This window comes from Pan paniscus, chromosome 16 (assembly GCF_029289425.2).
Source record: "Pan paniscus chromosome 16, NHGRI_mPanPan1-v2.0_pri, whole genome shotgun sequence".
Classification (NCBI taxonomy): domain Eukaryota; kingdom Metazoa; phylum Chordata; class Mammalia; order Primates; family Hominidae; genus Pan; species Pan paniscus.
The window spans coordinates 29,974,067-30,111,796 of record NC_073265.2 but is presented as its reverse complement, the minus strand read 5'-3'; the positions used below and the strand labels follow the sequence as shown (position 1 = coordinate 30,111,796).

Genomic DNA, 137,730 nt, shown 5'->3' with positions numbered 1-137,730 from the left:
CTCCCGATCTCGTGATCTGCCCACCTCAGCCTCCCGAAGTGCTGGGATTACAGGCGTGAGCCACTGCACCCAGCTCTCTTTTTTTTTGGAGATGGAGTCTCACTCTGTCACCCAGGCTGGAGTACAGTGGCACAATCTTGGCTCACTGCAGCCTCCGCCTCCTGGGTTCAAGCAATTCTCCTGCCTCAGCCTCCCAAGTACCTTGGATTACAGGCATCCACCACCACATCCAGCTAATTTTTTTTTTTTTTTTTTTTTTTTTTTGAGACAGAGTCTCACTCTGTCGCCCAGGCTGGAGTACAGTGGCATGATCTCGGCTCACTGCAACCTCCGCCTCCCAGGTTCAAGTGAGTCTCCTACCTCAGCCTCCCAGGTAGCTGGGATTACAGGCGTACACCACCAGGCCCAGCTCATTTTTGTATTTTTAGTAGAGACAGAGTTTCACCACGTTGGCCAGGCTGATCTCGAACTCCTGACCTCAAGTGATCCGCCCACTTCACCTTCCCAAAGTGCTGGGATTACAGGTGTGAGCAATGGCGCCCAGCCGTTTTCCATTTTTTTGAGGCAGGGTCTTGCACTGTCATCCAGGCTACAGTGCAGTGGTGTGATCATGGCTCACTGCAGCCTTGAACTCCTAGGCTCAAGCAATGCTTCTGTCTCAGTCTCCCAAGTAGCTAGAACTATAGACATGCACTACCATTAGGTACACACCTAATTCAACAGGTTTTTTTTTTGTAGAGATGGGGTGTAGTTATGTTGTTCAGATTAGTCTCTAATTCCTGAGCTCAGGTGATCCTTCTGCTTTGGCCTCCCAGATTGCTGGGATTACAGGTGTGAGCCACCTCACCTGGCTAGATTTTTTAAAAATAATGTCTTTTTTTCCATAATAAATACTTATAAAAATTAGAAAATCCAAAGATTTAGAAGATTAAAAAATCTTAAAAAGTATTCTAGGCCGGATGCAGTGGCTTATGCCTGTAATCCCAGCACTTTGGGAGGCCGAGGCAGGCAGATCACGAGGTCAGGAGATCGAGACCAGCCTGGCCAACATGGTGAAACCTCGTCTTTACTAAAAATACAAAAATTAGCTGGGCATGGTGGCGTGTACCTGTTATCCCAGCTACTTGGGAGGCTGAGGCAGGAGAATTGCTTGAACCCAGGAGGCGGAGGTTGCAGTGAGCCGAGGTCACGCCACTGCACTCCAGCCTGGCGACAGAGCAAGACTGCCTCAAAGAAAAAAAAAGTATTCTAAAGTCTTAACTCCCAAAGACAATCAATAATAATATTTGGGTGTAATTCCTTCCAATCTTTTCTTCTATTCATCTTTTTTTTTTTTTTTTGAGACAGTCTTGCTCTGTCACCCAGGCTGGTGTGCAATGGCGCGATCTCAGCTCACTGCAACCTCTGCCTCCCTGGTTCAAGTGATTCTCCTGCCTCAGCCTCTTGAGTAGCTGGGACTACAGGCATGCGGCACCATGTCCAGCTAATTTTTGTATTTTTAGTAGAGACAGGGATTCACCATGTTGGGCAGACTGGTCTCAAACTCCTGACCTCAGATGATCCACCCGTCTCAGCCTCCCAAAGTGCTGGGATTACAGGTGTAGGCCATCGCTCCTGGCCCTATGCATATTTCTTTACACACTTTTTGTGATTATGCTGTATAGACAATTTTCTTTAATTTAAAAACTTAACTCTCTTTTCATGTTATAAACTGTGACCATGAGGCTGTAACTGTATGTGTATGTTTCCTTACTGTTCCACTCTGACCTGAATACCTTTAAGTAGATCCCCATCTGGGGGCATGTAGGTTATTTACCTTTAAGCTTTTTTTTCTCTATTATAAATGACACTACATCTACAATTGATTGTTTTATCCACCATGGCTCATTGACTGTCTACAGAAAAACAGTTCTTCATCTTTGGCTTGGAGACTGGGTCTCCATATAATCCTGAGTGGAACTGATGAGGATGTTTGGGTTTCTATGTCTATGACTCTGTGTGGGGGTCTCTTTCTGTTGGAACATGAGAGTAGCAGATTGTGGGGTGTTCAATAAATACCAAATCCTGACAAGGTATGTATATATTTGTGTTCATGTACCTTTCCCTGTGTCCCTGGTTTTGCTCTTGTATATTTAAAGTGGGTGTTGTCTTTGTGGAAAAACTCTAAATACAGAAATTCCATATATGTGCAAGTCTGTGTATCTACATCTATAAATACAGTGTGTACCTTTGCGCAAGATGTGTATATGCCTGTGTATCCATGTCACACGTGTCATTAGAAATGTGTATTATAAGGCCAAGCATGGTGGCTCACGCCTGTAATCCCAGCACTTCGGGAGGCTAAGGTGGGTGGATCACCTGAGGTCAGGAGTTCGAGACCAGCCTGACCAATATAGTGAAACCCCGTCTCTATTAAAAATACAAAAATTAGCTGAGCATGGTGGTGCATGCCTGTAATCCCAGCTACTTGGGAGGCTGAGGCAGGAGAATCACTTGAACCCAGGAGGCGGAGGTTGCAGTGAGCCAAGATTTCGCCTAGGCGATAGAGCAAGACTCCATCTCAAAAAAAAAAAAAAGTGTGTATTATACAGAACCTTATATGTGGATCTATGCCTGTGTGTATACAGCTAGGCTGGACCTCATTTCTTGGGGCAGTGTGTCTGCATCTGTGTGTACCTATGCTCATCTCTGTGTGGATCTCTGTGTGCATGTTTGTGCTGGGTGTGCACGCTGGGACTGGGCTGGTGTGTGAGTGTGTGCACACCTGAAGGAGCTGTGGCCTTGCTTTCTCCCTGGAAGCAGAGTCGTGCCCAGGGCAGAGGTGACGCACCTTCCCTGAGCTCCCCATTCTCCTGGGAACGAGCTACAGAGAGACCGAGAGCAGACTGCGTCAGGAGCACCAGCCCCTTCTGTAACCAGCCCAGGCCTCAGGCAGTAACTGCGGTTCTCACAGGTCAGACCTGCCCACTGTGTTTCAGCTGCCAGGAAACCCTGTTCCCAGCGCCCTCCTTGGGCCTGGGCCAGATCCCCAGTGAGCAGAACTCAGCAGAGGGGCCACATTAGTCACCCTGTGGCAAGAGCAGGGAGTAACTTCCTGGACCTGGGCACTACTGCCTCTGCATGCAGTAATGCAGAGGCTGCCTCCCATCCTCCACTCTGATACATCCTTACAACTGAACTCCAAGATGGCCCAGACAGCGGCTTTTTGTTTTCTTTTCTTTTTTTTTTTTTTGAGACGAAGTCTCGCTCTGTTGCCCAGGCTGGAGTGCAATGGTGTGATCTCAGCTCACTGCAACCTCTGTCCCCCGGGTTCAAGCAATTCTCCTGCCTCATCTTCCTGAGTAGCTGGGATTACAGGCATGTGCCACCACGCCTGGCTAATTTTTGTATTTTTAGTAGAGATGGGATTTTGCCATGTTGGCCAGGCTGGTCTCGAACTCTTGACCTCAGGTGATCCATCCACCTCGGCCTCCCAAAATGCAGGGATTACAGATGTGAGCCACTGCTCCCGGACCTTTTGTTTTGAGACAGGGTCTCACTCTGACGTACAGGCTGGAGTGCAGTGGTATGATTATAGCTCACTGCAGCCTTGACTTCCTGAGCTCAGAGGATTCTCTCACCTCATCCTCCCGAGTAGCTGGGACTACAGGTGTGCGCCACCATGCCCAGTTGATTTTTGTAGTTTTTGTAGAGATGGGGTTTCACTATGTTGTCTGGGCTGGTCTCGAACTCCTGAGCTCAAGTGATCTGCCCGCCTGAGCCTCCCAAAGTGTTGGGATTATAAGTGTGAGCCACCATGCCCGGCCCACATGGCTTTTATTAGCACCAGTTTTCAGATGAGGGGATAGACCAAGCATGATGACCAAGGTTAAGGCAGAGCTGGGCCTTGGTCCCAGGTTTCCGGACACTGGGTCTAGGCCTCTTCCCGGCGTTCCATATGGGGGTTCTGCTCCCCAGAAATGGTTCCCTTAGAGGGCAACAGTGGGAGGCATGATTTCTGGGATTCACTAGGTTGTCCTAGGCTGGGGAGTGAGGGAGCAGGAGGCAGGACAGGTGTCAGCACTGAACCGGCCTGCCCTCTTACTGGAATGTTCTCAAGACTTGCTCCATGAGCAGAGGCTTAAAGTGTTGGTCCCATAACTGGGATGACCATGGAATTCACTGTCATACTCAATGATTTTGTGACTGAACAGGAGCTCTATTAATAACGTGGGTTATGGTCACCCTACCTGTAACGCCTCTGGAAGTGAGATTCAGTCATTGTCACCAGCTCCATGGTCTCCTTGACCCTCACCTGTGCCAGTGTCCCTCTCCTCACCTGGTATCCTGACAACTTCCTGACTTCTTAGCAGTGAGGGGCAGCAGGGGCGTCTTTGGGTCCCGGGTGGGCATAAGGGTTCCTTGGGGTAACTTGGAGCTGGCAGAAAAGCAGCACAGACCCCACCCAGGGATACCTGGGACACCTGCCACATGATCACTCCCTCCCTCAGACCTGTATTCTCTGTGGCTGTGTTCCACTGCTTCTGCCTGTCTTCCCTCAGAGCCCCACACAAGCAAGCAGAGCCTGTTCCTATAGGTCTCTCTCCAGGGGTGGTGAGATCCCTCTCCTTGTGCAACAGTGGACCCTCGATTCCTGGGACTGTGTACATTTCTTTACCTCCGCTCCCCTCGCCTCCCCCGGCAAGCAGGCCATGAGCTCTGGTGACCACCCTCTCACCCACAGGGCCTTGGAGACTCAGCCTCCTGTTCCAGCTGCATCCCGACTCGCTGGGTGGCTTTGGCAAATTACCACCTTCATCCTCTTTAGAGTTTCTCCTGGTTGTGAAGTGGGGCTGATACTCTCTGCCCCTCCCTGGCTCCCAGCAGACCTGCAGGGATAAGCAAGATAATAGCCAGGAACTAATGTGGAGGGAGCTCTCAAGGGCCAAGTAAGAGGTATCAGTGCTGGCCCGTGTTTACATGGGTGTGGACCTTTGGTTCCCAGCCTCCTGGGGCTCGGGACCAGCCCTGACAGCTTCTTGGCTTGTGGCTCCTTTGTCCCACTTCCAGAAAAAAGACAGAAAACGAACCTAAAAGCCTGGTGTCTGGAGCAGATGAGATTTGCCTAGCCACAGGGTTTGAGGCTGTAGAACGTTGACCTCCTGGCCTGGCTATGTCCCCAGCCACTGGCTGTGTGACCTTGGGCCAGTCACTGCCCCTCTCTGGGCCTCAACCCCTCAGCTCTGACAGCCTCCATCAGCCCTATACTCAGGGGGCACTCCTAGAGGCTGTAATTGGAGGCCATCGTTTGGAGACAGAAAGGATCTTGTTATCTAGTCCAGCTCCTTCATTCTTCATAGACTAAGTAAAGAAAAAAGGGGCCCATGGTTAGACCACAGATTAACTCCATGGTCAGCCTGGTTAACCCAAGGTCGTAAACTAGTTGCAAAGGGGATCATGTGGACTGTGTGCAGTGGCTCACGCCTGTAATCCCAGCACTTTGGAGGGCCGAGGCTGGCGGATCATGAGGTCAGGAGATCGAGACTATCCTGGCTGACATGGTGAAACTCCATCTCTACTAAAAAAATAAAATAAATAAAAAATAGCCAGGCGTGGTGGCGGGCGCCTGTAGTGCCAGCTACTCAGGAGGCTGAGGCAGGAGAATGGCGTGAACCTTGCAGGTGGGGCTTGCAGTGAGCCGAGTTCTCACCACTGCACTCCAGCGTGGGCAACAGAGCAAGACTCCATCTCAAAAAAATAAATAAATAAACTTCTTTCTACTTTATACCCATGTTATTTCGTAATTTATAGACTCCTTTAAGCTGTCTTTAGTTCTTCCCCCATAAGGCAAGACATAAGCAAACAAAGGCTAAATAACCGATGACAAAATCAATAAAACCAGTCTCCATCTGGTGCTGGGTGGCCCCTCACCTTCTGCCTGGTTCCCCTGAAACTGCCCCTCCTCTGCTCATCCCTGTTTCTGTTGGTGGCATTGCCACCACAGTCTGGAGTGGCTCCCTTCCCCCGGTCTCCAGAAGCTCTGTCTTCTTCTCCCTCCCTGTTGTCTCTCCCACATCTCAGAGCTTCATGTTTTGGTGATTTCTTTCTTTCTTTCTTAAATATATCTGAGGCCAGGGGCAGTTGCTCAAGTCTGTAATCCCAGCACTTTGGGAGGCCGAGGTAGTTGGATCACCCGAGGTCAGGAGTTGGAGACCAGCCTGGCCAACGTGGCAAAACCCCGTCTCTACTAAAAATACAAAAATTAGCCGGGCATGGTGGTGAGCGCCTGTAATCCCAGCTACTTGGGAGGCTGAGGCAGAGAATTGCTTGAACCCAGGAGGCGGAGGTTGCAGTGAGCCGAGATCACGCCACTGCACTCCAGCCTGGGCGACAGAGCAAGACTTGTCTCCAAAAAAAAAAAAAAAAAAAATTTAGAAAATGCAAGTTGACAAAAAACACAAAAACTGTTTTTGTATCAATCTGTAATTGTATCAATGAGAGACAACACTATGGTCATTTGGGTTAATACCCTTTTTTAGTTTTTTTTTTTTTTTTCCTAAACATGTAGCCTTGAAAAAACCACCACAACAAAAAACTCCACTACAAGGGGTGTCTTTATTTCTTCCCCAGTCTGTTTTCTTAGTCTCCCTGGTTCTGGGCTCCTCTGATACAAACCCCGGGAGCCACTGCAGGTGGGGAAGGAGAGGCAAGCCCTCAGAGAGCCTGTGGGAAGGCTTAGGAAACCCCCGGGCTTCCGGGTTTAGGGCTTCCAGGTGGAGCTATTAACAAGAATCTCTCCCCGGGGGAGCTTAAAGGTACCTTCCCAGGCTTTAGTCCTGCTGTGGTTGGGTGGGGAAGGGAGTGGTCTTGTGCAATAGGGCAAACCACTCCTCATTCAGGGCTGTTTATTTTAGTGGGCAGGGATGGGTTTGGGAGAAACCACCCAGTTTTTGTGAGTGTTTACCTGAACTGTTGGGACCAATAAATTTTGGAGACAACTACCCAATATAGGGAAGGCAAGATGCGTTGTAAGGGACAAGATGCTGGGGGTTCTAGGCCGGGCGTGGTGGCTCACGCCTATAATCCTAGCACTTTGGGAGGCCGAGGAGGGAGGATGACCTGAGATCAGGAGTTCGAGACCAGCCTGACCAACATTGATAAACCCCATCTCTACTAAAAAATACAAAAATTATCTGGGCGTGGTGGCACATGCCTGTAATTCCAGCTACTCTGGAGGCTGAGGCTGAGGCAGGAGAATTGCTAGAACCCGATAGGCCGAGGTTGCAGTGAACCTAGATTGTGCCATTGCACTCCAGCCTGAGCAACAAAAGCGAAACTCTGTCTCAGAAAAAAAAAAAAAAAAAAAAAGATGCTGGGGGTTCCAGAGGCGAATGCCTAGAAGTCCCAGGCAAGCACCTAATGCTGGGTGGGGTGGGGGAGGACTGTGAATGGGTTAATGCCTGCCCAGCTAAAGAGGACCCTGAACTCTGTGCCTGGATTGCTAGGTCCCCAGAGTTCTCACAAGAAGCTAGCAATATGGATTTTTTTTTTCAGTGAAGACTTCTGACTCCTTAAATGTTGGCAACTAAATTAAAGAAACTAAACGATTGTTTGAGTCAAAGCATGATTGTAGGCTGCCAGTGTGCAACCTTTGACTAGCCTTCACCAGAGATCTGCTATGTGCTTCACACAGGTTCCCTCGCCTAATTTACTTGGTGTTGCTTCCTCCCTCTGTCCCTCTCCCTGTGCTGTGACCTCTGGTGATGTAGCCTGCTTATCTGCCCACTCCTTTTTTTTTTTTTTTTGAGATGCAGTCTTGCTCTGTTGCCCAGGTTGGAGTTCAGTGGCGTGATCTCAGCTCACTGCAAACTCTGCCTCCCGGGTTCAAGCAATTCTCTTGCCTCAGCCTCCCGAGTAGCTGGGATTACAGGCATGTGCCACCATGCTCAGCTAATTTTGTACTTTTAGTAGAGACGGGGTTTCTCCATGTTGGTCAGGCTTGTCTCGAACTCCCAACCTCTGGTAATCCACCCACCTTGGCCTCCCAAGGTGCTGGGATTACAGGCATGAGCCACCGCGCCCGGCCCACTCTTTAAAGTTTAGATCACTCCTTTCCCCTGCTTAAATCCCCTCCACCCACCAAACTCCCAGCTTCCACCTCCCTGCTTCCAAACTGAGCAGCTTGTGATTCCCAAACAAAACCCAGGATCTCCACTGCCCTGCTTTTGCTCAGTGTGATTTTGTTATGCATGGAACACCCACACCCATCTGCTCATCTTATTTTTTTCCAATCTTTTTTTATTGTGATAAAATACATATAATGTAAAATTTACTATCTTAACCATTTTAAAGTATATGGTTTAGTGGCACTAAGTACATTCACATTGTTGTGCAACCATCACCACCATCCATCTCCTGAACCTTTTCCTTTTACAAAACTGAAACTCTGTACCCATTAAGCAATAATTCTCTATTTCCCTTTTCCCAGCAACCATCATTGTACTGTCTCTTTGATTTTGACTACTCTAAGCATTTCAGATGAGTAGAATCATACTTGTCTTTTTGTGACTGGCTTATTTCACTTAGCATAATATAGATGTCCTCAAGGTTCATCTGTGTTGTAGCATGTTAGAACATCCTTTTTAAGGTTGAATAGTATTCCACCGTGTATATTGTGTGTACTCCATTTTGCTTATCCATTCATCTGTTGATAGGCACTCAGGTTGATTCCATGTTTTAGCTATTGTGAATAATGCTATGTACATACGTGTGCAAGAATCTCTTGGAGACCCCTACTCACCTAGTTTTTTTTAAATTTAATTTTATTTTTTTAAGATGGAGTCTCACTCTGTCACCCAGGCTGGAGTGCAGTGGTGCCATCTTGGTTCACTACAACCTCCACTTCCCGGGTTCAAGTGATTCTCCTGCCTCAACCTCCCAAGTAGCTGGGATTATAGGTGTGTGCCACCACACCCGGCTAATTTTTGTATTTTTAGTAGAGACAGGGGTTTCACCATGTTGGCCAGGCTGGTCTGGAACTCCTGACCTCAAGTGATCCACCCACCTTGGCCTCCCAAACTGCTGGAATTACAGGTGTGAGCCACCGTGCAAGGCCACTCACCTGATTAGTTAGACTTTCTCCACGAAGTCACTTATTAACCTTAATCTCCTCCACTTGACCGGCCTGTTTTGTTCCAGCAGCCATTTTTCAGATACCTGGTACCCACAAGCAGGGCCCAGCTTGGGAGACGCTAGGATAACTAAGACCTGGTCAGTGCCCTGAGGAGTCTTGTCTGGATAAAGGGAGACACACACTAGCTTGGACTTATGCGTGCAGCGGAGCTGTGTAGAGCAGGAGTGCGTGGAGAGGGCAACAATGAACTTTGGCTGGAGAGCCAGAGAAAGCTTCGTGAACTGGAACACGGGGTAAAGTAGGAGCTTTCCAGGGCGGAGGGGACTTCTGAAGTAGAGGAAACTGCCTGTTCAGGACATGGAGGTAGGGATCAAAGTTCTGAGTCATGTGGGTGGGCACAGAGCAGAGGATGGCTGGGGCGGTCTCAGGGATAAGGAGAAGTTTGGGGACCAGACTGTTCTGTCACCGTATCTGCATCCCTGCGGCCTGCACGCCAGAGTGTAAGCGCCAGGAGAGCAGGAGCTGTGTCTTGGCGTTCATTGCTCCACTCCTGTCACCTGCCTGAGACTGAGTCCTCACATCCTTGCAGGAAGAACACGGCATCCAGTCATAGTCACAGCGCCCCCTAGTGACCCCCAAGAGCTCCCACCTCCTCGGGCACTCCCTCTGCACATGCAAGCAGCTGTTACTAGGGGTGGCCCTTTGCCTGGCATCCTCTCACTTGATGTCTATCCCTCCCTGAGAGGATGTTCACTTCAGGCCAACAAACCCTTATTAAATACTTGCTCTGTGTTGATCACTGTTCTGGACACTAGGGTAGAGTCTGAGAACCAACTGATAATGGGGGTTGTTCCCAGTAGGGATCAAGTCCGTTTTGAGCCTCGAAGGATGGACGAGTGTCAGAGTACGGGGTTAGAAGGGAAAACACGGTGCCCTATGAAATGGAACAATGGGGATGAGCCCCACCCCCTGCCGCTTACTCAACATTTACTAAACTACAATTTACCAAGGTCACAGAGGGAGCATGGGGTGCCCGGAACCCAGACACAACTGGATGCCATCTGCAGCTCTGGGATCTCACAACCCGGCAAGAAGACAGGCAGTAAAGGAAATAAGAGGTGCTCTGGGCTCAGGGTGGTGTTAGGAGACACAGGGGTGTGAGGCAGGGAGTGTCCACCACCTGCGGTTGTGTGGGAGGGTTTTGAGCTTAGGCTGAGGCGTGCAAAACGGGGAGGTGGTCCATGAGAGCACGAGTCCAAAACCAGGTGTTATCCATCAAAACGAGGCCTGTCCCGGCGTGCTAAGAAGGTTCTGCTTCTTGATCTGGGTGCCTGCCTCAGAGGTGTGTGTCATTATGGAAATTCACTGAGCTGTACACTTATAACTTCATATATGTACATTCATGGTAGTTGTACTTGCTTAAAATTTGCTTTTAAGTACCCCCCCCCCACCAACCCCGATACCTCTTTTGTAAGACTAGACTCTGGGGATCCAGTCCTCCAATCTCAGCTCTAGGGCCTTGGGGAGGAAATTTCAATGAATTAGTTTCTTCACCTGTAAAATGCGGACGATTGTATTGTCATCACAAGGGCTGTGTGCAGCGCCAGCAACTTGAGATACGTAAAGCATTTAAATAGTGCTTCCCCTGCCCCTCTCAGCAGTATCAAATTTCTAATGATTGGCAGTGTCTGGCACAGAGGAGCTCAATGTAATTCACTGAATAAACGAGTGAATGAGCTCAAAGTATGATTTTTTTTTTTTGGCACCAGGAGGTAGCTTGAACAAATGCAGGGGTGTGGGTTGGAGTGGCGTGTCTCTACTAAAGGCTCCTGGGAAGGAGCTCAGAGCCTGGTTGGGGGTGCTGCACTCCAGTGCAGAAGCCAGGGCTTCTGTGGGGAGGGAGACAGCTAGTCACCTGGGCCCTAACGTGGAGGTAGGAGCCAAGATGCCTGTGCACCCCTAACCCCAACCTCCAAATGAGCAGAATTGTGGAGAGCTCAGCCACTCAACAGGCTTGTGGAGAGGCTCACACCAGGAAGAAATGCTACACAGCAGCACTGCAGCCTCCCCACACTCGTGGCTCCCGTGGCCCGCTCACTCCTCCCCTCTGGTGGTCAAACATGGCACTGCTCTCCAAAGTCAGGGGCCAGGCCAGTTTCGAGAGAGACGATGGGAAAACCTGCTCAACAGGGTGGCTGAAGCCTGAACCAGCTGAACAGGACGGTCCCATCACCCCCCAGCAACCTAGTCCCTCTCCTGGCCCACAGAACAGAGCCAGAAACCCCACAAACCACTTTTATTACCCAGTGGGCGGGCTGGGCTGTGATGTTGGAGAACCTTGGGGGTGGGGGCTGCGGGATGCAGCTGAGCCTCTCCTGGCTCTGTCTGCTGGTCTAGGCCAGGGTGGGGCTGATCAAGGGCAGAGAGCTCAATCTTGGGGGAAGAGGAAGAGAGGATAGAGAGGCCAAACAGGCCTCTTCCCCTCCTCTTCACCCATGCCACAGCATTAAATAAACAAAAAGCAACTCTTTACAGCACAAACTACACAGGGAAGTCCTTCCTCCCAGCCCTGGGCGCACAGCATGGAAGAGGAGCTCGGGAGGACAGGGCTGGGGCCTCCAGGGTCTGACACCACCCCACTCCTCTTCCTAGCACCATGGGGTAGGGACAGGCAGCTTTGAACAGAGGAAACAAAACTCCAACTTCCTCCAAACTCCTATGCAGGCAGGTCCATCTAGTCTGGTACTTCTGGCCCAAGGGTTTTCTGCTCCTTCCAAACCTTTGAGCTTTCTCAGGACGTGAGCTTAGCTGAGACTTCTCCAAGAGGGGCTGGAGCCCTGGTCTCTGAGGCACAGTGGGCCTGGGAAACAGGCAAGAGTCTGGTTCCAAAGTTTTTCCCAGCCCAGGCCTCTGCCTTGGCAAGCAGGAAGCAGGGCCAGGTGAGAGCCGGTGAGACCCAGGCTCAGAGGGGCCGGGTGGTGTGGTTATAGACCAGGTGCTCCGTGTCCTCGGTAGTGGAGACAGTGGAGCTGGCAGGGGTGGGTGGTGGGTGGTGGTGGTGTCCGTGGAAGTCCTTTCTCTGGTTCTTGAAGAAGCAGTAACCCAGGATGGCTACCACCACCACAATGCAGATGACCAGGAACACTGCGACAGCCATCTCCACAGAGCCTGGGGGAAGAAGGGGTAGAATAAGGGGCTCCCAGGGCCTGCCTGGTTCTGACACCCACCCCCAATCTATGGAAGAGACCAAGTCAAATGGATGCCAGGTATGGAAGGACATGGGCACCCGACTCAGACCTCCCACATATGAACAGCTGAACAGCTCTGTCCAGGAGCTCAGAGGAACTCTGGTGGGCCTCAGGTCTCAGCTCAAGTCGCTCTCCTTGCAGTTAACTTGGGGGAAGCCTGGGACGCTGCTGACAGACATCGGCACGCACTTTACTGTACTCCCTCCCTCGTGTGTGGCAGGCATCCCTATTTGATTACGGTACTCTGTCTCTATAGGCCACCTTGGCATCCTTCTCAACACAGGTTAGGCTGTCACAACAGGTGGAGTTGATCCGTGAGTTGACACCTACATGCTAACCTCAGTTACAGGACAGATCAGGGCTTACCTGTGCTGGGAATGGGGATTTCCCGCCTCAGGCCAAACACATCCTTCTCTGCAGAATGATGAGGGGAAAGAACAGTCAGTACTAAGGGCTCAGAGACTCAGCTGCTCCCCAGTGCCCCAGACCTCACACTGGCATCCTCTCCCACTCCTACTCCAGGCACTCTGAGGATAGAGGGGTGACTCCCAAAGGCCTGGGGACAGAGTGGAGGCCACTGGCTAAGCCTTCCCCCCATACATGCCCACCCTCTCACTGGCCCACTCACTGGAGATGCCGCGACAAGACTCGAGGCACTGCTGCTCTTCCTCAAAGTTGTTCTTGTTGCCATAACAACCACCATAGGTAAAGCGGGCGCAGTGTTCGCTGAAGGGGTTGTAGTACCAGCGCGGGATGCTCTCCTTGCAGAGTCCTGTGTCTGGCAGGTCCACGCAGTGCCCTTTGGGGTATGGGGTAGGCTATGGTGAGCGAGTCCATGGCCTCCCTGCCACCTTCTGCTAGGCTCCACGTGGCTGCTGCCCAGCACCTCCCCACCCGCCATGGCTCAGGGAGGGCCTGAGAGGCCCCAAAACACCTGGCCCAGCTGCAGTGGTGCCAGAAAAGGGAAGACAAACCCTGGACAATAACTGTAGGCACAAAAGTAAACTACGCCGACTCATAGTTATTTCAATTTTCTTTCAGCTTTTCTGACTGGGTCACGGTCTCAGTTTTCCAACACTGGGTGGTTTACCCCTTTTTTTTAAGACAGTGTCTCGCTATGTTGCCCAGGTTGGCCTCAAATTCCTAGGCCAAGTGATCCTCCCACCTCAGCCTCCCTAGTAGCTGGGATTCCAGGTGTAAGCCACCACGCCTGGCTGGTTTACCTTTCTTAAAAAAGAGGATGGGCCTCAGGGTCTGAGCCTTGGCAGGCAACAGCAACTAGCTAGAGCTTATTATTATTATTATTGTTTTGAGACAGGGTCTCACTCTGTTGCCCAGGCTGAGGTGCAGTGGTTCCATCTCAACTGACTGCAGTCTCTACCTCCCAGGTTCAAGTGATCCTCCTACCTCAGCCTCCTGAGTAGCTGGGAGTACAGGAACGCGCAACCACATCCGGCTAATTTTTGTATTTTTTGTAGAGATGGGGTTTTGCCATATTGCCCACGCTGGTCTTAAACTCCTGAGCTCAAGCAATCTGCCAGCCTCGGCCTCTCAAAGCGCTGGGATTATAAGTGTGAGCCACCACGCCTGGCAAGCTAAAACTTACTGTTTTATTATATTTATTTGTGTTGTTTTTCAATGTTTGGCAAGTAATAGTGGCTTCCCATTTATGGTAGTGATGTGAAAGTTCCTTTTTAATATATTACATTTAAAAAGTAACTGATTAAGTAAATAAGATCTGAGCAATATGTGGTGGACATGGCTGAAATTATGAAGGTGTTTGGAGAATGAGTGATGCCTGGAAAACACAGAGCCACAGAAGAGAGCCCAGGAGCCAGCCAGGGAAGAAGCTGAGCCATCTGGAGAACTGGGAGCCCACCCTGGCTCTTTGTGCCCACAGGCCCGTACACCCAGCAGGCCCCTCAGGCACTGCTGGATGGAAATAGTGAGGATGGCAGTGTCAGCGTCTGCCCTGATCCAGGGCACCTGGGGAGGATCTCACCTTTGTCACTGGGGAAATGGATGCGCTGGAGCTCGTCAAAGCCACTCGTGTCTGCAGAGAGGAAAGGTCAGAGTCTCAGACCCAACAAGGGTCTCCCAGGGGTTCAGGGCAAGGCTGTCAGGACCTCCCTGTCTGCTGCCCAACCCCCTCTATCCCCCAGGCCTCACATTTTTCACAGGCAGCCTCGTCGGAGGCGTCGGGGCAGTTGGGGGTGTCGTCACACTCCAGGAAACTGTCGATGCAGCAGCCATTGCTGCAGCGGAACTGGGTGGGCTGACAGGTGCCAGAGCACACTGGACGGGTGGAGGGGAGGTCAGGCTCAAGCAAAGAACAAGTGCCCAGGGCCCACCTTCTACTTGGCCCTCTCTGCCCAGACACAGCACATCCCCCATTCCCTTTCCACCAACCCCACTCCTGCCCCACACAAACTGGGCAGATCCTCATAGGACGATGCTGGGCTGCAAGGGGTGGGATGTTTGTGGTCCTTCCACAAACTCTGAGGGGAGGAATGGCTCGGTCAAAGGCAGGCTGCTTAGGGGCATAGGGATGATATGGGCTAGAGATGTGGTGGGGATGGGGGATGGGGAGGGGAGTAGAGCCCACCTGGATGGCGCCTTTCCACGGAGGGGCCTGGGAGAGAGAACAGAGAATGAGAGGAGGCATGACCAGGCTCCAGTGGGGATGAGATAATTGGGGTGGGTGGGCAAGGGAGAACTCCCACCACCCACCTCCCTGGCCACAGAAGAGAGAGACCACTCACCCTGGGGGAAAGTCGCCTGAGCCCCAGAGCTGCCTCTCAAAGGCCCACCTTGCACACCCCGACAGGCTAGAATGCACTCTTCTTCCCGAAGGTAGTTGTTCTTGTTGCCCAAGCAGCCTCCATAAACGAAACTCTTGCAGATCTGCTCCGTGGGGTCATAGTACCAGCGTGGGAAAGAGCCCCGGCAGCGGCCCACCTTGTTGGATGCGAGGCAGTAGTCTAGGGGGGAGAGCTTATGAGGGGACCGTGCGGCCAATCCGCACAGCGGGGGCTCCAGGTGCTGCTCCTCACCCCTCCCTCACCTTCTGTCTGCTTGGTGGACAGCACAGTGACTGTGACGTTGGCCGTGTCCTCTGGGTGGTCTGAGCTAGTCACTGTCAGCTGGAACAGGTAGGTGCCTTCCTTGAGTCCCCACAGCTCCACCTGGTTTGGGTCTTTCCTCTGCACACAGGAGTGGCTATCAGGCTTGGGCACCCCCTGATGCCCTTGGGCTGCCCCAGGCCTGGCCAGACACACACCCACACCCCTGGGGAGGCCAGGGGAAGTTGGATTAAATGCATCTTCAGCCTCTCTCCACCCCATCCCATCCGGGGCCATTGGTTGGCCTAGGGCCCCAGAAAGGGGCTCCCAGAAGGCTGGCAGGCAGAGGGTGGGGTCAGAGTCAGCCCAGTGTCTCACCTCTACCCTGACATCCGTGTCACCCCGCAGTAGGCGCCAATCTGTGTTTTCCACATCCTTCAGCACCAGGGGTTCCTGGGGTTGTACCTTCAAGTCTATGCCTGCCCAGGCCTTGGGGATCCCAGACCCTGGCGGGGAGAGAAAGTGAGATAAGGTCAATTCTCACTAGATGGACGAGGCTTCTCTCAGGAGCAAAGTGGGGTGGTGAAAGTATGGGCCCCACCTAGACCAAACTGGGACTCCACAGCCTGCATGGGGTGCGGGTGGGAGCCCCCAACAGAACCAGCTTCTTGATCTCTATTCAGAGAGAGCATGTTTTTGGTATACTGAAGATATTTTTATGTTGTAACCCACTTTCTTTCGTTTTTTTTTGTTTGTTTGTTTGTTTGTTTTTTTTGTTAGAGATGGGGTCTTGCTATGTTTCCTAGGCTGGAGCACAGTGACTATTCACAGACTCGATCATGGCCACTACAGCCTCAAACTCAAGCAATCCTCCTGCCTCGGCCTCATGAGTAGCTGGGACTAAAGGTACAATTACCACACCCAGCTGTAAAACCCTCTTTCTGAAGCAAATTACTGAACAAACTGCCATCTGATCTTATTGAGTAAACACACACACACACACACACACACACACACACACACACACACACCTACTTGAGGGGATGGGCTTATTTCTATTTTCTACAATAGAAATACCTCAGACAGACTCGGCCTCCAGTTACAAGGGGTCCCGGGAGCCACGCCCTTCCTTGACTTGACAGTGCCTGTGTCTGAGGCTTCCCCACCTCAGAGTCAGGCATGGGGGTGGGTGACAAGCACAGTGCAGGATCGCTGCCTGTAGGGGGCTGAATGGTGGCCCCTCAAAGATATGTTCACATCTAACCCCTGGAACCCATAAACGTGACCTGATTTGGGAAAAGGGTCTTTGCAGAAGTAATTAGGATCTCCAGATGCGATCATCCTGGATTAGCTGGTTAGGCCCCAAATCCAACGACAAAGTATCCTTATAAGAAACAGAAGAGGAGAAGACAGAGTGAAGGAAGAGAAGGCCACGCGAAGACAGAGGCAGAGACTAAAGTGATGCAGCCACAGCCAAGGTATGCCTGGGGCCACCAGAAGCTGGAAAAGACAAGGAAGGATTCTCTCCTAGGGTCTTTGGAGGGAGCACAGCCCTGCTGACACCTTGATGTGGGGCTTCTGGCCTCCAGAACTCTGCAAGAATAATTTTTTTGTTTTGTTTTGTTTTGTTTTTGAGATGGAGTCTCACTCTTTCATCCAGGCTGGAGTGCAGTGGCACAATTTTGGCTCACTGCAACCTCCGCCTCCAGGGTTCAAGCGATTCTCCTGCCTCAGCCTCCCGAGTAGCTGGGATTACAGGTGTGCACAACCATGCCCGGCTAATTTTTGTATTTTTAGTAGAGATGGGGTTTCACCACATGGGCCTGGCTGGTCTTGAACTCCTGACCTCAGGTGATCCTTCTGCTTCAACCTCCCAAAGTGCTGGGATTACAGGCATGAGCCACCACACCTGGCCAAATTTGTTTTAAGCCAACCAGTTCATAGCCATCTGTTACAGCAGCTCTAGGAAATTAATACGTTGCCCTTCAGAGGATTAGTCCAGTTGGGCAGATAAGACCCCACGACATGAAGCAACACGTGGACTAAACAAGGCAGGGGACATTCAGAGAAAGGAGGCCATGGCAGGCTAGGGGGATAAGGCAAGGCTTTCTGGAGGAGGGAGAAAGGATTTTTTTATTTTTTTGTTTTTGTTCTTGTTTGGTTGTTGGGAGAATGTAGGGTGTTGTTGAAAATGGCAGAACACAGCTGGGCGCGGTGGCTCACGCCTATAATCCCAGCACTTTGGGCGGCCAAGGCGGGCAGACACAAGATCAGGAGATTGAGACCATCCTGGCTAACACAGTGAAACCCCATCTCTACTAAAATACAAAAAATTAGCTGGGCATGGTGGCACATGTCTGTAATCCCAGCTACTCAGGAGGCTGAGGCAGGAGAATTGCTTGAACCTGGGAGGCAGAGGGTGCAGTGAGCCGAGATCGTGCCACTGCACTCCAGCCTGGCAACAGAGCAAGACTCCGTTTAAAAAAAAAGAAAAGAAAAAAGAAAATGGCAGAACACATGAGAAACCAAAGCAAGGAGTTAGGAATTTGCAAGGCCAGTTCGCTGGGCTTGAGTTGATCTTAAAGTGCCCTGGAGGCCAGGCCAGGGTGTTTGGACACAGCAGGAGTAACATTCAAATATTAAACAACTGGTAGTACAGAAAGGGGATAGACACTGGCCGTGAGCAGTGGCGCAGAGTCCTGGAGGCCGGCTGCACCAGACATTGACCTCCTAGATACATGACAGAGGCCCAGGAGTTCAAAGGGAGGGGCCCAGGGCTTGGGCAGCAGGAGCACTCCTGAGCTCTGAGCAGCAGCTGTTTTCCCATCTGTTTGGAAGCATTCTGTGGAGCGAGGAGGCTGGCAAGTATACCAGTGCAGCGGTCCAGGGCAGATGCAACAGGAGTGGCCCAAATGCCAGAGCAGCCAAGGGAATGGAGATAAAGATGTGAGAAACAACGCTGGGCTGATGCTTCTGGCTTCTCCCCTGCCAGTCTCTGGGAACTGGGAAGGAAAAGTCAGGGTACAGGCAGAAGGGAAACCGGATTTAGAGGGAACATATAGGTTAAGTCATAAGAGAAGTTAAATTTGGGAGAAGGCAGGCCACTCGGAACCAGCAGACAATGACAGACAGGCAAGGGTTGGAAATAGAGGCACTGGCTGAGTGTATGCTGGGCAGCATGCTAGGTACTCTACTGCATCAGCTATAGCTTAGCATCAGCTAAGCCTGCAGGCCAAATCCAGCCCACCATATCTTATATTTTGGAATGGATGAAAAAAACAACAGCCGGGTGCGGTGGCTCACGCCTGTAATCCCAGCACTTTGGGAAGCAGGGCGGGTGGATCACCTGAGGTTGGGAGTTCAAGACCACCCTGACCAACATGGAGAAACTCCATCTCTACTAAAAATACAAAATTAGCCGGGTGTGGTGGCACATGCCTGTAATCCCAGCTGCTCGGGAGGCTGAGGCAGGAGAATTGCTTGAACTCAGGAGGCGGAGTTGTGGTGAGCCGGAGATCGCGCCATTGCACTCCAGCCTGGACAACAAGAGCGAAACTCCGTCTCAAAAAAAAAAAAAAAGAAAGAAAGAAAAGAAAAAGAAAAAACAAAAGGAGAATCCTTTGTAATGACATGTGAAAAGCACATGAAATTCAAATTTGTGTCCATCGATTGGAACACAGCCTTGCCCACACATTTACATGTTGAGTATGGCTGCTTTCATGTAACAACAGCAGAGCTGAGTAGTCGCAAGTGGGACCCTATGGCCCACAAAGCCTAATAATTTCTATTTAGATCTTTACAGAAAAAGTTTATTGACCCCTGGAGTCCATGATGTACCTTCAAAACCAGCCTGCTACACCTACATTCTCACCCTCTTTTCAGATGAGAAAGTTGACACCAGAAAGATTAAATGGCTTGCTCAGAGTCATTCAGTTTCTAAAGGCAGAGCTGGGATTTGAACCAAGGTCTGTCAGACTCCACAGCAAATGCTCTCTCCAAAACGTAATTCTATAGGTTATCCACCCCCTCAGAGGTTGTGATTTTAATTGCTTTTATAATGTTGGGTTTTTTAATTTTGCTTTTCTAGTTTAGGTAATACATATATGACATAAAATTCAAAAGGTGGCTGGGTGTGGTGGCTCATACCTGTAATCTCAACACTTTGGGAAGCTGAGGCAGAAGGATGGCTTGAGCCAAGGAGTTTGAGACTAGCCTGGGCAACATAGTGAGACCTCGTATTTACAAAATAAAAAATTAGCTAGGTGTGATGGTGTGATGGCTACTTAGCTATTCAGGAAGATGAGGTTGGGAGGATCGCTTGAGCCTGTGAGGTTGAGGCTGCAGTGAGCTGTGGTTACACCACTGAACTCCAGCCTGGGTGACAGAGTGAGACCCCATTTCTCTCTCTTTTTTTTTTTTTTTTTTTTTTCCTGAGACGGAGTGTTGCTCTGTTGCCCAGACTGGAGGGCAGTGGCGTGATCTTGGCTCACTGCAAGCTCCGCCTCCTGGGTTCACACCATTCTCCTGCCTCAGCCTCCCGAGTAGCTGGGACTACAGGCGCCCGCCACCACACCCGGCTAATTTTTTGTATTTTTAGTAGAGACGGGGTTTCACCGTGTTAGCCAGGATGGTCTCAATCTCCTGACCTCGTGATCCGCCCGCCCCGGCCTCCCAAAGTGCTGGGATTACAGGCGTGACCCACCACGCCCGGCCCGACCCCATTTCAAAAAAAAAAAAAACAGAAAAACCAAAACCAAAAGGTACAAAAGGCTAGTGAAAATTAAGTCACCTCTTCTCCTTAAGAAGGAACCTTCTCCATCAGGTTTATTACCCCAAAGGTATGTATGAGACAGAGAGAGAGAGAGAGAATATCAAGAGACAGTATTTGAATTCACAAGCATTTGAGTTCTTCATCTTGTTTTGCCCTTTATATATATTGGAAATCATTCCATAGCGACACATAAAGAGTTTCCTTTTGTTGTTGTTGTTGTATCATATTCATTGTATAAATGCACCACAATTTATAATTTATTTAAACAGTCCCTACCAGTTTCCTGATTTAGATTTTCTTTCTTTCTCTCCTAAGAACTAAACCATGCTACCTTAGGGTTTATTATTATTATGAAAACAGCATCACAGTATTCAATTATAGGATGTGTTGACAGACAATGCGATTGTTTCCAATTCTTCATTATTATAAACAATACTACGGGGACTAACTGGCTGGTAAGTTGTTTTATCCATGTGTAGGTACAGCTGCAAGATGAATTCCTACAAGTGGAATTGTGTCCAGGGCTGTGTGCATTTAGGTTTGATAGATATTGCCCAACTACCCTCCACAGAGGCTCTCTAGAGAGTTTTTTCAAGTGTTAGAGTGAATGCAAAGAAAGAAGAGAAGGTAAAGAGCTAAGAACAGCTGGTAGGAGGCTGAGTCACAGGGATTCCTCTTTGATGAAGTAGAGAAAGCAGAGCCAATGGGGGACTCACAGAAGGTGGTTCTGGGGCTGAGAAGACCAGGATGCACAATGACAGCAAAAGGGATGGGAAGGGAAAGATTTCAGGAAGAAACATGTTGAATGTTTCAGAGGCCTACAAAAATAGTAAAAAGAGAACTGGGTTCCAGGGATTAGGGAAAATAAGACAGGGATGAGCAGGAACGAAAAGTGGCTGTCTGGAGGCAACCTCCCAGCCCAGGGGCTTGGCTGACAAGCAGGAGAGCACCCTGAGAACACCTGCCAAGGGAGTAGCGAGCTGGGAGGAGCCCAGTCCTCCCTCCTTGCATTTTGTAGAAAGAAGACAGACTACTTAGCAGTCTGCCTAGCAGACAGACAGGCTAGCCCCACCAGGCCCCCAGAGTGGAAGTAGCATGCAGAGTGATGCATCAGACTTTGAGCTGAATCAGGGGCTGAATCCCACCCCGACACAACTCAGTCCTCTCCAAGCCCCAGCCCCCAGGACACCAAGGAGCAGGTACCTTGCCTTACCACTCCCTTCCTCCCACCCGCAAGAGAGCAAAGGGCTAGAGTGGCAATAAAACCAGCCCCTCCCCCAGTTAGTTACCAGGTCTCAGGACCTCAGGGAAGTGCAGACTCCGCCTCCTAAGCCACTCCTTCATAGGACTGGGGAGGAGGAGAGGTGGGGGAAGAGAAGGGGAGAAGAGGAAGTGCAAGCTGCTCCGCCTCCAGCTGCAGGAATCTGTACTGGCCTGGCCTGGCCACAGGCAGAAAGAGGAACAAACAAACCCATTCTGGGGAGCATTTATCTATGCAATAGGAGAATCAAAGGTTTGGAAGCTCTCAGTGCCCGTGACCCACGTCACCCAACCCACCTCATCCACCCTAGCCCTTAATGGCTCTACCCTGTCATTACCCACCTCCAACCTCTCTAACTGGACCCAGGTGAGAATAAACCCCTTGACACACACACAGCTTTTTCCTCTTCCCAAAGCACTGCAGCACTCTAAGAATGGCCTAGAATGGCCTGGAGCTCATATTAAGTCCAAGCCCTACCTGCCTCCCTCAATGTCCCAGGAAATCCCCACTCCACCCTCTCTTGTGGCAAACAGGCAGGTCCTGGGGGTTTCCAGATGAGGATGGCTGGTCTCAAGACCATGGGGCCATAGTCCAGCTCAGCTCCCTGACCAGACTCCAGAATTTCACACTCTGGCTCTGGAGAGGGACTCCCATGGGGCCTCTGTGGAGCAGGAAGGGCATGGGCAACTCAGGTCAGTAAGAGTCATCACCACCTACACTTTCTGCTACTTCCTTGTGGAACAGGCTGCAGCCCTGGTCCAGTGGGACTTGGTGGCCCAGACTGGCCCTCAGATATGTCCCCCTCCCATCCACAGGAATCCCCATCTCGCCTCTCCTCAGAGACCCAGGAGAGCTACTGGAAGGATAGGGAGGAAAGAGGACCCTCCTTAGCCTGGCAGAGAGACTAGCCCAGGAAAAGCCTGCGGAGGAAAGCCCTTTCTCCACTTTCCAGAACGGAGACCACCCCCAGATGTGGCCCCAGCCCAGTTCTGGCCCCTAAACTCCCCAATCCCCGGTTCTGTTATCCACTGGGCTATTTTGGGTCAGAATGCTAGGTTTTTACCAGAGAGATGGTCTTGTGTGAAAAACAGCACAGGACTTTTTTTGGAGGTCTCCCCTGGGGTGAATCTCAGGCCTACCATTTATGGGCAGTGTTACCCTGGGCAAATTCTTTAACATGGGAGTCTTAGTTTCCTAATCTAAAAAGTGGGATGACTGCTAGTAGCACCCTTTTTGGAAGTTGTTGTGATGAGGCCTGAGTGAGAGGATGTGTGGCACAGCAATCAGTAAGCTCTAAAGTGCTCACAGAGGTTATGAGAGGTGACCTACCCCTGCCCTGGAGCCCCACCTGGCCAGAACGGCAGGTAGAGAGAATGGGGGAACCAAGGCTCTGGACTGGCCCTGATCCCAGCAGACAGTTCAGTCCGGGGAAGAAAGAGCAGGAGCCCTGGCCTCCGCTTTGCCTTTATCCATGGAAGTAAACAAGGTTTGGCTACCAGATTCTAAGCAGGGAGAGCCCTGTCTGGCTCATGCGCATGCACACACACCTGCCTGGACAGCTGACATCCCTTCCCTACTAGGTATACATACCAACAGGCTGACTCACCCCACAACCCTCCTCATCCCCCACCCCAGAGCCTCTAGGCTTCTGTGCCTACAACATCACTCCTCTCCCTTTGGATCAACCGCAGACTGGGCTTGTTTTCTAGTCTCGGATCTGGCAGTCTTCCTAGACCACCAAAAGGCCAATGCATTCCTAGGGGGTAGAGAGATGCTAAGCAGTCCCAAGTCCAGCCAGTGGAGAAGACTATGGCCAGGCTCACCTGACAGGGCATCGGTGTGCCCAGACCAGTGCTTGGCCAAGGTGCCTTTCTAGTCACCAGACCATCCAGACAGCTCACTCCTTCAATCAGCCTATCAGTGCCAGAGGTCAGGAGTCCTGGGGACTTCCTCTCCCCTCCAGTACACACAGCCCAGAGCCAAAGGCCTCCCTGTGAGCACCAGCCCATCACCTCTGAACATCCTGAGTTCAGGAGCCAGAGCCTGGGCCCTGCCCTCCCTACTCATGTCCCCTTTCATTTGTTTACTGTTTGTACTGCCTACTACCGATGTGAAGGCGATCTGGCTGCGACATCTGTCACCCCATTGATCACCAGGCTTGATTCAGCTGTACTGCCTACTTCTAAGGAGGGCTTCAGGTAGAAATAATCCCAGCACTTTGGGAGGCCAAGGTGGGTGGATCACCTGAGTTCAGAAGTTCAAGACCAGCCTGGCCAACATAGTGAAACCCCGTCTGTACCAAAAAAAAAAAAAAAAAAAAAAAAAAAAAATTAGCCTGGTCTGGTAGCGGGTGCCTGTAGTTCCAGCTACTCCGGAGGCTGAGACAGGAGAATCACTTGAACATGGAAGACGGAGGTTGCAGTGAGCAACCAGAGACTGCGCCATTGCACTCCAGCCTGGGCGACAAGAGCGAGACTCCGTCGCGAAAAAGAAAAAGAAAAAAAAAAGTGAACTCTCCTTAACTCCTCTCTGATGTTCCTCTCCCCTAGGACCCCATAACCAGTCCCTTTTTTGAGTCTCTCCAAACCCATCCATCTTGGCACCCTCCTCACCTCCAAAGCCCTGGGTCCGCAGCTGGCGGTAGGAGCGGTACACTTCCCTCGTGAGGTAGTTGATGAAGCCCTCCCTGGGCGCGAACTTGCACACGAAGTTCTGCTCGTAGAGGCAGTTGATGAGGAAGCAGGCGGCGATGGCGTCCTCCCCGCGGTCGGGCTGCAGCTCCACTAGCGCCAAGTTGCAGTTCTGGGTGGTGCAGCAGGCGCGCACGCAGTCCCAGCCCCGGCGCACGGTGGGGGACTCCAGGAAGGTGGCTCCGTTGCTGACCGAGGCGTTGGTGTCCAGCACGAAGCCAGGCACCCCGGCGGTAAAGCTGTTCAGGCAGTCGGCTCCCGCGGGCAGCCCAGGGGGCGCGGGCGGTGGCCCGGCCTGGGTGCCCTGGAGGCCGAGCGTGCACAGAAGCCACAAGGCGACCGCAGGGATGCCGGCCGGGGCGAGGCGGGCGCGGGCCATCGTCCTCGCAGGGGCCATCGCCTTCCTCCCCAGGGGGGTCACCTTCAGAGCGCGGGCCTCTGGGTTCCGAGGGTGCTGGTGACCTGAGAGAAGGGAGGGGACAGAGGAGGAGACACACCTGATCAGCCCGGGAGACTTTGGAGGAGGCGGGCCGGCCGGGAGGAAGTGGGGGAGGAGGGACCGGAGCACCCCAGGATCGAAGAGGGCGCACGGGCCCGGCCCTCCCACGCGCCCTCCAGGGACCCGGCAGCCAGACAGACGGACAGGCGGACCGCTAGGGAGCTGAAGTACCCGGACACACGCACGAGCGCAGAACAAAGGGCCGGACATGCTCCAGCCCGCTCCGCCTGCGCCTCGGCCTTGCGCGCGGGGGCCCGGGTTACCTGCGCAGGTGAGTTGGGTGGGGCCGGGTCCGCCGAGGTTCCGGTCCCAGCTTCCTGCGCGGCTCGGGTCGCGGCTTCCGACCCGGTGCTCGGAGAGCTGGGGCTCGGCCGCCTTCTCCCCCTGGTTTCTGGTGAAACTGAGTCAGCGCCGTCGGGGCGGGGCCGACATTCACCCTTGCGCTGCCGGCCCCGCCCACGCCCGGTGCGCTGCGGCCGCCTCTAGCGCGGAGCTCCAGGCCCGGCCCGCCCCGCGGCCCCGCAGCCCCGGCGCCTCCCCGGCAGCCAGCTCCCCGGAGGGGCTCTCGGGCTCCACCCAGTCCAGCCTCGCGAGGGAGCCCCGCGCCCGAAGCGCATCCCCAGCCGGGAGGGGACGCGGCCGGGACGCGAGGGTCCGGCCTCTGGGGCGGCGGCCTCCAGTCTTCCTTTCCGGCCGGGGCCTGCTTTCCCAGCCCCAGACCTGAGGCCCGATGCAAATGATCTTTCCGGCCCTCGGGAAATCATTTCCATTTCGTGGCGGGAAGGTAACCCAAAAGTTGCGTGGCTGCACCTGTGATAACTGGGATCCGGGATGTCTGCCTCACTGTCAGCTCCGGGAAGCCCTCCCTGCTGTCAGGGTGAGAAACGGAGGCGATTCCCCGCGTCCAGGCTCCCCTGCGTGCTCCACGGGGCTTCCCTGTTGTTCGAGGCCCCTCCTCATCTTGTATGTACAGTTCGGTCCATTCCCTGCTATGGCTCATTGGACTGTTGCCCCCTTCCCTGGAGCCCAAGCTTCCTCTCTTTCACAAAGGGGACGCTGCTGGCCACTTTCTTCCAGGGAAATGTCATCCTTGGAAGCCTGGAGGTTCCAGTTCACCAAGTAGCTGAGTTAATGCCCTTCACGAAACAGTGGACTCCTTGAAGCCAAGCTCATTGCTCCTCCTGAGTAAAAAACTCTTAAGAGACCATTCTCTACGGCAAGGGTCTGAACAGGTGAAAGACGGATGAAGGCAGGGCTGGAGGAAGGAATCACATAGCATGCTCTCTTAAAATACAGATTCCAAACCTTTTCCTGATGGCTTAACAACCCCCAAACCAATGGGAACATTCTTCCCAGTTTCTCATCCAGAGCAGCTTTGCCTAGCAGATCCTGTGGCCAACCCTTGGATTTTGCTGAACTGCAACATCCTCCAGCTGCTCACATGATGCGTGTTGGGGTGGGAATCTGGGGCCTGTCTCCCCTTCTCTGGATTTTTAGGGTTTATCCACAGACCCTGGCACACTGGTGGATATACAACAATGATGGTATGCTGGGAATGAAGAAAATGATTGTGCAGTCACTGGGAAGAAAGGGTTTTGTTGTGATTTGATTTCCCCTTATGGCTAACACATTCAAGAATCTTTATTTATTTATTTATTTTTAAATTTTTTTTGAGACGGAGTCTTGCTCTGTCACCCAGGCTGGAGTGCAATGGCACGATCTCGGCTCACTGCAACCTCTGCCTTCCGGATTCAGGCAATTCTGCCTCAGCCTCCCAAGTAGCTGGGCTTACAGGTGGGCACCACCACGCCGAGCTAATTTTTGTATTTTTAGTAGAAACGAGGTTTCACCTTTTTGGCCAGGCTGGTCTTGAACTCCTGACCTCAGGTGATCCACCCACCTCGGCCTCCCAAAGTGCTAGGATTATAGGCGTGAGCCACTGTGCCTGACCTCAAGAATCTTAATACAGGAGAATATTACCTTATGGTAATATTACATCACCATAAATTTATCATTACATCCATTATACACACCATTATAAAAACCAACATGAATTCAGCACTGACAATGCCCAAACTCTGTTCCTAAGCACTGCCCACATATTACCCTATACTCAAAACAAACCTAGGGAGGTAGTATTTTTAGCCCCATTTTACAAATGAGCAAACAGGCTCAGACAGGTAAACTGACTTGTCAGGTCATTCAGCAGTGAAGCGGCAGAGTAGGGATTGGAGCCCGGGCAGGCCAATTCCATGGCTTCAGTGCTTAAACCCTGGGCTTTATGGCCCTTGCAATTCTGACTTCATCTGGAAGTTCTGCCCTCACCTCAGATTCAACTTGCTTAAACCCATAACTCACTTTCAAGTGGTGAGCAGCCACCATTTGTTGAGATGCCCACTGTGTTCCCTCCAGGCACTTGACATAGGATTGCTAATGCTCAGGACAACTCTGAAAATTGCTTCCACTTTGCAGAAAGGTTCACTGACTCCATCAAGGTCAGGTAGTGAACGAAGAGTGGTGACAGGTTGTAGAGAAGTTGAACTTGTGAGCTTCAGACTCAGACTACTGGATTTAGCTCTTGCATCTGCCACTTACTATTCGTGTGGCCTTGTGCAAGTTATTTGATCTCTCTGCCTTAGTCTCCTTGAATGGGAAGTGGGGCTTCATAAGGTTTTTTATGAGGATTAATTGAGTTAATACAGACAAAGCATTTGACACAAAGAGTTCTCAATAAATGTTACTTGAAACGACAACAACAACAACAACAAAAACACATGGTGGTGAGGATGCAGAGAAAAGGGAACGCTTATACATTGTTGGTGGGAATGTAAATCAGTCCAGCCACTGTGGAAAGCAGCTTGGAGATTTCTCAAAAACTTAGAACTATCATTCAACTCAGCAATCCTATTACTGGGTATATACCCAAAGGAAAATATATTGTTTTTCCAAAAAGACACATGCACTTGTACGTTCATCACAGCACTATTCACAATAGCAAAGACATGGAATCAACCTAGATGCCCATCAATGATGGATTGCATAAAGATAATGTACTTCATACATATCATGGAATACTATGCAGCCATAAAATTAACAAAATCATGTCCTTTCCAGCAATACGAATGCAGCTGGAGGCCATTATCCTAAGCAAATTAAGGCAGGAACAGAAAACCAAATACCACATATTCTCACTTATAAATGGGAGCTAAGCATTGAGTACACATGGACATAATGATGGAACAATAGACACTGAGGACTACCAGAAGAGAGAAGGAGGGAGGGGAGCGTGGGGAGCGTGGGCTGAAAAACAACCTTTTAGGTAATATGCTCACTACCTGGGTGACAGGCTCATCTGTACCCCAAACCCTATACCCATGTAACAAACCTGCACGTGTACCCACTGAATCTAAAATAAAAGTTGAGGCCAGGTGCAATGGCTCATGTCTGTAATCCAAGCACTTTGGGAGGCCAAGGCGGGAGGATTGCTTGAGCCCAGGAGTTCAAGACCAGCTTGGGCAACATGGCAAGACCCCGTCTCTATAAAAAAAAAAAATACAAAAAATTAGCCAGGCATAGTGGCGCATGCCTGTAGTACTAGCTATTCAGGAGGTTGAGGTGGGGGGATTGCTTGAGCCGGGGAGGTCAAGGTTGCAGTGAGCTATGATCATGCCACTGCACTCCAGCGTGGGTGAAAGAACTAGACCCTGTCTCAAAAATAAGTAAACAAAATAAAAGTCGAAATGATTCTTTTAAAAAAGTGACAGAGCCAGGATTGTATCTGAAGTCTTTTTGACATTAAAAGCCATACTTTCCATACTACCTTATGCTGCTTCTTACATACTAATAAGAAAAACTACATGTGAAGAGAAGAAAGACTATAAGGTATGCCATCAAAGTAGGGAAAGTGATGGTATTTGAATGGTGAGACTGTAGGATAACATTTCTTCTTTCTAGTTTTAAAAATATTTTCCAAGATCCCTTCAGTGAACATGGGATGCTTCCATAATGAAGAGAGAGACACACCGTGATGACCTCTACATACCATATTTGATGACAGTCTTCCTTGGTAATCACTCACATCCATCTCTTATCTGTTCCCACTGCTGCCCTTAATCTAGGCTCTGTGCCAGCTTCCTGATGGAACTCCAGGCCACCCTGCACACTGCCATGTGGTTCCCTCCTCCAGCCCTGCCTTCATCTGTCCCTCACCTGTTCAGACCCTCAGTCATCCCCAAGAACTTCTCTGGCAGAGTGTACAGAGCCAACTGTTCCCTGCACCGACTCATGAAGTTCAGTATTTGCTTAGGCAGAGAGTGTCAGAGCTGTCAGAGGAGACTCAGCTAAAACCCTTCCCCTGGCTGGGCACCATGGCTTACACTTATAGTCCCAACACTTTGGGATGCCAAGGCAAGAGGATTGCTTGAGGTCAGGAGTTCGAGACCAGCCTGGGCAACATAGTGTCTGAAAAAATAAATTTTAAAAAACAACCCAGCCAGGCACGGTGGCTCACGCCTGTAATCCCAGCACTTTGAGAGGCCAAGGTGGGTGGATCACGAGGTCAAGAGATTGAGACCAGCTTGGTCAACATGGTGAAACCCCGTCTCTACTAAAAATACAAAAATTAGCTGGCTTTGGTGGCAGGCGCCTGTAGTCCCAGCTACTCGGGAGGCTGAGTCAGGAGAATCGCTTGAATCCAGGAGGCGGAGATTGCAGTGAGCCGAGATCGTGCCACTGCACTCCAGCCTGGCAACAGAGCGAGACTCCAGCTCAAAAAATAAAATAAAATAAAATAAAAAATAAAAAAACTCTTCCCCTTACATACAGCAAACTGAGGCCCAGAGATTTGGCCTTGGTTTGTTCATAGACACAGGGCCAGCTCCAGACCTCAGGTCTCTTGACTGCCAATCTTAGGCCCTTTCCTTGATTTGAGCTGCCTTCCTGCAAAGTATTTGCAAATGATATTGTTTTTTAATTCTATACTGTGGGCCCAAGGAGAGTTCACTCTCCTCTTTTCTTTTTTCTTTTCTTTTCAAGATGGAGTCTCACTCTGTCACCCAGGCTGGAGTGCAGTGGCATGATCTCGGCTCACTGCAACCTCCGCCTCCCAGGTTCAAGTGATTCTCTTGCCTCAGCCTCCCAAGTAGTTAGGACTGCAGGCGCCTGCCACCATGTCTGGCTATTTTTTTTATTTTTTGGTGGAGATGGGGTTTCACCATGTTGCCCAGGCTGGTCTTAAACTCCTGACCTCAAATGATCCACCCACCTCGGCCTCCCAGAGTATTGGGATTACAGGCATAAGCCACCGTGCCCGGCCAAGGCTATATAGCTCTTTTCTTAGGCCACGTAGCTCACTCTTTTCTTAGGCTGTGTAGTTCACTTTCCCACTGCAAACTTTGGGAAAAGCTCTGTGCCACAGGCTCCATTCCTGTTTGCCACATCACAAATACCAATCATTGCTCTAAGGAGTGGATGATTTGATGAGAATATTCAGTTCTTACACCACTACTAGAGGAGGAACACTGACTGCCTTGTCGTGGATGTGGTCTGGCAGTTTCTGTAGGTAGGAGTGGTGGATTGTCTACAAATGTGGCCACCGACAGTTCCTCCCATTCCTGTGTGTGCATGCTGCTTCTCCCACTAGAAGGTGTCTTTTACTTTCCTTCTCTTTGAATCTGGAACTTGCTTTGACCAGTTGGACCTAGCAGAAGTGGGGCCCTGTGACTTCCAGGCCTTATGAAATCTTGTAGCATTGTTTTTCCCTTTTAGAGCCAGCTGTGATGTAAAGAAGTTTGTGCTGCATGAGAGAGATAGCACCTGAAGAAAATGAGGCCCTGGAGGATGAGAGACTCTAAAGGAAAAGGGAAGGGCCTGCTGTCTTCCAGCCACGCCAGCCCCCAACTGAGAAGCTGGGTGAGGCCATCTTGCATCTTTAGCCCCAGTCAAGTTACCTCAGCAAAGACTAGCTGACCCTGCCAAGCCCTGCCCAAGTTACAGAATCATGAGCAAATAAATGGCTGTTTCTGTTTTAAGCTTTTAAATTTTGGGGGTGGTTTATGTGTCAATAATAACTGAAACAGATAATATATACAGAATAAAATTTAGTTTTAATAATCTAAGTAAAAGCCCACTAATTCATTATGCAGAAAAAAATGATTTTTTTGAGACGGGGTCTCGCTCTGTTGCCAGGCTGGAGTGCTGTGGCACAACCATAGCTCACTGCAGCCTCCACCTCCCTGGTTCAAGCGATCCCCCCACCTCAGCCTCCCGAGTAGTTGAGACCACAGGTATGTGCCACCACACCCGACTAATTTTGTAAATTTTTTGTAGAGATGGGGTCCCGCCATATTGCTGAGGCTGGTCTCTAACTTCTGGGCTCAAGCCATCCTCCTGCCTCAGCCTCCCAAAGTATTAGGATTACAGGTGTAAGCCACTGTGCCCAGCCAATTTAACTTTTATTTTAAAAAGACAGCCCCTCACAGATACTGCTACAGCTCTGTTAAATCAAATTTAGCCTCCTTACATATTTTAAGTTTGACGTAAAGGTTTCTCTGTACATAGTGAACTATCACCTAAATGGAGGTGTAAACAGCCTGTAATCTACCATTGTGCCAAACACCAAGTTTTGGCCAATCAAAAGGGGCCAACTGTTCAAACCCTCTTCAAATAAGGCAAACACTGAGCTGTAACCAATCTGGCTGTTTCTGTCCCTCGTTTCCATTTTCTGTACATCACTTTCCTTATGCTGCCGATAAATCTCTGAGCCTACTCTGGCTCAGAATGCTGCCCAATTTACCAATCGTACTTTGCTAAATTAAACTCTTAAATTTAATTTGACTATGGATTTTTTTTTTTTTTTTGAGACAGAAATTTGCTCTTGTCGCCCAGGCTGGAGTGCAATGGTGCAATCTCAGCTCACCACAACCTCCATCTCCCGGGTTCAAGCGATTCTCCTGCCTCAGCCTCCCGAGTAACTGGGATTATAGGCATGCACCACCACACCTAGCTAATTTTGTATTTTTAGTAGAAACGGGGTTTCTCCATGTTGGTCAGGCTGGTCTCGAACTCCTGACCTCAGGTGATCTGCCCACCTCAGCCTCCCAAAGTGCTGGGATTACAGGCGTGAGCCACTGCGCCTGGCCTAATTTGGCTATGGATTTTCTTTTAACAGCCCTTAAAGGGTTTTTTTTTTTTTTTTTTTTGAGATAGAGTTTTGCTCTTGTTGCCCAGGCTGGAATGCAATGGCTCGATCTCAGCTCACTGCAACCTCCGCCTCCCAGCTTCAAGTAATTCTCCCTCAGCCTCCTGAGTAGCTGGGATTACAGGCATGCGCCACCATGCCCGGCTAATTTTGTATTTTTAGTAGAGATGGGGTTTCTCCATGTTGGTCAGGCTAGTCTCGAACTCCCAACCTCAGGTGATCCACCCACCTCAGCCTCCCAAAGTGCTGGGATTACAGGCATGAGCCACCGCACCCATCCTGTTTTTATTTTATTTTATTTTATTAGGTTCTGGGGTACATGTGCAGGATGTGCAGGTTTGTTGCATAGGTAAATATGTGCCATGGTGGTTTGCTGCACCTATCAGCCCATCACCTAGGTATTAAGCCCTGCATGCGTTAACTATTTATCCTGATGCTCTCCCTCCCTCCAACCTACCCCACAGGCCCCAGTGTGTGTTGTTCCCCTCCCTGTGTCCTAAAGGGTTATTTTTGAGGAATTATTCTAATGTCAGAAATGCTCACATGAGGGTGGAGGGTACAGGGAGGTGATAATGAAAGGATACAATGCCTCAGGAGGAAGTTTGATATTTTTGTTTGAGATCTATTGTACATGGCAAATATAACTAATAATTGAGTACTGTACATTTCAAAATTGCTGAGAGAATAAATTTCAAATGTTTTCATTATTAAAAATATTAAACATTTGAAAAAAAATGTTCACAATATTCCATTGTGGTAGGTTGCTTCTAAATGGCTCCCAGTGATCCATACCTCCTGGTACTCATGCCTTGTATAATTTCCTCTCCTTGAGTGTAGTTGGACCTAGCGACTTGCTTCTAATGGATAGAATCAAGCAAAAGTCATAGGATGTCACTTCCTGGATTTGGTTACAAAGACTGTAACTTTCTCTCTCTTTGTCTCTCTCTCTCTCTCTCTTTTAGTGCCCTTGGTGTGGTGGAAGCAAGGTGCCATGTGATAAGTAAGCCTCCAGAGAGGCCTGCATGGCAGGATCCAATGTCTTTAGCCAACAGCATCTGGGAACCTGAGACCTGCCAACACCCTTGTGAGTGAGCCTGGAAGTGGACCTCCTGCTCTTGAACCTTGAGGTGACTATAGTGCTGGCTGACACCTTGACTGCAGTCCCTGAGCTGGGGGGCCCAGCTGATCTACTCCCAGAATCCCCCCTACTAAAACAGTGATATAATAAATGCTTATTGTTTCAAGCTGGTAAATTTTGGAATGCATTCACTGAAAAAAATTAGAATATCAAACTATAAACCGTTTACTTAGTCAACTTTTTGGGGAACTAATATGGCCATAAATATCAAACCTCCTACAATTTTGCACATTCTTTGACTTTGTAGTTCTACATCTATAAACTTCTCTTAAGGGAAATCATGGATGCTAACAAAGAAATAGTTACAAAAATGTTCAGCAGAGGAGCACTATTTATAATGGCAAATTGGTGGTGATCCATATATCCAAAGATGAGACTGAGTGACTAAATCATGGAATCACCTCTAATAGAACAGGTTGGGATTCATTAGTGAGTTTTAAAAACAGTAAAGGGATTTGCCACTGGCATTTGAAAAGACAAAATAAAATGAAATAGAATGAAAAATATCAGAGTAAGGACAAGTTTTGCTTCATAAGAAATTTAGCTTTATATATGTACATGTGTACATTGTGATATTAAATTCCTTACTCTGAGTCATGGTCCAAATTTTGAATAACTGCAGTGTTAATAAAAGATGTATATAAAACTACTTAGGCCAGGCACAGTGACTCATGCCTGTAATCCCAGCACTTTGGGAGGCCAAGGCGGGCGGACCACCTGAGGTCAGGAATTCAAGACCAGCCTGGCCAACATGGTGAAACCCCGTCTCTACAAAAATACAAAAATAGGCTGGGCGTGGTGGCTCATGCCTGTAATCCGAGCACTTTGGGAGGCCGAGGTGGGCAGATCACCTGAGGTCAGGAGTTTGAGACCAGCCTGGCTAACATGGTAAAACCCCATCTCTACTAAAAATACAAAAATTAGCTGGGCGTGGTGTCAGGCGCCTCTAATCCCAGCTACTCGGGAGGCTGAGGCAGGAGAATCGCCTGAACCCGGGAGGTGAAGGTTGCAGGGAGCCGAGATCGCGCCATTGCACTCCAGCCTGAGGGACAAGAGCGAGACTTTGTCTCAAAAAAAAAAAAAAAAAAAATTAGCTGGGCATGATGGCATGTGCCTGTAATCGCAGCTATCAGGAGGCAGGGGAATCACTTGAATCTGGGAGGCAGAGGTTGCAGTGAGCTGAGATCACACCACTGCACTCCAGCCTGGGCGACAGAGTGAGACTGTCTCAAAAAATAAATAAATACAACTACTTAATGACATAAAATGTAACCAAAATATATTAAGTTATAAAATGTATTCATAATGTTAGGAAATGATCGAATTTTGTGAAAACCCAAACTATGTGAAAAAAATGGAAAGTAAATACACCAGATAATTTATACTTTTCTTTGTTCATTTGTATTTTAGAGTTTTCCACAATGAGCACATCTTCTTAAAAATTCATTTCTTGAATAATCATACTAATTTAAAAGTTTTCCAAATAACTATACATAGTATTTAACTATGTTAAATATATATGCATAGAGGGCCGGGTGCGGTGGCTCACGCCTATAATCCCAGCAGTTTGGGAGGCCGAGGCGGGCAGATCACCTAAGGTCAGGAGTTTGAGACCACCCTGCCAACATGGTAAAACCCCGTCTCTACTAAAAATACAAAAATTAGCTGGGCGTGGTGGCAGTTGTCTGTAATCCCAGCTACTTGAGAGGCTGAGGCAGGAGAATAGCTTGAACTGGGGAGGCAGAGGTTGAAGTGAGCTGAGATCACACCACTGAACTCCAGCCTGGGTGACAGAGCAAGACTCCATCTCAAAAAAAAAAAAAAAATATATATATATATATATATCATATATATATATCATAGATATATATATCATATATATGTCATATATATATCATATATATCATATATATCATATATATGATATATATCATATATATATCATATATATGATATATATATCATATATATGTCATATATATGATATATATCATATATATGTCATATATATGATATATATATCATATATATGTCATATATATGATATATATCATATATATATCATATATATGAGATATATATCTCATATATATGATATATATCATATATATATCATATATATGATATATATATCTCATATATATGATATATATAAGTAGATATATAAAGACTAGAAAAAAATAGACAAGAAAGAAACTTGTCATAATGTTAGTGGTGGTGGTTTTTGTCTGGTGGGATTATGGGAAATTTTGAATGTTTAAAAAAAATTTTTTTTTGAGACAGAGTCTTGCTCTGTCGCCCAGGCTGGAGTACAGTGGCACAATCTAGGCTCACTGCAACCTCCGCCTCCCGGGCTCAAGACATTCTTCTGCCTCAGCCTCCCGAGTAGCTGGGATTACAGGCACGTGCCACCATGCCCAGCTAATTTTTTGTATTTTTAGTAGAGATGAGGTTTCACCATGTTGCCCAGGCTGGTCTCGAACTCCCGACCTCGCCCTCTCAATGTGCTGGGATTACAAGCGTGAGCCACCGTGCCTGTCCATGTTTTAGAAAATTTAGAAAAGTTTCTAAATAAACATGTTTTTCTTCTATAATAAAGTTTTTCTTTTCTTTTCTTTTCTTTTTTTTTTTTTGACAGAGCGTCTTGCTCTGTCCCCCAGGCTAGAGTGCAGTGGCGCAATTGGCTTACTGCAAGCTCCGCCTCCTGGGTTCATGCCATTCTCCCGCCTCAGCCTCCCGAGTAGCTGGGACTACAGGCGCCTGCCAACACGCCCGGCTAATTTTTTGTATTTTTAGTAGAGATGGGGTTTCACCGTGTTAGCCACGATGGTCTCGATCTCCTGACCTCATGATCTGCCCATCTGGGCCTCCCAAAGTGCTGGGATTACAGGAGTGAGCCACTGCGCCCGGCTATAATAAAGTTTTTATAAAAGAAAAGACATTTAAAAAGAGCAGCCTGGTTCTGCTGGAGTCTGCCTGCTGCCCATTTTATCTCAGCACTGGACCTGGCCCAAGCCAGGAGAGCAGGCAGGCACCTTTCTCCCTGCCCAGGCCCCCACCCTCTTTTTCTGCCCTGATGTGGCTGTGTGCTCCTGGTGGCTTTTATCTCTTATCTCATCTTGGATCTTGAGCTCCCTTATCTTTGGGCAAACTTACTGATGAATGGTGGTACCAACAGGCCAGGGAGGAGATGTGGGTCAGTGCTAAGTTGGAAGGATATAATAAGGAGCCTCTTGCTATAAATAATGGACATCACTCATTCGTGTGCCATCAAGCTTCATGGTATCCATGCTGCGTGCTCATATAGAATCTTATCAACCCCCAGTTTACGAATGAAACACGTTTTTTTTTTGTTTGTTTGCTTTGTTTTTCGTTTTTTGGTTTTTGTTTTTGTTTTTTTTTGAGATGGAGTTTTGCTCTTGTTGCCCAAGCTGGAGTGCAATGGCGCGATCTCGGCTCACCGCAACCTCCGCCTCCCAGGTTCAAGCGATTCTCCTGCCTCAGCCTCCCTAGTAGCTGGGATTACAGGCATGTGCCACCACGCCCGGCTAATTTTGTATTTTTAGTAGAGATGGGGTTTCTCCATGTTGGTGAGGCTGGTCTCGAACTCCTGACTTCAGGTGATCCGCCCGACTCAGCCTCCCAAAGTGCAGGGATTACAGGCATGAGCCACTGCTCCCGGCCTGAAACATGTTCACAGAGGCTGCATGCATGCATCTGTCTGTCCCTGTGTAGGCTTTCATAAAGTTTTCATGTTTGTGTGTCCCCAGCCCATTACCAGTCAATATCTGTTAAACGTTACCTCCTAAGTAGCTGTCCAATTTGCCTGCTTCTTGCCATTGACAGCACTACCTCCCCTACTAGCTTTACTGCAATGGCCTTCTAGCTGGCCTCCACCAGCCCTTCTGTGCCCTCTGATTGTCTTTCTGTGCAACAGCCACGGTGATTGTTTGGAAGTTTAAATCTGAACATGTCAACTTGCCCAAGCGCCATTGCTTAAGACTCTTCAGTGACTGCCCAATGCCCTTAAGATGGAGACAAAATTCCTCAACGTGGCTTACAGGGCCCTGCCTGGGTACCTCAACCCTTTCTCCTGCCTCACTTTTCCCTCTCTCCTCCCTCTGTTCCAGCCCCATTGACCCTCTTAGTCCCTTGTACTCACCATCTCCCTTCTGCCACAGGGCCTTTGCATGTCCTCTGCATTCTGCCAGGCCCATCCCTGCTGGCTCCTGGGCCAGTTTAACTTCTATTCATCTGTCAGAACTCAGTCCAGATGTTATCACTTTCCAGGTTACACCTCCATTAGACATTCATATAGCAGCTCCTACTTTTCTTCAAATCACTAAATGAAATTGCAATTTTACATTTATTTGATGAGTTGATTGTTGTTTGTTTATTTTCACACTAGACTATAAGTTCCTTCCATGAAGGCAGGGACTGTGTCTCTTTTGTTCTTCTTTGTTTTTTGTTTTGTTTGTTTTTTGTTGTTATTGTTGTTGTTGTTATTTTTGGGGGTTTTTTTGAGACAGAGTTTCGCTCTTGTTGCCCAGGCTGGAGTGCAATGGCACGATCTCAGCTCACTGCAACCTCCGTCTCCTGGGTTCAAGCAATTCTCTTGCCTCAGCCTCCCAAGTAGCTGGGATTACAGGTGCCCACCACCACGCCCGGCTAACTTTTTGTATTTTTAGCAGAGATGAGGTTTCACCATGTTGACCAGGCTGGTCTGAAACTCCTAACCTCAGGTGATCCACCCACCTCAGCCTCCCAAACTGTTGGGATTACAGGTGTGAGCCACCGCGCCTGCCCTTTGTTTATTTTTTATAGAGACAAGGTCTCACTATGTTGATCAGGCTGGTCTTGAACTCCTGACTTCAAGCAATCTTCTCGCCTCAGCCTCCCAAAGTGCTGGGATCACAGGTGTGACCCACCGTGCCCATCCTGTGGCTCTTGAATAACCACTGAGCATAATGTTTGGCCTACCAGGGGAGCTCATAAAATCTTTGTTAAATGAGTGAGTAAATAAATGAACAAAACACAGTGACTCTTCTCATCTAGTTTCTTTTCCCGAAAGCGCTCTCAAACCCTTCAGAAGATAGGAAACAGAAGAGGCAGGGAACTATCATAATAATGCCTCCCGGCCACAGAGTGTTAAAGTGACAGCTGAGTCGACAAGATGCATCCTAGAGGCCCCCCTCCTCCTGCTCAGGAAGAGAGCCACACTGATGAAAGCCCAGGCATTGGCCACCAGAGCCTCGCCAGGAGGGCAGGGAGAGTGGGGAGGTAAATAAAGGACAGGAATGAATGTCTACTGACAGGGACTCTGTTTCAGTTACCATGCTAAATGTTTACATGCATCATCTCATTTTATCTTCCCAACAAGCCCGATCTGCAGGTGTGAAAACAGGCTATGAAACTTGGCCAAGGATTATAAAACCAATGCAGGGCAAAGCTGAGTTGAACTCAGATTGTCAGCCTTCCTCCAAAGCCTGGGCTTTTCCTGGCTGCCATCTTAGCTTCCAGCCACTCAAACACCTCCCTTACCTTCTTAAGTGAGGGCCTAAAATTTCATCATTAAACTGTCATCCATTCGCCTTTTTCCTTTTTTGAGACAGGGTCTTGCTCTGTCGCCCATGCTTAAGTGCAGTGTTGCCATTGTAGCTCACTGTAGCCTTGAACTCCTGGGCTGAAGTGATTTTCCCACCTTCCGAGCAGCTAGGATGACAGGTGTGCACCACCACATCTGAGTAATCTTGCTTTTCATTTTTTACTTTTTTTTTTTTTTTTTTTTTGACATGGGGTCTTGCTCTGTCATCCAGGCTGGAGTGCAGTGGCACGATCTCGGCTCACTGCAACCTCCGCCTCCTGGGCCCAGGCGATTCTCCTGCCTCAGCCTCCTGAATAGCTGGGGCTACAGACGTGTGCCACCACGCCCGGCTAATTTTTGTATTTTTAGTAGAGACAGGGTTTTGCCATGTTGGCCAGGCTGATCTCAAACTCCTGACCTCAAGTCATCTGTCCGCCTCAGCCTCCCAAAGTGCTGGGATTACAGGCATGAGCCACCGTGCCTGGCCCATTGTGTACATTTTTTAATGGAGACAAGATCTCACTGTGTTGCCCGGACTGGTCTTGAACTACTGGCCTCAAGCAATCTTCCCGCCTGGGTCTCCCAACGCAGCTAATTTTTTGTATTATTATTATTTTTTTTTTTGGTAGAGAGAGAATTTCACCATGTTGCCCAGGCTGGTCTTGAACTCCTGAGCTCAAGCAATCCAGGCGCCTCGGCCTCCCAGAGTGCTGGGATTACAGGCGTGAGCCACCATGCCTGGCCCCATTTTAAAAAAATTACAGGCTGGGCACGGTGGCTCATTCCAGTAATCCCACCACTTTGGGAGGCCGAGGCGGGTGGATCATGAGGTCAGGCATTTGAGACCAGCCTGGGCAACATAGTGAAACCTCGTCTCTACTAAAAATACAAAAAATTATCCGGGCATGGTGGTGGGCGCCTGTAATCCCAGCTTCTTGGGAGGCTGAGGCAGGAGAATTGCTTGAACTTGGGAGGCGGATGTTGCAGTGAGCCAAGATCGCAGCATTGCCCCCCAGCCTGGGTGACAGTGCGAGACTCCATCTCAAAAAAAAAAAAAAAAAATTACAGTGTTCTTCTGTCACTTTTTTTTTTAAAGTTTAGAAATTTTCATTACAAAAGACTAAACAAAAATACCCTGCCTTAGAATGCAAGTATGTATGCCTGGAAGTATTAGTCCCTGACACCTGTGTATAAGTTAGGTTTGCAGGTTTCCTCTGTGTCAGCAAATACATGAATAGGGGGAGGGTCACGTGGTAATAAACATGGCTTCCTAAGCAGTTGCCTCAGGGGAGCGGGCATGGTAGACAAGTCTTGATAAATTTGCCTTTACAAGCAGGTAAACTGCCTTTATAGGCCAGGCTGATAGCAGTTTACATTCGGACACACCCAGACACTGGGGGCACTGGTCCTACGGGAGCCATCGATAACTGACCTCCAACTCTATCTACCAGGTGGGGCTCTGCCCCCAGTAGTGCTACGCTCTGAGTAAGAATCCCTGCCAGCCAGGGACCCTGCTTCTGCGGAATCTGACCACAGCTTCTCAGAGCCCAGAGTGGATCCAGCCCCAGGAAGGTGGGATACAGAGGGATCTCAGGTGAGAACGACTCAGGTCCCATTCCAGAGCTGGCCATAGAGCAGCGATTGGAGCCCTGTACCCTTCAGGACCCCAGGGCCCCTTCCTCGTCCCTGGGCATGGCAGCCTCTTGACCTTTGCTCGTCTGCAGTTTATGCCACTTTGGGCCCTAGAAGCTGCAGAAAGGGAGGCTGGGGCATGGCTCTGGAGTGCCACTCACTGGCTGGCAGTGAGGAGCCAGGAGACTGGCATTCCCAGCACCAAAGTCCTATTGATCTTTGCCCTTGCCCCTCCCTGGGAGCCTTGGCCCTCCTCCTGCCTTCATTTCTTCTCTGCTGGCCTCTCCTATTCTCTGTCTCCTCACTTCCCTCTGTGGCTCTGCTCTGAACTGGCGGTTTTTCCCAGCTCCTTGCCCAGCTCCAATCCTTCCATGCTGTCTTCAAGCCCTGCTTCCTGCACATCTCCCAGCCCAGACGGGGAGAACCCATGTAAGAAGGTCCACTGGGCTTCTGGGAGGAGAAGGACATCATCCACAGACTCAGAGTCCAAGTCCCACCCGGACTCCTCCAAGATACCCAGGTCCCGGAGACCCAGCCGCCTGACAGTGAAGTATGACCGGGGCCAGCTCCAGCGCTGGCTGGAGATGGAGCAATGGGTGGATGCTCAAGTTCAGGAGCTCTTCCAGGTGGGTAGCACAGCGGATAGTGGGAGGAGATGGGGGCCTGGGGCCCACCCAGGGCACTGAGACCTTCACAGGAGCTGGAGGGCTGATGTGAGGTGCTTCCGTGAAGAGAAAGCTTTTGTAACTGATGAAAGAAAGAAGCATCGGTTTGAAGTCCAGAAGTCTGCCTCCCTCTAGGCTTGTCTGCGCCTCTAATGCTCTTTGTGATCTGGGGAAGGTCTTTTAACATTGCTAATCTATAATAGGGCTGTTAGTGCCTGTCGTATCTCCTTTATAGGACTTTCTGAGGCTCAAATGAGACAATAGAAGGGAAAATGCTTGGTCACACTATGTTTCAAAATTTTATATCTTTATTTACTCCCATGCTCAATGCACATACATGTCCAGAGCTACATTTTTGTTTCTTTTCTTTTTCTTTGTTTCTTTCTTTCTTTCTTTTTTTTTTGTTTGTTTGTTTGCTTTTGAGACAAAGTCTTGCCCTGTTGCACAGGCTGGAATGCAGTAGTGCAATCTCAGCTCACTGCTCTGCCTGCTGGGTTCAAGCCATCCTCCCACTTCAGCCTCCTGAGTAGCTGGGACTACAGGTGCACACCACCACGCCTGGCAAATTTTTTTGTTTTTTGTTTTTTTTGTAGAGACGGCTTTTCACCGTGTTGCCCAGGCTGGTCTTGAACTCCTTGGCTTAAACAGTCTGCCTGCCTCGGCCTCTCAAAGTGCTGGGATTACAGGTGTGCACCACCATGCCCAGCCTAGAGCTACATTTTCCAATTCTGTAGCCATCAGCCATGTGTAGCTGTTTGACTTTAAATGAGTTATAATTAAATAAAATTATTCAGTTCCCCAGTCACATGGGCCACATTTCTTTTTTCTTTTGCCTTTTTTTGAGACAGAGTCTTACTCTGTAACCCAGCCTGGAGTGCAATGCCGTGATCTTGGCTCACTGCAACCTCCGCCTCCCAAGTTCAAGCGATTCTCCTGCCTCAGCCTCCCGAGTAGCTGGGATTACAGGCATGCGCCACCGTGCCCGACTAATTTTGTATTTTTAGTAGAGACGGGGTTTCTCCATGTTGGTCAGGCTGGTCTCGAACTCTCGACCTCAGGTGATCTGCCCACCTCGGCCTCCCAAAGTGCTGGGATTACAGGCGTGAGCCACCGCACCCAGCCAACATGGGCCACATCTCAAGTGTTAAATAGCCCCATGTGGCTACTGACTACTATGTTGTCAGCACAAATATAGAATATTTTCGTTATTTCAGAATGGACAGTGCGGGACTATAATGTTAAGAGTAACCAAAGTTGAGTGCCAATACCAGGACCTAAGCAATCTTTGACCCTGGCTCTGACTAACACTCTTCAACCCCACTCTGGGAAAAGGACAGGTCTTGGTCCCTGGTCACTGGAAATGGCACTTTCTTACTTATATACCTTTAAACCTGGATTCTAGAGAGGTAACAACTGCTGTTCCAGTAATAAGAATAACATTCTGAACACAACTATGTGCTAGGCTCAATGCCAGGCACTGACATGCATTCTTTCATTTAATCCTCCCCACAACTCCATTAAGCAGGTACTGTTTTTCTTTTTTTATAGAGATGAGATCTTGCTATGTTGCCCAGGTTGGTCTTGAACTCCTGGGCTCGAACGATCCTCTAATCTTGGCTTCTCAAAATGCTGGGATTACAGGTGTGAGCCACCATGCCTGGCCAGCAGGTACTGCTTTACAGCTGAGGGAATGGAGGTTTACAGATGTTGAGTAACTTGCCCAAGGTCACACAACTAGGAAACCTTGGGACCAGGTGTGGAGCCTGGCCACTTATTTGAGCAGCCTATGGTTCTCCACACTTGAAATACTTAAGAAAAAAAACAGATGCCCTGGCTCCTCCTCAACTGAATTTAAATCTACTACAGTGGAGTCCAGATACTGGGCATTTTTTATAAGCTCCACAGTTGGTTCTAATGTGTGGCTGGGCTGAGAACCATACGCCAAGCTAGCCAGGAGTTCAAAATATGTTGTCCTTGTTTCTCTTTCTTGTTGACTCAGATCCTATCTTTTTGGGGCAGCAGGGCCCTATAATTCCTGTGGGTAAGGGTTATCAGCAGTCCTAGGGTTGCAGGTGGTGAAGAATGATTGATGTGACCCAGTCTATCTCGAAACTAACTGGGTCATGTGTCAGTTTGGTCAAGGTGTTGACCAAAGATGCAGCATCCCAAGCATCTACCTCCCAAGCCCACCCACTGAGGGTAGGGAGACCCCTTGGAGCTGGGAGGCAAACTATCTTGGCCTGTGTCTGCTCTGACCTCGCAGGACATATCCACTGCTCTTCCCTAATTCCAGCACTCTCCACTGGATCAGTTTCAATTTCAGATTGTTTATTGTGCACTTGCATACAGTCTCAAATTTCTGACACTCCGGGGCAAATCCTTCCAGACATCAAAGAAAGAACCTTGTTTTGCAAGATGAAAGTGGAGGGCTGGAGGCTGTACAGTAATAAGCCTGTAACACAGAAAGCAAGACATGTGGAAGGAGCATTCCCAGGCAATGACTGGAATAAAATGCCTGGCCGTGATTGCCATGGTAATTGTCCAAAGGTGCCAGGTGGCAGTTTCTCTCCCAATCCCTGCTCTTTTCAGCAGGAAGCAGTTAAGTGGCTGGGGAAGCCCCAGGTGGTTGGTCATCTTGGGCAGAGGTCAAGACAGCACAGTCTCCAGCCTTACTCTGCTCCATTCCAGTTTACAGAGAGCCCCTGCCCACCCACCAGGGCTCTACCCCAGATACCCACCTTAGACAGCAGCAGTGGGAAAGCATCTAAGGATACAGCACTCTACTTGTTTAATATCTTGGGACCAACCTTCGTTTGTTGGAGGGACCTACCTCTTCTCCCTGGATGTGCAGCCCGGTGTGGGGTCTTCAGAGGAATCAAGTCTGGGGACGCAGACTTGGGGTCCTAGAGCTCCTGTTGTCCGGAGGTAGAGCATGATTTGCCTTCTAAGCAGGGACTTAAACACACATGAGTTTCTTCTATTTTATGGAGACCCTTGCCCAACATGCACCCCTTTTGTTACCATCCCCTCTATTTCTTTCTTTCTTTTCTTTTTTTTTTTTTTGAGACAGAGTTTCACTCTTGTTGCCCAGGCTGGAGTACAATGGCATGACCTTGGCTCACTGCAACCTCCGCCTCCCAGGTTCAAGTGATTCTCCTGCCTCAGCTTTTCAAGTAGCTGGGATTACAGGCGCCGACCACCACACCTGGCCAATTTTTTGTATTTTTAGTAGAGATGAGGTTTCACCATTTTGGCCAGTCTGGTCTCAAACTACTGACTTCAGGTGACCCACCCGCCTCAGCCTCCCAAAGTGCTGGGATTACAGGAATGAGCCACCGCGCCTGGCCTGGTATCCCCCATTTCTTGTCACATTAGAGCCAAACTCCTTAAAGGACTTGTCCACACTCACAGCCTTATTTACTTTTTCCCTGCCTGTCATCACTCAATCCACTGGAATCCGGCTTCTGTTTCCACCACTCTTTTGAGAGCTCTGGCCAAGGTCACCAGTCACTGCCTTGGGGGTAAATCTAATCTTCACATTAGCAAGGGACACTGTTGACCATCCCAGAGTTTTGAAACATTCCTTTCCTGTAGCTTCCTTTTTGATATAGTAACATTTTAATTCTATTAATTAGAATTTAATAATTCTATTAAACTTTTGACTTAAAAAAAGTATTGTCAGCTGGGCACAGTGGCTCATGTTTATGATCGCAGCACTTTGGGAGGCTGAGGTGGGCAAATTGCCTGAGTCCAAGAGTTAGATTTGAATAGGTAATATGGTGAAACCCTGTCCAAAAAAATACAAAAAATTAGCAGGGTGTGGTGGTGCGTGCCTGTGGTTCCAACCACTTGGGAGGCTGAGGAGGGAGGATTGCTTGAGCCTGGGAGGTCAAGGCTGCAGTAAGCCATGATCGTGCCACCGCACTCCAGCCTGGGTGACAAAGCAAGACCCTATCTCAAAAAAAAAAAAACAGTATTGTCAGTGAATGTGTGAAACAAACATTTGTGTTTAACTTGATTGCCTCTATTAAAAAAGGAAAAAAAAAATTGTTGGTTCATCTGAGCCTTATTTAATTGCTGGTCTCCCTAGTAGAGAGGTCAGGAGTAAGGACCCTGGGTATGGAAAGGAAGTAAGAAAGGGAGTCAAATCAGGCAGCAGCTTCCAGGAAACCACCCTACATGACATAGAGTCACACGTCTCACACTTGTTCATCTCAGTAGGGGTTGTTTTATATACCTGCTTATGTTCTGAGAGTTCAAAAATTATTTGAGGGCAAGAGTATTTGGACTGTGGTATGAGCCCATATTCTCAACACCAGGTTGCCGTAGTAGTCCTTATTTTTTTTTTTAATGGAGATGGAGTCTTGCTATGTTGTTCAGGCTTGTCTTTAACTCCTGGGCTCAAGCAATCTTCCCACCTTGGCCTCTCAAAGTGCTGGGATTACAGGGGTAAGCCACTGCACCCCAGTGGCAGTCTTGTACTCAGTAATACACATACCTTATATTCAATATATAGTCATGCCCTGCTTAACCACAGGGATACATTCTGTGAAATGCTACATTGTTAAGCAATTTCATCATTGTGCAAACATCATAGAGTGTATGTACACAGACCTAGATGGTATAGCCTACCACACATGTAGGCTATATGGTGTAGCTATTATTCCTAGGCTACAAACCTGTACAGCAGTTTACTGTACTGAATACTGTAGGCAGCTATAATATAATGCTAAGTATTTATATATCTAAACATAGAAAAGGTATAGTAAAAATATGGTAGAAAAGATTTTAAATGGCACAACTATATAGGTCACTTACTATGAATGGATCTTGCAGGACTGGAAGTTGTTCTGGGTGAGTCGGTGAGTGAATGGTGAGTGAATGTGAGGGCCTAGGACATTACTGTAGATTTTATAAACACTGTACACGTAGGCTGCACTAAATTCTTTCTTTCCTGCTGGGTACAGTGGCTCATAACTGTAATCCCAGCACTTGAGAGGCCGAGGCAGGAGGATTGCTTGAGCCCAGGAGCTCAGGATCAGCCTGGGCAACATAGTGGGACCCCACTCTACAAAAAAATTTTTAAAAATTAGCCAGGGGCCAGGTGCAGTGGCTCATGCTTGTAATCCCAGCACTTTGGGAGGCCGAAGTGGACGGATCACCTGAGGTCAGGAGTTAGAGACCAGCCTGGCCAACATGGTGAAATCCCGTCTCTACTAAAAATACAAAATTAGCCAGGCATGGTGGTGGCCACTTGTAATCCCAGTTGCTTGGGAGGCTGAGGCAGGAGAATCGCTTGAACCCAGGAGACAGAGGTTGCAGTAAGCCAAGATTGCACCATTGCACTCCAGCCTGGGCGACAAGAGCGAAACTCTATAAAAAAAAAAAAAAAAAAAAAAAAAATTCGCTGGATGTGGTGGTGTGCACCTGTAGTCCCAGCTACTTGAGAGGCTGAGGTAGGAGGATTGCTTGAGCCCGGGAGGTTGAGGCTGCAGTGAGCCATGATTGTGCCACTGCACTGCAGCCTGGGTGACAGAAGAGACCCTATCTCAAAAACAAAAACAAAAACTCCACAAAACAACAACAACAAAATGTCTTTTTAAGTTTTAAAAAACCGGTCTTGAGGCCAGGCATGGTGGCTCATGCCTGTAATCCCAGCACTTTGGGAGGCCAAGGCAGGTGGATCACCTGAGGTTGGGAGTTTGAGACCAGCCTCACCAACATGGCAAAACCCCATCTCTACTAAAAAAATACAAAAATTAGCAGGACGTGGTGGTAAGCACCCATAATCCCAGCATCTCGGGAGGCTGAGGCAGGAAAATCACTTGAACCCGGGAGGCAGAGTTTGCAGTGAGCCGAGATCACGCCATTGCACTCCAGCCTGGGCAACAAGACCGAAACTCCATCTCAAAAAAAAAAAAAAAAAAGAATCTGGTCTTGAACTCCTGACCTCAAGCGATCCTCCTGCCTTGGCCTTTCAAAGTGTTGGGATTATAGGCATGAACCACCATAACCAGCTGCTACACTAAATTTATAAAAATATTTTTTTCTTTCTTTCTTTTTTTTTTTTAGAGACAAGGTCTCACTATGTTTCCCAGGCTGGTCTCGAACTTTTGGGCTCAAGCAATCTGCCTGCCTTGACTTCCCAAAGTACTGGGATTACAGGAATGAGCCACTGTGCCCAGCCTATAAAATTTTTTTTTCTTTCTTCAGTAATAAGCTAACTTCAGATTACTGTAACTTTTTTACATTATAAACTTAAATTTTTTTTTTTTAAATAGAGATGGGGGTCTGCCATGTTGCCCAGGCTGGTCTCGAACTCCTGGACTCAAGCAATCCTCCCACCTCAGCCTTCCAAAGTGCTGGGATTACAGGTGTGAGCCGCTACACCTGGCCCTAAACTTTTTAATTTTTTAACTTTTTGACTCTTTTGTAATAACACTTAGTCTAAAACACAAACACATTTTACAGTTGTACAGAAATATTTTCTTTCTTTATATGCCTATTCTACAAGCTTTTTTTTTTTAGACAGGGTCTCACTTTGTTACCCAGGCTGGAGTGCAGTGGCACGAATATGGCTCACTGCAGCGTCGACCTCCTGGGTTCCAGTGATTCTCCTACCTCAGCCTCCCAAATAGCTGGGACTACAGGCGCACACCACCATGCCTGGCTAATTTTTGTATGTTTTGTAGAGATGGGGTTTCACCATGTTGACCAGGCTGGAGCTTTGTTCTATTTTTCACATTTTTAATTTTTTTTTAACTTTTTAAATTTTTTTTTAACCGAATACATAAGCACACACATTAGCCTCAATAGGGTCAGGATCATCAATATCACTATCTTCCACCTCCACTTCTTTTGCCACTGGAAGGTCTTTAGGGGCAATAACAGGCATGCAGCTGTCATCTCCAACAGTGCCTTCTTCTGGAATACCTCCTGAGGAATCTCCCTACGACTGGTTTACAGTAACTTTTTTGTTTGTTTAATGAGTAGAAGGAGAACACCCTAAAATAATGATAAAAAGTATAGTAAATACATAAACTAATATAGTTATTTATTATCATTATATGTATTCTGTACTGTGCGTAATTGCATGTGCTATACATTTATACAACTGCAGTACTGTAGATTTGTTTACACCAGCATCACAAATATGTAACTAATGCCTTGCACTATGACATTATGATGGCTACAATGTCACAAGGCAATAGGAAATTTTCAGCTCCATTATAATCTCCTTTTTTTTTTTTTTTTTTTTTTTTGAGACAGAGTTTTGCTCCGTCACCCAGGCTGGAGTGCAGTGGTGTGATCTCAGTTCACTGCAACCTCCGCCTCCCAGGTTCAAGCGCTTCTCCTGCCTCAGCCTCCTGAGTAGCTGGGATTACAGGCACGCGTCACCACACTAGGCTTATTTTTGTATTTTTAGTAGAGACAGAGTTTCCTCATGTTGGCCAGGCTGGTCTCAAACTCTCGACCTCAGGTGATCCGCCTGCCTTGGCCTCCCAAAGTGCTGGGATTACAGGTGTGAGCCACTGCTCCCGGCCTCCATTATTATTATTATTATTATTGAGACAGATTCTGGCCCTTTGACCCAGACTGGAGTGCAGTGGCTTGATCTTGGCTCATTGCAACCTCCACCTCCTGGGCTCAAGCCAGCCTCCCACCTCAGCCTTCCAAGTAGCTGGGAGCACAGGCACAGGCCACCACACCCAGGTAATTTTTTCATTTTTTGTAGAGACGGGATTACATCATGTTTCCCTGGCTGGTCTCAAACTCCTGAGCTCAAGTGATCCACCCGCCTTGGCCTCTGAAAGTGTTGGGATTACAGGTGTGAGCCACCGAGCCCGACCCCATTATAACGTTATGGGATTACCATTGTATATGTGGTTAGTTATTGACTGAAACATCGTTATGTGGCACATGACTATGTATATATTGAATATCAAAAATGATATAATGATGGTTTGGGGAGCAGGACTGATACTTTTTTATTTTTTATTATTGTTTAATTTATATGTGTGTGTGTGTGTGTGTGTGTGTGTGTGTGTGTGTGTGTGTGTGTGTGTGTGTGTGTGTAGAGACGAGGTCTGCCTATGTTGCCCAGACTGGTCTTGAACTCCTGAACTTAAGCAATCCTCCCACCTCAGCCTCCCAAAGTGCTGGGATTACAGGCATAAGCCACTGCACCTGACCAAGACTGATACTTTTTTAAAGGCAAAGTTCTAATCATTAGAGTGTTTTTTGTTTGTTTGTTTGTTTGTTTTTGAGACAGAGTCTCACTTTATCGCCCACACTGGAGTGCAGTGGTACGATCTCGGCTCACTGCAACCTCCGCCTCCCAGGTTTGACTGATTCTCCTGCCTCAGCCTCCCCAGTAGCTGGGGTTACAGGCATGCACCACCACACCCGGCTAATTTTTGTATTTTTAGTAGAGATGGGGTTTCGCCATGGTGGCCAGTCTGGTCTCAAACCCCTGACCTCAGGTGATCCGCCTGCCTCAGCCTCCCAAAGTGCTGGGATTACAGGCGTGAGCCACCACGCCTGGCCTAGAGTTTATCTTTATTATAATGCCCACTCGCACCCTCTGAGATTCCAGTTACAGATGTTAGACCACTTGATATCCATAGGTCATCGAAGTTCTTTTCTATTCTGTCCTCCCCCACTACCCTGCCCACCCAGGTTTTTTTTTAATCTGTGCTTCATTTTGGCTCATTTCATTTGCTATATCTTCAACTGACCTTTTTTTTTTCCCCACAGTGTTAAACATGCTGTTAATTCTATCCAGTAAGGTTTACATTTAAAATATGCAATTTTTCTTCTCTAGGTGCTCCATTTGGTTTTGTTTGTTTGTTTGTTTTGAGACAGACTCTCACTCTGTCACCCAGGCTGGAGTGCAAATGGTATGATCTCAGCTCACTGCAACCTCTGCCTCCCTGGTTCAAGCAATTCTCCTGCCTTAGCCTCCTGAGTAGCTGGGATTACAGGCATGCGCACCATGTCCGGCTAATTTTTGTATTTTTAGTAGAGATGGGGTTTCACCATGTTAGCCAGGCTGGTCTCGAACCCCTGACCTCAGGTGATCCCCACCTCGGCCTCCGAAGTGCTAGGATTACAGGCGTGAGCCACGGCACCCGGCCTGGTTCTTTTTTTCTTCTTCTTATTTTTTTTTTTAATGGAGAAGAGTTCTTGCTATGTTGCTCAGGCTGGTCTCAAACTCCTGGCCTCAAGCACTCTCCTGTCTTAGCCCCCACCAAAGTGCCGAGATTAAGGCATGAGCCACTGTGCCTGGCTGGTTCTTTTATAGGCATGAGCCAGTGTGCCTGGCTGGTTCTTTTATTTCTTTATTTCTTTATATTTTTATTTTATTTTGAGACGGAGTCTTGCTCTGTCACCCTGGCTGGAGGGCAGTGGCCTGATCTTGGCTCACTGCAACCTCCACCTCCCGGGTTCAAGCCATTCTGCTGCCTCAGCCTCCCGAGTAACTGGGATTACAGGTGTACGCCAGAACACCTGGCTAAATTTTTGTATTTTTAGTAGAGACGGGGTTCACCATTTTGGCCAGGCTGGTCTCAAACTCTCAAACTCCTGACCTCAAGTGAGCCGCCAATCTCAGCCTCCCAAAGTGCTGGGATTATAGGCGTGAGCCACTGTACCTGGCCTGATTCTTTCTTTTATCTTCTGTATCTCTCATTACTGTGTTTATGTTTTCCTTGTCTGCTAATTCTATCATTCATGTCTTTTCTGGCTCTGCTTTTTAAGTTTTTTAATCTAGGCCAGGCTCGGTGGCTCACGCCTGTAATCCCAACACTCTGGGAGGCTGAGGTGGGTGGATCACCTGAGGTCAGGAGGTAGAGACCAGCCTGGTCAACATGGTAAAACCCCATCTCTACTAAAAATACAAAAACTAGCCAGGCATGGTGGCAAGCACCTATAATCTCAGCTACTTGGGAGGCTGAGGCAGGAGAATTGCTTCACCCTGGGAGGCAGAGGTTGCAGTAAGCCGAGATCGCACCACTGCACTCCAGCCTGGGTGACAGAGCGAGACCCTGTCAGCAAAAAAAAAAGGGCCGGGCACAGTGGCTCATGCCTGTAATCCCAGCACTTTGGGAGGCCGAGGCAGGCAGATCACCTGAGGTCAGGAGTTCAAGACCAGCCTGACCAACATGGAGAAACCCCATCTCTACTAAAAATACAAAATTAGCCAGGCGTGGTGGCGCATGCCTATAATCCCAGCTACTCGGGAGGCTGAGGCAGGAGAATCGCTTGAACCCGGGAGGCAGAGGTTGCTGTGAGCCGAGATCATGCCATTGCACTCCAGCCTGGGCAACAAGAGCAAAACTCCATCTCAAAAAAAAAAAAAAAAAGCAATATACACTGGAAAATACCGTTAGACTCAACTATATAAACACATACATGTATTTCCCCAACAGCACCCCTCCAGCACAATAGCTATTTCCATCATATGTGGAATCTAGGGTTAATCTGAATTCAATAAGTTAAAAAGAAAGAGTTCTTAAATCAGTAAGAAAAAAACTGAAAATCTCAACAGAAAAATGGATAACATATGAGTTCTTGAAGTGTGGTCTAGTGACCTATGGAGGTTCCTAAGAACTCTTTCGGAGGTTCCCAAGAACTCTTTCGGAGGTTGTGTGATTATTTTCATAATAACGGTAATTTTTTTTTTTTTTTTGAGAAAGAGAGTCTTGCTTTGTCGCCCAGGCTGGAGTGCAGTGGCGCGATATTGGCTCACTTCCCGAGTTCAAGCCATTCTCCTGCCTCAGCCTCCCAAGTAGCTGGGATTACAGGCACATGGCACCATACCTGGCTAATTTTCGTATTTTTAGTAGAGATGGAGGTTTCACCAAGTTGGCCAGGCTGGTCTCGAACTCCTGACCTCAAGTGATCCATCTGCCTCAGCCTCGCACCTGGCCAATGCTAAGATTTTGTTTGCCTTTTTCAGTATGTTGACATTTGTGCTGATAATGCAAAAGCAACAGTGGCCCTTCACATGAATCAAGAAAGTGGCACTAAACTGTACTAGTAGTCGTGTTCTTCACTACTACATCGTTTTCACTTAAGAAAGTCCTCTTCATCTGTAAAATGGGTAAATGAAAAGATAACAGAAAGAATGTCCTTGTTGAAGCAGTAAAATATTAATTTTATTAATTATATTTGAGCTCACGTCCTTTTTTAATAGACCTATTTTTTAGAGCAGTTTTAGGATCACAGACAAATTGAGCATAAGGTAAAAGATATTTCCCATATCTCCCTGCCCCCACATATGTATAGCTTCCCCCACTATCCCCCACCCAGCAGCAAGGTTATATATTATTTGTTACAATCAATGAATTTACATTGGCACAACATTATCAACCAAAGTCCATGGTTTAAATTAGGCTTCACTGTTGGTGTTGTACATTCTATGGTTTTGGACAAATGTGCATGACATGTATCCACCGTTATAGTATCATACAGAAGAGTTTCACTGTCCTGAGAATCCCCTGTGGTCTACTTGTCCCTCCTCCCTCTTACCCCTGTGGCAATCACTGATCTTTTTACTATCGCCATACTTTTTCCAGCAGGTCTTACTGTTGGGATCATAGAGTATTTAAGTTGGCTTCTTCTTCTTTTTTTTTTTTTTTTTGAGACAGGGTCTCTACTTTTTTGCCCAGGCTAGACTCCTTGGGACTATACAGGTGCATGCTACTGTGACTGGCTTCAAACTGGCTTATTTAACTGTCATATGCATTTTAGGTTCCTCGATGACTCTTCCTGGCTTGATAGCTCATTCATTTTCGCACTGAATAATATTCCATTCTCTGGACATACCAGTTTGTTTATCCATTCACCTACTGAAGACTATCTTAGTTGCTTCCATGTTTTGGCAATTATGAATAAAGCTGCTATAGATCATCCGTGTGCATGTGTTGGGTTTTTTTTGTTTTTTTTTGTTTTTTTTTTTTTTTTTTTTGAGACGGAGTCTCGCTCTGTCGCTCAGGCTGGAGTGCAGTGGCGCCATCTTGGCTCACTGCAAGCTCTGCCTCCCGGGTTCACACCATTCTCCTTCCTCAGCCTCCCAAGTAGCTGGGACTAAAGGCACCCACCACCACGCCTGGCTAATTTTTTGTATTTTTAGTAGAGACGGGGTTTCACTGTGTTAGCCAGGATGGTCTCAATCTCCTGACCTCGTGATCAGCCCGCCTCAGCCTCCCAAAGTGCTGGGATTACAGGCGTGAGCCACCGCGCCCAGCCATCTGTGTGCAGGTTTTTGTGTGAATGTGTTTTCATCTCATTCGGGTAAATACCAAGGGAGTGCAATTAATGGACTGCATGGTAAGAGTGTGTTTAGGGCTGGGCATGGTGGCTTACGCCTGTAATCCCAGTGCTTTGGGAGGCAGAGGTGGGAGGATCACTTGAGACCAGGAGTTTGAGACCAGCCTGGACAACATATTGAGACTTCTGTCTCTACAAAAAATAAAAAATTAGCTGGGTGTGGTGGTGTGCACCTGTGGTCCCAGCTACTTGGGAGGCTGAGGTGGGAGGATCCCTTGAGCCTGGGAGGTCAAGGCTGCAGTAAGCCTTGATCATGCCACTGCACTCCAGCCTGGGTGACAGAGCAATACTTTTGTCTCAAAAAAAAAAAAAAAAAAGTTTAGTTTTGTAAGAAACCACCAAACTATCTTCCAAAGTAGCCATACCATTTTGCATTCCCACTAGCAACGAATGACATGAATGAATGAATGTTTTAATTTGCAATTCCCTAATGACATATGATGTTGAGCATCTTTTTATACACTCACTTTTCATCTATATGTCTTATTTAGTGGGGTGTCTGTTCATATCTTTTGTCCATTTTTCAATTGTGTTGTTCATCTTCTTCTTGTAATTTAATTTTTTTTTTTTTTTTTTTTTTTTTTGGACAGAGTCTTGCTCTGTCACCCAGGCTGTAGTGCAGTGGTGCGATCCATTCTCTGCAACTTCTGCCTCCCGGGTTCAATCGATTCTCCTGCCTCAGCTCCTGGAGTAGCTGGGATTACCGGTATGCACAACCACACCCAGCTAATTTTTGTATATTCAGTAGAGACGGGGTTTCACCACGTTGGCCAGGCTGGTCTAGAACTCCTGACCTCAAATGATACACCTGCCTCGGCCTCCCAAAGTGCTGAGATTACAGGCATGAGCCACCGTGGCCAGCTTTTGTTTTAAGACAGAGACTCGCCCAGGCGGGCTGGAGTGCAGTGGCACGATCTCCGCTCACTGCAACTTCCACCTTCCGGTTGAAGCCATTCTCCTGCCTCAGCCTCCTGAATAGCTGAGATTACAGGCATGTGCCACGAGGCCCAGCTACTTTTTGCATTTTTAGTAGAGACAGGATTTCACCATGTTGGCCAGGCTGGTCTCGAACTCATGACCTCAAATAATCCACCCACCTCAGCCTCCCAAAGTGCTGGGATTACAGGAGTGAGCCACTGTGCCTGGTCAATAATTCTTTGTATTTTTTGGGTAACAGTCCCTTATCAGATGTCTTTAATTTTTTAATTTTTTTAATTTTTTTTGCGACGAAGTCTCCCTCTGTCACCCAGGATGGAGTACAGTGGCACAATCTCGGCTCACTGCAACCTCTGCCTCCCAGGTTCTGGGTTCAAGTGATTCTCCTGCCTCAGCCTCCCAGGTAGCTGGGATTACAGGTGTCCACCACCATGCCCAGCTAATTTTTGTATTTTTAGTAGAGACAGGATTTCACCATGTTGGCCAGGCTGGTCTTAAACTCCTGACCTCAGGTGATCTGCCTGCCTCGGCCTCCCAAAGTGCTGGGATTACAGGCATGAGCCACTGCACCCAGCCAAAATATAGTATATGTTTAGTAAATTACTGTTGAATGGAAAACTGAATGGGTGTTCTGAGTGAGGAGAAAGTCTAACCATGGGAAATTGGAGAGAGGTGGGTTGAGTCCCTGACAGTAACCTTCATTCCAGCACCAGCTGGTCAGGCCCCTCTGAGACCCATGTGATTTCCAAATAGGATCAAGCAACCCCTTCTGAGCCTGAGATTGACCTGGAAGCTCTCATGGATCTATCCACAGAGGAGCAGAAGACTCAGCTGGAGGTAGGATGGGGGCTAGAAGCTGGCCTTGGGTCAGTGGGAACCCAGAAACCCAGGTTCTGCCTCCTTTGGTGGAGTGCAGAGAACCAATCCAGAGGGGAGAATTCTTGGGAGATTGGTGGGGACTTGCAGGAAAGTGCTGTGACTTGGGGCCCTGTCTGTGTTCTCTCCTATCTAGGCCATTCTCGGGAACTGCCCCCGCCCCACAGAGGTAAGGGATATTCTGCTGGTCTGGGGTAAGAGGAGGCCCAATGGGGGAGGCAGCTAATGAGGAGTATTTGAAGGGAAGGCTTGGCTGTGGGTCCTTCTCACTTCTCTGGGGAGTCAGGGGCAGGGGAAGATTAGGGAGGGCAGGGTGGGGGGTGAATTGCGACCCCAAGCCTGGTCTCACTCCTGTTTCTCCCTCAGGCTTTTATCTCTGAGCTGCTCAGTCAACTCAAGAAACTCCGGAGACTCAGCCGGCCTCAGAAATAAGCCTGAGAGACCATCTTTAGCAGCCTCAGGACTGCCAGGCCTGCCCTGAAACTCCAGATCCTGGCTAAGAGGGAAATAGCTCCTTGGGACACAAACAAGAAATGTGGACAAGGAGGGACATTTGCATACTCCTACTGTCTGTGTGGTCACAGCTAGTTTCTGTCAGCTGGGCTCTCTGGGAGAAAGCTGGCTGTTGTCCAGTGCCTTCCTTGGCAGCCAAGTGGATAAAACCTTTAGGAGCACCAGCTCAATGGAGTGTGGAACATATCTGTGCTGAGGGACAGGGGAGGGAGAGAATGAAGTGATACACAGGAAGGCCACAACCTAAGTCACTTGGCTGTGCCCACACACCTCATCCATCCATCCATCCATCCAAAGGACTCGAGAATTCAAAGACGAAAGTCACAGCTCCACTTCAGAGAGATCACAATCTAGCAAGGCCTCGGGGCCAAGCAGACATTATCTGCCTAAGGTACACAGCCTCCTAGCATAACCAACAAGAGGGACGCCAATGGCAAAGACTAGTTTCAAATCCCAGAGAGGAAGTAACAGGAAAAACCTAGCTGGATCTGAGAGCCTCAGAAAAGGCTCCTCCAACCAAAAATGATGCAGGAGGTAGACCTCAGCCCGAGGGCTCTTCATAGTTGGTTCCAGCCAGGGGCAGGAAGAGAAACAGCAGACGCAATGCAGAGGCATCTAAAGGGTACGTGCCGAGAGGTCAGGTGTCCGGTTAGGGCGCATTACTGGAAGAGAGATAACTGAGACTGAATGGCAGGCAGGTTGGGACAGGAGCCCTAGGAGCTGGGGTCCTTTGCCAGTAAGGCAGGAAGCAGGGTGTGTGTGCATTGTTCCTGCGTGCATTGTGTGAGTAGTAGAGAGGCTGAGAAATCCAAGATGGTGGGGACTAGTGGCTAAGTGGGGCTGCCCAGAGCTGGAGCACAGTTGAGTTGAATGAATACATGTTTACTTCGTATGAGGCCACCAGGATGGGTAGGGCTGCTCCTGCCTGGAGAAGTTCATAGGATGGCTCAACCTGTTCCCCCATTCCCCACAACTGTGCTTACAGCCTGCTCTGTTCCTGCCACCTCTCACAGGGCCCAGGCTCACAGGGTTGTAGAAATGAGATGCTGGGCCCAATGAATCAACATACTTTATTAGATCCACTAAGTGCCAGGGGAGGGGCCTGTGCCCTAGAGCCAGGTTACAGGGCTCACCCGTAGATTCAGTCTGGTCTCTCCCCATCATGCCTCTCACTTCCAGTCTGGGCTTCTAATAGGAGGGCCCCGACTTCTTCCCTCCCAGTCATTCTCTCGAATGGAGAATCTTTCCTCATTCCAGGGACACCAAGGCTCAGGAAGGGACCTATCCATCATCAGTAGAGCCAGACAAGCTCTCCCATCGGACGTCCTGTGGCTGGGCCCAGAAATGGGTGCCGCTGCCTGTGGGACTGCCCTTCCGGGAGGACCAGGGTGTCTTCAGTGCTCTTGGCCTGCACGCGGAGGAGAGTAGGCAGATGTCTGGTGCTCTTTAAGCTCAAAGGCATCATGGCCCTCTCTGTGGAACAAAGGGATACAAGTCAGGGATCCAGGCAGCCCTTGAGCTCTCGCACAGAACATTCCACCTGCACCCACCGGAAGCAGCGGGCACAGAAGAGGTCCCCATCGCAGCCAGCGCAGCGTAGGGTGGCATCCTCATTGCAGATGCAGCACCAGGGGAGCTCCTCTTCCTCAGCCTCAGGCCTGGGGTCCACATCCTGGGCCTTCAGGGATCAGAGAGGAATGCAGGAAGTAAGGTACCCAGTGGGGTGTGTGAGCTGCTGCGGGAGCAGTCAGCCAGGCAGGAAGCAAGGCTGGGGGCAGCCTGGGGGTCTGCATCTGGGGCTTTTCTCACCTCAGGCTCTGCCCTGCGGGGTTGGGTCCAGGGTCGAGAAGCCTGCTCTGCAGGGATGTTAAAGCCACTTGCCTCATCCAGGGCAGCTTCTTCAGTGAGCTGCGGACAGGGTGAAGACGTACCACTCCCCTGCTTCAGGCCCAGGCCCTCCATCTCCCAGTATTTCTGTGCACTGTGGACTTAGCTTCTCAAACTCATCTTTTTCTTTACTTGTGGCCTGTGGCTGCTGATTCCCTATCTCCAGAGACCAGTGGGCAGGTCTGGGTCTGGGTCACAGTGGGGGGCCCAAAGAGAACAGGAGCTTCACAGTTACTGTCCACCCAGCCCCAGAGTAGAGGTGGGGCAATGAGGCGGAGATGGGACAAGGGGTGGCAGGTGGGTAACCCAGGCCCACCTGTTGCAGGACTCTTTGGATGGCTGTCTCCTCATCCTCGTCGTCATCACTGTCTGGGAGGCGATAGTCCTGGAGGGTCACTTGAAGAGGGAGACATGGGAACAGGGGATGGGGGAGTGAGGGTGAGAGATTTCACATGAGTGGCTGCCCTCCTGCCTCCCAGAACTGGTTCAGTTCCCAGGGGCACTTATTCCAGAGCTGAGAAGCCTGTTCAGCCACCCTGATGACCTGTCCCTACCTGCCCCAGCCCTGCAGGGCTGGGCCATCACTGAAGCAGGCCTGAGGGCTAGGTTGGGGGCTGGAGCGAAAGCCTCAGCCCCTGAATGGACTGAAGGTCCCCTGCCCTCATGGCTGCCCCTGACTCCTCACCCACTGCTTTGCTCTACCACCTTCCTTGTGGCTCTGGGCTGGGCTCAGTAGATCTCTGGGCGCAAATACCCCCAGCACATGACTCAGCCCTGCCAGGGAGGCCTTGACCAAGGGATACCAGTGAGCAGCTGCTCCCCAGCCTTCACCTCTCTCGGGGTCCTGTCCCCGCAGCACGGCTAGTCGCTTGGCCAGGGCCAGAATCCGTTCCTGCCTCGTGTTCTCCTCCCGCAACTCAAGTGCTGCCTCAGCCAGCAGTCTGCTCTTCTCCTCCTCCAAGGACCAGTTGGCCTGCCTCTTGGAATTAGTGCTCCCTGGGCCACCCTGGTTGAGGTCATTCTGGAGAGAGGCAGCTGGAAGGGGTAATGCCATCAGGGAGGCCGAGACATCCCAGTATCTCTCCTCAGAAGCCAATGAGCCCATTTCTCAACCCTTTCTTTTTCTTTAATAATTTTCTTTCTTTCTTTCTTTCTTTTTTTGAGACGGAGTCTCGCTCTGTCACCCAGGCCGGAGTGCAGTGGCGCGATCTCAGCTCACTGCAACCTCTGCCTCCTGGATTCAAGCGATTCTCCTGCCTCAGCCTCCTGAGTAACTGGGATTACAGGCACGTGACACCATGCCCGGCTAATTTTTGTATTTTTAGTAGAGACGGGGTTTCAACATGTTGGTCAGGCTGGTCTCCAACTCCTGACCTCGTGATCCACCCACCTCGGCCTCCCAAAGTGCTGGGATTACAGGCGTGAGCCATCACGCCCAGCTTTTCTCAACCCTTTCTAATCACAGATCATCAGCTTTTTGCTCAGCACTAGCGCCTGTGGTTTCTATCACAAATAAAATCAGTATTCCTCCATTTTTCCAAATGTAAAAAACTAGTAATTTTAGCCATGTCTTTTCCAACCACATCCATCCCCATCTACCTGATATTTTAACATTCTGCCCTAAGGGTGGGCGTCCTATGGTTTGAGAATCACTGCCCTAAAGGATCAAGACATGATAAGGCCCAGGTTCAGCCGATCTCTTTGCCTTTCAGGGCAGGAATTAGCATTTCCTGGGATTAGCACAGAGAGGGCAATGAAGGAAGCTAAGAGCTTGTATATCACTGGGCAGGAAGAATTTTACCAGATTAGGTGTGGCTCTGACACAGTCACCTTCAGTTTAGTGTTTCAGAGCAAGAGGTTTAAAATCACAGCTTTAGGTTTAAGTCTCATCTCTGCAGCTTAATAGCTGTGTGACCTTGGTCAAGTTCCTCAAGCTCACCAGGCCTGTTTCCTCATTTATAAAAAAGAATAGTATGTACCTTATAAGATTTTTTTTTTAAACAGAGTCTTGCTATGTTGCCCAGGCAGGTCTTAAATTCCCCGGCTCAAGCTATCCTCCCTCCTGCCTCTGCCTCCTTAAGTGCTTAGGATTACAGGCATAAGCCACCACACCTGGCCTCATAAGATTATTGAGGATATTCAATGAGATTGTGCCTCTAAAGCAGGATTTCTCAATTTAAGTTCTCTTGACACTTTGGACCGGGTAATTCTTCATCATGATGTGCTGTCCTGTGACAGAGTAGATTTAGTAGCATCCCTGGCTTCTATCCTGTAGGTGCCAGTAATATCCTCTGGGTTGTGACAACCAAAAAGTCTCTAAATGTTGCCACAAGTAGCCTGGGGGCAAAATCATCCTTTGTTGAAAAACACTGCTCTGAAGCCTTCAAACAGCACTTCCAACAGAATGTTCTATGATGATGGAAACGTTCCATATCATGTTCTATATCTGTGCTGTCCAAGATGGCAGCCATGAAGCCCATATGGCTACTGAGCATTGAGATGTGGCTGGTTTTACTAAGTAGCTTCTTCCTCCTTATCAACATCATGATTGCAGAGAATATTCACTGAGTACTCACTATGAGTCAGGTATGTTCCCAAGCACTTATTGGATTATCTCATTTACTCCTCCTGATTTCCCTGTGAGGTAGGTTTTTCCATACATACCTTCATTTTACACATGAGGAAAGTGAGACTTAGGTCAAGTAACTTGTCCAGCATCACACAGCTAATACGTGGTAGAAATGGGAATCACTGTCTGATTCTAAAGCCCGTGCACTTAAACACTAGGCTTACACTGGCTCCCTTTGGAGTAAGCACTCAATGAATGGTAACTCTTATAACGTTGATCACTCTCTGATTTATATTCATCTCCCAGAGAGTGGACAGCAGAGCCTCTCCAGTCTGGGGAAAGAGGTAGGGCAGATTCCTAGGGAGCCAAGTGGAGGGGTTACCTGGGCCTCCTCCTTTCCAGCTTTCATCGATAGCCACCTCAGCTGCCAGCTGCGTTAGCAGATCCTGTGTCTGCTGGGTTTGGGTCCTGGTGTCCGGTGTGTGATGTGCCTGCACAGACGAGGAAACCTCAGTGGAGAGCAGGGGTAGCCCAGAAGCAGTCTAGGTCAGGGATGGATGCTAAGTAGTTCTCAAAGCCCAGGGAAAGGAGAGGGATCCAGGGCCCACATAATCAAGTAGGTCTGGCCGTCCCCAACAGGACTGAGGGACCACTTTTTCCTGCCCTACCCCATCGTGCTGTTTGTCCCTGGTCCCCGGGTCTGGTAGCAGGCCTGAGGATCAGGAGGTAGGGGTGGGAGGCTTTGCCAACTCCTGCAAAGTACATAAAGTACAAAGGTTGGTGCAAAAGTAACTGAGATTTTTGCAATTAAAAGTAATGACAAAAACCATAATTACTTTTGTATCACCCCAATACCTGTATCTGGGCTTCTGCTGGGTCTTCCCCCTAACACCCCAGCTTCTCTCCTAAGCCATAACACTCACCGGCTGGGGGGTTTGAGAAGGTAGAACTCTGCCCTGCAACGCTGCAAGTCGTGCCTCCATTTCCTGGGTGGAAGGGATGGAACCCTGACGTTCATCCTTTAGGGCAGCCAGCCGTGCCTCTATCTCTGCCTGTGAGGGGACTAACTCTGCAATTGGCATCGGGGGAGCCTTGTAAGGGCCAGAGGCATCTCAGTCCCAGAAGCCCTGGACTGTGTCCTCTAGGCAACCCCATCTGCCCGTGCTCACTGGGCTTGTTCTCCTGGCGGAGTCGTGCTAAGCGCTCAGCAATCATCTGGTCTTGTCGGGTCAGTCCCTGGCTCTGGGAAGTGCTGGGCTTCTGCTTGGCTTCCAAGGCTGCCACACGCCTGGCAGGATATGAGATAGAGGCTCTTGAAGAAGGCAGAGGGGAAGAGTGAAGGCACCCACTCACTGTTTCCCATTCAAATCAAATCATTTCTGGGCACCTAGGGAGGCCTCCAATGGGCAATCTGCTGTGCCCCTCACTCATGTCACCCTGCAGCCCAACCTGGCTGACCAGCCAGAGGGTCCAGCTGAAAGGACAAGCTCTACCAAGTGCCTTTCCTGGAGAGAGGGCTGAAGAGCTGCTTTACCAGCCCAAGAGGGCAGTCAGGAGCCAGAGAGGAGAGCATTCTCCTGATTCTGTGCTCATTTTATCTAGAAGATGGGGGGAGGGTCTTTCCCTATGGCTCCCTTATCCTTTCCCCAACGCTCTTTGTCTTTTTCTCTTCAGCACTTACTTCTTATAGTTCTGAGGTGGTGACCACTTGGAGGCATTGGCAGAAGACCCTCTACAGAGAAGAAATCTAGTGTTATAAATCCTGCCATCCCACCAGGCAGTGCCCCCGACTCCAAAAACTTCCTCGGCTGACTCTCGCGACAGAGTACAAAGCTGTGAGGGCTGGCCAGATGCCCACTGCCATACTTGGCTGAACTTTCACCCATGCCTGCCTCTTACCTGGTCAGGACCTCATGGCATTGCTTGCAGACTTTCTGTTGGGTGTTCCCAGTCCGAGGCACTGCTGCACTGAAGCTTAGGCAGCCTGAACAGAAGGCCCTGCCACAATTCTTACAGCCGTACTACAAGAAACATGAAGCGGGAGATCCCCCTCTCACCCGCCCCTGCAGGCTGCTCCCAGGGACTCTCCAAGCACATACAGAGAAGTCACTGAAGTTATGACCAGCTGCTGGGAGGAAGAAGAGGAGTGGGGCCCCTAAGGCCTAGGGATGGTGAGTAAAGCAATTCCTCGGTTTCCAGTACCTTATTCAAGCCAAATGAAGGTTTATACAAAATTCCCATGCTTTCTACCCTGTCTTCAATTCCCTGACCCAGGGATGTAGAAGACAGATAGATAAAGCCCAGTATTTCAGGCCACTGACTCTTCCACAAAGGAGAATCAGAGAGACAGGGCAGAGCCGATGCCTCCTCTGCTCTTGCAGAGATGGAGGGAGGCTTGGCTCAGGATGGGCTAACAATAGCCTCCATTTATTAAGCACTTACTATGTGCCAGGCACCAAACCCAGTACTTAACATTCATCATGTGATTTATTCCTTACAATTTACACACATTATTTTACTTAATCTTGATGCCAACCGTGATTATCCTTATTTTGAGAGGGCCAGAGAGGTTACATAACTTATCCAAACCAAGGTCACCGCCTCAATAAGACAGCAGAGCTCAGATTTGAACCCTGACTCCAAAATCCAGGTTGGTGAATGCTGCACGGTCCTGCCTTCCTACGTGACACTAATTTACTCCATCTAGTTCCCATCATCTCCTGGTCAGAATCCCTGGCCACAACTGAGGCAGAGGGAACCTGCAGTTTACCAGAGGAATCTGGCAGGTCTGTGATAGGGACAGGACAGTCAGCCTTCACCATGGTGCCCCGGAGGCAGGGGAAGTGTGGTAATCTAACTCCAGCGACCTGGAGAAGGGCAGGCTGCGGGATGGGGAAGATTTCAGAGCAGAGGGAGTAACGGGCTTGGTGTGATGGACACCGCGCTTCGGAGGAGCAGGGTGGAGAGAAGAAAACCGCCAGATGCTACACTGGGCCGACAGAAAAGAGTAGCTTTGCAAAAATGACGGCAGCGCGCTTTACAGTTTATAGGGAACTCTCACCTAAAGCACTTCAGTGGACCCTCACATAAACCCTGAAAGCGAGAGAATGTTAGCCCCATTTTACAGAAATGGAAACTGAGGATCAATGACTTCATCAAAACCAGACAGCTGGAAAGGAGCCGTAAGACCAAGTCTTTGGACGTTAAGTCCCGCGCTTTTCCCTCCTCTCCTCCCTGGCCCTGTAGCCCTCAGGGAGGGAAGACTCGCCTCCTTCTTGAAGAGGGTGAACTTGACAGCGCAGCCGTAGCACCTACTCTCCATGGTGGCTCCCAGCACCGCAGGGTCTGCAGAGCTGAGATCACGCCGGCCAAGTCCTGGGCCCCTTGGACCCTCAACCCAGCTCCGCCCTTCCCTTCCCTGCCCTGCCCCGCCCCACACGCCCACTGGCACTGTCCCGCCGCGACCTAGAGCAGGGAATCCGGACGCTCTCCTGCAGCCAGCGTACGGCAGCGGCGGCAACGGGGGCTGCTGGGAGTCGTAGTTCATTCACGACTGCCGGCCTCCCTCAGAGTCAGTCAAGCCTGACCCAGAACACAATTCCCAGAGGGCTAGGCGCCGCTCGGAGCCTGCAGTCCTCACGCGCGCTTAGACTCTTGGGAGTTGTAGTACGAATCCGTCAGGCCGGAACCATGGCAGTGACCAAGGAGCTCTTACAGATGGACCTGTACGCGCTGCTAGGCATTGAGGAGAAGGCAGCGGACAAAGAGGTGAGAACGGTGGCGAGGAAGGCTGATCTTGAGAGGTCTGGCGGCCCTTCCTGTCCTAGCGCCTCGGCCACTGCTGGCATCCGCTCTCCAGGTTCATTCGGGTCCTGGGCGGGGAGCGAGGGTCGGCGCTATGCCCTCCGCAGACGGGCTCCCAGACATTTCCTGGACGGTCCGAGGGCCTCAAGAGGAAGCGGGGTACAGAGAGCTCTTCGCGTCGGGTGGCTGTGCTCTCCCGTGGCGCCTGTCTCCTAGAGGCCGCGGGGCGAGGCAGCAAGGAACGCTAGCCTCCTCTGCGCCTGCGCAGTCTCGGCCTCCGTTTCCGCTTCTGCCTTGACTGTGACAAGAGGTGCCTCATTTCAGTCTCTTCTGCAGGCTGATTTTATTCTTCCACTTAGAGCCTAGGACGAAAGAAAAGTAAGATCTCAAAGCCTCTCCACTCCCTTTTCATGCCCCCTTGCCAATGTGACCGATGACCCTGCTGTCTCTATTTTCTTTTCCACTCAAGCCCATTGACTCTTTTCAAGTAGCTGATGCCCTTCTCAGCATGTGCTAGTTAGTGGGCTAAAAGCAGGAGGATCAGAAGGTTAAGGCAGATGGTATAGAGGTCCATGCTACCTTAGGTGGTGATAAAGATGCCAGGGAGTGAAACACTGATCAAGCTGGATTTAGGATTTCTTTTATCTTCCCCTGGATCATGGTGGTAGTTTTAACAATATACGAAGGAGAGGCGTTCATCAAATGAAAATTAGTGCCCAACTGAGCCGAGATCGCGCCACTGCACTCCATCCTGGGCGACAGAGCAAGACTCTTTCTCAAAAAAAGAAAGAAAGAAAGAAAATTAGTGTCTACTAGGCTGGGCGCGGTGGCTCACGCCTGTAATCTCAGCACTTTGGGAGGCTGAGGCGGGCGGATCATGTGCTCAGGAGTTCGAGACCAGCCTGACCAATATGCTGAAACCCCGTCTCTACTAAAAATACAAAAATTAGCCGGGCGTGGTGGAACGCACCTGTAGTCCCAGCTACTTGGGAGGCTGAGGCAGGAGAATCACTGGAACCCGGGAGGCGGAGGTTGCAGTGAGCTGAGATTGCACCACTGCACTCCAGTCTGGGCGACAGAGCGAGACTGTCTCAAAAAAAAAAAAAAAAAGGAAAAAAAATTAGTGCCCACTAATGTCCCAGCACTTCTGGGCTGCCCTGCTCATGGGGTGAGTGAGCTTTTGAGAAGAGGAAGCTCTAGGGCAGAAAATCAGAGAGACCCAGAGGGCCCTTGAGAAATGCTGTCAACCTGCACAAATCTGTCCCCTGCAGCCGCAGCTGAAATCAGAAATGGCCATGGGATGTCTATGAAGCATCAAAAGCATCTGCTCCACCTCTCTCGTATTTCAATATTTTAGGATTAATAATTCCTAACACCTGTATAATGCTTACTATGTCCTAGACAGTATTTTTTTTTTCTGGATAGTATTCTAAGTGCTCTATGTTTACAAATTATTATTTTTTAAATTCTTTATTATTATTATTTTTTATTATTGTTTTTGAGACGGAGTCTCGCTCTGTCGCCCAGGCTGGAGTGCAGTGGCGCGATCTCGGCTTACTGCAACCTCCGCCTCTCGGGTTCACGCCATTCTCCTGCCTGAGCCTCTCCAAGTAGCTGGGACTACAGGCGCCCGCCACCATGCCCGGCTAATAATTTTTATTTTTAGTAGAGACGGGGTTTCACCGTGGTCTCGATCTCCTGACCTCGTGATCTGCCCACCTCAGCCTCCCAAAGTGCTGGGATTACAAGCCTGAGCCACCGTGCCCGGCCTATTATTATTTTTTGAGACGGAGTCTCGCTCTGTCGCCCAGGCTGGAGTGCAGTGGCGCAATCTCAGCTTACTGCAACTTCTGCCTCCCAGGTTCAAGCGATTCTCCTGCCTCACCCTCCGGAGTAGCTGGGACTACAGGCATGTACCACCATGCCCGGCTAATTTTTTTTTTTTTTTTTTGAGACAGAGTATCGCTCTTTGGCCCAGGCTGGAGTGCAGTGGCATGATCTCGGCTCACTGCAACCTCCGCCTTCCTGTTTCAAGTGATTCTCCTGCCTCAGCCTCCCAAGTAGCTAGGATTACAGGCACCCGCCACCACGCCCAGCTAATTTCTGTATTTTTTAGTAGAGACGGGGTCTCACCGTGTTGGCCAGGCCAGTCTTGGATTCCTGACCTCGTGATCTTCCCACCTCGGCCTCCCAAAGCGCTGGGATTACAGGTGTGAGCCACTATGCCCTGCCTGCAAATTATTTAATTAGTACTTTATTAATAGTGAGAAACTATTTGAGACATTTCACAAAAGATCCAAGTGGGAAATCTGGAGGGGTTTTTTTTGAGACGGAGTCTCACTCTCTTGCCTAGGCTGGAGTGCAGTGGTGCAATCTTGGCTCACTGCAACCTCTGCCCCCCAGGTTCAGGGAATTCTCCTGCCTCAGCCTCCTGAGCAGCTGGGATTACAGGCATGTGCCACCACACCCAGCTAATTTTTGTGTTTTTATCAGAGACAGGGTTTCACCATGTTGGTCAGGCTGGTCTTGAACTCCTGGCCTCAAGTGATCTGCCAGCCTTGGCCTCCCAAAGTGCTGGGATTACAGGCGTGAGCCACCGCGCCCAGCTGAAATCTAGAGTTTCTAACCCTGAAGTTGAGAACTCTTGAGGAAGTCAGTTGGAAGCCATTCTCTATTAATTAGAGAAGTTACATAATCAGATTTTTTTTTTTATGTCTATTTTTTGAGAAAAGATCTCACTGTCATTCAGGCTGGAATGCAGTGGCACAATCACAGCTCACTGCAGCCTCGACTTCCTGGGCTCAAGTGATCCCACCTCAGCCTCTCATGTAGTTGGGACTGCAGGTGTGCATCATCATGCCTGGCTAATTTGTTTTGTGTTTGTTTTTCATTTTTTTTTTTTCCAGAGATGGGGTCCAGCTATATTGCCCAGGCTGGTGTCGAACTCCTGGGTTCAAGCTATCCTCCTGCCTGGTCTCCCAGAGTGCTGGGATTGCAGGCGTGAGCCACTGTGCCCTGCCCATAATTGGATTTTAAAGAAAGTATTTGACTGAGTGTGATGGCTCACACCTGCAATCCCAGCACTTTGGGAGGCCAAGGTGGAAGGAACGCTTGAGGCCAGGAGTTTGAGACCAGCCTGGGAAACATAGTGAGATCCTGTCTCTCTCTATATATATATAAAAAAAAAAGCTGGGCAGGGTGTTACGCACCTGTAGTCCCCGCTACATGGGAGGCTGAGGTGGGAGGATCACTTGAGCATGGGAAGTTTCAGTGAGCTATGATTTACCACTGTATTCCAGCCTGGATGACAGAGTGAGACCCTGCCTCTTTTAAAAAAGAAAAGAAAATTCAACACTAGTGTGCATAATGAAAATGGGTGGGGGTGGGACGAATGGAAGAGCTGCCACTAGGGGGTCAGGTGGGGCTGGTGTCTAGGCAAGAGACCAAGGTCTGAGCTGGGCAGTGGTGGCTGGGATCCAGTTCTAACTCAGATGAGATAAGGGATATGTGTGAAGCCACTCTATAAAGGGTAACAGGTGCTGCTCCTGCCTTTAATGGGGGGGGCAAGATTCACGCATACAAGGGAGACATGGTGAGTTCCTTAAGAGGGGTACAAAGTGCTGTGGATGTTCAGTGTAGGCTGAGATTGCTATTAGTTTGAGAGAAGGAATAAAGGCAGGAGAGAAGGTATTTGGGGCCTTGAAGAATGGGCAGAGTTTGGACATGTGGAGATGGAGGCAGGGCATTCCAAGAAAGCAAATGTATATATTAATACATACAGTCTATTTTGGAGCATAAGTAGGTGGCACCCTCAAAGAGGCCTTACCTATTTTTCTTTTCATAGCAGCCATTCTCCTTTCTAGCACTTACTCCCATTTACACTTTGGATACACTGGCTAGCTTCATGGCAACACACTTTTTGGTAGAAAGCAAGAAAAACCTAGGCCCTGGTGTCCCCGCACCATGGTTTAATACCTGTCATAGACAACCTAGGTTGCTGCCATAGGGCAACCTAGAGGACAAACAAATATTTAAAGTGTATACAAGGAAGAACTCCTAAACTGGTTGTCCAAATAGCCTAGGAGTTCTCAATTTGCCCTCTACAGAAAGGCTCCAGGAACTGGGTGAAGGAACCCCTGAAAATCATGCGTGATTTTTTTTTTTTTGTATTTATTCTGGAGGAGAGGAGGACTTTTTTTTTCTTTTCTTTTTTGACCCAGGGTCTCTCTGTGTTACCCATGCTGGAGTCAGTGGCATGATTACTGCTCACTGCAAACTCTGCCTCCTGGGCTCAAGCAATCCTCCCACCTCAGCCTCAAAAGTAGCTGGGACCACAGGTGTGCACCGCCATGCCTGGCTAATTTTTGTATTTTTGTAGAGATCGGGTTCCACCATGTTGGCCAGGTTGGTCTTGAACTCCTGGGTTCAAGCAGTCCTCCCGCCTTGGCCTCTGAAAAGTGTTTGGGTTATAGGCATGAGCTACCACGCCCGGCCAGAGGAGGGAATTTTAATCCAAAAGTCAAAGAAGCCCTAATGGAGGCCAAGCTCCCTGTGTTACTGATGGCGAAACTGCAGCTCGGAGAAGGTGGTTAGTGGCAGAATTGGGACTGGAACCCTGATGCCCTGATGCCCTGATGTCCAGCTCAGGCCTCTGCTCCTTCTACTAAGGCTCCCTGGCCCTGTCCAGCGCGGTTCAGTGGTAGTGATGAGCACCACCACCAAATTTAACTTGTGTTCAGACTACTTCTCTGAATCTCAAATCTGTGTGTCTATCTGCCTGTTTGATCCCTCCATTTGGATGTTTCACAGCGGTCTAAATCTTACTACATCCAAAAATTGGCCAGGCGCAGTGGCTCATGTCGGTAATCCCAGCACTTCGAGAGGCCCAGGCAGGCAGATCACCTGAGGTCAGGAGTTTTAGACAGCCTGGCCAACAGGGTGAAATCCTATCTCTACTAAAAATATAAAAATCAGCCAGACGCGGTGGCACGTGCCTGTAGTCCCAGCTACTGGGAGGCTGAGGCAGGAGAATCGCTTGAACCTGGGAGGCGGAGGTTGCAGTGAGCTGAGATCAAGCCACTGCACTCCAGCCTGGGTGATGGAGCTAGAATCTGTCTCAAAAAAAAAAAAAAAAAAATTGAACTCTTTCAATTCTCCAAACCTGCTCCTTCCTTGGATTTCCCCATCTTATGGCACCACTATCCATCCATTCAAGCTGGGAACCTGGAGTCATTCTCAGTACCTCCCTATCCTCTCACCCCTGCCATCTAGAACATCACCGGGTCCTGATGAGTCAGCCTCCCAAATAATCCCCAAACCTGTTCACCCTCTCTATCTCCACCACTACTGCTCCAGCCCAGGCCCCCATCCACTCAGCTGAATGTTTAGAGGAGCCTGCCAACTTTTTTCTGCTTTCAGCCTATTCCATTCTGATCTATTGAGCCTCTCCAATTCTCCTCACAGAAAATGGAATGATCTTGCTATTCCCTGAAAACCCTATTTAGCACTTCTAATAAAATACTCAATAGAATTTCTTTTCTTTCTTTTTTTTTTTTTTTTTTTTTTTGAGATGGAGTCTCGCTCTGTCACCCAGGCTGGAGTGCAGTGGCTGCAAGCTCCGCCTCCCAGGTTCACGTCATTCTCCCGTCTCAGCCTCCTGAGTAGCTGGGACTACAGGCGCCCGCCACCACGCCCAGCTAATTTTTTGTATTTTTAGTAGAGACGGGGTTTCACCATTCACAGGATGGTCTTGATCTCCTGACCTTGTGATCCGCCCGCCTCGGCCTCCCAAAGTGCTGGGATTACAGGCGTGAGCCACCACACCCAGCCAATACTCAACAATTTCTTAGCTCATTCATACATTTTCCTCTGCCAGGAATGCTCTTCCTCCCCTTCTGCTAATCTGAGTTGCTTTTACTTGTCCTTCAGAACTCAGTCGAAATGGCATCCTCAGAGAAGCCTTGCCTTATATTCTGTTTCATGGCAGCTGGTTTTTCTTTTTTCTAGCACTTATTTCAGTTTGCAATTATGTATTTATCTGTGTGATTATTTGTCTCATGCCTTAATCCCCTCTGCACTCCTACTTCTGAGGACCAGATCTGATTCATGCTCTTCTGTAGCAGCCCCTTACCTGGTGACTGGCACATAGTAGGTTCTCCATAAGTATTTGTTGAATGAATGAAGTAGTAGCTAAAGAGACCACTGCAACGACTTTACTTGAGAATCAGGAGACCAAGGGCAGTCACTGCGTCTCTCAGGACCTGACTTTCCCCAAATGTAAAATGAAGGAGTAGGGCAAACTACAGTTTGAGGGGCCAAATGGCCCATGACCTTTTTTTTTTTTTGAGACGGAGTCTCGCTGTCGCCCAGGCTGGAGCATGGTGGCGCAATCTCGGCTCACTACAGCCTCTGCTTCCCAGGTTCAAGCAATTCTCTGCTTCAGTCTCCGGAGTAGCCGAGATTACAGGCACCCGCCACCACGCCTGGCTAATTTTTATATTTTTAGTGGAGATGTGGTTTCACTATCTTGGCCTGGCTGGTCTTGAACTCCTGACCTCGTGATCCGCCCGCCTTGGCCTCCCACCAAAGTGCTGGGATTACAGGTGTGAGCCACCGTGCCCAGCTGACCTTTTCTTTTTTTTAATGGCTTATGTGCTAAGAATGGTTTCTACATGTTTAAATGATTGTAGAAAAAAAAAAACACAGCTCAACAACCAAAAAAACAAACAACTCGGTTAAAAAATGGGCAAGCCAGGAGTTTGAAGTTACAGTGAGCTCTGATCACGCCACCATGCTCCAGCCTGGGTGACAGAGTGAAACTCTGTCTGTAAAAAAATTAAAAAAAAAAAAAAAGACAATCTCAATAGACATTTCCCCAAAGAAGATGTACAAATGGTCAATAAGCACATGAAAAGATGCTCAACTTCACTAGTCATTAGGTAAATGCAGATCAAAACCATGTTGAGGCCAGGTGCGGTGGCACACGCCTGTAATCCCAGCACTTTGGGAGGTCGAGGCAGGTGGATCACCTGAGGTCAGTAGTTCAAGACCAGCCTGGCCAACATGGGGAAACCCCGTCTCTACTAAAAATACAAAAATTAGCTGGGCGTAGTGGCAGGTGCCTGTAGTCTCATGTACTCAAGGAGGCAGGAGAATTGCTGGAACCCGGGAGGCGGAGGTTGCAGTGAGCCGAAATCGTGCCACTGCACTCCAGCCTGGGTGATGGAGCAAGACTCCATCTCAAAAAACAAACAAACAAACAAAAACATGTTGTGATACCACTTCACACCCATTAAGATAGCTATTATGAAGACAAAAACAACAACAACAAAAAAAAACCCTGGTGTGATGGCTCATGGAGAGGCTAAGGTGGGAGGATTGCTTGAGCCCAGGAGTTCCAGGCTACAGTGCGCTATGATTGTGCCACTGCACTCCAGCCTGGATGACAGAGCGAGACCTTGTCTCTAAAAATAAAAAGTAAAAAGAGAGAGAAAGAAATAAATGTTGGTCAGGATGCAGAGAAATTGGAGCCCTGTGCATTGTTGGTGGTGCAGATAATGTTAAGATGGTATGGTGAGTCCTCAAAAAATTAAACATGGAATTACCATATGACCCAACAATTACCATATGATTCATATGGTAATTAAATATAGAAGTAATATGATCCAGCAACAGAAACAAACACAAAACAACAAAGGAGAATATACAACAAAGACCATATGTAGCTCCCTAAAATTTTTACTCTCAACTCGGGCCCTTTACAAAAAATCTGCTCATCCCTGTTCAAGTTAGGGACAAGTTCAACTCTGCCTTTCTGTACACGGAACTAGCCTTTCTGCAAATGTTCTTCCCTCATATCACAACAAACCTAGCAGGCCAGAAGTGAGCTAAACACCACCTTTCATGGGGATTTAACAATCAGCCATTCTCCTTGTTCCCCATCCAGCCCTAGAGGATACAGGCAGGGCATGGTGTGGTTTTTTTTTTTTTTGTGGGAAAACCTTAAGTTGAGGACCTGGGTTTCGGGTGGAAGTGCTCCTAGGGAGAGGATCAGTCTCCTGCTAGAGCCTGAAGCAGCGAGCACCAAATTCTTTTTTTTTTTTTTTTTTTTTTTTTTTTGAGATGGAGTCTCGCTCTGTCGCTCAGGCTGGAGTGCAGTGGCACGATCTCGGCTCACTGCAAGCTCTGCCTCCCGGGTTCACACCATTCTGCCTCAGCCTCCCGAGTAGCTGGGACTACAGGCGCCTGCCACCACACCACCATGGCTAATTTTTTTTGTATTTTTAGTAGACACAGGGTTTCACCGTGTTAGCCAGGATGGTCTCTATCTCCTCACCTCGTGATCCACCCACTTCAGCCTCCCAAAGTGCTGGGATTACAGGCGTGAGCCACCGCACCCGGCCAGCAAGCGCCAAATTCTTACACACACACTCACAAGGCGGGGCACCACGGCTGCCAGAATGAAGGATTAGGTCGTGAGTTAACGCTGTTTGCAAACCTTCAAGAGAGATTCCAAAGTAATCTCAGGAATTACCTGAGTGACTGCAGTGACCGTCTAATCCTTTTCCTATTTCTGTTCTTGATCCTCTTCACACAGCAGCCAGAGTGAGCCTTTATAATGTAAATCAGATTTTGTCACCTCTGGTCACAACTCCCAGTGGCTTCTCTCAGTCTTAGCATGAAATCTGAAGTCCTTCCCCTGGCCCACGCAGCCCTTACTGCCTGTCCTGCACGTTCCCTGCCACCACTCTCCCCTTTGCTGATTGTGCTCCAGCCACATCAGTCCTCCTGATATTTCCTACAACATTGTGATAAACAATGTATTTAACGCAAAATTTACTGCTTACCATTTTAATCCTTTTTGATTAAAGGATTCACTGGCATTAAGTACATTTACATTGTTGTGCAGCCATCACCACCATCCATCTCTAGAACTTTTCCATCATTTGAATCTGAAACTCTGTACTCAACAAACAGTGACTCCCTGTTCCCTCCTCCCCCCAGCTCCTGTGAACCACTCTTCTACTTTCTTTCTCTATATGAATTTGACTATTCTATGAACCTCATATAAATGGAATCATGCAATATTTGTCCTTTTGTGTCAGGCTTATTTTGCTTAATTAACATCATGCTTTCAAGGTTCAGCCATGTTGTAGCATGTGTCAGAGTTTCTTTTTAAGGTTGAATAATATTCCATTTTATGTATATACCACATTTTGTTTATCCATTCATCTGTTGATGAATATTTTGGTTGTTTCCAGCTTTTGACTATTGTGAGTAATGCTAGTATGAATGTGGGTTAGAAATTTGTTTGAGCCAGGTGTGGTGGCTCATACCTGTAATCCCAGCACTTTGGGAGGCCGAGAGTGGTGGATTGCCTGAAGTCAGGAGTTCAAGACCAGCCTTGCCAACATGATGAAACCCTGTCTCTACTAAAAATAGAAAAACTAGCCAGGCATGGTGGTGGGTGCCTGTAATCCCACCTACCCAGGGGGGTGAGGCGGGAGAATTGCTTGAACCCAGGAGGCGGAGGTTGCAGTGAGCCGAGATTGTGCTACTGCCCTCCAGCCTGGGCGATAGAGCAAGACTCTGTCTCAAAAAAAAAAAAAAAAAAAAAGAGATCGGCCACAATCCCAGCACTTTGGGAGGCTGAGGCAGGTGCATCACCCAAGGTCAGGAGTTCAAGACCAGCTTGGCCAACATAGTGAAATCCCGGCTCTACTAAAATACAAAAATTAGCTGGGCATGGTGGCAGGTGCCTGTAATCCCAGCTGCTAGGGAGGCTGAGGCAGGAGAATCGCTTGAACCCAGAGGCGGAGGTTGCAGTGAGCCAAGATTGTGCCATTGCACTCCAGCCTGGGCAATAAGAGCGAAACTCCATCTCAAAAAAAAAAAAAAAGAAATCTGTTTGAGTCCCTACTTTATGAATTTTTTGTGGTTGTTGAAACAGGGTCTCACTCTGTTGCCCAGGCTGGAGTGAAATTGTGTGATCACAGCTCACTGCAGCCTCAACCTCCTGGGCCCAAGCAATCCTCCCACTTCAGTCTCCTGAGTAGCTAGGACTACAGGCATGTACCATCATTCCCAGCTGATTTTTAAATTTTTTGTAGAGATGGGGTTTTGCTATGTTGCCCAGACTGGTCTCAAACTCCTGGCCTGAAGTTATCCTTCTGCTTTGGCTTCCCAAAGTGCTAGGATTACAGGCATGAGCTACGATCCCTGGCAGAGTCCCTACTCTAATTTCTTGTTCTAGAGTGGTGGATAATGCCTGTAATCCCAGCACTTTGGGAGACTGAGGCAGGAGGATTGCTTGAGCCTAGGAGCTTGAGATCAGCCTGAGCAACATGGCAAAACCCTGTCTCTACAAAGGAAAAAAAAGAAAAAATTAGCTCATTGTGGTGGCGCACACCCGTAGTCCCAGCTACTCTACTCGGGAGGCTGAGGAGGGAGGATTGCTTTAGCCCAGGGGGTCAAAGCGTGAACTGAACCACTCCACTCCAGCCTTGGTGACAGAGTGAGATTGGGTCACAAAAACAAAAACAGTTCTTTTGAGTATATACCCAGAAGGAGAACTGCTAGATCATATGGTAATTCTACATTTAATGTTTTGAGGAACTGACATACCGGCTTCCACAATGGCTGTGCCATTTAACCTTCCCACCAGCAATACACAGGAGTTCCATTTTCTCCACATCCTTTCCACACTTAAATTGTCTGTTTTCTTTGGATAATAACCATCCTAATAAGTGTGAAGTGGGCCTCCTGTGATTTTTTTCAAACTCACCTAACACATTCCTGATTTTCAGGGCCTTTATGCTTGCTAATCCTTCTGCTAGAAAATTCTTTCTCTGGGCAGTTGTCTATCTCCCACACCTAATTCAGGTTTCCATTCAAATATCATCTGCTCAGAGAGGCTTTTCCTGACCACCTATTTAAATGAGCTAGCCCCACACCCTTATCTGCTATTTCGAAGTAGATCTCACTACTACACCTTATAGTACATGCCCATTTGCTTACCATTGCTCTCCCATTAGAATGTAAAAAATCCAGGAAGGAAAGGACTTCCTCTGTTTTGTTTACTACTATGTCTCCAGCACCTAGAACAATGCCTCGCCCTTGGTAGATGCTTAATAAATCTTTGTTGAGTGATTGATGAACATGCATTCTTATTTTCTTGGGCAGTAATATTTTATGATGTAGTGAAATTATTAGACTGAGAGTAAATATATTTACAAGCTTTTGGTTTATAATGCAGAATTGCATTTCAGAAAGGTCATACTGACCTATATTCCCACCCGGTAGGTAGGAAGTCTTCCATCTTTCCACTTGCAGCCCTGACTCTAGAAAGCAGCAATGCTGTGCGCTTGGTGCCTTGCCCAGAGCAGGCACTCACTGAACCTATTTTATTTTATTTTTTGAGACAGAGTCTCACTCTGTCGCCCAGGCTGGAGTGCAGTGGCACGATCTTGGCTCACTGCAACCTCTGCCTCTCGGGTTCAAGCGATTCTCCTGCCTCAGCCTCACAAGTAGCTGGGACTACAGGTGCCCACCACCACGCCCAGCTAATTTTTGTATTTTTAGTAGAGACGGGGTTTCACCATGTTGGCCAGGCTTGTCTTGAACTCCTGACCTTGTGATCCGCCTGGCTCAGCCTCCCAAAGTGCTGGGATTACAGGTGTGAGCCACCACGCCCAGCCCACACTGAACCTTTATTAAATTAAACTTGATAGTGTTCTGCCTGGTTCTTTTTCATTTCCCTTCCTTTTCTCCATGAGTGTTTTAGAGGAGGGTTGAAACATTTCCCATAAACAGCATTTTTATTAAGTGCCTATTGTGTGTCAAACTCTGAGCCTGGTGCTAAGGAAACAGATGTGAAGAGAAGTGGTTTTAGGGCCCCCACGTCTTGTTTGTTTCCATCTTTTCTGTCTCTTGCTCCTGGGGCCCATCATTTTGAAATGCAGAGGCTAACGTTGGCAGTTCTTCTAGAAATTCATATTTTTCTTCCTTCCCTCCCCGCTCCCTTCCATCCCTTCCATCCCTTCCTCCCCTTCCTCCCTTCCTTCCTTTTTTTTGAGATACCATCTCCCTCTCCCGCCCAGGCTGGAGTGCAGGGGCGTGGTCATGGAAGCAATCCTCCCGCCTCGGCCTCCTAAAGTGTTGGGATCACAGGCGTGAACCACTGTGCCCAGCCGAGAAGTTTATGTTTTTTAATCAGCTGATGATTTCCTAGAGAGGAAGTTGGTGCAGAAAATAACAGTTTTTCCAGAGAGGAGCAAGAGTCGGCTAAAAATATATATTAAAAATAGACTTACGGTGGCTCATGCCTGTAATCCGAGCACTTTGGGAGGCCAAGGCGGGGGGCTCACCTGAGGTCAGGAGTTCGAGACCAGCCTGGCCAACACGACGAAACCCCATCTCTACTAAAAATACAAAAAATTAGCTGGGCTTGGTGGCAGGCCCCTATAATCCCAGCTACTCAGGAGGCTGAGGCAGGAGAATCACTCGAACCCGGGAGGCAGAGGTTTCAGTGAGCCGAGATCGTGCCACTGCACTCCAGCCTGGGCGACAGAGCAAGACTCCGTCTCAAAAAATAAATAAATAAATAAATTTAATAAAGAGAGTAACCGTTTTTATTTTTGTTTTTTGTTTTTTTAAAGACGGTCTCGCTTTGCCCCAGCCAAAGTACAGTGGTGCAATCATAGCTCACTGCAGCCTTGACTTCCTGGGCTCAGGTGATCCTCCCACCTCAGCCTCCTGAGTAGCTCGGCTTACAGGTGTGCACCACCATGCCAGGGTAATTTTTGTATTTTTTGTAGAGATGGGGTCTCACCATGTTGCCCAGACTGGTCTTGAACTCCTGGGCTCAAGTGATCCTCTGGCCTTGGCCTCCCAAAGTGCTGGGATTACAGGCATGAGCCACTGTGCCCAGCCGAAAGTAACAGGTTTTGTTCTTGTTTTTTTTTTTTTTTCTGAGATGGAGTCTCATTCTATCCCCAGGCTGGAGTGCAGTGGCACAATCTCAGCTCACTGCAACCTCTGCCTCCTGGGTTCAAGCAGATCTCCTGCTTCAGCCTCCTGAGTAGCTAGGATTATAGGCATGCACCACCATGCCTGGCTAATTTTTGTATTTTTAGTAGAGATGGGATTTCACCATATTGGTCAGGCTGGTCTCAAACTCCTCACCTTGTGATCCGCCCGCCTCGGCCTCCCAAAGTGCTGGGATTGAAAGTAACAGTTTTTATAACTATCTTTAATGCGTAAGGCTAAGAATTGTTGCTTGTTGCATCTACCATGTGTTGAGAATAGATGGAAATCATGATACAGATGTTAGAATTGTAAATGTGCCTTCATAATCACCTTTGTACTTATTAGCAGTTATAGTTAAGAAAGTGGACTTTGGAGTCAGATTGCCTGGATACTTGCCCCATGACCTAGTTTGTGACCTGGAGCAAATATTTAACCGCTCTGTACCTTGGTTTCCTCGTCTGCAAAACGAGGATGATGATAGTCTGTCCTTGATCGCATTGTTTTGAGGCTTGATCCACGTAAGCATTTGGCACAGTGCCTGGCACAGAGTGAGCGCTCACTATGAGTCAGTTCTTGCTGTTTTCATTGTGAGTCCATCTTCCTTACACTGTAAGCTTGGAAAGTCAAATATGAATCGCCCCCAGCTTGTGTCCAAGGCTGCCCTCCACCTGGACCCCTTCTTTACTCACTCCATTCCTGACACATTAGTGCTGAGTCACCTAACAGCAAATCAGTGATTCTCAATTGAGGCAGTGGTCAGGGTAGGAAGGCGGTGGAGGATCAAGTAGAATAAAATTGAGGATCACCAGAGTTCAACATTTAGTTCACATCAACAAATGAATGGAGTTCCTCACCATGGACAAGGTACTGTTTGAGCGTGGTAGGACTTAGAGCTGAGTAAGATACCACTTCTGACTTCTGACAGCTCACACAGTTATATACTCAGTGAATGCTGAGGTGCAATGAATGAGGTTCAGTAAGAGTATACAAGAAAATGCTGTAAGAATAAAGAGGAAGACATGATTTATATGACTGGTGTTTTTATGCAAGATCTTGAAGGGAGAAAAGAATATATTGCAGCAGTTAGAAGGGATCTTCATGGGCTGGGCACGGTGGCTCACGCCTGTAATCCCAGCACTTTGGGAGGCCGAGGCGGGCAGATCACAAGGTCAGGAGATCGAGACCATCCTGGCTAACATGGTGAAACCCCGTCTCTACTAAAAATACAAAAAAATTAGCCAGGCGTGGTGGCGGGCGCCTGTAGTCCCAGCTACTCGGGAGGCTGAGGCAAGAGAATGGCGTGAACCCGGAGGTGGAGCTTGCAGTGAGCTGAGATCGTGCCATGCACTCCAGCCTGGGTGACAAGTGAGACCATCTCAAAAAAAAAAAAAAAAGGGATCTTCATGGTCATTTACTGTCTTATTTTGTAGACTGGAGAATGGAGGTTCAGAGAGGTTACAAAATTTTCCACGACCATCCAGCGAGTGAGCATCAGCCTGAGACTAGAGCTCCAATCAAGATCCTTTCCACTTTTGTGCAGCCCACATGTGTATTTCTGGGGGTCTCCCTCTGTCCTCCAGGCTGGGACCACAGGAGTGCACCACCACGCCTGGATAATTTTTAGAAAAATATTTTGTGGAGATGGGGTCTCCCTATGTTGCCCAGGCTGGTCTCAAACTCCTGGGCTCAAGCAGTCCTCCTGCATTGGCCTCCCAAAGTGCCAGGATTACAGGCATGAGTCAGCATGTCCAGCCTGTCTTTCTCTTCTGTCTGTAGCAGCCTTACCTTTCATTTGAAGCCCTTTGAAGGGTGTGTAGCTCATTCATCTTGGCAGGTAATTACTTGGGGAAGCCAGATGTTTGAAAATGCATTTTGATTGTTTTTCAAGACTCAAAGCTTAAGTCTATTTATCAGGAAAACTACCAGGGAAACTTAATATTGACATTTTCTGGGAGGGAGGTTATATTATAGCATATAAATTACTGCAAGGAAAAGACTATTTTATCTTTAAGCTAGCTATTATCTTGGTACCACTAGCTACATATTTCTTTTATACCCTAGAAGGTGGTGCATCAACATTGTTTCTTAAAAATTTAAGAAGACTTGGTTTTTGAGGACAGAGGACAGACAAGGGCTTGAAGGAGCAACTGGGGCATGCAGATGTGGAGTGCCTAGCATGACAGGGAATGGGCATGGCCTAGGGTTTGCTGAGGAGGTCGCAGGAGATGAATCTGAGAAATGTGTGTTTGGGCCTCTAGGCCCTAGGGTGGTTACACTTGATTCTGTGAGCATCTGGGGGCCATTTCTGGATCTGAAGTGTGCCTAATGTAGTCTGCTGTCTCCAAAGGGGGCTTTTCCCAGAACCTCTTATATCTAGACCAGGTGCTGAGGCCTTGAGGTTGGGTACTGAGCCTGTTTGTTTTGTTTTGTTTTGTTTTGTTTTGTTTTTTTCAGATGGAGTTTCGCTCTTGTTGCCCAGGCTGGAGTGCAATGGCGCGATCTTGGCTCACTGCAACCTCCGCCTCCTGAGTTCAAGCGATTCTCCTGCCTCAGCCTCCCCAGTAGCTGGGATTACAGGCGCGTGCCACCACACCCAGCTAATTTTTCTATTTTTAGTAGAGACAGGGTTTCACCATGTTGGCCAGGCTAGTCTCGAACTCCTGACCTCAGGTGATCCGCCCACCTCAGCCTCCCAAAGTGCTGGGATTACAGGTGTGAGCCACTGCGACCAGCCGCCTGTTGTTTTTTATTTTATTTTAGTTTAGTTTTTTGAGATGGAGTCTCACTCTGTCACCCTGGCTGGTGTGCAGTGGTGCGATCTTGGCTCACTGCAACCTCCGCCTCCCAGGTTCAAGCAATTCTTCTCCCTCAGCCTCCCGAGTAGCTGGGTCTACAGGCACACGCCACCATACCCAGCTAATTTTTGTATTTTTAGTAGAGATGGGGTTTCACCATGTTGGCCAGGCTGGTCTCAAAACTTCTCACCTCAGGTGATCGCCTGCCTCGGCCTCCCAAAGTGCTGAGATTACAGTCATGAGCCACCGCACCCAGCCTTTTTAAAATTTTTTTGTAGCCTCAATATATTACCATATTATTTATTTGTTTATTTATTTATTATGGTTTTTTAGAGGCAGGGTCTCCCTACATTGTCCAGGCTGATCTCGAACTCCTGGGCTCAAGGGATCATCCCACCTTGGCCTCCAAAAGTGCTAGGATTACAGGTATGAGTCACCGCACCCGGCCTATTTTTTTTTTTTTTTTTTAAGTTATTTTTTCCAAGCCTGGTTTCACTTGAAGATAGTTGTTCTTCACCAAGGGCCTGACCAGCTCTGGGTGGATCTAGCAGCCGGTCTCTAAGTCCTCTCAGTATCTCCAAGTCCCCTCAGTATCACTCTTCACCAAAGCTGTCTGGCTGAAGCTCTGGATTTTTGAAGTTACTTAGGTGCCTGTTAAGTCAAAAGGAATGATTCATTTGTGTTTGTAAGCTGTAAGCGATTCATTAACATGCAAGATAATACCTCACATTTCTATGACACCAAAGTGCTTTCACATAAATTATCTCATTTGACGAGACCTTGAAAGCAAGCCTGTGAGGTGGTCAAGGACTACTGGCACCAATTCCTAGATGTGGAAACAAAGACTCCAAGAATTTAAGCGATTCGCCCAGCATAAGGTGGCTGGTACTGCCACCTTATCTTATTTTTATTTTCTTTTTATTTGGAAAGAGAGTCTCGCTGTGTCGCCCAGGCTGGAGTGCAGTGGCACGATCTTGGCTCACTGCAACCTCCGCCTCCTGGGTTCAAGTGATTCTCATACCTCTGCTTCCCAAGTGGCTGGGATTACAGGCATGTGATGCGCCACCACGCCCAGCTGATTTTTATATTTTTAGTAGAGACGGGGTTTCACCATGTTGGCCAGGCTGATCTCAAACTCCTGACCTCAAGTGATCCACCCGCCTCAGCCTCCCAAAGTGTTTGTATTACAGGGGTGAGCCACTGCGCCCGGCCCACACCTGCATTTTCTACTCCTCTTTGAGAACTTTTTCCGTGACCCACACTTCAGGACCAATTAGAGCAACAGGAGACGGGTCTGTGGGCCCCAGAGAGTCTCGCAGCCCCATCTGTAACACAGATAGAGATTTTACCTGCCTGGGACTTGGGTAAACCCAGCAGGTAGTAAGCTGCTCTGAACAGCTTAAGGAACTGTGTTAAGATTTGTGTTAAAACTACCATAGCACAGTTTCCATTTCATTGAAGTTAGTGGCATTCAAAATGTTTTCCATTTGCATAGCGCTTTCCCTATTTTTGCTGTTCATAAGTATTGTTATTTAGTTATTTTCACTAAATCAACTCATTTCTTTTCTTTTCTTTTTTTTTTTTTTTTTTTTTTTTTTTGAGACAGTCTGTCTCTGTCTCCCAGGCTGGAGTGCAGTGGCGCAATCTCGGCTCACTGCAAGCTGCGCCTCCCGGGTTCACGCCATTCTCCTGCCTCAGACTTCCTAAATCAACTAATTTCTTTTTACTAATACAAATTTGTTTATAAAGGAAACAATGCATTAAGGGAAGACAGAAATGAATGAGATGTAGGAAGTACCAGGGCCCAGAGGGAAGGAGTTCTACCCCCTGGGAAAGGGCAGAGACTGGGCAGAGGAAGTGGTTCTGGGGCTAGAGACCCAGGCCTCTAGGAGTTAAGAGTGACAGCAGGCAGTGGGGAGACGTTTCTGGCAGATCTGGGCATGAGAATCTACAAGCTGAGAGAAGGTAGGAAAGGCTTTTGGGGTCTGAGCCTAATATAGCGGTGGTTAGGATAAGGTTAAAAGGGAGGAGGTGGGCCAGAGAGCAGGGTGGTATCTGAGGAGGAGAAAGAGGGCTGTAGACTGGGTTTCAAGTGGGCTGGTTTGGGGAAGTGGACCGAGGAGAGCAGGATAGGAGGGAGTACTGTGGGGGAGTGAAGGAAGGGGGACCTGGAGATGAGAGCCCGGGGGATGGGAGGAGCTAAAGAGTGGCCTCAGGATTGGCTGAGGAACCAGAGCCCAAAGGGGGTACAAGGCCCATCATTTGGGGAGAAGCAGGCCAGGCTCTGTGTGTGGTCCCAGCTGTTCTAGGTGGCACAGGCCCCTGTTCTGAGACTGAACCATGGGCCATGGTTATCAGCCTGAGAGGGATGTCAGTGTGAGGCCCAGGTTCTCTAGTATTATCTTGGTACCACCAGCAGGCCCATGTTTTGGGAGCATTGAGTTGAGGGGGCTCTCTGGGGTTGGCCAGCTCTCTGCTTGTGCCAAGCCTTGGGAGCAGCCCATAGGTTGTACAGTGCCCAGGCATTTGGGGACTTCTCTGTAGTGCTGTCCCAATGGGGGTCACAGGCTGTAAGGAATGAAGGGATCAATCTTTCAGGCACAGGGAACTTCTCTTTTATTTTTATTTATTTATGTTTATTTAAAGAGATGGATCTCACTCTGTTGCCCAGGCTGGCATGCAGTGGCCTGCAGCCTCAAACTCGTGGACTCAAATAATCCTTCCCAGCCCCACCCAAGTAGCTGGGACTACAGGTGCATGCCACCATGCCTGGCTCATTTAAAAAAGATTTTTTTTTTTTTTTTTGAGACGGAGTCTCGCTCTGTGGCCCAGGCTGGAGTGCAGTGGCATGATCTCAGCTCACTGCAAGCTCCGCCTCCCGGGTTCATGCCATTCTCCTGCCTCAGCCTCCCGAGTAGCTGGGACTACAGGCGCCCGCCACCATGCCCGGCTAATTTCTTGTATTTTTAGTAGAGACGGGGTTTCACCGTGTTAGCCAGGATGGTCTCAATCTCCTGACCTCATGATCCACCCACCTCGGCCTCCCAAAGTGCTGGGATTACAGGCGTGAGCCACCGTGCCCGGCCCATTTTTAAATTTTTTGTAGAGGTGGGGTTTGCTTTGTTGCCCATGCTAATCTTGAACTCCTGGCTTCAGGCGATCCTCTTGCTTTGGCCTACCAAAGTGTTAGGATTACGGGCATCAGCCACCATGCCTGGCCAGAGGGGACTTTTAGGCAGGTGCCCAGAGCTCTGTGGTTTGCTTCCTGCGTGTGACATCAGGCAGTCATATACCTCTGGGGTTCCTGCTAGTGAGGGGATGGGGAGGCATCTGCCTCTCCGGGCTTGGGGAGACGTGGCTGCCCCAGCTGTTACCACTCACTGTGCCTGTGACTGGAACTGGGCCTGGCAGTGGGTTTCCAGCTGATTTACCCGGGATGCTTTGTCCATTCAGTGCTTGTTGTCACATAGAGCTGCCTCCCTCTGTGTCCTCCTTATCTAAGTCTAACCTATCAGCCTCGGCCTCTTTACTTGTACCACTTACTTACCTGGCTCCAAGCTTTATTATAAGAAAGGACAGCAACCTTTTAAAAAATAATGATCCCTTCTTTGTAGGGCACCTTTCTTTTAAGTTAATGATGGCTATTTTATATTTATTGGATCCCTTAGCACTTAGCTTTTTTGGGTGAGTCAGGAGTTCCTTCCCCCATCAAGAGGTGAAACTGGAGGCAGGTGGATGTCAGAGGCCCTGCTGTGTGCCTGCGGCAAAACCCAGTGGAGGTGGCTAGAGACCCAGCTTCCAGCCCTCCTCCCCTGCTCTGGGTTCAGGTTGCTGAAAGTGGTAGAACTGGTTATAGAGCTTCCGGGGAAGGGCTGGGTGGCTGCCAATTTATTATTCATTGTCTGATGTGGGCAATGAGGGGGTATCATTTAGTTCCCACTGTGGTTATCCTGGCAGTCTGCTTTAGTAATTCCTTCCCTTTCCCAGACTTGGTTTTTTAAGAGGAGGTGTTAGCAGGGAGGAGGAGAAATTGTGAAATAGTGGTCAGATCTGCTAGGGTCTGGATGGCACCTACTTCCTTCTGCTCCTCAGTGGGTCTGAAGTAATTGACATAGTTGAGGTTTCCGATTGTGTTTTGGTTGAGAACAAATGAATGTTTGCCAATTCATGCAACAGATATTTATTGTGTGCCTGCTGAATGCCAGGTGCTGTTCACTGTTCTGGACCCTGGGGAGAAGCAGAACTCCCTGCCTCCTAAGTACATCCACTTTATTTGTAAGGGGAACCCCCATACCTTCCTATACCCTTATGCTCTCATTTAAGGTACAGTTATAACCGGCTTATCTGTTTCTCTAGACCGTACCAGAAAAGAAGCAGCAGATGAGCAGCACTTCTAGGGAAGGGCTGGCATCTGGAAGTCTAGTAGAGGCCAACTAAGGAAGTAATAGGAAAACTATTAAAAGAGTAGAATTTAAAATCCTCGCCACCTAGGGAAGCAAATGAAAAGCCTGACGCCACTCTCCGTAGAACGTGTCATACTATTCAGTAGTTTATGTTCTGGATGATGATCCTGAGACATCAAAAACAGATTAAACTCAACCAGTCTAGGATGGAAAAAGGGTGGTAGACAGTGAGGTTTTTAGAAAGCCATTAGGAGAAAGACCAAGTTTCTGCAAATTGCAGTTCGAAGTACTCACGGAGCTTACATTTATCTGAGATCTTCGTCCTTCTGAGGCTGGGCCTTAGAGAGAGCTCCTCCTCTGAAAAGCCATGATCTGGATGGGGAACTTTGGGTTGGAAACATTTGAACTGTCACCTGGATCCTTTGTGAAGTCTCAGAAATGCAAGTGTTTCTAAGCGCTAGAGAGACCAGGGGATTTAGGGAAACCTATAGGTAAAGAAGAAAAGCTGCAAGTGAAAAGCCGCACCTTGCTGTGTCTGCTTCAGCTCTGCCTCAGTGATCCCAGCACCTGCAGACACAGTTTCTTTCTTTCTCTTTTTAGAGATGGGGTCTTGCTCTGTTGCCCAGGGTGGTCTCAAACTCCTGGGCTCAAGCGATCCTCCCGCCTCACCTTCCCAAAATGCTGGGATTACAGGCGTGAGCCACTGGACCTGGGCCAGAGTCAGTTTCTGGAGGAGCTTCCAACCTGGGATACCTGGGTTTCAGCAGTCCTGTTTATCCTATATCATAAGGAGTAAGATTATAGAGGATGGCCCTTCTATTTCTTTTCTTCTGAAAGTTCCTCTCCTTCCCAACTTTATAATAGTTATAAAAAATAATTGTTGTACATTTTTACCCTGAATCTAGCCTTTTGAGCTGTTCATAAGCTACGATTATTTAACAATAAACAATATTGAGACCGGAAGGTTTTTCAAAGGCCTGCTTTAGGAGAGTTGTGTTTACATGGTGAGAAATTCTTCAGGCAGCAGTCAACTCCAGGAGGGCTGGACAAAGCTGGGAATCTAGTTTGTAGTACAAAGCACCAAATTCTAGGCCAACCGGTTCAAAGTCAAAACTGGTCTTCCAGGCTAAAACCAAGGGATGGGCCCTGCCCAGGGCAGGTTTAACAGTTAAATATAGTAATAACTAGTTAATCAAGACAGACATACTTGACCAACATTCTTAGGCCAGCTGGGTTTTGATTCAGGGCCACTCTGGAAGATCTCAGGCTACCTACCCATCCCTTCTACCCCTTGAATAAGAGTATTTCAGAGACCCTGGGAGTGAACCCAGGATTGAATTTTAGAGCTACCCCACAGCAGACTCAAATCCAGCCCTGTCCACCTAGAGAATTCAAATGGAGTTGACCTGTATCCACTGTGGACTAGGGTCCATTCCTGAACTCCTGTCCAATTGGCATCCTGCTGGCCTGGTGTCACAGTTTACCCTCTTCCAGAAGTAGAGGAGAGAAAGGTTTGGGAACTTGTAGGAAGCACCTAGTTTTTGTCAGGTGCTTACACGGATCATTTTCTTTAATCCTTCCAGCAGCCCTGTGTGTAGGGTTTATTCTTCTCACTTTGATGTTGAAGTCCCTAAGGCTGTGTGAGCTTCAGTAATTTGCCCAAGGTCATGCTATCAGTATGTGGAAGATTCCGAATTTGAAAATACATCTGCCAGACTCCAGAACTTGCCCTCTTTTAGTGAACCATGCTGCCTGCTAGCTTAGAATTGTGGAAAGAAGCTAAACAATTTTGTTTTTGTTTCTTACCAGTTTTTTTCTTGTATCACTTGAAAAGTAATACAAGCTTATTATAGAAAGTAAATATCAGCTATAACCCTTTCAGCTGTTTATAAGGTAGGATTATTTAATAATAAACGATACTGAGAGCGGAAGCTTTTTCGGGGATATCCCTTTTCTTTCAGAGATGTTGTTGTTGTTGTTGTTGTTTTGTTGTTGTTGTTGTTATGGACTTTCACTCTTCCCTCCCAGGCTGGAGTGCAATGGCATGATCTCGGCTCACTGCAAGCTCCGCCTCCTGGGTTCAAGCGATTGTCCTGCCTCAGCCTCCTGAGTAGCTGGGATTACAGGCTCCCACCACCATGCCCAGCTAATTTTTCTATTTTTAGTAGCGACGGGGTTTCACCATGTTGGCCAAGCTGGTCTCCAACCCCTGACCTCAGGTGATCTGCCCGCCTCAGCCTCCCAGAGTGCTGGGATTACAGGTGTAAGCCAACACGCCCGGCCCAGAGATATTTTTATATTTTTGTATTTCCATCTGTTGGGGATGAAAGTCCTAGCCTCCCTGTTTGGCTTTATCTGACACCACTCTGGCAGAGGTTTAGGGTAGCAAGAATGGAAGTCTATGCTCTCTACCTGGCCTTTGATGGCATGGGTGGGGTGGTGTCCAGTGTTTTTTCTGTGGTAATTGGCTGGAGTAGAATAGTTTTTGCCTAAAGTAATGTTTGTATGGCTTTTCATTGAATGGATTTTGGGTATCATAATTAACCCTTATGTCACAGTTTCCTCATTTGTAAAATGAGGAGGATAATAATTTCTACCTCATAGGGGCTTTAAGAATTAAATAAGTTAATATATGTAAAGCATGTTTGACAATATGAGTGGATTTTTCAGCTTGAATAATTTTATTTTCCTATTACAGTGAAAAACCAAAATTCCAATATAGAACATTCAAAATAAATTATGAAACACAAAAGAATATTTATCATTCCCTTAGAATAAAATTCAGAAAGCATTCTCTCAAAAAAAGGAAAGAAAATGAAGGAGATGCCACTGCTGGACACCCCTTCTGTCTTGCTTTCTTACTGCTCCTTCTTCTTTTTTTTTTTTTTGAGACAGAATTTTATTTTTGTCGCCCAGGCTGGAGTGCAGTGGTGCAATCTCGGCTCACTGCAACCTCCGCCTCCCAGGTTCCTGCCTCAGCCTCCCTAGTAGCTGGGACTACAGGCGTGTGCCACCACGCCCAGCTAATTTTTGTATTTTTGGTAGAGACGGGGTTTTACCACGTTGGCCAGGCTGGTCTCGAATTCCTGACCTCAAGTGATTCGCCCGCCTCGGCCTCCCAAAATGCTGGGATTACAGGCGTGAGCCACCACACCCAGCCTGCTCCTTCTTCTTCACACTCACTTCTACTCCCCCTCTCAGATTTATAACAAGGAACATACAAACTATTTTATTTTATTTTTTTGAGACAGAGCCTTACTCTGTCACCCAGGCTGGAGTACAGTGACACGATCTCAGCTCACTGAAGCCTCTGCCCCCCGGAATCAAGTGATTCTTCTGCCTCAGCTTCCCCCGTAGCTGGGATTACAAGCATGCGCCACCACACCCGGCTAATTTTTATATTTTTAGTAGATACAAGTTTCACCATGTTGGCCAGGCTGGTCTCAAACTCCAGACCTCAAGTGATCCACCCACCTCGGCCTCCCACAGCGATGGGATTAGAGGTGTGAGCCACCATGCCCAGCCTAAACCACTTTAAAAGAGCCCCATGATACAAAAGAAAACATCTTCCACAAAACCCCCTACATCCCTGGGGCAAGCCTACTAGTCCTAGTCCTGAGGAAGTTCATCTTGAAAGTAGTGTTGCAGGTGATGCCATAGATACTGGGACATGGACCGCCTCCCCCTCCCTTCCTCTCACCCATCCCAGAGAGAGGGTGGAGATAGGATCAGAGAGGAGGGGCCCAGAGGCCAGGAACAAACACCCAACAGACTCCTGTCAGTGTGTGTAGGTGCTTTTATATGTGTTAATGAACCTTGATGTCAGAGGGCTGGGGAGATTGAGAAAGAACATCTTTATAATGTTTTTGGTATTGTTTTACTTATTGAAAAAAAGCAAACAAGGGCCCTGAAATATAAAATATGTTCAGTAAAGGAATGAGGCTGGAGGCACAATAAAGCAGGCAAAGAGAGCAAAAGAAAGAAAAGACGAATGATAAGGGACGTAAAAAGTAAAGATGATATTGCAAAGATGACACTGTCTTAAGCTAGCACCTCCTTTCCCTTAATATTGTTCTTTTTTGTAGTGAAAACAGAGCTAGGCAGGGAGGGTTAGGGTGGGAGGTGAGCAGGCAGGGCAGATGTGCTTCGGTGGGCGATTGGGAAGGCAGGTGGCACGTCTACACCCTCTCTGCCCAGCGCCTGTCCTGGGTGGTTCCTGCTGCCTCCAAGGCAGTCAGGAGAACCAAACAGCTTGGGCTGCCATGGCAGGTACCCTGGCTGTGGCCCAGCAGGTGGCAGCACACCCCCAGAGGTCCTGGGCCCGGTGGCTGCCTCATGGATGGAGGAGTTGCCCAGCAGGTGCTCACCTTGTGGATGCTGGCTGCTTACCTCTCAAAGTCCTTATTTAGCACACTTGGGTGTAGAAGCGTTTCTTGCGTCCATCTTGGAAGCTTAGAAATCCAATCTGCTTAGCTCTTCCTCCAGGAGGTTTGAGCAGCAGGTAACACACACCAAGCAGAAGGGAGAAAGCAAAGGCCTTGGAGGCAGAGGACGGATTCTGGGGTTGTGTACACTGTCTTCACTTACAACAGCTATTAGGTAGCACATGAAAGAGAATCTTGGTAGCTGTGTTTATTTTTACTTATGTAAGAAATATTGGGGTTTCTTTCTTTCTATTTATTTAAGAGAGAGTCTTGCTCTGTCACCCAGGCTGGAGTACAGTGGCATCATCATAGCTCACGGCAGCCTCAAAATCCTTGGCTGAGGTGATCCTCCCGCCTCAACCTCCTTAGTAGCTGGTACTGCAGGCATGCACCACTATGCCTGGCTAATTTTTTATTTTATTTTAATTTAATTTAAAATTTTTTTATTTTTATTTTTGAGACAAGGTCTCACTCTGTCACCTAGGCTGAAGTGCAGTGGTGTGAACATGCTCACTACAGCTTCAACCTCCTGGGCTCCAGTGATCCTCCCACCTCAGCCTCCTGAGTAGGGGACAAAGGCACATGCTACCACACCTGGCTCATGTTTAAAAAATTTTTGTAGAGATGAGGTCTTGCCATGTTGCCCAGGCTTGGCTGGAACTCCTGGGCTCAAGCGATCCTCTCGCCTCAACCGCCTGAGTAGCTGGAACTACAGGCATGCACCACCACACCTGACAAAATTTTTTTTTTTGGAGACAGAGTCTCGTTCTGTCTCCCAGGCTGCAGTGCAATGGTGTGATCTCGGCTGACTGCAACCTCTGCCTCCCAGGTTCAAGCGATTCTCCTGCCTCAGCCTCTCGAGTAGCTGGGACTACAGGCGCCCGCCACCATGCCTGGCTAATTTTTTTGTATTTTTAGTAGAGACGGGGTTTCACCGTGTTAGCCGGGATGGTCTCGATCTCCTGACCTCGTGATCCACCTGTCTCGGCCTCCCAAAGTGCCAGGATTACAGGCATGAGGATTACAGGATTACTTGCCAGGATTACAGGACTACACCATGTCTGGCCAATCATAATCTTTTTTTTTTTTTTTTTCTGAGATGGAGTCTCGCTCTTGTCGCACAGGCTGGAGTGTAGTGGCACAATCTTGGCTCACTGCAACCTCTGCCTCCTGCATGAATCAAGCAATTCTCATGCCTCAGCCTCCCAAGTAGGGGAATTACAGGCGTATATGTCATCACACCCAGCTAATTTTTGTATTTTTAGTAGAGATGGGGTTTCGCCATGTTGGCCAGGCTGGTCTCCCACTCCTGACCTCAAGTGATCCACCCGCCTCAGCCTCCCAAAGTGCTGTGATTACAGACGTGAGCCACCATGCCCGGCCTCAATCATAATCTTTTATTTTATTTTATTTGAGACAGAGTCTTGCTCTGTCGCCAGGCCGGAGTGTAGTGGTGCGATTTCGGCTCACTGCAACCTCCGCCTCCTCGGTTCAAGCGATTCTCCTGCCTCAGCCTCCCAAGTAGCTGGGATTACAGCTGCCCGCCACTATGCCTAGATAATTTTTGTATATTTAGTAGAGATGGAGTTTCACTATGTTAGTGAGGCTGGTCTCAAACTCCTGACCTCAGGTGATCTGTCCACCTCAGCCTCCCAAAGTGCTGGGATTACAGGTGTGAGCCACCGCGCCGGCCAATCATAATCTTTTAAATGAGTCTCCCCGTCGATGGGGATCTTGGCTGGCTAGTATCAACAGTGTTGTAGAGAGCATCCTTGTATATTTATTTTTGCCATACTTCTACAAGTCCAGATTCCTAGGACTTGGGTCAAAGGGAAAGAACATTTTAAATTTTGATGGCTGAATTTTCTTCCAGATAGGTTGCCCCAGTTTATATGCCCACCAAGAATGTGTAGAGTACCTGTCTTCGAGTGGCTGTAGAGAAAGCGGGGTACTGTGCTCCTGCCTGTTGCAGCAGCCCCTGGACATCTGCAGTCGTGAGACTGAGCACTTAGCAGGAAGTGGGCCCAGCTCCTGTGCTGGGCGACAGTGGCTCGCTCTCTCCATGGCCTTGGCCACCTCCATTGCCAGTCTCCCTGGTGGCTAGGAAGTGGGTGCCAGCAGCTTCTCTTTTAGGTGTGCATGGGATTCCCCTTACCCATTAAGCAAGGTTTTCCTGTTTGTCCCTGGGATGAGAGTGAATGGCCGTGTCTTCTGTCTGACTCTTCCAGGTAAAGAAGGCGTATAGGCAGAAGGCCCTCTCCTGCCACCCAGACAAAAATCCAGATAATCCCAGAGCAGGTGAGACTCTTCTCAGGGCGTGGGGAGAAAGAGACCCACTCACCCGGGCATTGTGTTTCCTGATGTAAGCTCTGCATGTGAGTGCTGTGGGGTGGAAGCACACATTGCCTGGCTCCAGGCAATGGGTCCCAGGGCTTCCCTCCTGTGAGGGGTGTCTGGTCAGTTGCTGATATGCTCACCCCTCCTTGTTGGTCTGTCATCTGCTGATGTCAGCTTGTCTGCCATCCTGTGACTTCTTTGAAGATTTTTTTTTTTTTTTTTGAGGGAGCACACCATTACAAAGTCTTAACTTTATTTTTCTTCTGTCTTTTTGATCCTTATGTTTAGCTGAACTCTTCCACCAGCTTTCTCAGGCCTTGGAGGTGCTGACCGATGCTGCAGCCAGGGTAAGCACAGCCTCCTTCATCGGAATCGTCCCGCATGGTTAGAGACCACTGCTGCCTCTCAACCTCGGTCCTCTGCCCTTTGCCATGTGGCACAGTCCTTGCTGTCTAAGCCCAGGAGACCCAGTCACCAGGCTGCCACTCTGATGGCTCGTGGGCTAGGGGCCAGGCAGATTGCCGGGGCTCTGTCTTTACTCTCTCACTGACCCTCTGCCCTGTGCCCCTTTCTCCTGCCAGGCTGCATATGACAAGGTCAGGAAAGCCAAGAAGCAAGCAGCAGAGAGGACCCAGAAACTTGATGAGAAAAGGAAGAAAGTGAAGCTTGGTAGGTGCCATCATAGTGCTCGGTGGCCTGTGGTTTCCTGTGGCCATTTTCATTCATCTCCCTCACCTGAAGCTTCACTTCCAGCAACTCATCTCAAAGCCTTTTGGCTCAGGCTCTGGGCAAAACGCTGTTCTTAGAGGTTGGTTCCTAAAGACACTCTTAGGAATAATAACAATAATAAGGTTTAATATTAGCTAAGCATTGTGACAAATGCCTTATTGTCCCTTTAATTATCATAACTATACAAGGAAGTGTGGGTACTGAACCTTTTTTAAGAACATGGTTTTTTGAGACAGGGTCTCACCCTGTCACCTAGGCTGGAGTGCAGTGGCATGATCTCGGCTCACTGCAACCCCCACCCTCTGGGTTCAGGCGATTCTTGTGCCTCAGCCTCCCGATAGTGGGACTACAGGCATGCACCACTATGCCCGGCTAATTTTGTTCCGTTTTTTTAGAGATGGAGTTTCACCATGTTGGCCAGGCTGGTCTTAAACTCCTGGCCTCAAGCTATCCACCTCAGCCTCCCAAAGTGCTGGTATTACAGCTGGTGAGCTGCCGCACCTGGCCTCTGAAGCCATTTTTTATAGGCAAAGGAGCTAAGGCACCAAAAGTTTAAGAGCTTGCTGGAGCTGGGATTTAAACTTATCCAGTGTGAGTAAAATTGGTGCTTGTGGCCGGGTGCGGTAGCTCACGCCTGTAATCCCAGCACTTTGGGAGGCCGAGGCGGGTGGATCACGACGTCAGGAGTTCAAGACCAGCCTGGCCAAGATGGTGAAACCCCTTCTCTACTAAAAATACAAAAATTAGCTGGGTGTGGTGGCGGGTGCCTGTAATCCCAGCTACTCGAGAAGCTGAGGAAGAGAATTGCTTGAACCCGGGAGGCAGAGGTTGCAGTGAGCTGAGATCACGCTGCTGCGCTCTAGCCTGGGTGACAGAGCAAAACTCCATCTCAAAAAACAAAACAAAACAAAAAAATTGGTGCTTGTATTCACCATTTCTGGCTGAGTCGTCTTCTTCTTTTTTTGTTTTAAAGAAAGACAGGGTTTTGTACTGTCACTCAGGCTAGGGTGGCACCATCATGGCTCACTGCAGCCTCAAACTCCCGGGCTCAACCAGTCCTTCTGCCTCGGCCTCCTGAGTAGCTGGGACTACAGGTGCGAGCCACTGTGCCTGGCTGGGTCTTTTAATTTGTTCTAACCCCAATTCCTACCCAGAGTTTTCACTTTGAGAAGCTCCCTCAGAAGGATTCAAAGAGGTCCAGGCTTTCTCTTCTCTAATAGCTTTATTGAGGTATTCTTTGTATATCATAACATCAACCCATTTCAAGTGTACACTTCAATGATTTTTCGTAAATTTACTAAATGATGCAACTCTGACTACAAATCAGATTTGGAACATTTTCATCAACCCAATAAGATTGCTGCAAGCATTTTTTTTTTTCTCACTTAAAAAAAATCACTGGTTATAGCAGCATGGTCCAAGCACTCTTTTTTTTTTTCTTAAACGGAGTTTCGCTCTTGTCGCCCAGGCTGGAGTGCAGTGGCACGATCTCGGCTTACTTCAACCTCTGCCTCCTGGGTTCAAGCGATTCTCCTACCTCAGCCTCCTGAGTAGCTGGGACTAAGTTGCGCACCGCCACACCCGGCTAATTTTTGTATTTTTAGTAGAGACGGAGTTTTGCCACATTGGCCAGGCTGGTCTCGAACTCCTGACCTCAGGTGATCCACCCCTCTTGGCCTCCCAAAGTGCTGGGATTACAGGCGTGAGCCACCGCGCCTGGCCCAGTCCAAGCATTCTTTACTCAAGTTTCTCCTTTTCCTCTTGCTCTTCAACATCCATATATTTTAATATGTGCATATAGCATCCCAATATCTATTTCTCTGTTAAAAGAAAAGCAAGTGCCAGGAGACCCCATCTCAAAAAAAAAAAAAAAAAGAGAGAGAGAAAAGGAGAGTCTTAAGTAAGTAAAGTGCACAGACTTCTCTGGACTAAGAGAAGGGTTTCTCACGGCAGCTGGCCTGGCACATGGTTGCAAGCAGGTTTCTCTTGGAAGGTAATGCCCTCACACAATCCGGGACCCGGGGTGATGCCCTAACACTCTGCCCATCCCTGTAGCCAGGTCCACAGTGAGGCTTGGTAAATGTGAGTTGAGGTGGGAGGTAAAGGAGACAGTGAGAACCTGAGCTCAGTGTGTGAAAAGAATCAAAGCCAAAGCAAGTCAAGCTGTGGTGCCAAACCACAGGAATCGAGCCCAGCAGCTCCGCCCATTGGCACCCCTGACACATGGCCCTGGGCTGCTGACATAAGCACCACCCACACCCTGTTCACTAGAGAGAACCAGCTTGGTCAGTGTGAGCTGTTTTTAACTCTTCCAGACCCCTGGCCACTCTGCTAGACCCCATACTTCTGTGCTGTGATTTTTCTCAATGGAAATTGACTCGGGGGCGTGGGCATGGAGGGAGGGGGCAGAGTTACTGTATGGTCTCATCGTGATTGAGACTTTGGGGAGGCAGCCAGAGCTGGGGTGGGCCGAGGCCACATGGAAACTGAACAGACCAGCAGTCTGGTCATTCAACCCTTGTGTCTAGACCTGGAGGCCCGGGAGCGGCAGGCCCAGGCCCAGGAGAGTGAGGAGGAAGAGGAGAGCCGGAGCACCAGGACACTAGAGCAAGAGGTGAGCACTCAGGCACACTGGCCAGAAGGCCACCTGCAGGAGGAGGAGGTGGGGGAGGATGGACCTGGTGGTCGCTGTGGCTGGAGAGGGCATGCTCTTTGCACCTTCAGTGGGAGCTGGGTGATTTGTCCCACCCACAGGTTGCTGAGCCCTAGCTTGCAGGTGGAAGCTCCCAAGGACTTTTTACAAGGTGAGCCAGCCTGGAATTGGACCTGCACAGAATTGTCACCCCCACCCCCTGCTCTGCAGATCGAACGCCTGAGAGAAGAGGGTTCCCGGCAGCTGGAGGAACAGCAGAGGCTGATCCGGGAGCAGATACGCCAGGAGCGTGACCAGAGGTTGAGAGGTGCAGGTCTATCACCCCGCCTATCTCCCCTCCAAGACAGCTCCAGATTGCTCAGAGCGGCCACACTGGCTGTTCGGTGGAGCTGCTGTGGAGGCTTCTACCTGCTGGAACCCTGGGGTCACCCTATGGTACCTTACTCTGACACATGACACTTATCCCGTCTTCCTCCCAGTTCTCTGGGGCCTATTTGCTTTTTACTCTGCCTGAGATCTCCTGGCCACATTTGGCTTTGTCCCAAGCAGAGGTGGCCTTGTTTTGGGACAGATCACCACGGGGAGGGGCCCTGGGACACTTTGTGTCCGTAGAACCTCATGGTCTGTCTCTCTGCCTCCTGTCCCTAGAAGGTGTTCCTAGCTCTCCATTCAGAGAGCGCTGACAGGTGGCCTTCAGGAGGCAGCTGGGTAGACCACCCCTGGGGTGGCAGCTTCTCTGGGGATGGGCATCTGCTTTCCCCACCAGGCCCTCACCAGAGCTGGGCAGGCATTGCCCTTGGTCAGGAGTGACCCTTTCCAGACCCTTCTTGCTCTGGGCTGCATTTCCTTTGGGAGAATCTCTGACTCCCTCATATTCTACTTTTCTTCTTTTCCCAATATTTCTAGGAAAGGCAGAAAATACTGAAGGCCAAGGAACCCCCAAACTAAAGGTGAGCCTGGGCAGGATCTGTGGGCCACCTCACACTCACACCGCCTCCCCTCAGCAGGAATAGATGCTTCCTGTGTCTCGAGGGTTTCTGGTGGGGCCGCTGGATCTGCGTGGAGCCAGCACCATTACCACCTCCCTCCATGCTCCAGCCGCCCGGAGATCAGAGCTTGCCACGAAAGGCTGCTTTTAGCCCTGATCACAGGGCAGAGGATTCCCTAGAAGCCCTCTCAGGAGAGGGTCTTCTGGGCGGGAAGCGTCCCTGGGGTGAGCAGGCCATCCTGCCTTCAAGTTCCCAAGGGGAAAATGTTTCTGGTGGCACTCCCCAGATTGCAGGAGCCTTGGAGGGTGGGAGGATGTCTGCTCAGACTGTCAAGCTCAGTCGTGGGGTGAGGTACTGTTCAGCCAAGAGTCAGTGTTTCATGAGGCTCTCTTTTCAGCTAAAATGGAAGTGCAAGAAGGAGGATGAGTCAAAAGGTGGCTACTCCAAAGACGTCCTCCTACGGCTTTTGCAGAAGGTCGGCCCTGTTGACGTCCACTCTTTCCTATCATCTCAGTCCACGTCTCAGTCCACACCCTAGGTCTCTGCTCTCAATGCCTGAACTTCCCTTAACATATCTACCTGCTTTTTTTTTTCTGTCTCATAGACCATGGAACGTCTTAGAGACTTCTCCCCAGGCTACAGCCTTCCTTTCACTTGTGTGGCCATGTGCCCCCTTCCAGCCTGCTGTCCTTTGCTACCTCGGTCTAACCCTTACCCTTAGAAGCAAAGAGCTTGGTTGAGTGGGTTGGGAGGGACGAGGTGCATATCTGGCACGAAAGCCCCGTCCTTTTCACCACGTTCAACTAGCAAGGACACTATGCAATGAAATATGTCAGTCTAAGTCACCAGGGCTTTGCTCATCATTCCTTTGCTGCTCAGTGTTCCTAGAAAAAAATTTCTTTCTTTCCTATCTCTGATCTCACTTCACTAAGATAAGTAGGTGGGGCAAGAAGTTATCTCCCAACTGAAAATGCCCCATGGGCCTCAAGATAGCTCAGGCTTGTCTCTGGCATGACCTGGGCCATCCTGAAGGCCAAGTCATGCTTATTAGGACCCCTTTGTCCCCACAGTATGGTGAGATTCTCAACCTGGTGCTTTCCAGTAAGAAGCCAGGCACTGCTGTGGTGGAGTTTGCAACCGTCAAGGCGGCGGTGAGTGCTGCATGAGGCTTGGGGGCCCCTCGTGGCCCTGTCATTCTAGGGCAGGGACCCAATTCTGTGGGCCCTCTGAGTTAGGTGGTCCGCACTCCTACGGAATCTCCAGGCCAGCTTAGAGCCAAGGCTCTTCCCAGGGGCCCCTGACTCCTGGAAATAGAGGCACCGTGTGTGAAGGGATGGATGGGGGGTGCTCTGGGGAGAAAGGAGAGCACAGACTTGACTCTGCTCCCTGCTGGTGCCTTCACACCCTCCACCTGCACCCCTTGGGGCTGTGAGCCCCAGCACTGCCTTCCCACCCTTTGTGCTCCTTGCCTCCCCACATCAGAAAGCTCCCCCAACCCCTCTCCCGCAGGAAAGGCCAAAGCGTTAACACCCATCACTTGAAGGCTGCTGAGGTTGGCATCTCTGCTTAGAGGGCTAGAACGCTGGTTCCGTTCTCTCTGTGGGGGTAGAGAGAGCCTCTTTATAGCTGACTCAACGGATGGGACAGGACTAGATGCTGTGTTTGGCAGGAGCTGGCTGTCCAGAATGAAGTTGGCCTGGTGGATAACCCTCTGAAGATTTCCTGGTTGGAGGGACAGCCCCAGGATGCTGTGGGCCGCAGCCACTCAGGAGTGTCAAAGGTGAGGAGTCAGGCCTCGCCCGGCTGGGCGCTCAGGTCTCGGAGCTCTTCCTACCTGGGCTCCTCTCACGCTCTTTCCTTCCAAATTCAGATCTTGGGGCCTAGAGTGAGCTTGGCAGGTCCACCAACCCAGGCAAGAGGGGCTGTGATTTCACGTTGAACCCTTTTCCTCTCTGAGGGCCAGAGAGGCCCCACCCACACTGTATTCTTAGACCTTGCTTTCTCTCCATATCTGGCCTCCTGTTGGGACTCTCCTTCTCACCAAAGGGATCTTCCTGGCCCTCAGGTTGCTTGGTTGTGGTGTGTGAAGCATTTGGAGCTTAGACGACCCAGTGCTGCAGAGAAGGGGCAGGTGACTAGGACAGCCACTTCTTTCCCAGCACTTCAGTTTTCTGGATGTGTCTCTGGCTGCCCCAGAAAGGGACCGACTGTCAAGAGGCAATATCTCCTCTTGAAGTAACCCTGGCAGGCTGGGCGCAGTGGCTCATGCCGTTAATCCCAGCACTTTGGGAGGCCGAGGGGGCCGGATCACCTGAGGTCAGGAGTTCAAGACTAGCCTGACCAACATAGTGAAATCCCGTCTCTACAAAAACACAAAAATCAGCTGGGCATGATGGTGCGCACCTGTAATCCCAGCTACTCAGGAGGCTGAGGCAGGAGAATCGCTTGAACCAGGGAGGCAGAGGTTGCAGTGAGCCGAGATCGTGCCATTGCACTCTAGCCTGGGCAACAGAGCAAGACTTCATCTCAAAAAAAAAAAAAAAGAAGGAACTCTGGCTACCCTGCTGACACGGGGTGGTGCCTGCCCAGAGTCTGGGTGCCCTGCCTGGGTGAAGCGTAGACCTTCCAGCTTGTGTGTAACCCCCAGCCTGCAACCATGGCCCTGGTGTCTTTTGGCCTGGATACAAAGGCTAGGGCTGTGGGGCTCCTGGCCACACCTGTCCCCACCTTGGTGGAACAGATTGCTTTGGGGGCAAGATCTAACAACCTGGTTCTTCCCTTCTCTGCAGTGGCCTAGGGCCTGTCTGGTGTGTCCACAGCCCCTCAGCAGGCTGGCAGGAGGCTGCTCTCATTACTTTACCCACGCCAGCCTGCTCCCTTGCCTGCCCCTCCACTTGACTGGGGTGACTGGAAAGCAGCTTTCTGCAAGTGTGTCCCAGATCCTGGATGGAGGGAAACAAACTGGCCTGGGCCTGACTCAGGGCCCTGCTTTAGAGACCTCATTCCCACCTTCAAGTCCCAGCATTTCTCAGCCCCAGATAACACTCCATAGATTGTGTTAGAATTTTATTCATTCTCTCCTGTATCCACAGCTCGGTACCTATACACAATAGGAGGAAAGAGGGAGGCCACTGATTTAGGTCGTAGAAATGGTGTGTGTCAGAGCTTCCCTCTCCCCTTTGCTACTCTTAGCGAGTCCCGGGGGGCCACCAACACATGGCCCAGCCAGTGCTGCTGGGCTCTGGTTTCTGTGTTCTGGTGAGGCCATGGGGTGGGGCCGTAGCACAGCCTGTGGCTTTGACCCAGTGGGCTTGGCCTGGTTGGCAGGCCCATCGTCGGAGGGTTCAGGCGGCAGAACTGTCTAATCCCGGGAGACGGTTCTGGAAACCAGCTGTGCCGCTTCGCTGTTGAATGCCCATCCCTGGATCCAGTTCTCCTCTCTTCGAGGAAGGAAATCTGCCAGGGCTCCCATCACTAGTAATTCTGGGAATTCCCCAAAGTACCCCTTTGCAAGCCGTGCGCGTGCCTTTGGCTGGCATTCTCTAGAGCTGCCTTCCTTCACCAGGGATTGCTCCAGGTAGCTGTGTTGGCAGACTGAGCCACGTCCTCATTTCTGCTAAGGATTTGCCTGGTCTTTTTCCTGAGTTATACTCTATCTCTACCTATCTCTTCCTATGTGGCCAGCCCCTGTATGCGCCTCCCCTTTGCTGGTGGCTCCAGGCCATGGTCTAGACAGCGCTGTCCATTAGAACTTTGTGCAGCGATGTTTACGTCCATTCTGCACTGACCAGTGTGGCCACCATTAATCATGTGTGGCCACCGGGCATTTGGAATGTGGAACCTGGAATAACGAACGGTGCAGCTGAGGAACTGAATTGTTAATTTTATTTAATTTCAATTCAGTGTCATGCAGTGAGTGGCCACCAGATTAGACAGGGTCAGGCCTTCTCCCCTTTCTTCCTGGGCCTTCCCACTTTCCTCTTCTGCCTGGGTTGGACTGCCTTTACCCAAGCTTGTCCTGTGACCTCTCTCTGTTGACAGTGGCTTCCAAAGAGGCTGGCACAGGGCACTCATCTCTTCTGCCCAGTCTGTGTCCTCCCACTCCCTGATCTGACCCTGTGCCACCTTCTGGCTCTGCCAGCCTCTACCTGGTTCCTGTAGTGCCGCACAGAGCCTCCCTTTCCCGGCACAGCCTCCCTTTCCCAGCACAGCCTCCCTTTCCCGGCACAGCCTCCCTTTCCCAGCATAGCCTCCCTTTCCCGGCATAGCCAGCTTTCTTCAGGGTCCTGCCAGGAAGGGCTGCCCCCCCAACATTTCCAGCTTGCCTCTGTCCCTCCACTCTGGGGTGCCTGGAAGGACTGTCCAGGACCCAGAGAGCAGGCAGAGCCCTGGATTCCTATCCTGGAATCCTCCCCCAGGATGAAGAAGCTCTGCCTGCCTGAACCCTCCAGCGATGGGCCTGGAGTCCTGTCCCTGTCCTTTCCTTAATCCTCAGCCTCTGGATCTTCCAGTCACCCCGGCTTTGCCCACCCTCACCCCATTTAGAAGCTGGGCTCGCTAGGAAACTGCTCCCTTAGCATCTGCAGAACTTCCTCAAGAAGTGAAATCCCCAGGTCCACTTTGAAGGAGAGGAAGGGATCACTGAGGTCTGGGGTAGGTGTCCTCTGGAAGCAGGGAGTGTCCACAAGGCCCTTCTCTGAGTGCTGGTGGAGGGCACTCGACAGAGAGAGCGCCGATGGCAGGGTGGCAGAGTAGGCTGCTGTGTAGGCAGGTGGGGGCTCCAGGATGTTGGGGCAGCTTGAGCTCTCTCGGTAGAGGCGCGGGGGCTTGGGTGGGGCCAGCAGGGTGGCCCGGGGCTGCTCGTCCCCCCACAGTGGCAGGCGCCGGCCATCTGGCCTCCCTTGTAGCTCCCGGATGACTTCTCGGTTGCTGTACTCCTCGTGGTCCCCACCTGCTGTGCTGGCCTGGCTAAGCACACTACTCTGTCGCCGGAGCCGCCGCGGCCGCCCCAGGCTCAGCTGCTTGAAGAAGGAGGCGTTGCGGAAGGAGCCTTTCCGCCAGGTCTCCATGGGGCCCAGGGGAGCCAGCAGACAGGTGTTCAGGAGCAGCCAGGGTGCATGTGGTCCCTGCTGGGGCAGTGAGTGCCAGCAGCTGGGGAGGCTCCCCTAGGAGCAGAGGCCTCAGGGTTTTCACTCAGCACAGACCTTTGACCACATCTTGGATGGTGAGAGGAGGGCTCAGGAAGAAGGAACTTTTTTGCCCAGGAGAGCAGACAGCTGGGAGTTCCTGGCAGCAAGAGTTTCCCACAGGGACAGGAGTGGCCTGGTTACTGAATAGGGTAGTGGAAAAAAACCCAGGAGGAAGAAGCAGCACTTACTGGAGCCAGAATGAGGGCAGCTCCGGCGGAGGCAGAGGTGGACCTTCTCGGGCTGGGTGAGGCTGGCGAGCGCTCCTTCCACAGGCAGGCAGCAGATGGCCCGAGCTCACTCACCCTGGTGTTTGCCTGGCTCCTATGCGTCTCTGGGGCAGTGTGGGGCCGTGCCCTCTCTGCCAGTGGCTCCCGGACTCTGATGAGTGGCCTGGCTGTTTGTGGCGGTGGAGATGTGTTTTTGTTCTCAGCTGACTCAGTCAGGTGGGAAGCCAGGTTTCGTGCTCTTGGGTAATTGTAGCATCCGCGTGCAGGGATGGGGCAGCTGGGACCAACACCCCAGGGCAATGGGGAGCTTAAGATTCCTCTGGGGACTCGTGTGGGGGCAGCCCTGCTTTATGTGTCACCACGCGGCTTCCTTTCTCATCACAGCCCCACCACCCTGGGCCCCCAGCAGGTGCGCCTGGCTCCCTGCCCACAGTGTCTGGGTAGGAGGAGTTTGGGGCGGGTGGGAGTTAATTGAAAGGCAGGCGTGTGGAACGATTGTTGGGGAAGGAAGAGACCTGTAGCTGGTATGGGTGACTCAGCCCCGCTGTCAGGCCCTCACGAGCAGGACCTGCGGGAACAGGAAGCGGGGCAGAGGGTGTGTTAACGGGGAGCAGCGCCATGCCTGTGATGGGCGGGCTCTGCTGCCCAGGGTTGGGCTGGGGGCCCGCCAAGGGTGGCTCCAAGTTTTCTTGGCAGAGCAGCATTAACCTGGGGATGGGAGACGTGGCCTCCTCTTGGCCTGCCATCAGCCTGGCTGCTATTTCCTTGTCCTCCCTTGTTTTACCCTAGAGGGCTCCTGCCAGGAGAGCGGCTGCTGAGGGCCGGGCCGTGTTGCCTCCTACCTGGCTGTGCTCCAGCCCTTCCCCTCTGGCTACCGGGCTTCCTCTGGGGTCCTCCTTCTCTTGCAGGAGGCTGGGCCAGGGAGGCTGCCGTGAATTGTCAGCCGTGCTCTGGGCCAGGCTTAGCAGTCCGGCCTAGCTGGGACTGCTGCAGCCGGGGAGAGGGGAGAGGTGCAGCCATCGGGAGGAACAGGGGAACCCAGGCTGAGTAACACTTCCTGTTTCTCTACACCCCTTACTCCAAACCTGCTGGCCAGGGCCTGGCATCTCAACCCTAGCCGCTCCCTTCCTATTCCCCGGGTCACTGACCACCACATTTTCCTCCTGCCTTGTTCTGTGACAGCGTCCCCATGCGGGGTACCGTGGATCAGGGCCCCACAGCTCTCTGCTACGGGCAGGCCACCGCATCTTGCAATCCCTGGCCTAGCTCACTTCTGTGCCAACTCAGGTGGGCTTCACACTTCTCTGAGAAGCTGTTGGGACCACATGATCATCACACAGCCTAAGCGGCACCGAGGGAGGAAAAGGTTTAATTCCCACCGCAGACCTTATCAGGGCGTGGGTTGGCAGCTTAGGCCCCGCTGTAGAGCTGCTTCTCCACCCTACAGCCTTGGCCCATTCAGATGGTTGTTTATTATTCTTTTGATTATTTAAATACAGCATTCCTTAATCTCCCGCACTGTGCTGGCAAGTTCATAAAAGCTTTGAGCCATGGGCCCTGCCCTCCAGGAGCCCTGGTGTGTAGTTTTAGAGGCACGCTGGCCTCATGCTTGCCTTTTTGCCCTTCGAGGGTGGGGCATTCCGGGCTGCCTCGGGTAGGGCTCCCTTCTGCGTCCTCAGCAGGAGCCAGACCACAGGGCACCGGGCATAGACAGCGCCAGGGTCAGTGCTCAGCAGAGCCAAGTGCATTCCTGCTCCTCAGACAACTTCCCTTCCTTGGGAACCTAAGAGGCAGAAGCCACGGGGTAGAGGGAAAGGGGTGAAGGGTAAAGGGCCCAGAGGAAATGAAGGCAGACGAGGGCCTGGCTTAGAGGGCCCGCAGGTGATTCCTGAGAAACAGATGGACCGGAGCTGACGCGGCCTGGGGAAAGGGAGGGGGAGCTGGCTGGGTAGAAGCCGGCCTGGAGGCCAAAGGTGGAGTGTTCTGGGGGACACAGGCGAGCCAGGATTCGAAAAGGATGCTCCGGGTTCCTTCCTTTCCTCTGCCGTCCTCCCTCCGAGACTCTTAGAACGCAGCACTGCCTCGGCACCGTACTCGGAGTCTGTGAGGCTGTGCCCTGCTGTCCCTGACCCCTCCCTGTCCCTGCTCTGTCCGACAGGGCTCAGTGCTGTCAGAGAGGGACTACGAGAGCCTCGTCATGATGCGCATGCGCCAGGCGGCCGAGCGGCAACAGCTGATCGCACGGATGCAGCAGGAAGACCAGGAGGGGCCGCCTACGTAGCCCCAGCTCCAGCCATCCACCCCTCAGCCCTTTTCTTCAACGTCACCAATAAAATTTTTTTTTTTTTTTAAGATTTTACCTCTATCCCATACATAGGTATAAGGTGCTGGGCTCTGCCGCAGAGCGCTCCACCCAGGCCTGGCGCCCCTCCCAGGAAGTGGGCAGACCCCCAGGGAAACGCTCCGCAGGGTGAGAGTCCCAGAGTCCGTGCGCAAGCAGAGCACAGGCGCAGCCACTCATCACAGCCCTTTATTGGCTTGGGCTAGCTATGCAGGAGCCACGCGCCAGGGCCGCTGGAGTGCCCAGCCCCGGCCCGGGGCAGCTGCCCGAGGAACATGGCCTACACAAGGCCCTCGGCCCAGGCCCGAAGCAGGAGGGCAGCTGGGGGCACCAGGGCACCGGGCACTGCCCTCTCCCACTGCTTGACGCAGGGTTTCAGAGAAGGCCATTCACTGCCCGTTGGGGCTGGGCCCATGGCGGTGATGATTTGGGAAGAGCGGAGCAAGGCAGATGGTGAGGCAGGAGCTTGGAGGTCAGGGCCCACAGCAGCCCCTCCATAGGGGCGCCCCGTCTGCAAATCAGCGTGAGAAGGTCACTCCTTGTGCAGACACCACACCAGCGTCTGGCCCACCCCCGTCATGCTCAGCACACGGAAGCCCCTGCGTTCCAGCTTGTCCAGGACTATGCGGGGAGGGTCATCGACGTAGTATTCATAACTGCAAAGAGACAGGATGGGTGGGGTGAGGAGGGGCACACAGCAAGCTCCTGGTACAAAGCTAGTGTCTGCGGCAGGCAGCCTGGCCACTCTTGTAGTGACTCACACTTGCTGGCTGCTTGCTGGGCGCTGGGGTAAGTGCACGCCCCCTGCCTCCTCCCCTTCTAGGTACTTCACGAGCTATCTCATTTATTCTTCCCAACAAGCTAGTGAAGGTGCCACTGTTGTGGCCATTGATAGATGAGAAAACGGAGGGGTTAAGCAGGTTCCCCAGCGTCCCAGATGATAGCCACGTTAGTCTGACCACAGCCCTGCTGCCGCCCTCCCTGGGCTTGCTCCCCACCCAGGCTTCCAGGTGGGAGGAGGTTGAGGCTGCAGTGAACCATGATTGCACCACTGCACTCCAGCCTGGGCGACAGAGTGAGACTCCATTTCAAAAAAAAATAAGCCTCCAGGCCCCTCACTGCCCTGGCTGTCCTGCAGTTCTGAAGCAACAAGGCTGAGCCCCAGTAGCTCCTGGCTCTGTGCACCACTCCCTAGCATGGAGAATGCTGGTGGTCCTTCTGTCAGGTTTAATTGATGCTGAAAGACCATGAAGCAGACAAAGAGCTCAAGCCCCAAGCTGGTCATGGAGAGGCAAGTGCCTCATGGCAAAGGGAGGGGGCTGGCTTCTGTCCCCGAGCCTTGACCCAGGGGCTGGGATCAGCCCTCCTCTTTCCCCGATTTGAACTGGCACTCACTCTGACAACTCTTTTCAGAGAGCCTGTGTAGCTTGGGTTCTCCCTGCCTCCAGGGGTGAGAGGAGGAATGGAAGCAGTAGTCACAGTTTAGACATGGAGGCATTAGGAAGGATGCCAAGGGAAATGGCTAGGTCCCCAGGCAGCAGCCACCCTGGAGGTAGGACGCAGGCTCCCTGCTCCCTGCTTCTAGGGCTTAGCTTTGCTACTCAGCCAGATCCTCACGACAAAAACCTTTCTTTCTGTGCCTGTCTGTGCTTGATGGGGTCCAGCTTAGGAGAGGGCAGGGCAAGGAACAGTCCGCTAGTGGAGTCCTAGACCCAGGGAACGGACTCTGTTTCTGCGGTTCCAGTAAGGATGTGGAAAGCTTTCAGAGCAAGCCTCGTTGGGGAGAGGGGGGATGTTGGAGAGGCTACAGATGGGACCAACTCCTCCGGAGAACAGAGCCCCAGGATGCAGGCAGGGGGCTCTGATGCTGGGCCCTGTCCCTGGGCTTGGAGGTTGTATAAAGGGAGCAGAGGCAGGTCTAGGGGCTGGCAGGGAGAGGATACTGAGGGAGGCTGCTACTTACAAGTTGTTTCCCAAGGCTCTTCTCTTTGAAGCCCCCAGATGCTGCATCAGCTCTGGATCCGACTGTTCATCACCCACCATAGTGGGGCCCACCTCCTGCAAGGTAAGCCACAGTGGCTGCTTGGGTGGCTGCCAGGAGGAGGTGGAAGGTCTTGCCTGTCCTTCCTCCCCTGCCTGCTAGCCCTGAGTAAGCTTCAGGTAAAGGCTACAGAGAGTAGCCAGGATTCTTAGGGGCTGAGCACAAGCTGTGAAGGGGTGGAGCCCATCAATGATCAGGAGGAGCAATGTAGGGGCCCTCCCTAGTGCCTTAAAGCTCAGCTTTAGCCAGGCAAAGTATCACGAGCCTATAGTCCCAGCTACTGAGGCTGAAGTGGGAGGATCGCTTGAGGTGGGAGGAGTTTGAGGCTGCAGTGAGCCATGATTGCACCACTGCACTCCAGCCTGGGCGACAGAGTGAGACTCCATTTCAAAAAAGCAAAACAAAATAAACATTATGTAAATGAAAGAAGCCAGACTCAGATCACATTACCACAGAAAGGTAATTAGTGGTTATCTAGGGCTGAGGGACTTGGGGGAAATCAAGAGTGTCTGCCAGTGGGTACAGGGTTTCCTTTTGGGGTATTAGAAATGTTCTAAAACTGATTATGGTGATGGTTGCACAACTCTGAGTACACTAAAGAAACAACAACACTGAATTGTACACTTTAAATCAAAGAATTTATGGTATGCACATTACATATCAATAAAGCCATAACTTTTAAGAAGTAAGAATCACTTCGGGGGGCCATTTCCAAGTATGGGTTCCCAAGCCCCAGACAGAGTTTTAGGAGGTCTGGGAAGGGACCCAGGAATCCACATTTTGGCAGCTGAGCAGATGGCTGCTTCACAAACCGCTGCCCAGGGCTCTGCAAGAGCTCTCTGTTGCGTGGTGAACCCACCAAGGGGGTTGTGTACCCTTTGCTGGTTCACCCCAGCACTGGGCAGTGAGCAAGGGCAGAGAGCACCTTGCTGCCCGTCATGTCTTTCTGAAGCTAAAAGGGGACTCCTGAGGGGCAATCAGAACCTTTTTACAGATAAGGAAACTGCGCCCAGAGAAAGGAACGTGACTTCTAACTCATGGTGTTCCCACCTCTAACTGCACAGCCCCTTCTCGCCTTCCTTTTTTCCCAAGCAGGGGGTTCTTTCTTTTCTTCCTTCCCTAAAGCTTCAGGGATAGCCCTTCCTGGAAGTGCCTAAGGGTGCAGCTAGTTGCTGTTTATGGGTCAAGGACTTGGCACCGGGGTTTTAGCGCCTTGGCAGGTCCTTATCTTTTCCAAACCTCTTTCCCTCAGGTTATTCCCCCTTTTTTCCCCTGCGGAGCGGCTCTGTGCAGGGCACTAGGTGCTGCGCGTGAGGCCAGGGCTCCCTGGGTCTCTCCCACCGACAGGTAGGACAGTAGCCGGAAGCGCCCGGAGGTCGCCCTGTTGCCGGGACGCACGTACCCGGGCCCCTTCGCGGCAATAAAGGCTCCGGGCCGGCCAGAGCTCGCTAAGTCCCGGAAGCCGAGCTGAGGCCGCTTCTCCACTCCCTCTCCCCGGCCAAGGGGGCGTGTCTGGGCGGGTTCCCGGTCCAGTCCCCGGTGGGTGCAGCCCAGGAGGGAGGCATGAAGGTGCAGTCGCAGCCCCCTAGGGCCTGGTCCCGGCTGCAAGTCGCAAGGCGGCCGGTACTCACCATGCGGATCTGGGTGCTGATGAGCAGGTAGGGCATGGTGCACGCGTCCCGGCCTGGCTCCCACCGGGGGCTGTAGGCTGGACGCCGACTCCAGCCCTTCTCGCGTCGGGACTGCGACGCGCAGCTGGGAGTCCCGTTACTCCGGCTCTGGCCACAGGCGGCGTCAATCCCGGGGCACCTCGCCCGTGACCGCCGTGGCCGCCAATCAGGAGCGGCTGCCGTGACGCGCCCTGCAGTCGGCGGTTCGGGACCCGCCCCCGCCCTACCGGCGGCGGACTTGGACCCCGGGGCCCACCTGAGGCTTCCGCCGAGTGATCCAGTTGCGGGAAGGTGGAGTGCGGGGAGGAGGGGGCGGTCCCACGACCTGGAAGGACACTATCCTGAAGCTCCAGCGTCCTCCAGGACGCTTAGTGCTGTTTTCTTTGCAGCCTGTGATCTTACTGCGTCCCCGCGCGCGTGTTGCCCCCGCGCCCGCTTCTTGAACACTTCAGGCCAGGTTCCAAAGTCCCTGCCAGGCAGAGCCCAGAGCAAACGGCGTCCTCACGGAGGCCTCTCCAGGTCCCAGCCCACCCCTCTCAGAGACGCCTCGACAGCTTCAACGGGGCCCCACTTCCCCTCGCCAAGACATGCACTCCAGAGATTCCTTAAGCGCTGAGGAGGCCGGGGCACGAGGCTCGGAGCTAGCCCTGAAGGCGACAACTAAAATACCACCCAGGGCGCACTGCTCATTCCCCCTCCCAGACTCTAATTCCAGCACAAAGGCGGATCCTTGCATTTCTGTGGACCCGCAGGAAAGTCTGTAAAGGAACCGCGCGCTTGGCTGGGTGCCAGGTCTGGAGTGACTGAATGGATGGAACCTGGCCTTCCCTCCCCTGAGCTTCCCGCGCAGCTGGACAGACGCGACGCACGCGCAGGAGGTCACTGCGCAACACCTGGGGCAAATGAAACAACTTCCCCCGCACCAGCCACCAATGAGCGGCTGCGAGTTCCCAACCGTGCGTCCACGCCCCTCATCCGCAGTTATCAAAATCTGACAACTCATCCTTCTTTATCTGCCTTGTTGTGATTGGTTTTCTTTTTTCTTTTCTTTCTTTTTTTTTTTTTTTTGGACATGGAGTTTCGCTCTTATTGTCCAGGCTGGAGCGCAATGGCGCGATTTCCGCTCACCGCAACCTCCGCCTCCCAGGTTCAAGCGATTATTCTGCCTCAGCCTCCTGAGTAGCTGGGATTACAGGCCTGCGCCACGACGCCCGGCTAATTTTGTATTTTTAGTAGAGACGGCGTTTCTCCATTTTGGTCAGGCTGGTGGGGAACTCCCGACCCTCAGGTGATCCACCCGCCTTGGCCTCCCAAAGAGCTGGGATCACAGGCGTGAGCCACCGCAACCGGCCTGTGATTGGTTTTCTAGAAAATAAAGCAAAACAAAAACAGCCTGTAGGTAGCCTTCCCTCCCATGGGAGGGTAAAAATCTTCACTTTTTAAGAGGGGCCTTTATAGGGGATGCTGCCGTTCCAACACTTTGACGTGGAGAGAGCTATAAGGGAAGCAGGAAGTTGTAATCCTAAACGTTCCTTAACTGGTCTAATTTATTATTCTGTAGTTCCTACCCCTGCCCTCTTACCCACTGACCTAACAAATTAGCCAGAGAGATAAAACACATTCATGCTTAACAAAGGATGTGTTAAAACTGACAAAAGGGCCGGGCGCGGTGGCTCACGCTGCTAATCCCAGAACTTTGGGAGGCCGAGGCCGGCGGATCACGAGGTCAGGAAATCGAGACCATCCTGGCTTAACACAGTGAAACCCCGTCTCTACTAAAAGTACAAAAAATTAGCCGGGCGTGGTGGGGGGCGCCTGTAGTCCCAGCTACTCGGGAGGCTGAGGCAGGAGAATGGCGTGAACCTGGGAGGCGGAGCTTGCAGTAAGCCGAGATTGGTTGGGCCACTGCACTCCAGCCTGGGGCAGAGCAATACTCCGTCTCAAAAAAAAAAAAAAAAAACAAAAACTAACAAAAGATTGATGCCCAGGAGCTCCTACAACTCAGTGAGAAAAAGATGAACAATGGAAAAAACAGGGGTAACTGACTTGAATAGGCCCTTCACAAAAGAGGAAATAGAAATGACCAATAAACATATAACATGATGCCCAGTATATCATTAGAAATCCAGGAAATACAAATTAAAGTCAATTTTACTTTTTTTCATTTTAACCAAATTTATTTAAACCCCAAGACTTTGTAGACACAGTGGCTCACGCCTGTAATCTCAGCACTTTGGGAGGCCAAGGTGGGAGGATCGCTTGAGCCCAGAAGGTTGAGGCTGCAGTGAGCCATGATTTGGTTTATTTTTAAGTAATTTATCCCTACTTAAAGACAGATTACCCTACATGTGAAAGCTATGTACAAAAATCATCCACTGATTAGAAGGATTTTTTTAAGTTATACAATTGTCCTTGGTTTTTACAATGATAAATGAAAAACATTAAAATTCTTCAGCTGAATAAAGGATGGAAGGATTTTTATGTTGTCATTTTTTAGTTAAAACAGAGCAAAATATAACTCACTGGAATATAGAGACAAGAGCTGAGCCAGGCACGGTGGCTCATGCCTGTAATCCCAGCACTTTGGGAGGCCGAGGTGGGTGGATCACTTGAGTTCAGGAGTTCGAGACCAGCTTGGCTAACATGGTGAAACCCCATCTCTACTAAAAATACGAAAATTAGCTGGGCGTGGTGGCACACACCTGTAGTCCCAGCTACTCGGGAGGCTGAGGCAGGAGAATCGCTTGAACCAAGGAGGCAGAGGTTGCAGTGAGCTGAGATCATGCCACTGCACTTCAGCCTAGGTGACTGAGACTCTGTCTTAAAAAAAAAAAAAGCCAGATGTGGTAGCACATGCCTGTAGTCCCGCTTGAACCTGGCAGGCGGAGGCTGCAGTGGGCCAAGATTACACCACTGCACTCCAGCCTGGGCAACAGAGCAAGACTTCATCTAAAATAAATATATGAAAAAAAGATAAGAGCTGAATGAGCATGCCACGAATGGAGAAAGGGGGTATTTTCACAGAACCAGTATTTTTCCCAGTCCCATCTCCACCTGATGTCAATCAGAACACACCATTGGCCATTTTACAAAAAACAAACAAAAACACAAATGCAATATGCTGGTGCACACATACCCATTACTGTATGTACAGCAAAGGAAAGGGGAAGGTGAAAATGAAATAAAACTATACTATATTGGTCGGGATGTAGTGGAACCAAATTGCAGTTTTCTAATTGAGGATGTAATCTTGGTCTGTAAGAACAGAGGTTTGGAGTAAAGTAGTAGGTTCCTTTTTTAGTAGACACCTGTCTCCTGCAGGAAAACGTCAATTGTGTATTCATCCTCCATTACCAACTGTGCAGGTATGTCTGTTTCATTGATTGACTGCCCATCAAATCCGAATCTGATCTGCCTCATTGACAAATCCTGTTATTCACAATAGGCTCTCATCAGTTTACTAGGTGGTGTATGCCTCTTAAACTGCGCCACAGAACTATCCTGCCACACCACCTTCAAACAAATATGATCGTTGTTCTCAGTCTTAACTTCTTCCTTTAGCTTCCATGGCCACGGCAAGCACCAGAATCTCTGCAGCTGCTGCTTCACAAAGCAGGTACTGTTACCGCCATCAAGGGAGGGTCGCTTGACCCGTCCAGTGCAGTTCTCACCAATAAAATGAAACCAGGTTCAGTAAAGCAGAGCAGAAACGTTCATTGGTCAAGAATGGAAAAGGGGAGCTTCTGCTCAAAGCACCTGCTCCCTGGACATTGGGTAAAGGGGGATCTTAAGGGTTTTTTGGGCAGATAGGTGAAGACTGGGGTAGGGATTCCTGGATGGGTTCTTCCAGGAGCAGCTGGAGTGTGTAGATTCTTTTTGCACCTGGCACTGTTTGTGCTTAGCAAGGTACATTTCTCCGCACTGAGTGGAGATTTTAGTATAGCAGTGAAGCAGTAACTCAGGTCAAGGCAGCACTGCTGAGTTCAATTCATCTTGTGGCTGGTTCCTGGTTATTGGCACCTGGCCTTTGTTTCTGTAAGCAAGCACAGCTGGGAGGATGGTTAATTTCACAGGTTTTGGGACTTCCTGAAAGAACTGAGGGCCAGCGCAGTGGCCCCCGCCTGTAGTCCCAGCACTTTGGGAGTCCAAGACATGCAGATCACCTGAGGCTGGGAGTTACAGACCACCCTGGCAAACATGAAGACCTATCTCTACTAAAAATACAAAAATTTGGCTGTGCACAGTGACGCATGCCTGTAATCCCAGCACTTTGGGAGGCCAAAGCGGGTGGATCACTTGAGGTCAGGCGTTCAGACCAGCCTGGGCAGATGCTCTCTGCCCAGCGAAACCCTGCCTCTATTAAAAAATACAAAAAATTAGTTGGGCATGGTGGCGGGTGCCTGTAGTCCCAGCTACTCGGGAGGCTGAGGCAGGAGAATCGCTTGAACCTGGGAGGTGGAGATTTCAGTGAGCCAAGATCAAGCCACTACACTCCAGCCTGGGTGACAGAGCAAGACTCCGTCTGAAAAAAAATAAAATAAAAATAGAAAAATTAGCCGGGCATGGTGGCGTGTGCCTGTAGTGCCAACTGTTTGGGAGGCTAAGGCACAAGAATCACTTGAACCCTGGAGGTGGAGGTTGCAGTGAGCCCAGATCACACTGGGCAACAAAGCAAGATTCCATTTCAAAAAAAAAAAAAAAAGAATTGAGGTCATGTTGCGGTAACAGTACCAGATCCAACCAAACAAGCACATAAGCAACACCAGGAGTACAGAAGACTAAATTACTTTTTTTCTTTTTTTTAAGAGACAGGGTCTTGCTCTGTCACCCAGGCTGGAGTGCAGTGGTGTGATCAAAGCTCACTGTAACCTTGAGCTCCTGGACTTGAGGCATCCTCCCACCTCACCTCCCACATGCCACCATCCCCAGTTAATTTTTTTTTTTAATTTTTTGTAGAGACAGTCTCACTGTGTTGCCCAGGCTGGTGTCCAACTCTTGGCCTCAAACAATCCTCCTGCCTCTGCCTCCCAAAGTACTGGGATTACAGGCATAAGCCACTGTGCCCAGCCTAAGCTACATTTTTTTTTTTTAAATTGAGACGGAGTCTCGCTCTGTTGCCCAGGCTGGAGTGCAGTGGCGCGATCTCGGCTCACTGCAAGCTCTGCCTCCTGGGTTCACACCATTCTCCTGCCTCAGCCTTCCGAGTAGCTAGGACTACAGGTGCCCGCCACCATGCCCGGCTAATTGTTTTGTATTTGTAGTAGACATGGGGTTTCACTATGTTAGCCAGGATGGTCTCGATCTCCTGACCTCGTGATCCATCTGCCTCGGCCTCCCAAAGTGCTGGGATTACAGGCATGAGCCACCGCACCCGGCCACAAGCTACATTTTAAATCTGCAGTGAGATAGTGCTTTACAGGTTAGCAAAAAATAAAATAAATAAATAAATTTAAAATGTTAAAATCTGTAAATATCAAGTGTTGGTGAAGATGTCAACAATCCCACTACTGTTGGGCTTGCAAGTTGGTGTGAATGATACCCTGTGACGCAGCCAAACCTCTCCTAAATAAACCTCAGGAAAACTCACAGCCATCAGGATACATGTACAAGAATGTTCACAGCAGCACTGTAACCAGTAAAAAACTGGAAACAGCCCTTATATCTATCAAAATTAGACTAAAAGTTTTTGAGCTAGGTTGGGTGGTTCACACCTGTAAGTCCCAACACTCGGGGAGGCCAAGGCAGGAGGACTGCTTGAGCCCAGGATTTTGAGACCAGTCTGCGGAACACAGTGAGACTCCCATTTCTACAAAAAAGAAAGTTTCTGGCTGGGCATGGTGGCTCATGCCCGTGATCCCAGTGCTTTGGAACGCCAAGGCAGAAGGATCGCCTGAGCTCAGGAGTTTGAGACCAGTTTGGACAACATAGTGAGATTCTGTCTTTACTGAAAAATTAGCCATGCATGGCAGCATACACCAGCAGTCTCAGCTCCTCGGGTGGCTGAGGTAGGATAGCTTGAGCCCAGGAGTTCAAAGCTACAGTGAGTGGTGATTGTGCCACTGCACTCCAGCCTGAATGGCAGAACAAGACCCTGTCTCAAAAAAAAAAAATTATATATATATATTTCTAAAAGGGCTGGGCATGGTGGCTCATGCCTGTAATCCCAGCATTTTAGGAGGCCGAGGCAGGAGGATTGTCCGAGCCCAGGAGTTTAAGACCAGCCTGGGGAATACAGGGAGACCCTGTCTCCACAAAAAAAGTAAAAAATTAGCTGGGCATGGCGGCATGTGCCTGTAGTTCCACCCCCGGCTGAGGTGGGAGGATATTTTGAGCCTGGAAGGCAGAGGTTGCAGTGAGCTGAGATCATGGCACGCCTGGCTAATTTTTTTTGTATTTTTAGAAGAGATGGGGTTTCCCCATGTTGGCCAGGCTGGTCTCGAACTCCTGACCTCATGATCCACCCACCTCGGCCTCCCAAAGTGCTGGGACTGCAGGCATGAGCCACCGTACCCAGCCAATTTTTGTATTTTTTAGTAGAGATGGGGTTTCACCATATTGGCCAGGCTGGTCTTGAACTCCTGACCTCGTGATCCACCTAACTAGGCCTCCTAAAGTGCTGGGATTACAGGCGGGAGCCACCGTGCCTGGCCTAGAGAAAGAATTATTTTTTAAGGCATCAAGAACCTTAAACGTTATACACAAGGGTAAGGCCACCATCCCAAGGCATTTGACTTGTCACCTCTCTTGGAAGAGCCGGGGTAGATGAGGCAGATGTTCTGGGCAGAGGGCAGGACAACAGTTTGGGGTCTGGTCTGCTCTCTTCTCAGGCTGGGCTGTGGAGGGGGTGGGAAGGTGGGCAGTGCATATCTCAGGCAGCCAGGCCTTTATTACATTTGCAAAGCTAGTCTGCAGATGCAGCACAAGATAAAGAGCTCTGTCCAGAACCACCCACCACACTGCTGATTGCCCTGGCAGACACGTGCCTGCCAGATAACATCTTTAATATCCAGGGGGAAATGAATTCCCCTGCTTGGTCTGCCCATTTGGCCTAGCCTCTCATCACAATCCGTTTATCTCACAGAGCTGCCTCCCCCCCGTAGAGAGGAGAAATTATTGTTCTGCCACTGAGTTTTCTGCCACAGCTGAGAACACACTGTCAAAGTGGCAGGGCGTGCTGTCGGTCACGCCTTCTTTTCTTCTTCCTCCATTCAGCTTTTATGGATGCTTTTGCATTAGAGCTGTGCCAGGCACAGGGGACCTGGGATGAATCAGGAGTGAACCCCATCCTGGAAGAGTGGGCAGTCCAGTGGTGTAGACAGAGTAGAAAGCAAATAATCACAGAACAGAGTGTAATGGGTCTGGTGCGCTGGCTCACGCCTGTAATCCCAGCACTTTGGGAGACTGAGGCGAGCAGATTACTTGAGGTCAGGAGTTCGAGACCAGCCTGACCAACATGTAGAAATCCGGTATCTACTGAAAATACAAAAAGTAGCCAGGCGTGGGGGTGCAAGCCTGTAATTCCAGCTACTCAGGAGGCTGAGGCAGGAGAATTGCTTGAACCCGGGGCAGGGGAGGAGGTTGCAGTGAGCCGAGATCGCACCACTGCATTCCAGCATGGGCGAAAAGAGCGAAACTCCGTCTAAAAAAAAAAAAAAAAAAGTATAATGGAGGCAATAGAGCCACAGGAGCAAAGCAGGGTGAAAAGCTTAATTTCACCAAGGTGGTGATCTGGGAAGGTTTCCAGAGGAAATTTTTATTTCCTCCAAAATAAAGTGTATATATATATATGTATATATACTTTATATATATATAAATATATATTTTGTTGTTGTTGTTTTTGTTTATTTGTTTTGAGAGGAGGCCTCACTCTGTTGCCCAAGCTGGAGTACAGTGGCAAGATCTCGGCTCACTGCAACCTCTGCCTCCCGGGTTCAAGCGATTCTCCTGCCTCAGCCTCCCGAGTAGCTGGGATTACAGGCGTGCACCACCATGCCCAGCTAATTTTTGTACTTTTAGTAGAGACGGAGTTTCGCCAGGTTGGCCTGGGTGGCCTCGATATCCTGACTTCTGTTGCCCAGAGTGATCATGGCTCACTGCAGCCTCGACGACCTGGGCTCAAGTGATCCTCCCATCTCAGCCCCCAGAGTATCTGTGACTACAGTCACGTGCCACCACGGCCGGCCTCCTGTATTCTTATATGTATACAATATCTCACAATTAAAGGGTAAATAAATATAAGATCTAGTCAAGGGTATTGGGAGGACTGGCCTAGATATTTCTTTCACTAAACTAAATTTTAACTCTTAAGAAATGTTCACAATAAAATTGTTATCATAGTCCATAAAATCGGTCTTTTTAGTTGCCACAATTATAAGAAGTTGCATACAATTACAAGAGTAAAACAGAATTATAAGACAGCACGTTAGGTTTAAGATTTATGGCCGGGTGCGGCGGCTCACGCACTTTGGGAGGCCGAGGCGGGCGGATCGCACTTTGGGAGACCAGGAGAGCGGGACCCAGTCTCTACAAAATAAAAATAAAAATAAAATGTGGGGAGAGCGTGACGTTTTCCAGGTACAGAGGGGAGGTCCAGGCAGAAGCGCAGGTAGAAAGTGTGAATATGCTGAGCGTATTCCGGGAGCAGCAAGTTAAGCCGGTGTGACCGGAGGGAAATGGAGGCCTGGCTGCCGGACGGTGAGGGTGACTGCGCGAGCGTCCGCCCAAGAAGTCTCCCTGCCTTCCCGCCTTTCCCCTGTCTTGGGCCCCTTCTTGCTTTCCTTTCGCGCTCTGTGCTGACTCCGCCCCTCCGGCGGCGCCCATGGCCCCGCCCCCTGAGGGAAACAGACAAGGGGCGGGGCCGGCGCGGTCATCTCTCTGCGCCTTCCCGCAGGGCGCCGAGCAGCTGGCGCCGCCTGCCTGACGTCACGGTCACTGACAGCGTGAGCCCGCGGCGGCTGCTGCCATGGTGGCTGGCGGCCGGGTAAGGGTCTGAGTGGATCTCCTGCCAGGCCAGAGCGCCTTCGGGGGCCGCGGCGGAAGGCCAGGAGTTTGCAGCCAGGGCGGCGGGTTTGTGGTCTGCAGTGTCGTGAGGCTGAGGTGGGGGTTGAAGGCCCAGAAGCCGGACTCTGTGACCCCGGTCGGGGGGTGTACTGGAGGGGCGGCTACGTCCAGGCTGGGTGAGAAGAGAGGCAGTGGGGCCCAGGAGGCTGGAGGAAGCCTTAGGGTTCAGACTGGGGTGCACGTAGTCGGGAGCTCAGGGTTTGGGCAAGGGGATACCTGCCGGGGTTCAGCCTTGAGGGTGGGTTTACCGGGTTCACGAATCTGTCTCTCTCCTTACCCCCGCCCGCCCGCCTGCCTGCCTGCCTGCTCCCGGTGACTTCTGCTGGCCGCAGGTGCAGCATGTCTAGACTGGGAGCCCTGGGTGGTGCCCGTGCCGGGCTGGGACTGTTGCTGGGTACCGCCGCCGGCCTTGGATTCCTGTGCCTCCTTTACAGCCAGCGATGGAAACGGACCCAGCGTCATGGCCGCAGCCAGAGCCTGCCCAACTCCCTGGACTATACGCAGACTTCAGATCCCGGACGCCACGGTAGGAGCCCGTCTCCTGAGACCGCGGTCACTGCAGACTAATGGGCCTGAGGTCTGGGCTGCTTTCGGTGGAGACTGTGGGACAGGGTAACGGAGAGAAGTGCTTTAGGGTTTCACTTTTTTGGAAGCTTGTTGAAAAAGTAGTCATCGGGCTGGGCGCGGTGGCTCACGCCTGTAATCCCAGCACTTTGGGAGGCCGAGGCGGGCGGATCACCTGAGGTCAGGAGTTCAAGACCAGCCTGGCCAACATTCAACCAGATGTCAACATGGTGAAACCCCATCTCTACTAAAAATACAAAAATTAGCCGGGCGTGGTGGCGCGGCCTGTAGTCCCAGCTACTGGGGAGGCTGAGTCACGAGAATCGCTTGAACCTGGTAGGCGGGGCTGCAGTGAGCTGAGGTTGCGCCACTGCACTCCAGCCTGGGTGACAGAGTGGGACTCTGTCTCAAAAAAAAAAAAAAAAAAAAAAAAAAAAAAAAAAAAAAAGCAGTCGTGGTTTTCTCTACTCTTTCGCCTGTATTCACAAGAAAGTATATTTCAAAAAGACTGTTTAACTTTCACTTTTAGTTCTGGCCACAATAGTGCTATGTGGGTATTAAAGGCACTTGCTTAGCGTTGGGTGAGGTGTGTAATAAGTAGAGGAAGAGTCCAAAAGAGGGCAAAAAGAATAATCTTGTAGGGATTAAAAGTCTTGAGGCTTATGTATTAAATCATATATTAGAATTTGAAGACAACTTGGCAACTATCAAGACAACTTGGCAACTATCTCATTCAAGTTTTTTTTTTTAATCCCTCCTATGAGGAAACCAAGATTCAAAAAGATGGTATAACTTTCCTGAGGCTGTCACAGATTAAGTGGCAAGGTTGGGCCTGGTCACCTGGTCCAGTGGACTTTCTACGGCATAGGGCTAGGAGCACACTTAATGCAATTGAAGCTGAATGTGGCTGGCAGCCTGTACAGCTGAAATGAGTAGTTCTTGCAGATTTGTCAATTCATTTGAGCAAAGGATCTAGGGCTGGTTCAAACTACTACCATCTTTGTGCAAGAGGAGTGTTTTTTTCTTTTCTTTTCTTTTTTCTTTTTCTTTTCTTTTTTTTTTTTTGAGATGGAGTCTCGCTCTGTTGCCCAGGCTGGAGTGCAGTGGCATGATCTTGGCTCACTGCAACCTCCGCCTCCCTGGGTTCAAGTGATTTCCGTGCCTCAGCCTCCCGAGTAGCTGGGATCACAGGTGCGTGCCACCATGCCCAGCTGATTTTTGTATTTTTAGTAAAGATGGGGTTTCCCCATGTTGGCCAGGCTGGTCTCCAACTCCTGGCCTCGGCCTCCTAAAGTGCTGGGATTACAGGCGTGAGCCACCACACCTGGCCAAGAGGAGCGTTTACATTATCTCACTCCCATGCTAATTGGAAATGAGTGTTTTCTCTGGTTGCCAATGTTAGATGGTTTGGAAAAGTTAGTTTTGGAGTCTTCAAAGAGCTATCAGCTTAGATTGCAAATGATTGTCAGCATTTTATAATCTTGTGGTAATCTAGTATTGGAGTGTGCTTCCTTCCCTTGTATTTTGTTTGTAATTGCTTCGCAGTAGTGTTTCTTCTGAGATTAGAAGAAAGTGGCCACATTGCCAGGGATCTTTCTTGCACTACATTCTTGAGCATTATTGGATGTATGTTGTGGCCTGGCCTAGTTTTTTACCAGATTTCCTTTAAGAAGGGATTTATGCTTGCCGTATTGTAGGGTCCTGCCTCTCTGGTTTCTTTTTTGTTTTTGCATTTTCCAGTTCAGTTACCATAGGTGGCTGTCACTTTGCTAGCATTTCACTGCTGGAATTTACTCTGAGATCTAGGGTTGGGTCAGCAGGGCTTAGTAACGGTGTCTTTCTGAGGCAGTTTGGATGGGCTTTTTCTGGTGTACCTTTTCTCTTAGTAACTGCCCCCTTTCTCCTAGTCCTTCTCTGATATACTAAATGAAGTTCTGGGAGAAACTCCAAGTTTTCCCTACTATTCTTTGTGAAGTGAGAGATCAGAATTTGAGGGAGCTCAGTTTTAGTTTTAATTTTGCTATGTGGTTGGTATTGACTCCTTGGTATTGGGCACTATACGGTGAGGTGAAGGTTTTTTTTTTTTTAACTCTAGCAGGACAGCTGTCCTCCTTCAGGTTCCACACTTGGGCAAGCATGTTACATTATCTATCGTGGTGTGCAGCATTCCTGAAGGGCCCTGGTATGGAAGGTTCTTGGAGCAGAGAGCTCTTGTTTAGAGATCCCTGGGTAGTTTCTTGAGACTTGTTACCATGACCTGGCTGTGAACGTGTGCTATCTGAGCGTCACTGGGTCTTCTCTTCCAATGGAAAGCAGGTATTCTTGAATTCTGGGTGTGAGATCTCTTCCCCACTATATTCGTGTGTGTCACTGGCTCCCATTCGTTCCCCCTTCAGTGATGCTCCTGCGGGCTGTCCCAGGTGGGGCTGGAGATGCCTCAGTGCTGCCCAGCCTTCCACGGGAAGGACAGGAGAAGGTGCTGGACCGCCTGGACTTTGTGCTGACCAGCCTTGTGGCGCTGCGGCGGGAGGTGGAGGAGCTGAGAAGCAGCCTGCGAGGGCTTGCGGGGGAGATTGTTGGGGAGGTCCGGTGAGTAACGCAGCTTCTTCTCCTGCTTTATCCCTCCCCTGCAGCTTTTCAGCTGGGGTGTGTTCTGGCCTTTGCTGTCTGTCTCTAAAGAATAAACCAGTTCTATAGCTTCTAGCCTAATCTGGGTTGAAGCTGTACATTTGGTACCTCGCCTTGCACATGCTCCTTGCTGCTTCTGGACTCTGATGGTTGATCTGTTGTAGCAGCTGAAGCGCTCTGTTTGCCTAACCTAGTCTGTCCGTGCGGGCTGGGCCCAGGAAGCTGCCCTGCTTACCCTCCTGAGGGTTAGAGACTTAGGATTTTCTCTGCTTTTAGCCCTTTAATGAGGAGCAGTAGTAAGAGGCACCCCATGGTGAGCAGAAAGACAAGCTGGATGGGACCTAATGGTACCCTTCGGGATGGGGCCTCCTTTCCAGATGCCACATGGAAGAGAACCAGAGAGTGGCTCGGCGGCGAAGGTTTCCGTTTGTCCGGGAGAGGAGTGACTCCACTGGCTCCAGCTCTGTCTACTTCACGGCCTCCTCGGGAGCCACGTTCACAGATGCTGAGAGTGAAGGGGGGTGAGTTGTCTCTCTTGGAGGCAGTTATGGCTACAGCCAGGTTGTGTTTTGTAAAAGTATTATCAATGGAAAATTCAAACCAAGCTGCTGCAAATGATTTTTGGAACAGGTAAGAGTATAATAAATACAGAAGAGTTGAAACAAAAAACCCATCCAATTTATGTCATTCAGACAAATGTAGATGTTAATAGCAGTTATTGCTTGCATCTGTTATCTTAGTTTATTACATAGTTATGATATATTATTTAGGCATTTTTCTGTGTTATCACAAGGACTTGATAAGCATTGTTTGACTTTGTTCCTTTCCTTGGGTGGCTGAGCTGGTATACGGAGATGTCTAAGCACGAAGCATGCTCCTCCCTGGGAGTCACCCTCTTCCCACAGGGGAGCCTTGCCTGTGATCCTTTGCATTTTTACAGGTGGGAGGTGGATGTCCTGAGTTCTCAGTGGCCCAGGAGAGCTGACGATAGGCCTTTCTGTGAGGCGGGGCAGCTGGCAGGAGTCTGGTGGACAGCCTCCTCCAAGTCTGGTCATGCTAAGGGCGTTTTGAGTTTAAACCACTAGCACCACTTTGAAACTCTGGTCCCAAGGATAGAGTGTGATGTTGTCAGTAGCAGCATCTGACCCATCTGACCTTATCTGCTGCTAGCTCCAGTTATTCAGGTAGCCTGTGTGAGGCCTAGAGGCCGATTTCTCCTTGTCCAGCCTTTATTCTTCTCAAGGGAAAGACTGGTGTAGAGAACAGCCAAGTTTTATGCTGGATCAGAGGAATTAGCTATAAACAGGCACATGGAAACTAGAAGTTAAAATCAGTCCAGGTGCGGTGGTGGCTCATGGGTAATCCCAGCACTTTGGGAGGCCGAGACAGGAGGATTGCTTGAGTTCAGGAGCTTGAGACCATCCTGGACAAGGCAGCAAGACCACGTCTCTACATAAAATAACTACCTGGGGGAGGCCGAGGTGGGCGGATCACCTGAGTTCAGGAGTTTGAGACCAGTCTGGCCAACATGTCGAAACCCTGTCTCTACTAAAAATACAAAAATTAGCCAGGTGTGGTGGTGCATGCCTGTAATCCCAGCTAATCGGGAGGGTGAGGCAGGAGAATTGCTGGAACCCAGGAGGCAGAGGTTTCAGTGAGCCGAGATTGCGCCACTGCACTCCAGCCTGTGAGACAGAGTGAGACTCCATCTCAAAAAAAAAAAAAAAAAAACGAGCTGGGCATGGTGGCGTGGGTCGGCAGTCCCAGCTACTTGGGAGGCCGGGAGTTTGAGGATGCAGTGAGCCATAATTGTGCCACTGCACTCCAGCCTGGGTGACAGAGTGAGACCCTGCCTCAAAAAAATAAAATACAATGTAAATACTAGGTGATAGGAATTTTTCAGCTCCATTATAATCGTATGCACCCACTGATATGCGCAGTCCGTGGTTGACTGAAATGTCATTATCACCAACGCTGGATTTGATGACTGCTCCGGGGTCTCCAGAAACCTGTGGAGTGGTGGTGAAGAGCTCTCTGCTCCTCCATGGGGGACTGCTGTTGCCTGGGTTGTCAGATCCCTGTTATCTGTATTCTCAAGGGCAAACAGAGGTGGCCCTTTTCTATTCAATTTACCTAAATGGCTCTGGGCCAAGAGATGCTTCCAGAAGTTGTGTTAAAGAGGGGGAAAAAATGAAATTAATATTTGATACATCTGAATTGAAGAGAGAGACGGAGGAAGTAGTTGATAGTGGGCACTGAGATGTAAAGAACATCTCTGCAACCCAAGGAAGCAGGCCACTTGGGTGGGGAATTGATGTTTGAACTCTGTAAGGAGGTTGAACAGGAGAGGTCACAGCTCTGCCCAAAATCAAAGAAAGCTTGAGGCCCTTCACAACTGTTTTTGTTTTTGTTTTGTTTTGTTTTGAGACAGGGTCTCACTCTGTTGCCCAGGCTGGAGTTCCGTGGTGCCATCACAGCACAGCAGCCTCAACCTCTTGGGCTCAAGTGGTGCTCCTGCCTCAGCCTTCTGAGTAGCTGGGACTACAGGCATGTGCCACCATGCCCAGCCAATTCTATTTATTTTTTTTGTACAGATGGGATCTCACTATGTTGCCCAGCCTGTTCTTGAACTCTTAGCCTCAAGCAGTTCTCCCACATAAGCCTCCAAGTGCTGAGATTACAGGTATGAACCACCGCACCTGGTCCTCTTTGTGATGATTTAAAGAAGTTGTACTAGGCCAGGCGCCGTGGCTCAGGCCTGTAATCCCAGCACTTTGGGAGGCCAAGGCAGGTAGATCACCTGAGATCAGGAGTTCAAGACCAGATGGCCAACATGGTGAAACCCCGTCTCTACTAAAAATACAAAAATTAGCCAGGCATGTTGGCAGGCACCTGTAATCCCAGCTACTTAGGAGGCGGAGGCAGAAGAATCACTTGAACCCAGGAGGTGGAGGCTGTAGTGTGCCAAGATGGCACCACTGCACTCCAGCCTCGGTGATAGAGCAGTACTCTGTCCCAAAAAAAAAAAAAAAAATTACTGAGGCTGGGGTGTGGAGGCTCATGCCTATAATCCCAGCACTTTGGGAGGCTGAGGTGGGCAGATCACTTGAGGTCAGGAGTTCGAGACCAGCCCGGCCAACATGGTGAAACCCTGTCTCTACTAAAAATAGAAAAATTAGCTGGGCGTGGTGGTGCATGCCTGTAATCCCAGCTATTCCGGAGGCTGAGGCAGGAGAATCACTTGAACCCAGGGGGTGGAGTTTGCTGTGAGCCAAGATTGCACCACTGCACTCCAGCCTGGGCGACAGAGAAAGACTCCATCCCAAAAAAATAAAGAAGTACAAACTTCTGGGGTCAGTGGGAGCCAGAGCAGTTAACCAGGGACACCTGGGGGTCCTTCACTGCTAGGGGTGCTCAGTGGGACTCCCAAGGCCACAAGGAGCAGGCCAGGGCTGCCAGACACCTGTGATGGGGCAAGGGGAAGGGTGGATTTCTTAATTATAGCGCCTTTAGGCTGTGTCCCATGCCCAGTCCCGTGGCATGAGAGCAGGTGGTGGTGCAACACTGTGTGGTTGAGCCGGGTGTTCTCTAGGGCAGTGGCCGTGGTGAATGATTCTTTGTGCCATGGTCATTGCCATGTAGGTCAAGGGGGAGCTCTAGGAGTCTACAAACTCTGAAATGGCTTTGAACATGTGTGTCTTGGGGCAAGGAGAGCTGCTTTGAGGGATGAAGGGCTGAGATTTGATGGGCTGCTTGATTTCACTGAAAGCTGTATTCCTTCCTTCTTCCAAATAACAACTTTGAGGTCTCAGGAGATTGAGGGTGGCAGAGGCAGAATCACTGTGCAGCTCTGTGAGCTTGTTCCCCGGGCATTGTACCAAAGACAGCTTGAGTTCCCTCTGTCAACCCAACTTGCCCTAAAACACCAGCTCCTCCAGCAAGCCTTCCCAGGCATCTCAGCCAAGAGAAATTGCCTGCAGCCTCATCGTGAAGATTCCTTCTTGGGCATTTATGACCTCATTAAGTTGGGTCTTATCTCAAGGTCAGGGTCCATGTGCCTGGTTATCTTTGAAGGCCTCATACTCAGTCTCTAACATGGTTTAGGTTAAGAGAAACTTAATTGCCAGGAGGAGAGATGTGTGTAACTGAGTCCTTCATTACTGCTTAAGAGTAGAGTGGCAGTCTCTTTGCTCAGAGGGAGCCTTGGGTCTCTGGCCCACTGTGGGAACTCCTGTCCTCCGGAGTGCACAGGACCAAAGGGCCTTTTCAAAGGTCCCTGCTCGTCTCTGGCAGATCTCAAAAGCCTCAGGGTATGTTAAAAGGGTCACTCCTCTCTGGTAGATTTCTCCAAAGGCTGGCTGGGTTAGTCTGGGAGGTGGAAAGTGAGAGAGAATGGTGTAAATGTGGTAGCCCTTGGCATGTGATTAATCTCTTCTGAGGCCCCAGAAGCTGCCTCAGGCAGTAGGGTTTCAGATTGTTGAGGGTTCCTTAAAGTGGGGCTGAGATGCAATTAAAGTCCACTTTCTATGCCAGCTTCCCTGGAGCCTCCCTGCCTCACAGGGCTCTACCATCTTTCACTCTGTTTGTGGCAGCAAGGCTCCCTGACCTCTCTTCTTGGCTTTGTGAGTTGGGCCTTTAGGATCCAGAGGGATGGCAGCATCGCAGCTCAGGTCCCAGGGGATTCTGTGCTGATGCCTGGGCTCCAGCAGGGCTAGGTCCCTCCCTGGGAGTGCTGGAGGCAGAGAGACTCCTCTTTGGACTCCTGATTGGCTGAGGCAGCCCTCAACTCAGCAAGAAATAGGGTCTCCCCTTCTTTCTAGCAAAGGGAGATGATGCAATTCCAGCTTTCCGTTCCAGATAAACCATCTACCCATTTTGCATTTGGGCCTGGCTGGGTAGAGGAGACTCTGGTTTGATTTTTCTCAATCTGGCAGGTGCAGTTGGGAGTTTCATTCTCTAGGTTGCCTGTGGGTGGTCTTGCTCATCAGTACCCAGGTTGGTTACGAAATCTAATGACACTTACCTTTGTCCCTTTGATTTCTAAAGGTGTCTTTTTTTTTCTAATAACTAAAGGGGAAATCTACTTGGATAACCTCTTAAAAAACAAAGGTGCAGTTAGGAAAGGTTTTAAATACCTTACAAGTTCTTGTAGTAGATGTGTCTGGGGCCTCTTTTTTAGATGAGGCTGAAGCTCCTCTGTAAGGATGCAGTCAGCACGGACTGGGTACCAGGTCTGGCTGCTCACTTCCAGAGCCTTCAGAGCCTGCCACCTTGTGGTTTCTGGTTTTCTGGGCAGGACAGCACTTCTGCCCTGACATTAGGCTGTCAGTTGTTGACTTTATTTGTAGGTGGTGTGTCATCTCTCCTTCAGTCCTGTTTTGCTCCAGCCACAGGGAGCCTATTCTTTTTTTTTTTTTTTTTTTTTTTTTTTTTGAGACGGAGTCTTGCTCTGTCGCCCAGGGTGGAGTGCAGTGGTGTGATCTCCGCTCACTGCAAGCTCTGCCTCCCGGGTTCACGCCCATTCTTCTGCCTCAGCCTCCCGAGTAGCTGGGACTACAGGCACCCGCCACCATGCCTGGCTAATTTTTTGTATTTTTTAGTAGAGACAGGGTTTCACCGTGTTAGCCAGGATGGTCTTGATCTCCTGACCTCCTGATCCGCCCGCCTCGGCCTCCCAAAGTGCTGGGATTACAGGCGTGAGCCACCGCGCCCAGCCTTGTGTTTGCTTCTGACCCCCAGAAGTCCTACTTTTTCCCCTGCTCAGTCCTTATCTATTTTAGGCATTTAGGGAAAACACCCTAATCAGCTGCTGGTGGCTGAGATCCAAGAGAAACTCGGCTTCCTCTTTAGTGGGTGCATCAGGGTTGGGGCTCCTTAGGAGCCACCTGGCATATGGCAGCCCCCCAAACACCTTTTCAGGGGGTAGTTTGCATCGTCTTCCCCTTCTTGCTTCTGGCTGCAAAGTGGTTCCTATCGCCTCTCCTCACACCCTTAAGTTCTCAAGGTTACTATGGGCTACTCCTGTTGCGGTTTAGGTTTGGTTGTTGACTTGGGCCAGAGGTTGCGAGTTTGTGGATGTGTGTGCGGCTGCCCATGGCCTGAGGCTGCACCCACCCATGTTGGTTGTGGCAAGTGTCTCTGACTGATAAGGCAAAAACGAGCAGGGGCTTCTCACATTTGCCTTAACTGTCACAGGGCCTCAGCTGGTTGTCTACTCTTTCCTTCCCGGATCATTTTCCCAGCCCTTAGTTCCCATAGGAAACTTTCTCTCAAATAATGATTTCTGCTGGGCATGGTGGCTCATGCCTGTAATCCCAGCACTTTGGGAGGCCGAGGTGGGCGGATCACTTGAGGCCAGGGGTTCGAGACCAGTGTGGGCAACATGGCAAAACCCCGTCTCTACTAAAAATACAAAAAAAATTAGGTGGGAGAATTGCTTGAGCCCAGGAGGTGGAGGTTTGAGTGAGCCAAGATCGAACCACTGCACTCCAGCCTGGGTGACAGAGCGGGACCCTGTCTCAAAAAAAAAAAAAAAAAAGAAAAAGAAAAAAAGTCTGCCCTTAAGAGGTATGAATGATTGTGATTTGGTGCTTTGGACAATGCCATGTGGAGTGCTTCTTTGGGGGTGAGGGATAGACAGACCCTAGGGGCTCTGAGCTGAATAATCCTCTTGTTGTCCCTTACATTTCTCTGCCAGTTACACAACAGCCAATGCGGAGTCTGACAATGAGCGGGACTCTGACAAAGAAAGTGAGGACGGGGAAGATGAAGTGAGCTGTGAGACTGTGAAGATGGGGAGAAAGGATTCTCTTGACCTGGAGGAAGAGGCAGCTTCAGGTGCCTCCAGTGCCCTGGAGGCTGGAGGTTCCTCAGGCTTGGAGGATGTGCTGCCCCTCCTGCAGCAGGCCGACGAGCTGCACGGGGGTGATGAGCAAGGCAAGCGGGAGGGCTTCCAGCTGCTGCTCAACAACAAGCTGGTGGTGAGGCTCCAGCTGCCTGTCTGCTTCTCCTTCCCTCCCTCCCTCCATCTCTCTGCTCCTGACCCCTGGGGAATGAAGGCCTGTGTGGTTACTGCCCCTACAAGGTGACATGGGACAAGAAATGGTGAGACAGCTGGTTTTGCATCTGTCCCCCAGGTCACATATCCTCTTCCAAGGAGGCCCAGCGTGGACCCTAGGGCCAGTGTACTGCTTGCCCCAGAGCTGCCTCCCCTCTGGGGAGGGGGAGTGTAGTTCTCTGCTTTCTGTAGAGCTACTGCAGAAAGAGCTCTACCTCTCACCTCTAGGGGGAAATGTGGAAAGAACTCTATTTTTTTTTTCTCCTCATTTCCCTTGAGGCAGAGTCCAAGCTGCCAGCCCCATTACAAGCGACAACTGTGTAGGTCACTCAACCATAATTCTCTTGTCAGGTTCACTGACAGAATGTATGCCCACCCAGGTATAAATGCCCCCCGCAGAAGTTAGAAGTTTCGTTTTTCCTTTCACACTTTCTTCATGTGTCAGCAAAAGACCTCTTGTGCCTTATGACATCTTGGAGTTGACCTTTCCTCCCAGCAGTTCTAGGAGGCCAGAATGCCCTCACCCCGTAATTGTGCAAGCTACTGGCTAGACAGAGAATGTGTCATACATTAACTGCACGTGGGAAGGGATGACTGGGGGGAAGGCTGCGTGTAGGAGCTGGCCTGATATTGATGACTGTAACATACTAGCTTGGAAATTCAAACCTAGGGTGTGGGGGAAGGCCAAGGCCCCCATTCTCCACAGTTGAGGGAAAAGGGGCCTCACCCATTTCTGTCTGGTCTGCAGTATGGAAGCCGGCAGGACTTTCTCTGGCGCCTGGCCCGAGCCTACAGTGACATGTGTGAGCTCACTGAGGAGGTGAGCGAGAAGAAGTCATATGCCCTAGATGGTAAGTGCTGACAGCTTCCTGTGGGAAGGTGACTGACTGATTCAGGGGTGGGGCTGGCCCATCTGCCTGGGGACCCGGGGAACCACCAAGATGCTGTCAGCAGTTGTGGCTCAGTTACCCACTAGGGACAAACTCTGGCTCCCAAAGACCCTTGCTTTCTCCTCTGGAAGAAGAGAGCAGTCTTTGCGTATCTGTATATCATGCTGATTAGTAACACACGTGCATGTGTTTCTAGGAGTAGTTGTATCCTATCAATGTTATTCGTTTTTCTCACTCTAGCCACAGAGGGCAAAACCTTTTTTCTTAACCTGAGGTTTTTTGCTGCTGCTTAGAAATCTGGTTTCAGTTTTCTGAGCTGGTGGGGCAGGTGTTCTAAGAATATAGCTAGCTTAGAAGACTCTGGAATCCACTTGGCAAGTCTGTTGGCACAGGCTCCACCCTGGAGGATAGGGTGCATCTGACCTGTGCCAGGCTCAGGGCTTGGCCTTATCTGTCATGAGGTCAGAGAATGCTTGGACTTTAGAGACTGATGTGTCCTGCTGAACTCCACACACTGAGTCAGGTACCATCAATGGGTAATGGGTTTCTAGGTCTGTGGTTCAGTTAATATCTTTTTTTTTTTTTTTTTTTTTAAACAGTCTTTCTCTGTTGCCCAGGCTGGAGTTCAGTGGCCTGATCTCGGCTGACTGCAACCTCCACCTCCTGGGCTCAAGCAATTCTCCTGCCTCAGCCTCCCCAGTAGCTGGGATTACAAGCACATGCCATCATACCCGACTAAGTCTTGTATTTTTAGCAGAGATGGGGTTTCGCCATGTTGGCTAGGCTGGTCTTGAACTCCTGGCCTCAAGTGATTCACCCACCTAGGCCTCCCAAAGTGCTGGGATAACAGGCATAAACCACTGTGCCCGGCCAGTTAACTGTCTAAAATGGATTTGTCTACCTTTCTATTATAAGTACAGCCTTACAAATATTATTGAATCCTTGATAATGTATACTCAAACAGTACCTCAAAGTTAACATTCTAAACATTTGTAGAATTCTGTCAATGGAGAAAGAACAGACCAATTGAGTAGGATGTCTCTGTAGACCCTCAGAAAAATTCCTGGAAGTTTTAACAAAAGATGCTTATTTATGATTACTTTTTCTCTCCAAAAGTTTGTTTTCCCTCCTAAATTTCAGATGAGGATTCTCAGCTTTTGGGCTGATTTTTGGACTCTTCACGTCAACAACCTTTCCTTTCCCTCTTGATCATTGGTCATCTCTTATTAGTGCTAGTAGCCAGCATGAACCCCAAAGACAGAAGTGGAGGCAGTGGTTAGAGGGGCAGCACTTGGTTGGTCTGGCCTCCTGAGCTTAGCACCCATGGACAAAGCTTTACCTGCTGGAGGTCAGATTACTATGGAATGTCTTTGAAGGTTCTGCTCTGAGATCACAGCCTTTAAGAATTATCCTTACTGGGTATAAAGTTTATTTTATTGTATCTCTAGGAGCTTGACCACCAGGAGGTAGTCATTCTGTGGGGTCTCAGTCAATGTCTTGTCTACAACACTGTCTGTCTAGCTTGGCAGGAACTAGTTGTCTCATTCTTTGCTATTATTTTCCTAGTGAGACAGTACTTTGAAGAGGGCAGAGAGAAATCCCCAAAGAGGCAGCGTCCCTCATTGGTGGGGCCATGTGGTCCTTCTCTTTGGGAAGAGAGGTAGAGTCTTTCACAGCATCAGTTGTCTTAAGAATGCATTTGTGGCCAGGTGTGGTGGCTCATGCCTATAATCCTAGCACTTTGGGAGGCCAAGGCAGGAGGACTGCTTGAGCCCAGGAGTTAGAGACTAGCCTGGGCAATATAGTGAGACCTTGTCTCTACAAAAAAAAAAACAAAAAACAAAACTTAAAAAATTAGGCATGGTGATGGAACATGCCAGCAGGAGGATTGTTTCAGCCCAGCAGGCAGAGGTTGTAGTGAACTGAGATTGCGCCACTGCACTCCAGCCTGGGCAACAGAGAGAGACCCTGTCTCAAATAAAAAAAGGAAAACATTTCAGATTAGCCAGTTTACCACCTCAATGCATTACATTTGTTCCATTTTCTCCACGTTCCCTTCCAAACTTGTTTTCTTCAAAGAATTCTTGGCTGGGCACGGTGGTTCGCACCTGTAATCACAGCACTTTGGGAGGCTGAGGTGGGTGCATCACCTGAGGTCAGGAGTTTGAGACCAGCCTGGCCAACAAGGCAAAACTCCGTCTCTACTAAAAATACAAAAATTAGTCAGGTGTGGTGGCACACACCTGTAATCCCAGCTACTCGGGAGGCTGACGCAGGAGAATCACTTGAACCTGGAGGCGGAGGTTGCGGTGAGCCTAGATTGTGCTGTTGCACTCCAGCCTGGATGACAGAGTGAGACTCTTGTCTCAAAAAAAAAAAAAAAATCCTATGTTGCAGTGTCTTCTCCAGTGCATAGGCATGATGGTCCTTATCTGGTGGTCCGTAAGCTCCAGCCTTGATACTCTTAAGTGACGCTTGTCAGAACTTTCATGTTTATGGGCTTTCATTTCTTTGTTAGAACACTAACCTAGAAAACTCGGGTAAGACTAAGTGAACGTCATTCTCTGGTCAGACCTCAGTCCATGTGGCTCTTGTGAAAGAGTTTTGGCCTAGAGCTAATTAATATTGTTGGATTGTGGATCCTTTTGAGAATTTTTTTTTTTTTTTTAAGAGATGGGGTCTGCCTATGTTGCCCAGATTGGTCTTGAACTCTTGGTCCCAAGCTATCCTCTCCTTGGCCTCTCAAAGTTCTAGGATTACAGGTGTGAGCCAATGTACCCATCCCCTTTAGGGAATTTTTTCAAAGCTGTGATCTCTCTCCCCACTTACTTAAATTTTATACAACTTGAGATTCATGGACACTGCCCCTCCAGAGTAAGGTCTGTTGGGGACAATTTCTGATTGTGTTGGATCCTTTTTTTTTTTTTTTTTTTTTTTGAGGCGGAGTTTGTCGCCCAGGCTGGAGTGCAGTGGTGCAATCTTGGCTCGTTGCAACTTCTGCCTCCCAGGTTCAAGTGATTCTCCTGCCTCAGCCTCCTGGGGAGCTGGGACTACAGGATTTGCCAACATGCCTGGCTAATTTTAAATTTTTAGTAGAGACAGGGTTTCACCATGTTGCTCAGGCTTGTCTCAAACACTTGGCCTCAAGTGATCCACCCACCTCGGCCTTCCAAAGTGCTAGGATTACAGGCATAAGCCATCGTGCCTGGCTGGATCCTTTTATATTTTAAATGCTAAAATCTGCTTCAAGCACATCAGGTGGGCATTATAAAAAGAAGGTAACTGGGTTTTCTAATGACAGATGGGGAAGCCAAGGTGAAGCAGAAGTCATCCCTGAAGTCTTCCCTTAGAAGCCGTTTGCAGCCTTTTCTGAGACAGTCTTGCTCTGTCACCTAGTCTGGAGTGCAGTGGTGCAATCTCGGCTCACTGCAACCTCTGCCTCCTGGGTTCAAGCGATTCTCCTGCCTCAGCCTTTTGAGTAGTGGGACTACAGGCGCCTGCCACCACGCCCAGCTAATTTTTGTATTTTTGGTAGAGATGGGGTTTCACTGTGTTGGCCAGGCTGGTCTCCGACTCCTGACCTCAGGCGCTCTACCCGCCTCAGCCTCCCAAAGTGCTGGGATTACATAGCACAGAGGCATGAGCCACTGTGACTGGCTTCTTTGCGGCCTTTCATTCTGCTCAAGTTCACAACTATTTCCAAACAAGTCCAAGCTGGGTAGGGATTGGTGACAGCTAAAGCAGTCATTCTTCCCACAAGCCTTCCTATGAAAGTGTGCATAAGAGCTATGTCAACTCTGGATCTACCTTTGTCCTACAGGAAAAGAAGAAGCAGAGGCTGCTCTGGAGAAGGGGGATGAGAGTGCTGACTGTCACCTGTGGTAATAACACCCTGCAGTGTTCTGGGAAGAGCCAGCAAGGGCCAAAGCAGAGGACAGCCCTTTCTTTTCTCTGCCTGGGCCACAGAGGCATTTTCCAAAGGATCCAGGAGAGGGAGCTCTGGCTTGTATCTCCACATGCCTCAGTCTACCCCTAGCCAGAGACAAGGGAAGTTTCTGGTAGGGGAGGTGGCTTAGGGATGAGGCAAGCGGGGAATACAAGCTTTTTTTCTGATGGGGCTTGGAGAAATGAGTAGCTTTGTTAAGAGTCATCCTAGCTACAAAACTGGAGTTCTTGGCTCTCAGGAGGCTGGGACAATCTGCAGCTCCCCTATCCTGCATAAGCTCTTCTTTCCCCTGTGTGTGATCCCTGGCTGCTGGTACTTTGGCTTCTTTGCTTGGTTCACGTGAGGAAAAGTAGATGTGAGCTCACCCCCCAGAAGTTTAGTGGTCAATTTATTAGGCTGCAAAAACATCAGCCCTTTTTGTGGTCTCATGTGAGGCAAAGTTCTGTCAGCTTACCTGGGCCAGGGCTAACTCATATCCTGGGGTCTGGTTCCAGCACCTGAGTTTTAGTGAAAATGTTCCTTTCCTTTCCCACCGCCACCCTTGCTTTCCATGTCTCCACCCTCAGACTGTGAGCTAAGTGAGAGGCTGTGTTTCTCCATCTGTTGCTGAAACTTTTGTCTCTGCAAGGGTTCTTCTCAGAGGCCAGGTAACTGTTTCTTGGGTGTCATTGCTTCCCTGGGCTTCCAAGGATGAATAGCTATTCCTGAGGAACAGCTGTTTGGATTAAACATGGAAATGAGCCTCTAGAAGTATCTGATACCCCCCGGATACTTAGCATATACATGAAAAAGCAACTTGGGCTGGTTACTCATCGAATGTCAACTGTGCTGCTAGGAACAATGCTGGGGGGATGGGGAAGTAAGACTTTGTTTCTGAAGACAGATGATGGGAAGCTGGCTGGCTGGTTCCCTTTGGGAGGGGGGATGTGGGGGAGAGGGCATATATAGGAGGTCTTTCTTCCTCTGGTTCTGTTGGTTTCCAAGTTAACATCAGAAATTCCTAGAATATCCCCTCCCAATGTGACTATCCTAAGAAATTGCTTCCCAAGTCCCAGTGATACACCTGTATGCTTCAGTGATACACCTGTATGCTTAAAGGCTAATGAGACCCACTTTTTTGTCTGCCCAGAAGATAAGTAGTCAGGTCTCTTATACTTTTATGCTGATTCTTTTCATGCTTTTCAAGTTTTTATTAATGCCTGTGGCTGTACTCCTTATGAGTGTAGGAGAGATTTACTGTGTAAGAGAGATTTACTGTGGTGAACCCAGCTTTTTTTATACCTAGAATACTTTGGAGACTTGTAAGCCTACCATTATCTACTAAAGAATACTAATTGGGGCCAGAGGTCCGTAAAGAATGGGGATTACGTACAGATGAAAATTAGGTATTTTCAGCTCTAGTTGAGGGTACAGGGATGGGGGACAATGCAACTAGGCTGTGGTTGGGGCATCCATTCCTTGCAGTGATGGTACTCAGCCCTTGTCCCTGAGCTTGCTGCTTCCCCCCTAGGTATGCGGTGCTTTGTGGTCAGCTGGCTGAGCATGAGAGCATCCAGAGGCGCATCCAGAGTGGCTTTAGCTTCAAGGTGAGGACAGGCTTTTCCTCCTTCCTTGTGCTGGCCTATCCCAGATTCCCCGCTCCTTTCCAGCTCCCTGCCAAAAACTTTTCTACAGCCTCAGTGACTTGCCTTTCTTCTTTTTTTTTTGAGACAGAGTCTCACTCTATCGCCCAAGCTGGAGTGCAGTGGTGTGATCTTGGCTCACTGCAACCTCCTGGGTTCAAGCGATTCTGCTGCCTCAGCCTCCCAAGTAGCTGGGATTACAGGCATGTACCACCATGCCCGGCTAATTTTTGTATCTTTAGCACAGATGGGGTTTCACCATGTTGGCCAGGACTGGTTTCGAACTCCTGACCTCAGGTGATCCACCTGCCTCAGCCTCCCAAAGTGCAGGGATTACAGGCATGAGCCACTGCATCCGGCCCTTGCCTCTCTTTTAGCAACTCTGGTGTCTGATGTTAGTTTATATTTTCCCCTTAGGAGCATGTGGACAAAGCCATTGCTCTCCAGCCAGAAAACCCCATGGCTCACTTTCTTCTTGGCAGGTGGTGCTATCAGGTAAGCTGTGTTTCAGTGCTTGACATAATGGTCCTAAATGCCTTCTGACACCGATTTCCTTGCCAGGAAGAACGAGATCCTCAGCCTTCTCTGGCTCAGGTGCCCTTTCTTCTGAATGCTCGTATTATTGGTGGTTCGACCCAGCCCCGTTTGACCCTATTTTCAGTATATCCCCAAAGATTTAAAGAAAAAAAAAAACTTTTAAAACCTCTTATACACACCTTGATCTTTTTGTGGCAGGTCTCTCACCTGAGCTGGCTAGAAAAAAAAACTGCTACAGCCTTGCTTGAAAGCCCTCTCAGTGCCACTGTGGAAGATGCCCTCCAGAGCTTCCTAAAGGTATGAGAGGGGCAGGTGGCAGGCAAAAACACCAGGGTAACCTTGTTTTTTCCTAAGGACATTATTGAGACCCTTAATGGGAGGGGTTTTCCTAGTAGGGGGCAATTTTGTGTTTGCCTGTTCTATGGGAAAATCAGAATCACTTGCACAGCTTATCAAAAATACAGGTTTCTTCAGACCCACTGAATCAGCCACATGGTTGGGGACTAGAAATCTAGTTTAATAAACTTCAGCCTGATTAGAATATAGGAACCTCTTACTGAAATATCTTTGTCCCTTTTCCCAGGCTGAAGAACTACAGCCAGGATTTTCCAAAGCAGGAAGGGTATATATTTCCAAGGTAAACTCATTTGTCTACTTCAACATAGATCTGGGAACTCCTGAAAGTACACAGTATCAGGTTTCACTGTTGTCTCTTTTCAGTGCTACAGAGAACTAGGGAAAAACTCTGAAGCTAGATGGTGGATGAAGTTGGCCCTGGAGCTGCCAGATGTCACGAAGGAGGTAAGGCTTTTTAATACTGCCTGTTGGGCAGATCACCTGAGGTCGGGAGTTCGAGACAGCCTGACCAACATGGAGAAACCCCATCTCTACTAAAATTACAAAATTAGTTGGGCCTAGTGGCGCATGCCTATAATTCCAGCTACTCGGGAAGCTGAGGCTGGAGAATCGCTTGAATCCGGGAGGTGGAGGTTGCAGTGAGCTCAGATCGTGCCATTGCACTCCAGCCTCGGCAACAAGAGCAAAACTCCATCTCAAAAAAAAACAAACAAAACTGCCTGCCAGTCATCACTAAAACTGCCTGTCAGTCATCACTGAATCATCATGTGACATTTTTAGAAAATAATCTTTCCTAGAGGTCTTATTTCCCTAGTAAAAAAGAGTCTACCTCTAGGGGACGAGACAGATTTAATAGGCTCCAGGCTATCCTGGGAAAGTAGGAAAAAGACTGTAGCAGAGCTCAGGAAGGAAGCAAAGGGCCCCTCTTCTTAGGTTCCACTGGTTTGGGAAAATGCTGGTTTAAATTTTGAGCCCTAGATTTGTTCTTTGTCTCCCTAGGATTTGGCTATCCAGAAGGACCTGGAAGAACTGGAAGTCATTTTACGAGACTAACCACGTTTCACTGGCCTTCATGACTTGATGCCACTATTTAAGGTGGGGGGGCGGGGAGGCTTTTTTCCTTAGACCTTGCTGAGATCAGGAAACCACACACAAATCTGGCTCCTGGGTCTGACTGCTACCCACTACCACTCCCCATTAGTTAATTTATTCTAACCTCTAACCTAATCTAGAATTGGGGCAGTACTCATGGCTTCGGTTTCTGTTGTTCTCTCCCTTGAGTAATCTCTTTAAAAAAATCAAGATTCACACCTGCCCCAGGATTACACATGGGTGGAGCCTGCAAGACCTGAGACCTTCCAATTGCTGGTGAGGTGGATGAACTTCAAAGCTATAGGAACAAAGCACATAACTTGTCACTTTAATCTTTTTCACTGACTAATAGGACTCAGTACATACCTTACCTACCAAGGTAAAAAGAGGGATCAGAGTGGCCCACAGACATTGCTTTCTTATCACCTATCATGTGAATTCTACCTGTATTCCTGGGCTGGACCACTTGATGACTTCCAGTGTCCTGGCAGCTTTTGGAATGACAGCAGTGGTATAGGGTTTATGATGCTATAAAACAATGTCTGAAAAGTTGCCTAGAATATATTTTGTTACAAACTTGAAATAAACCAAATTTGATGTTATCAGCTCTTTATTCTTACTTGACACCTCCATAATTGTTTCTACCTACAGAGGCTGTTGCAGGCAGGTTATGGTTAATGCTCTTTACAGTATATAAAATACAGGTATTGAGCTTATTTTTAGCCTAAACAAGGCCTATTGCAACTAAGCAGGTACTCCCGGCCTTTCTCATCTTCATTTCTAGGGCCACGAGCACAAACCCCTAAATCCACCTAGAAGAAAATTTAAGACTGAGATGCATAAGCCGAGTGTGGTAGCTCATGCTTGTAATCCTAGCACTCTGGGAGGCGGGTGGATCACTTGAGGCCAAGGGTTTGAGACCAGCCTGGCCAACATGGTGAAACCCCCATCTCTACTAAAAATACAGAAAAAAAAAATTAGCTCGGTATGGTGGCACACGCCTGTAATCTCAGCTACTAGAGAGGCTACGGCAAGAGAATCACTTGAGCCTGGGAGGCAGGGGTTGCAGTGAGCTGAGATCACACCCTTGCACTCTAGCCTGGGCAACAAGAGCAAACCTCTGTCTCAAAAAAAAGATAGATTGAGATGCTTTCATATAAGAACCAACCTCTTAATCTAGAATGTCACTGTGTCTTTATTATACCAACCCAGATTTTTTTTTTTTTTGCTGGAGTCTCGCTTTGTCACCCAGGCTGGAGTGCAGTGGCGCGATCTTGGCTCATTGCAACCTCCACCTCCTTGATTCAAGCAATTCCCCTGCCTCAGCCTCCCAAGTAGCTGGGATTACAGGGGCATACCACCATGCCCAGCTAATTTTTTTTGTATTTTTAGTAGAGACGGGGTTTCACCATGTTGGCCAGACTGGTCTGGAACTCCTGACCTCAGGCAATCCACCTGCCTCGGCCTCCCAAAGTGCTGGGATTACAGGTGTGAGCCACCGTTCCTGGCCCCCAGATTTATTTTGTGTTGTAGTAATGAAAGAGGACCTGAGATAGAGTCAATTCTAATAACAACATTCTTTTTTGGTCTAAAACCTAGATTTGGTGGGTCTGGGAATCCATCTATCTCCAGGTGATATTCCCAAAGAACAGGCAAACACAAAATTGCCCCTTACCAGAAACCCCTCCCACCAAGGGTCTCAATAATGTCCTCAGGGAAAAACAAGGTTACCCTGGTATTTCTGTCACCCGCATCCCTCGTATCCCCGAATACCTTTAAGGAAGCTCTGGATGGCATCCTGCACAGTGGCACTGAGAGGACTTTCAAGCAAGGCTGTAGCGGGTTTTTTTTTTTTTTTCCTAGCCAGCTCATGTGAGACCTGTCACCAAAAGATTAAGGTGTGAATAAGAGGTTTTAAAGGTTTTTTTTTAATCTTTAGGAACACTGACTATTCTGTACAGAAAACAAACAAACAGGGCTTGGCCCAGCCACCAATAACACGAGCATTCAGAGGAAAAGGTACCTGAGCCAGACCAGGCTGAAAACTGTTCTTCCTGGCAAGGAAATCAGTGTCATAGGACACTTAAGACCACTTAACTATAATGTTTTGTTTTTTTTTTTGAGATGGAGTCTCATTCTGTACCCAGGCTGGAGTACAGTGGTGCGATCTGGGCTTGCTGCAACCTCCGTCTCCTGGGTTCAAGCGATTCTTCTGCCTTAGCCTCCCAAGTAGCTAGGATTACAGGTGCGTGCCACCACACACAGCTAAGTTTTGTATATACATATTTTTTGAGACGAAGTTTCTTTCGCTCCTGTCGCCCAGGCTGGAGTGCAATGGCACAATCTCGGCTCACCGCAACCTCCACCTCCGGGGTTCAGGCAATTCTCCTGCCTCAACCTCCTGAGTAACTGGGATTACAGGCATATGCAACCACGCCCGGCTAACTTTGTAATTTTAGTAGAGATGGGGTTTCTCCATGTTGGTCAGGCTGGTCTCAAACTCCTGACCTCAGGTGATCTGCCCGCCTTGGACTCCCAAAGTGCTGGGATTACAGGCTTGAGCCACCACGCCTGGCCAGTTTTGTATTTTTAGTAGAGATGGGGTTTCGCCATGTTGGCCATGCTGTTCTCAAACTCCTGACCTCAGGTGATCCGCCCACCTTGGCCCCCCAAAGTGCTGGGATTATAGGCATAAGCCACTGTGCCTGGCCTCCTTATATGTATTAATATCTCATAACATCATGTTGTATACCTTAAATATACAATAAACTAATGTAACAAACAGGAAAACGTTTTGGGTGGTCACTGAGCACTTTGGGTAAGATCTGGATTGGAAGTCCTAACTAGTGAAAAGAGGTAAAGGGGGAAAAAAGAGTCCCATAAACTCCATTTGGCATCTGGATTCCAGGGACATTGACAATGCTACTTTTCAATCTGATTTTTTTTGAGACAGGGCCTTGCTTTCTCACCCATGCTGCAGTGCAGTGGTGTGATCAGGGCTCACTGCAGCTGCTACCTCCCGGCCTCAAGGGATCCTCCCACCTCAGCCACTGGAGTAGCTAGGGACTACAAGTGCGTCCCACCATGCCCAAATAATTTTTTAATTTCTAAATTTTTTGTACAGGGTTTCACCATGTTGCCCAGGCTGACCTCAAACTCCTGATTCAAGTGGTCTACCCACTTTGGCCTCCCTAAGCATTGGGATTACAGATGTGAGCCACCGCGCCTAGCCCAGTCCCTTATTTATTTATTTATTTATTTATTTATTTATTTATTTAGAGACGGAGTTTCGCTCTTGTTGCCCAGGCTGGAGTGCAATGGCGCAATCTCGGCTCACCGCACCCTCCGCCTCCCAGGTTCAAGCGATTCTCCTGC

General features: G+C 49.5%; 7 protein-coding genes across 19 annotated transcripts; 3 read left to right on the top strand and 4 right to left on the bottom strand.

Moving 5' to 3' along the window:
* Positions 1-11,393: 11,393 nt before the first annotated feature.
* Positions 11,394-25,031, bottom strand: SPINT1 (serine peptidase inhibitor, Kunitz type 1). 6 transcript variants are annotated; one of them, XM_003826599.5, is made up of 11 exons: positions 24,907-25,031; positions 24,067-24,606; positions 15,801-15,928; positions 15,425-15,563; positions 15,123-15,341; positions 14,966-14,992; positions 14,530-14,655; positions 14,363-14,413; positions 12,989-13,159; positions 12,727-12,774; positions 11,394-12,280 (listed from the first exon to the last, which is right to left on the bottom strand). In XM_003826599.5, the coding sequence occupies exons 2-11, from the start codon at positions 24,539-24,541 to the stop codon at positions 12,075-12,077; spliced, it is 1,590 nt and encodes a 529-aa protein (XP_003826647.3). In that variant the 5' UTR covers positions 24,542-24,606; positions 24,907-25,031; the 3' UTR covers positions 11,394-12,074. The 6 variants fall into 6 exon arrangements, with proteins under 6 accessions (XP_003826647.3, XP_003826646.3, XP_008950233.3 ...); XM_003826598.5 differs by having other exon boundaries at positions 15,171-15,341; XM_008951985.6 differs by lacking the exon at positions 24,907-25,031 and adding an exon at positions 24,815-24,895.
* A 10,185-nt stretch (positions 25,032-35,216) lies between these two features.
* PPP1R14D (protein phosphatase 1 regulatory inhibitor subunit 14D) lies at positions 35,217-56,428 on the top strand. 2 transcript variants are annotated; one of them, XM_034938551.3, is made up of 4 exons: positions 35,217-40,821; positions 54,883-54,966; positions 55,142-55,174; positions 55,372-56,428. In XM_034938551.3, exons 1-4 carry the CDS (start codon positions 40,291-40,293, stop codon positions 55,435-55,437), a joined length of 714 nt encoding a protein of 237 aa, XP_034794442.1. In that variant the 5' UTR covers positions 35,217-40,290; the 3' UTR covers positions 55,438-56,428. The 2 variants fall into 2 exon arrangements, with proteins under 2 accessions (XP_034794442.1, XP_054954621.1); XM_055098646.1 differs by having other exon boundaries at positions 40,162-40,821; positions 54,883-55,494.
* Positions 56,429-56,570: 142 nt separating this feature from the next.
* On the bottom strand, positions 56,571-63,599 carry ZFYVE19 (zinc finger FYVE-type containing 19). Of its 5 annotated transcripts, XM_003826592.5 has the most exons (11): positions 63,243-63,599; positions 61,874-61,995; positions 61,656-61,706; positions 61,144-61,262; positions 60,898-61,043; positions 60,357-60,465; positions 58,237-58,440; positions 57,722-57,801; positions 57,328-57,426; positions 57,069-57,196; positions 56,571-56,991 (listed from the first exon to the last, which is right to left on the bottom strand). In XM_003826592.5, exons 1-11 carry the CDS (start codon positions 63,519-63,521, stop codon positions 56,913-56,915), a joined length of 1,416 nt encoding a protein of 471 aa, XP_003826640.4. In that variant the 5' UTR covers positions 63,522-63,599; the 3' UTR covers positions 56,571-56,912. The 5 variants fall into 5 exon arrangements, with proteins under 5 accessions (XP_003826640.4, XP_063452625.1, XP_034794439.3 ...); XM_063596555.1 differs by lacking the exon at positions 57,328-57,426; XM_034938548.3 differs by lacking the exon at positions 58,237-58,440.
* A 10-nt stretch (positions 63,600-63,609) lies between these two features.
* Positions 63,610-102,902, top strand: DNAJC17 (DnaJ heat shock protein family (Hsp40) member C17). Its single transcript, XM_008951984.4, has 11 exons — positions 63,610-63,742; positions 90,655-90,724; positions 91,052-91,110; positions 91,345-91,432; positions 94,021-94,106; positions 94,356-94,452; positions 95,052-95,095; positions 95,532-95,609; positions 96,205-96,285; positions 96,804-96,914; positions 102,709-102,902. The coding sequence occupies exons 1-11, from the start codon at positions 63,665-63,667 to the stop codon at positions 102,829-102,831; spliced, it is 915 nt and encodes a 304-aa protein (XP_008950232.1). The 5' UTR covers positions 63,610-63,664; the 3' UTR covers positions 102,832-102,902.
* Positions 97,109-101,922, bottom strand: C16H15orf62 (chromosome 16 C15orf62 homolog). Its single transcript, XM_008951982.4, has one exon. The coding sequence runs from the start codon at positions 100,201-100,203 to the stop codon at positions 99,676-99,678; it is 528 nt and encodes a 175-aa protein (XP_008950230.3). The 5' UTR covers positions 100,204-101,922; the 3' UTR covers positions 97,109-99,675.
* A 162-nt stretch (positions 102,903-103,064) lies between the features above and the next one.
* GCHFR (GTP cyclohydrolase I feedback regulator) lies at positions 103,065-107,821 on the bottom strand. Its single transcript, XM_003826595.6, has 3 exons — positions 106,564-107,821; positions 104,855-104,949; positions 103,065-103,547 (listed from the first exon to the last, which is right to left on the bottom strand). Exons 1-3 carry the CDS (start codon positions 106,597-106,599, stop codon positions 103,424-103,426), a joined length of 255 nt encoding a protein of 84 aa, XP_003826643.1. The 5' UTR covers positions 106,600-107,821; the 3' UTR covers positions 103,065-103,423.
* A 7,606-nt stretch (positions 107,822-115,427) lies between these two features.
* RMDN3 (regulator of microtubule dynamics 3) lies at positions 115,428-134,957 on the top strand. Of its 3 annotated transcripts, none has more exons than XM_003826591.4 (13): positions 115,428-115,582; positions 115,995-116,188; positions 118,623-118,815; positions 119,232-119,375; positions 125,552-125,834; positions 126,660-126,762; positions 130,622-130,682; positions 132,258-132,333; positions 132,787-132,864; positions 133,105-133,203; positions 133,490-133,543; positions 133,627-133,707; positions 134,263-134,957. In XM_003826591.4, the coding sequence occupies exons 2-13, from the start codon at positions 116,002-116,004 to the stop codon at positions 134,314-134,316; spliced, it is 1,413 nt and encodes a 470-aa protein (XP_003826639.3). In that variant the 5' UTR covers positions 115,428-115,582; positions 115,995-116,001; the 3' UTR covers positions 134,317-134,957. The 3 variants fall into 3 exon arrangements, with proteins under 3 accessions (XP_003826639.3, XP_034794437.2, XP_034794438.2); XM_034938546.3 differs by having other exon boundaries at positions 115,534-115,698; XM_034938547.3 differs by having other exon boundaries at positions 115,534-115,778.
* The last annotated feature ends 2,773 nt before the right edge of the window (positions 134,958-137,730 follow it).

Coding starts and splice junctions, on each gene's coding strand:
- PPP1R14D (XM_055098646.1), top strand. CDS start 40,291: ATGCCACTTTGGGCCCTAGAAGCTGCAGAAAGGGAGGCTGGGGCATGG. Junction 40,822..54,882: donor AAGTTCAGGAGCTCTTCCAG/GTGGGTAGCACA, acceptor ATTTCCAAATAG/GATCAAGCAACCCCTTCTGA.
- C16H15orf62 (XM_008951982.4), bottom strand. CDS start 100,203: ATGGAGACCTGGCGGAAAGGCTCCTTCCGCAACGCCTCCTTCTTCAAG.
- SPINT1 (XM_003826599.5), bottom strand. CDS start 24,541: ATGGCCCCTGCGAGGACGATGGCCCGCGCCCGCCTCGCCCCGGCCGGC. Junction 14,414..14,529: donor CGAGGCTGCCTGTGAAAAAT/GTGAGGCCTGGG, acceptor TCCTCTCTGCAG/ACACGAGTGGCTTTGACGAG. Junction 12,281..12,726: donor AATCCCCATTCCCAGCACAG/GTAAGCCCTGAT, acceptor TTCTTCCCCCAG/GCTCTGTGGAGATGGCTGTC.
- ZFYVE19 (XM_003826592.5), bottom strand. CDS start 63,521: ATGAACTACGACTCCCAGCAGCCCCCGTTGCCGCCGCTGCCGTACGCT. Junction 61,707..61,873: donor TGCCATGAGGTCCTGACCAG/GTAAGAGGCAGG, acceptor TCTTCTCTGTAG/AGGGTCTTCTGCCAATGCCT. Junction 60,466..60,897: donor CTTCTCAAACCCCCCAGCCG/GTGAGTGTTATG, acceptor TCGTCTGTGCAG/GCACATCACACACCGGACAC.
- DNAJC17 (XM_008951984.4), top strand. CDS start 63,665: ATGGCAGTGACCAAGGAGCTCTTACAGATGGACCTGTACGCGCTGCTA. Junction 63,743..90,654: donor AGAAGGCAGCGGACAAAGAG/GTGAGAACGGTG, acceptor TGACTCTTCCAG/GTAAAGAAGGCGTATAGGCA. Junction 95,096..95,531: donor AAGGAACCCCCAAACTAAAG/GTGAGCCTGGGC, acceptor CTCTCTTTTCAG/CTAAAATGGAAGTGCAAGAA.
- GCHFR (XM_003826595.6), bottom strand. CDS start 106,599: ATGCCCTACCTGCTCATCAGCACCCAGATCCGCATG. Junction 104,950..106,563: donor TCAGCACCCAGATCCGCATG/GTGAGTACCGGC, acceptor CTTACCTTGCAG/GAGGTGGGCCCCACTATGGT. Junction 103,548..104,854: donor AGAGCCTTGGGAAACAACTT/GTAAGTAGCAGC, acceptor GTCTCTTTGCAG/TTATGAATACTACGTCGATG.
- RMDN3 (XM_003826591.4), top strand. CDS start 116,002: ATGTCTAGACTGGGAGCCCTGGGTGGTGCCCGTGCCGGGCTGGGACTG. Junction 132,865..133,104: donor TTGGCAGGTGGTGCTATCAG/GTAAGCTGTGTT, acceptor TTTTTGTGGCAG/GTCTCTCACCTGAGCTGGCT. Junction 133,204..133,489: donor CCCTCCAGAGCTTCCTAAAG/GTATGAGAGGGG, acceptor CCCTTTTCCCAG/GCTGAAGAACTACAGCCAGG.